The sequence below is a fragment of the Ursus americanus genome, chromosome 12 (genome assembly GCF_024610735.1).
Source record: "Ursus americanus isolate L20-20 chromosome 12, mUrsAme1.1.p, whole genome shotgun sequence".
Classification (NCBI taxonomy): domain Eukaryota; kingdom Metazoa; phylum Chordata; class Mammalia; order Carnivora; family Ursidae; genus Ursus; species Ursus americanus.
In genome coordinates, this window is record NC_142138.1 from 50,906,137 (window position 1) to 51,049,781 (window position 143,645).

The 143,645-nt window shown below is 39.9% G+C and overlaps 1 protein-coding gene and 1 long non-coding RNA gene across 7 annotated transcripts; both read left to right on the plus strand.

Annotated features, from left to right (window-relative positions):
• Positions 1–1,345: 1,345 nt before the first annotated feature.
• Positions 1,346–52,813, plus strand: LOC123795155 (uncharacterized). Of its 5 annotated transcripts, none has more exons than XR_015726364.1 (6): positions 1,346–1,673; positions 12,775–12,832; positions 15,729–20,869; positions 43,706–43,834; positions 43,966–44,108; positions 52,346–52,813. It is a non-coding gene; the product is annotated as an uncharacterized LOC123795155 (long non-coding RNA). The 5 variants fall into 5 exon arrangements; XR_015726365.1 differs by having other exon boundaries at positions 15,729–16,381; XR_006780350.2 differs by having other exon boundaries at positions 15,729–16,356.
• A 5,290-nt stretch (positions 52,814–58,103) lies between these two features.
• On the plus strand, positions 58,104–77,111 carry VCAM1 (vascular cell adhesion molecule 1). Of its 2 annotated transcripts, XM_045801661.2 has the most exons (9): positions 58,109–58,324; positions 58,853–59,128; positions 61,381–61,701; positions 62,990–63,256; positions 66,634–66,909; positions 69,252–69,572; positions 70,458–70,724; positions 72,420–72,686; positions 76,192–77,111. In XM_045801661.2, the coding sequence occupies exons 1-9, from the start codon at positions 58,234–58,236 to the stop codon at positions 76,350–76,352; spliced, it is 2,247 nt and encodes a 748-aa protein (XP_045657617.2). In that variant the 5' UTR covers positions 58,109–58,233; the 3' UTR covers positions 76,353–77,111. The 2 variants fall into 2 exon arrangements, with proteins under 2 accessions (XP_087722259.1, XP_045657617.2); XM_087866133.1 differs by lacking the exon at positions 72,420–72,686 and having other exon boundaries at positions 58,104–58,324.
• Positions 77,112–143,645: the final 66,534 nt, after the last annotated feature.

Here is a 143,645-nt window from a genome sequence, read left to right on the forward strand (position 1 = left end):
TGGGCCTTTGTACATACTGGTTCTCTCTTGTCTCCCCACCCCTCTATTTATCTAAATTAAACTCATATTTTATTTCGTTTATTTTTTAAAGATTTTATTTATTTATTTGAGAGGGGAAGAGAGAGCATAATCAGGAGGAGGGGCAGAGGGAGAGGGAGGGGGCCGGAAGCAAACTCTTCACTGAGCTGTGAGCCCGACTTGAAGCTCAACCCCAGGACCCTGAGATCATGACCTGAGCCGAAGTCAGACGTTTAACTGATTGAGTCACTCAGGCGCCCCTTAAACTCGTATTTTAAATATCAACTGGGATTTAATCATGGGAGCCCTTGGTGACCAGTCTCTGTACACATAAACACACGCACACGCACGCACACGCACACGTGTTAGTTGCCCCTCCTCTGTGGTCCCCATAGCACACTACGATTCTCCCATTATGATAGCGTTTATTATAAGGTATTGTGGTTTTCTCACAACTTCTCTACATACCTCCTCCCACTAGAATGTAAGTTCTATGATTGTTGGGACCATGTCTGCCTTGTTCACCATCATGTTTCTAATGGCTACAAATAGTAGCCATTCAATAAATAGTTGCTGAATGCATGAATGTAGAGTGAGTAAATGATGGCAGAAGCAACAGCAGAGTAAAATCTTCAACTGTTCTTCAGTTGCTTTGTGCAGTAACTTTGTTGGTATTTTAGGGACTTTCGTTTCTATGGGTTTATAAAGTTGCCAGGGATAGAATGTTTATTAAATGCCTCACTTACCTGTAAGATTCAGTGCTTGTTGCAGGAAGAAGGGTGTGGTGCTACTGATAAGAAAAACATAGGCGTGGTCCCTGGCTTTTCATCTGGAGGTCTGCCATTGATCGAGGGGCACAGATGAGCCATTTCACCCATTACGGTGGGCAAATGGTTCAGAGCTGAGTGACAGACTAGGAGAGAGGCTATGAATGGCTTGGAGCAACTCACAGAAAGAATTCTAGGAACACATGACCCAACAGATTCCTTTTCCACTGGGGAAAAAAAAAAGACCAAAATCTGTGGAGAGGGTAGGGAATATATTCTAGAAATCCAGTAGTAGAAGTGGGTAAAATAACCAGCAGTGTTCAATTTGAAGTAAATGAGTTTCATTTCAAAGGGCAAAGCATGGTAACATTTACGATCAAGTTTTGTGCTGAAGTGTCCTTTCTGAAGGTCACAAAATAAGTTTTGAATTTAGCTTCCTAAATCCAGTTTTTGCTCTGTTAATTATTAGGGATTTTTTTGAGTAAACAATCCATGCAGAGCTCTGGACTCTGCCCTGCTGTTTTCTACCTTCAAGTGTAGTCATCCAGGAAGGATTTCTTCTCTGTCATAAAGGCTGGCAGTTAAGAGATGTGGGACCTCCTGCCTGATAGATCTTACACTTCCCAGAAACTTAAAAGATTAGGATGAATCATTTCAAGTGAAATGACCCCAGACAGAGAACTCAGAGGGCTGGCATACGTTTGTTGTAACCTTCCGAGAGAGCTCTTCATCCCGTTTACATGTTCTTGAGAGGGTGCCTTCCGTAAGGTGATGAATGAGCCGTCCGGCCTGCCGGACCTCCCCCTGCCTTACCACACAGCAATTGTTTTCCCAGAGGTCCTGTCATCTGGATGACCCTTTAATCACAAGCCACATTGTCTGGTGCAGGTACGTAAGAAACGAGCCACTCCTTTCTGAATACGACTCTCTTGTGGTTCTTGATTGCTTTTTAAGCTTTTATTTATTTATTTGAGAGAGAGAGAGAGAGAGCACAAGCAGGACGGAGATGGAGAAGCAGGCTCCCCGCTGAGCAGGGAGCCCCACGTGGGGCTCGATCCCAGGACCCTGAGATCATGACCTCAGCCAAAGGCAGATGCTTAGCCAACTGAGCCACCAGGCATTCCTTGTGTTTTTGTTTTTGTTTTTTTTAAGGTGTGAAAATGACTCTCCTTTTTAAAAGAACATGTTTCAATAGGTTGTTCAAATTGGCCATAAATTGACAATTATTCAACTTGAATGTAATTTTTTCTCAAGTGTTTTTTTATTATGGCAAAAGATGCATGGCATAAAATTTACCATCTTAACTCTTTTTAAGTGTAGGGTTCCGTGGCATCACATACATTTATGATGTTGTGCAATTACCACCACCATCCATCTCCGGAACACTTTTATTTTGTAAAACTGGAACTCTATACCCATTGAACAATAACTTCGTGTTTTCCTGTCCCCCTAGTCCCTGGTAACCACCATTCTACTTTCCATCTCTAAGATTTTGACTACTCTGGGTATGTCATATAAGTGGGATCATACACTTTCTATCTTTTTGTGACTGGTTTATTTCATTTAGCCTAATGTCCTCAAGGTTCATCTATGTTGCAGACTGTATCAGAATTTCCCTTCTTTTTTTCTTCTAGCTGTAAGAATCCAGATTTAATATCAAGTACATCAGTAGAGGACAAAAATTATATTTCCACAAAAAAATTTAATCTCAGTATTCAAGCACCTAAAAAGCATTTTCTTTCTTTCTTTTTTTAAAAATGAAGTTTATAATTTTAATTCCAGTGTATATGTACAATGCAATAATCAGTCCTAAAAAAAATGAAATCTTGCCTATTTGCAACAACACGGATGGAGCTAGGGAATATACTGCTAAGTGAAATAAGTTAGTCAGAGAAAGACGAATACCATATGATTTTACCCATATGTGGAATTTAAGAAACAAAACTAACAAACAAAGAAGAAAAAAGGAGAGAGACAAACCAAGAAGCGGAGACCGTTTAAAAAATTTTTTTTAATTTAAATTTTAGTTAACATACAGTGCAATATTGGTTTCAGGAGTACAAGAAACAGATTCTTAACTGTAGAGAATTTCCCTCCTTTTTAAGGCCGACTAATATTCAATTTTATGTATATCTTGTTCATCTGTCAGTAGACAAGTGGATTGCTTCCACGTTTTAGCTACTGTGAATAATGCTGCTGTAAGCATGGCTGTATGAATACTACTTTGAGATGCTGCTTTCAATACTTTTGGGTATGTATTCAGAAGTGGGATTGCTGGATCATATGGCAATCCTATTTACAATTTTTTGAGGAACCACCATACTGTTTCCCACAGGGTCTGTACCATTTACATTCCCACCAATAGAGCACGAGCTTTCTAATGACTCCGCGTCCTCACCAGCGCTTGTGCTTTGTTTTGTTTTGTTTTTTATAGTAGCCATCCTGATGGGCATAGTTTTGTCTTCTCTTACAGAGAATATTGAAGTGGAAAGCCTTTACATAATCACAAATTAGGTGTGGGGATGAGCAAGGCTTTTTGTGACCGCAGTCAACAGCTTGGTCTATCAGGTATTCAAAAAGAAATCGAGACTGTCTTCCACTAACATGAGGTCCATCTGCTACCACTGATAGTGACAGAAACCATATAGGATAGTTGTTAAATTCCAAATTAAGAGAGAACTAGGATCAAACGTCACCTCTGCAGCTTAACTATATAATAAGGATAATAATATTCCCTGTGTGATAAGAGAGGTAATCCCATGGGTTGATGAGATTTTCACAGAGTCAAATCATTTAAGAGTTAAATGAGATAACACATAAAAAGCATGGCACACACAGAACACTCCATAAATATTATCTGTATTAATGATGAAGATTCTTATTTAAATATGCCCCGCATTCTAAACATGAGAAGCAGCTTTTTGGCTAAAACCAATCCTTGAACAGTAACATGGAAACCTGTTCCAACAGGGGTCTTAGGAAAAAAAAAAAAAAAGGAGGGGACAGAACAATGTTTTTAGTCTTAGAGAATACATTTTTCATCGTTTGGCAAATCACAGATCTTTTAGGGACACCAGAAGGAGGCACATTCAGAAAGATTTATGACAGTTTCTCTCAAAATGAGCTAATTTCCCTCACAAAAATTTTTGCTCAGACCAAGTTGATGGGACATGTATTAAGAAATAAACTTTTCATTTTGCTTGGGAATCAGTCAATATCCTGGAAGAGCTGACTTGCTAAATGCAGCTGCTTTTTCTTAAAAATATTATTTTTTATCCATGAAAATAACATTATTGTTATTAAATATCTTTTGAGCTTGTATCTTGTGAGGGAAACTGTCCTTAGATATAGGGAATCAAATACAAATGAGTTAGCCTTGACTTCAAGGTTCTTAAGTGAGAAGACAGAATACACCCATTTTACAAAAGCTATGCTCGCCATCAAGGGTTAAATACCTTATAGTCCAAGAACAACTAATTCTATCCAGAAAAAGAAGAGCTGGGCTCTAGCTTTGGGTATTAGTGTTCTTATTAAGTTTGTAACCTGGGAAAATTCACTTAAATTCTTTGAGTTTTCAATGTTTCCCAAGGCCAGAGATGGTATCTCCCTGCCATTCCCATAAGGTTGACGTAAGGCTTGAATGAGCTAAGGTTTATAAAAGCACATGATAAATCATAATCCTACTGCAGTGATCTGTGGTGTGATCATTTTCCTTCCTCTGCCTTCTCATAGCCCGAGACTCTAACAAACTTTCTGTCTTGTGTGTTTCCTATCTTTGCTTGTGAAATAGCTGGAGATTGTATCATTGGGTGTATGTATCGTGTGTGCACTACCAACCGTCATCGACTGAAGCGCAGAACGAAACACAGACATCTGGTCCCCTAAGTAATACTCCAACACTTAAGCTGAGAAAACAAGACGTTGTACCTATTTCAGAAAAGAGTGTCACCCTCAATCCACAGTGGAGGACGCTGAACCTTCCTTCATGGAACACTTATTCAATAAATGTCTGTGAAGAGCCTTCCCTGTGCCAGGGGCCCTGTTATCAACTGAAAGGACAAGATCAAGAAAAGGCAGGGAGCTCAGTTCTAACACTGACGTTTGCTGGTAACTTCTTGGCATTGAGTAAATCATTCATCTTCCTGTCCTTTAGTTTCCTCCTCTGTAAACTGAAGGTTGGTTAAGCTGCAAAGTACACAGCCAATATGATGCCCGGAAATACTGAAATAAAGAGACAAAGCAAAAGAAGGAAGGGTATGAAATCCCTTTCCATTTAGCTGGGAGAAGGATGGTGGGTGTTACTCTTGGGAATTAGGAGTGGGCAGTGAAGAGCAGTTGTTGACGGAGGCCCTGGTGGTACTGTGTGCTAGAATTTAGGAAATTTTACTGTTTTCTAAAGATTTATTCATTTATTTTAGAGAGAGAGAGAGAACGTGAGAGAGGGGAGGGACAGAGAGAGAAAGAGAGAGACAGGCAGACTCCCCAATGAGCAGGGAGCCTGGTCTGGGTCTCAATCCCAGGACCTCGAGATCATGACCTGAGATGAAACCAGATACTCAACTGACTGAGCTACCCAGGTGCCCCTAGAGTTTAGGAAATTTTAAAACTTAAGTTATGGGCCAAAGGAATTTTCGTGGATAGTAAGAGATCTCAATTTTTGTTGGTAAGCTTGAAAGTAGATGATGATTGTACACTGGCTGATTCGGCACATTTTTTCATCCTGGATACATTTTCGTGTATGTGGTTTCTCAGCTTATTGTGAAACATGTTAAACACAAGTGAAAGCAATATTTAACTAAAAGTTAATGGAAAGGAAAGAAAAGGAAAGTCAATACAATAATCTTCAAAGTAGGAACTGAAATGGGCTAAGAGGTAGTCCTGAGGGAAAGAGCATTAATACACATTGCATTCATATGAGTGCCTGCTGGGCCCTGGGGACTTCCATATCTACAAAATAACGTCGCTGTAGCCATGCCAGGTTACTCTTCTGTAGATCTGAAAACTGAGCCATGGTGAGAGTAAGCAACCTGTCCAACCTCAGGGAATGCCTGTTGCAGAAGTCAGGTTTGAACGATGGAGGGTATGAAGTTATCCTGTTCTCAGAAACTCCGTCATAGCCTAGGCACCCTTGCCATACTCACTTATCTTTCCAGAATGATCTCTGTGTGAAAAGGGGTGAGTCTGCTTTCATACATCTGACATGGTGTTAGCATTATCTGAAGATGTTATTATAGTGTGGGACACTTGTCTTCAGCTGTAGATGTGCGAGTTTTCTATTGTCATCCTGGGGTAAATGTTGCTGGAGGGGACATTCCACAAAACCTGCTTACCCTGCTTGGTTAGGAAAACCATGGGGCTGGGCGTTAAGGATCCTCATTCCCATATCATTTGGAAAAGTGTCCAGTGAGAGTAAGTTACCCACTTCTCACAGAATTTCAGAGCTGAAAAGAACTTAGCATTTTTGCCTGTGGCTCAATCTGGCTAGGGGAAAGCTAGGACAAGAGTTCATTTATCACCCGCCCGCCCCCCTCACCCCCTGTCCTCATGCATGCAACATTTTCCTGTCTGTGGCACTGGGTGCATGATTAAGCTATTTAGCCAATTCCTGAATTTGTAATTTATGAACCCAGGAAAAGGGCACTTATCATTTGAATCATTCTAGAAGCATGTGTGAGAGTTAGGGAGGGAAAGATTTCTTCCGAAAGCTCTGTTCTAAGCTATTTAAGGTGGGCATCCTTGTCTGCCTTGGATACTGTACATTCCTTGCTGAATCTGGCCTGAGTTCTCCCAGCCCTGATGAACTTGGAAGTACCAGCCCCGAAGGTTCAGCTTGATGGTTCTCATCAAGGATAAAACTGAAAATAGGAAGCCTTTGGTTGCTGACTGTGAGATAATCTTGCTCAAGCAGCCTGCCAAAAGCAGCAGATCATATGAAAAGCCACATGACTAACTAGAAATAATTGGAGCTTAAAAGATGCCAGCGTCGATGAGTAAGATTTCTTTCATCAGAGGATCTAGTTAGAGCAAATTCACCCACTCACAAGTTCTTAAGTGCCATTATCTTTTACCCTGGAACATTTCACTTGCCCTGATGTAGTTTCATTAACACAGAAATATCGGCTTTTATTGATGACAACTAGCTGTCCATTTATTTCTCTATTCAATCCATCTTTAAAATCTGCTAGGTTCCAGGTGTGCTGCAAGATACAAATATTCCCTTCATGCAACTCTTTCTGATTCCTCCAGTGCGGTGTTACTTCCTTCTTTTCTGAAACCTAGTAGCTCTTTGTCTGCAAGTCTCCAAATAGATTTAGGACATTTTGCATCGTATTGTAGCAACTTTAAGAACATGTCTTAACTTACTATTCAGAACTAAGACAATTGAAGACAGACATAATGCTTTACACATTTTTTATGTTCCATGGTGCTTAAAGAAGCCTTGGCGTAGGGTATGTTCCCAGTGTTGTGGAATGAATGACTGAATTTCTGTTGAGTTGGGTAAGAAGTCGATTCAGTTTGGGTCCAGTTATGCCGTCTTAACAAACAATACCCAGAATTCAGTAATTTACAACACAATAGTTTATTTCTCATCTATGTTAAAGTCCACTGTGAGTTAGTCATAGTTCAACTTCCTAGCTTTTTCATTCTGGGATCTGGGCAGGAGGAGAAGCCACTCATTGGGATAAGCCCATCTGGCGGCAGGGGGACAAGAGAGATGACAGAAAAATGCCATGGGCCAGAAGTGGCATATTTAAGGTGCTCAAATTTAATTGGCCAAAGCTAGTCATGTAGGGAAACCTCTGACAAGGGGCAGACACGTATAATTCGCCCAAGGTGGTGAATACTTGGGAATAATAATATAATCTACCAGAGAAGTCATCCCTATTTTTAAGATGTTTAAAATATAGTTCGGGGGGTGCCTGGGTGGCTCAGTCATTAAGCGTCTGCCTTTGGCTCAGGGCATGATCCCAGGGTCCTGGGATCAAGCCCCACATCGGGCTCCTCCGCTGGGAGCCTGCTTCTTCCTCTCCCACTCCCCCTGCTTGTGTTCCCTCTCTCACTGGCTGTCTCTCTCTCTCTCTCTCTCTGTGTCAAATAAATAAATAAAATCTTAAAAAAATATATATAGTTAGGAAGTAAGCTACACAGAAATATCTATAATATTTAAAATAAGGTGCAAGCGATGTGTTATAGAGGTAAGAGGAATGAGAGATTTCTTTTGACTGAGGTTACAGAGGATGTATCCTTTGGCTTGGGCATAAAAAGGTAAGATTTTATGAGAAGGAGATGGGGAAAAGGTGATCTAAGTGCACAGAAGACTATTAAGAAACATATGAAGGTACTTAAGCAAAAGGTGTACTCAGGAAAATAGTGAACAGTCCACTTCTGGTGGAGGGTAAGTTGCCACACAGAGAAATAATAGAGTCTTAAATTCCAGCCTAAGTAATTTAGAGTCTGTTCAGCAGGCAATGGTAAGCCATTGGAGGTTTTGGAAGCTAAGTGGAGAATGGATTGAAGAGAAGCTGAAGACATTTGTGAGGCTACTTGAAGGATCAGGTACTAAAGGGAGAATCACAGCATTGATGAAGAGGACAGGACGTGGACAGGCAACCTGCAAAGGAAATCAACAAGACTTGAAAACCCATCTGTTTGGGGAACAAAGGAGATACACAGAGTGAGAAGTCGAAGATGATTAGACAGCGGTGGTATCATAAATGAAATCAGAAAAATAAGAAAAAGAATTTACTTTTAGAATGGGAATATGATGCTTTATTTTAGTGGTGTTGAGTTTGAGGAAATTCAGTTGGAAATGTTTAATAGGCACCTGGACCCATGGGAATAGGATTTAGGATTGTGGTTATGATTGAAGATGTAGACCGTGGGAACCCCTAAATAGGTGACAGCTGACCCATGAATGCAGCTGTGAATATCGTAGGGGAAGGGTGGCTGAAAGGCAGAGCCTTGGAGACTCTGCATTTGCAGAGTATGGGAAGAAGATAAGCCTGGGAGGGAGACTGAGGATCACTGACAGGGAGGAGAGGAGGAGAGAACAGAACAGTGTAGGATCAGCTCAAATGAGGCAGAGGAAAGTCTGAGGAGGAGGGAAAGGTCAACAGGGTCAAATACTTTAGAGAGGGGCAGGAGGAAGAGAATGTGGAACGTGGCCCTGAGCTCAGAGGCCATCATTGGTGCTGGGTAAGGAATCAAATTCAGTATAAAATAAAGATGTTCTTTAGACATGTTTGGTGATAAAAATTACAGAGATGGAATGATGGAGGGGTTGTTGGAAGTGATGGAATCAAGAGTAGGATGAGTGGGTTAACCTCTAAAAAGAAGATGGACATATTGTGTGAGAAGAGGGCAGGAAGAGCAGGAATAAGAGAGACACTGTCAGTGGGAAGGAGTGATCTTATGGCAGTTCTTATCAGTGTAGAGAATAAGAAATACATTCGTTCTTTGAAATGAAAAAGTAATGATGTGTTATTGAAAAATTAGGTTACTTTCTTCTTTAAACCATGTGTTTTAGTCAAGGGAAACTGAAAAAACCCTCCAGGTGACTCTACTGTATTTAGTTTTATATATTCAATGTCCAGCACAAGACCCACCATATATTCACATATAATAAAGAGTTATTGGAAAATATATGATTGGGCTTTAGTACTGATAATTTTAGGAAAATGTTTTTGTGACTTGGAGCTCATTGCTCTCAATGTCCTTTCGGTGGCAGGAGGGCACTGGAGGCCTTTTATGGGGGCATGTTAGAGATCTTTTCTTCCTACCATTTGAGATTGCTGGAATCTCTTCAAAGCGGCTAAGATATTTGCAACCCACAAAGATCCGGGGGTGGAGGGGAATAAGACCCAACCAGAGCACAATTATGTTTTGCGAGGTTGCCGTTTGTGATATGAAGAGAAACAGAAACAGAAACAGAAAAACTGGTAAAACAGGCAAAGAAAGATATTTAGTAATATGTAAACCTTCATTCCTTAATTCGCCATTCACATTCCTTCAGCATTCTACAATATTTGCTGAGCCCCTACTACGTGCCAGATACAATTTTAAGTTCTGGAGACAGACAGGGCCTCCCTACGCATGGGGGTTCCATTGCTATGAACAAATGGCAATGTAAAATGATGTCATGTAATGATGAGTGCTACAGAGAAAAGGTAAAGCAGGTTAAAGAGATGAAGAATAATGGGGAGGTTCAGATGGGACATCATATAGAATGGCCTTGGAAGGTCTCTGATGAGAAGAACTAAACAGAGATCTGTAAGATCTGAAGGACACGTGTCCCAGACAGAGAGAACACCAGTGCTAAGACCAGTTATTCTTAGATGGGAGTGAACTTAGCACACTTTAGGAAGAGCAAGAAGGCCAGTGTAGTGGAGGAAAGGAGTAGATGGAAAGTAATAGAGATGATGTTGAAAAGAAAGGCCAGATTATGGGGGGACCCTGATGGCTTTTATTCTCAGGCTGATGGGAAATCCCTGGATGGGTTTTGAGCAAGAAAGTGACATGGTAGGGATTATGTTTTTAGAGGATTGTTCTGAGTGTGTGGAAATGGAGCATGAGTGGGTAAGACCCAAAGCAAGGAGACCAGTTAGGAAGCGGCTGCAGAAATCCAGGCAAGGAAAGATGGAGATTTGAACAAGGATGATAGCAGTGGTGATGAGGAGAGGTGGAAAGATTCTAGACATATATTTAATTTTTTAAGTAACAACTTTACTGAAATTTAATTCACATACCATAAAATTTTATTTAATTATATCCAAAGTGTTCAATTCAGTGGTTCTAGAGATAGATGTGATAGGACGCGATAATGGAGTTGATTCAAAATCTGAAAGGAATAGAGGCATCAAGGATGTGTCTTGGATTAGGGATTAAGTGACTGTATGGACAAGGGGTGGGGAGCTTTTGCTGAGATGCAGAGAACTGAGGAGAAGAGAAATCCCTACAGTACTGGATTAGGAGATCACCTAGAAGTACATAGAAAAATGCCTCATATGTTGTGGATGTGAAATATATTTTTGGCTCTTTTTCTTAGATACCGTTTCCTCTCTATTTTTGGACACAAAGAGCAAATCAAAGGTCCAGTTGCTGAAATCAGGATATAAAGTCAGAGAGTTTAAGCAGGAGATTGATTTGCTATTCAGAAACCAAGTTGTGGGTCTAGGAAGTTTTGTTATTTCTAGTTTCTGGTGGCTGGAATGGTCTCTTAGTAATGGCAGAGGATTAATTTCTCCTGGAAGCCAGATAGTAAATTATCATGCAGGATATTTTCTCTAGGAAGCCAGAGAGCAAATGATCATGTCAGATATTTTTAGTGGCCATAGAATGGCTTCCGTTAGTACCCACTTATGGAAAAAGAATAAGAGCACATATCAGATGGTATATCCTTGTTGCCCAATAAGTCATTGATATGTAAAATTTGGTGATCTCCACTGGGATTCCCCACCATCAATTCTACAAGCCTGACTTGTGATGTGCCAGTAGCTTTTGTGAATTGTATTTATATAATAAATTTACAAACAAACCTTAAGATTTATATATACACACCCATATATAGAAGGCTTAGGCTTAACAGTAATCAATCACGTTCATTACTAACATTACGGATAAAACAACCGGAGAAAGGCCAACTAGATTGAATGTGAAAAGAGAAATCCAGAGACAAAATTTTTTGATGGAAGTACTTGGTTTAGATTCTTGCTTTATCCTGAAACTTGGGCCTCCTTTGTCTCAGTTATCTACTGTTATATAATCAACCACACCACTGCCTAGTGGCTTAAGACAATGAATTATTATTATTATTATTATTATTATTATTATTATTGTTATTAACTCTTCTAGTTTTGTGAGTTGAACAAGAAAAGGGGCGCCTAGGCGGTTCAGTCCATTAAGCATCCAACTCTTGATTTTGGGTCAGATCATAATCTCAGGATCAAGCCCTGCATCAGACTCCATGCTGGGTGTGGTGAAGTCTGCTTGGGATTCTCTCTCTCTCTTCCCTCTCCCTCTGCCCCTCTCCTGCTCTCACATTCTCTCTCAAAAAATAAATAAAATCTTAAGGGAAAAAAAAGAAAATCCGAGATTTCCAATTGTTTTGTATCTTATAAAACTTACCCAACATCAGAAAATTATTCTAACATACAGTTCCTTACTTTAGAGATATTATCAAATCATTAGATGCTACTCTTCAAAAAATAGATAAGCAGATTTCGATTCTCCTGCAACTAATAACTTTTGGTCAATGTGATCCATTCGATATAACCGTGCAGAGGTATAGTATATGTGGACAATTGTATGTGCCTTGGTCAATCCTGTCCTATGCATCAGATCTAGAACCGAGTTACACAGCGTGGGAAAACAAGCGAGGTGGCACCAGTTTGAGGTGGAACAAGTCCAGAGCAGACTGGGAGATGAAATGATAAGTGGGAGGAATCAGCAAGAGTTGGCAGGTATACCATCGGGAGCCAACCAGGAGTCGTGCCAGAAGTTTCTGGAAAAGAGAAGAGCAGGCAGCCCAAGCAGGACAAGAGCCAACATAAGAACTGAGCAGCAATCCAGGAGAGAGTCCATCCCCAGGGTAGCAGCTAAACAGAAATATAGAAGCAGATAAGTAAATTATTAACGAGTTGCTTTACATACTTAATAAAAGAGATAGGGCAAGGCTGGGAGTACAAAAAGCGGCAATTGAAAAAATACATTCATGAGTTGAACCAATAATTATTCAAGACAGAGGAGTCTTTTAAACTCAGCTGCTCAAACTCTTCTACTCATCCCCAAAGAAACCTCACTCAGATTGGACAAGAATCTGTAAAATCCGTGACGTCTATGGCTAAGAAATTCTCCATTCTTGTCATTATGAAAAATTACTTCACTCCTCTCCTGTAACTATAAATTTTCAGCTAACCCATGTAAAATACTTCTGGAGTGTTTGGCATGTGGCATTCAATGAATGTTACTTCCTTCCCATTCTTTCTTTTAGTGGCAAGGTACGCAGAAGACCACTTAGCAAGAAGCAACTCTTGGCCCATCACATGAAGGTATAACTCATCTGGCTTTGTTTTTATCTGTTCGTTTGTTTTTAGAGAGAGCACAAGAACAGGGAGGGGGAGAGGGAGAAGGAGAGAGAGAATCTTAAGCAGAGATCTTAAGACCCTGGGGCTTGATCCCACGACCCTGAGATCAGGACCTGAGTGGAAATCAAGAGTCCGATGCTCAACCGACTGAGCCACCCAGGCGTCCCAGAGCTGGTCTGGTTTTGTAATCAACATGTTGACTGTTCTCATTTTGATGGTGTCTTTCAGGCAGCTACATGCTACTGATCAATTTGAATAAAATTATAGTCATCATGGTTTTCTGAATTGTGCATGTAGATTCCAACAGAGGAACAAATTTGACAATCTTATAGAGTGGTTGCCTATAGTGAATAAAATAATCCGTGCTGATCCAAGTTCCTTCGAAACAAAGTTAAATTGGACCAACAGATGTTAAGGCCATCCGAAGGAAAAGATTTGAAGACCACACCGATCTCTATGATAAGGACTTGGTAGCATTTTTTTTTTAAGGTCTAACATTGACCCCTCTTTTATTAAGAAACCTAAATAAAGATTTATATACAAAGGTGAAATGACTTCAGAATGAACACTTTCATGAGAATCCAAGCTGTTACATCCTGTATTAGCAGAAATTCTTACCAGCACACCCAGATATAAAAAGCCAGTGACAAATACCGTAATTCAAGTGAAGAATGGCAAAAGCAGACTTAATTTCCAGAACTGCCCAGTTAATCAAAAAGCCTGGAACTATTCCCAGGTTGCTTTTTTTTCTTTCTTTTTTTTTTTAATTTTTTTTTCAAGTCTAGACAAAACCCCAAGATAACCTTTGTACAATTAATCTAATGCCAATGGGATGTAGGAAGGTAGTTAAGAGATCTACTGTAACAAAGGGGTTTTACAGAAAATAAAGTGATTTGCAAAAGGAGACGAGGACATAAAGGATAAACACAAATCGTTTGTGTGGTAGTTGCGGGGAGAGCTGGGGAGGGCAGGGATGCATTTAAGGGAAAGAAGAAACAGTTCTACAATGTGGAGGAAGTTGATCAGACTTCGGCTTCCCCAGAGGATAAGTATAATATAATTATTAACTTGTGCTTGGCACCAGATTTATTCCCCACACAAAGACTTTAACTCAAACCTAGAAAAAACCCAAAGAGAGAGGAGACATTTTATTTGAAGTTGGGTGCTGTGGTTGAAATAAGAAGGAAAATATTTTTATTCTCACTGATGACTTCCAAGTGGAAGTTCCAAATCCCCCAGTGGCCAATAGGGAAGGTAGATGAGAGCTTTGTTTATTTCCCTGTGAAAAACTCTCCTTCTGTGATTACTTGGGGTCTGTAGATAGCTTTGCATTGTGTCAAAGATCTTACAGTTGAGTCTAATTGGAGCACTCTCATACTTCCAAGAATTTTTAATGACAGAATATTTCAAACTTTGGCATTTCCTAAAGGATCAAATAAATCATGTAAATAATTCTCATTGACCCATATATAATGCATTAATGAGGTAGGTCAAGTGTCTTCTGGCTTTCCCCACTGACTCCTTGAGATTTTACCTAGAAGTGCATCTGTTCAATTTGAGCAACTACAGCTATAAAACACTCTCTAAGAATGTCAACTAACACAATAGATACCAATAGAAGGTATTTTCTGCACTACCACCACTTTTTTTTTTTTTTTTAAGGATAAAGCTTCCAGACATAGTCTCCTTTATATTCCAACAATTCCACTTCTAGGTGTATACCCAAGAGACATATGTCCACCTCAAAGATATACAGGAATGTTCATAGTTACTCTATTGATCATAACCAAAGGCTTAAACCCAAATGTCCATCAATACTAGAGTATTATGAAATAATGGAAAAAAGCAAGGTATTATTATATGCAACAACATGAATGAATCTCACCGACACAATGTTGTGTGAAAGAAGCTAGGCACAGAAGAAGACAATTATGATTCTATTTATATAAAGTTCAAGGACAAGTAAAACTAATTTATGGTGATAGAAGAAGAGTGGTTTTCTTTGGAGGATATTGACAGGGAGTGGGCATCAGAAAGACTCTGGAAGGCCAGGAATGTTTTATGTCATGTTTGTGTGGTGATTCCATGGATACACACACATGTAAAAAGTAATTGAGTTGTACTTAAGATTTAAACGCTTTACTATATGATTCCCTCATTTAAAAATTAAAGAAAAAAGAAAAAGGAGGCTTTTCAAAAGTTTATGTTCAGAGATCCAAAATGCTTATCCTCAACGCCTAGCTCTTCACTGCTGATACAACAGTGGCTGTATCCAGGAATTCCCTGAGAATACATTTGTGGTGCACAATTTTAGAAAAGTTAGAATAAGGAAATTTTAATCAAAATAGCTTTTCAATACACACTAGGCATCAATAGTAATGATATAAGCTACTAGCCATTATGCATATGATACACAGCACAGAAAGTGGGTGTTTTTTATTTTTAACAAATATTTTTGTCATTTCTTATTATCTTGAGTTTAAAGAATCCTCTTTAAGTCTGGTGAAGAATGGGAACCTGAACCAGGTAAACAGAGTCCTTTGAGAGTCCTATAACTAAGTTTATTTCAGTCTGCCCTGCTAGGTCACGAATGTGTTGCCAAGGGAGAGTAAAGAAGAAGGAGAGTAAATCCTTTTTATAAAGTGGTTTTACTTCAGTTTTCCTCAAATAGAGTGGCTTCCTATTATTGTGTCTCTGATTTTAGTTAATCTTCAGGGGAAATCAATAAAAGACTTAGAATTACATATCATTTAAAAAAAAAAAAGAACCAATTTTCAATCAATTGACTTGAAAAAAAGTCCTTTATCTTAATTTGGTTAATTTTTCCTAATGTTCAAATCAACTGTTTTTATGCCTGCAGGAAGCACATGGTTCCATTTCAAGGAGGAGAAGCTTTCTTCCCAATCAGGAATTTTGAATCTATTTAAGGAATCAGTGCATAGTGGAACAACAGAAAGTGTTGAGGAAGCGATTGATAGGTAGACGCCACTAAGATGGTATAGACATTAGTCATGATTACTGGGAAAATCCAAGAGGTAAAATCAGTTGGAAGCAGTTTTCATTTTCAAATGAATATCGTTTTTGGGGGGGACTACTTTTTCTGGATAAAACTTTATTGACAGCTGTGCCCTAACAGTTCACAGTGCAACCAAATGGCCGGGAGAGTACTCAGGTTCATAACCCTTGTCTCTGATTCAATTTCAAAACCAAGTTTCTTGGCTGCTGTTTTGAAACTATGACAAAAGGTCAAACGAATCTCAGTGGTGGTCATGGAAAAATCACAACTAAAAAACAAAACAGTGAAAAAAAGCATCTTATGGAAACTCAGAAAACCAATGCTTTTAGGGGAGAAGTCCCGGCTTGAGGCTGAACCGGTGGATGGGAACCCCGGCGGAATGCGGAGCTGAGGTCTGAGTAACAACAATGCACGCTTGTTCGCTGCTTCCTGAGAAAGGAGTCTAACACCCACTAGCTGTGAAGGTTACCGGGTAAACTTTTCATTCAGCATTATTTGTAAGTTTCCAGCGAGTTTATGAACATTATTATGACACTGGGACAAAATGCTTTGAATGTTATAATATAGAATTTGGCAAGCCGTTGAGTGGTTTAGAATGAATTTATTCAACATCTACTTGTGTTGAACACCCACTAAGTACCAGGCACTGTGATACGTGTGTGCAGGGCAACTTCTAACCTCGTGGTGTTTACAGAAGTGCTCTAAGCCTGAGTTTCTTCATCTAAGATAGTGCTAAAAAGAAACGAGAGGCCCCCCAAATAGAGTCACTTCTGCTAAGCCCCACCAAGACTTGTGAACAGCTAACCTAATTGTGCTTTTATCCTTTCCCTGGAGGGGAATTTTGACCCATCAGTCTGGAATTTTCTGTTCAGCACTATGAGGCTAATCTGCATGAGAAGATACTCTGTCTTCCCCTAAGGGAAAGTAACCTTGCCTGAAATAATCCACTCTTTTAAATTCCTTGCCCACCTTCTTTCCGCCTATAAAATTCTTCCATTGCCAGCAATTTCTTGAAGCTCCCTTTTACTTGCTAGATGGGATGCTGCCTGGTTTACAAATTGTTGAATAAAGCCAGTAAATCTTTACATTTACTCAGTTGTATTTTTGGGTTTTTTTTTGTTGTTTGCTTGGTTTTTTTTAAAGATGTACTTATTTTAGAGAGAGAATAAGAGGGGAAGGGGCAGAGGGAGAAGGAGAGGGAGAGAGAGAATCTCAAGCAGGCTCTGTGCTGAGTGTGGAGCCTGACTCCGGGCTCAATCCCAGGACCCTGAGATCACGACCTGATCTGAATTCAGGAGCCAGACGCTTAACCGACTGAGCTACCCAGGCACCCCGAATTTTGTTTTTTTAACAATAATCACCATCTCATGCAAACTGAGGATTAAATGAGGTCATGCATCTCAACTTTTTACACTGTGTGGCAAATAGCAAATCCTCATTTTATACGTACCGCAGATACAGACAGACTTAGGTCTGCATGCTGTGGGAGCACAGAGAAGGGGTACATCAGTCAACACGAAGGCAGAACACTAGGAAAGGCATCCTTGCGGAGTTGAGTGCTAATGCAGGAACTAAAGAAAGAGTAGAAGACAGCCAGTGGAAAGAAGAGCTCCAGACCGAGTGGCAGTATAAGGGCACAGAAATGAGAGACAACTGGCAGCAGTGCAGCTGGAGAGCAGAGCTCCAGCTGGCGAGTGAGAAGACATGAGGCTGGGGAGGTGAAGTGTGCTGGTCAACCAGCTCTGGGAATATCAGCTGATTTCCATAGTATGAATCTCCCCATCGCGGCTGATGTCAGCTACCAGCAATTTAACAACCAGCACACATAATTCCTGGATTTTAAAACAATGTCAGCTCCGTGGCAGGTGCTCGCGAGGGTCTGTAAATTCTGGTTGTCGGGTGAAGAGCTTGGCTGGATTTTAGGGCAGCAGGTAGTATTGCTGGTGCTTTCAACCAGGGAAAACAGAGTATCAGGGCGGAGTTTAAAACAGATTACTCTGGCTTTGGTGAGGAAGAAGTAGGGTGTGTCTGGAGGCAGGGAGGCCAGTGCAGTAATCCAGACCAGAAATCAAGGTAAACTTAGTAGATCTGGAAAAAAGTGGATTTAGAAGATATTAGAGCAACGGAAGACTGATCAGTGTGGACATTTAGGAAGCGAGAGCATCCAAGAAGTAAATCTGGGATTAGGGTACATTTTGTACCAGTAGTTTACTTCAGTGGATGGGTGTTTGGAGTAAGCTGGCCAATATTGCCTGTCAGGAATGGTAAGCATTCCAGCAGCCCAGTCACCTGGATCCAGAGGTTTAATGACCAGATCATTATACTGTGTCCCAAAATGTCTGTAGCATACATTAGACAAAAGAAAAATTGCCTTATTAGTGAAATTATAAACAATAAGAAAGAATATTCCAAAAATCCCTCAAAGAGAAATGGGCAAAAGACTTGAATGGATACTTCACAGAGAAAGAAATATGAATGAATGACCAGTAAACATATGAAAAAATGTTGATCCTCACTTAAGGAAATACTTAATTTAGGTATTAGGAAATAATTAAGGAATTAATTAAGTTAAGGAATTACTTTTCACTTATTGTATTTGCAAAGATTTATAAAAAAAAAAATGGATCCTACAGGATGCATAGAGTGTTGATATCTACTTCCAATGGAATACTAGACAGTCATTAAAAGAATGAAGTAGAGTTTTATATGTTCTGCTAGGAAAGAGCTCTTCAATATATTGTTAAGAAGTGAAGGGGCGCCTGGGTGCCTCAGTTGTTAAGCATCTGCCTTCGGCTCAACACGTGATCCCGACATTCTGGGATCGAGCCCCACATCAGGCTCCTCCACTGGGACCCTGCTTCTTCCTCTCCCACTCCCCCTGCTTGTGTTCCCTCTCTCGCTGGCTGTCTCCCTCTCTCTGTCAAGTAAATAAATAAAATCTTTTAAAAAAAAAAAGGAGTGAAAAAATCAAGGTTCAGAATAATAGCATTCTCAGATACTATTAAAAATAGTCACTTATGCATAATGTGCTTATAAATGGTCAAAAAATGGAAGAATATAGGAGAAATCATCTCATGTCTAATTCTGGAGAGTGGAATTGGAGGCCTAGGGGGCTACAGACCATGGGGAAGGATGGAGACTCCTTTTTAAAATATATTTTGTTAGAAAATTTCCAACATATGCAAGTAAAACAATGACATAATGGACTTCCCTCCACCATTTAGCCATCACCTAGTTTCAACAATTACCAATATTATTCGATTATGCTATCCCTTTGTTCAATTTGAAGAAAAATTACACTAGCATGTATTATTTTTATATTTAAAAAATCTAACATAATGAAAGTGATTTGCCCCATTGCCCTCACGACTGCAGGCTTGTTAGTCCAAACTTTAGTCCCCAGAACCAGGAGAAGGCTTCGTGGACCAGGGAGCATTAGCCACTTTGCTTTTTTTAAAATTCTGTCCGCTGTGTAGCTAGAGGGACAGAACACTTTATCTAGATACTATAAGATGATCCTCAGTTTGAAAAGCAACATCAAAGGAAGACTCGCTGCTCTGTGAGGGGAATTTAATATGCTTGCTACCCTCCACCCATATCCCCAGTCCATGTTTTTATTAAGGAACAACTTGATTTATCCTGCAGCTGATTTTTATCTCTGTATTAAGATTGACTTCATTTCCCAGCAGAGCCCAAAGCTAAGAAAACAGTGCCTTCCTCTTCAAATTGGGTTGTCTTGGGTAACCAGACAGCGGCTGCCAGGTGTGACCCATGATCACAGCTTTCTGATGCATGTCTCATGACAGAGGCTTAGGGGAGCTTGGAAAAGTACAGTGATTCCCAGGCCCCATTTGGGATAGAGTGCTGAATTCTGAGGACTAAAAATGAGGAGACCTGCTCCCTGCGTGCATCCATTCACCTACTCAACAGTCATTCATTCCACATTCCCTATTCTGCCAGGCTCTGTGCTAGAGTTTGAGTTGGCAAATGAAGCAGCACATGGCCTCTGGCCTTCAGGAGCTTATCGAATCTGAAAGTAAACCTTCAAGATTTACTCCGTTTCCTCTGCCAGGATTACTCTTTCCTGTCTTGTCTACCTCTTCTTACTCATCCTTCAAAATTTAGCCACAAGTCACCATCTCTGAGGATAACACTTGCAATTGACTGCTTCCTCTGCCAGGAACACCCTTCCTATCTTGTCCACCTACGCTGACTCATCCTGCAAAACTCAGGTCATCAGTCCCCACCGCGGTAGCCCTTCCTGCCTCCTCGGTTCCAATAATTTCTCTGGATATTATGCCACTTAGGGTCTCATAAGTGCCTTCAGAGATAACTTCCTTGGCCATCAGCCCCTCTATAGCTGAGAATAGCTGATTCTCAATCTCTGTGTATTCTTCCAAAACACAAATCTTATCTGAGAGGGCCCAAGGCTTTAAATAACAAGAGCAGACGTGTGTCTGGGGTCCCAGCTTTAAGCAGCGAACGTGTATGGCTCGTCCCTTTGAAATAGACTTTGTTGTTAATTTCGAAACCATTGCTTAATCCTTTCCATTTTAAATACTTTAAATATAAGAAGAAATTGGAATTTACAAATGTTCTCCTGGTATCTGTGTCCTGCGGTGAAGTCTTTGGACAGCATGAATCATTGCAGGGCTTTTGAGTGATCGCAGAACCGTTAAGGAAGACTAGCTAACATAAGCCAGGTGAAGGACCGTGTATAAGCACGAGATCAGGGCATGGGGGACTTAGCTTCTACTTCCCTTCTACTTCCTTTTGAGGCCTTGGTTTTTTCATTTGTAGGAAGAAAAGAAAAGAAAAGAAAAGAAAAGAAAAGAAAAGAAAAGAAAAGAAAAGAAAAGAAAAGAAAAGAAAAAAGAAAAGAAAAGAAAAAGAAAATTGGTTGAGTACCTTCAAGCCCCCCCCCTTGATTTTAAGCTCTATGATTCCATAATCTAGGAAGCAAATATTTTCAGTAAATTGAAACAGTAAGTTAATTCTTAGAGCTGATCTCAGCATCTTCTCTTCTTAAATAGCCATTGAAACACTGGAGACTATTTTAATATTCTTTTTTTCCTGCTACTAATCTTTTCAATGAATTGAGACATTTATAGGTAAAAGAATGGAAAAAAAAAAGTCCTTGTGGGAAACTGTCCTCAAAAGAAAATTTCAATGTCCATTGTTTTTCTGGATTTCTTTTAGGCAAAGATACCTTGATTCTAACTGCCATTGCATATTTTGAGTTTAATCCAATGGCAGTGGAGAGTCCATCCTTACTTATAACTCCTCTGCTGACAGCTCCCCTTTTGGGTGGGAACCAGGCTCTCTAGAGCCACTCCTGGCACCTGAGCTTCTGGGATGGGGCAGCCCCAAAGGCTCCCGTGGCCGCGCCTGCACCAGGACCACTGTGGGGACCTGGTCTTCGCAGCAACAGGACTGCCACAGGGCGTCTTTATAGTACAGTTCGTTTAATTTCGGTTCAAATTCTGTTTAACGTTAATCATTCTGCTAAGCGGAATCAGGTACTCCTGGTTGAGAAATATCTTCTCAATTTAGATTTACATCAAATACCAGAGTAGGAGAGGTAAGAAGTGGCCTCAAAAGAAAATTAGAATAATAACTACCAATAATTATCATGTGCTCACATATGCTAAGTCTTATCTCTCTTATTCCTCATACAACACTGTTCTATGCTGCATTTTATAAATGAAGAAATTGAGGTTCAGAGAAATGAGTATCCAGTGTAAGATTATCCATTCTACCAAATTGGTGTTCAGACCTAGGATATCTGACTCCACAGTTTGTGGGTATAACCACTGTGCTGTACTGCCACTTAAGGACTGTACATGGATGCAGTCAGAACCGGGAGACAGTTTTGAGCAGAATCACTGACGTAAGATTTTTTAATGGATTCCAAAATGATAAAAGAAGCTAATCTTCAGAATGTCTCCTGAGTTAGTCACAAGAGATATTTTGGATAATACAGAAAAAGAAGTCTTTGCTAAATAAAGGAAAAACTTAAGAAACACCCACTAGGATCCAGAATGCAATTAATCCCGGAGCAATTAATAAGTGTATTAGTTATGGTAGATGACTTCAGCTGTTACAACAAATGCTCCCTCATCTCAATGGTTTAGCACAACAAACATTTATTTCTCTCAGTCCAGTGTGGTCAGTAGACAGGCTCTGCTGCACACAGTCAGCCAAGGCAGGGGTAGGACTAGGGTGAGGTGAACAGGGCACTCATCTCGAGTGCAAAATTTAAGGGAGTGCCAAAAAATTCAGAAATCACTGTAAATAATATTTTGATGCAATATATAAAAAAAAAAAACACACCAAAAAACCCACAACTAGTGCATTGGCACCTGGGTGGCTCAGTCAGTTAAGCATCTGCCTTTGGCTCAGATCATCTTCCCAGAGTCCTGGGATCAGCCCCACGTTGGCCTTCCTGCTCAGTGGGGAGACTGCTTCTCCCTCTCCCCTTGTCCCCCGGATTGCGCTCTCACTCTCTCTCTATCTCAAATAAATAAAATCTTAAAAAAAAAAACCTAATGCAAAAAATGCACGATAAAGTATCAAAATTTTAAATTAAGCCAGAATCCAACAGAGCTGGGATAAGGGTGAGGGGATTGAGCTGAGTCATGCTGGCTGATTGAAGACAAATTTTAAAAATCCAACTTAAAGTAGAATGACCTTCACTCAGAAAATGTAGATTCACGGGTGTGACCAAAACAAAAGGATGCATTACTGCCCCCTCCCACCGTGCCTAGACTCATTGTCAAGGAAAACCAGGGTCCCTAGAGCATTCGGGTGGGGGGCGGGGATGGATTTTCTCATCGGTCCAGGCAAGGGATGGAGCTGTAGCACCAGGTTGTAGACCACAGTGAGCTTAGCTCCGGCAGCCCTGAGATCTCAAGGAATTGAGTTTGCCCCTCCAGACAGGGAGAACAGCTCTGCTGCCTAGCAGGCCTCAGTTGGTGGCCGCCCTGGAAAAAAAGAGCCTTTTGTTTAGGGAGCTAAGTAAGGTAGTTACTGATTTCGTGGAAGCATCCAGGCAGCCAGTGTATAAATCACTCAGTAACCATTTGAAATTATATCGCTAAGAACCAATCATTATCTTACATTTCAGATAATACTCATACCCAAATATAAACTCTTCAACTCTAGACCAGTTGCCTCAAACTGTCTTTAATGCAAGACCAACAGACTTCCATTCATTTGAAGCACAGTCCGCTGGTCTTAGAGAGAAGGCTTGGTTATAGAGGGGCTGGCAGGCCTGGCGCTCAGGAAAGGATACACTGGGGCGGACAGGTGCTCTCGCCGGCCACGGCCACATGACTGTATTTCGTGTGCTTCAGGCCACTTCTCACACTCTGACATGTTCTTACGTAGCTGTTAACTCGTTTACGTCTGTTCTCACAGCAGACCCACCCTGTGTGAATACAGACCATCCCTGACTTACCACGGTTGGACTTAATGATTTTTTGGCTTTATCATAGTGTTCAACCGATATGTACTCAGTAGAGACTGTACTTGGAATTTTGAGGGTAAATAGCCAACACACCTAAAACCATTCTGTACCCATGTAACCATGCTGTTTTTCACTTTCAGTACTCTATTCAGTAAATTACACGAGAGAGTCAACAGCTTATTAGACAGTAGGCTCTGGGTCAGATGTTTCCGTGCAACTGTAGGCTAACTGTAAGTGCTCTGGGCTTGTTTGAGGTAGATTAGGCTAAGCTATGCTGTTCAGTAGGCTAGGGATGTTAGATGCGTTTTCACCTTATCATATTCTCAACTTGCAGTGAGTTTATTGGGCCATAACCCCATTGTAAGTTGAGGAAGAGCCGTATGAGGAGATCAGGGAACTTGTCTTTCTTGTTTGTCCTAGTACTCTCAGCACAGAGAACAGTGCCTGGCACACAGCACGTGCTCAATAAATACTGGCATGAATAAGTAAGTTAGAGCCAAACTATTGGTTCTGCCTGGACTCCTTTGCCTTTGTGAATTTCTACAACGGTGATTATGACAGGACATACACTCAATATGACAACCATAATTACTGTTATTGTGGGGGTTACAAATTGCCCTCACGAGGAAGGATAATGACAGCACCGTATACAAGTCTCCGCTGCAATAAAAGAAGCCCAGTTTAGATTATGTCATTATAATAAGTTTTGCATGTATAATAACTCCATGTCAATAAACCCTCATATTTCAAAGCTACCACATTTTCCAGGACTTTCTATGGTTCTTGATGGATAATGAACATGAAAAGAGTTCTGGAAAAGTGGCCCTGGGGTGGCAGCTTCTGTAAATGTTGAACACTCCACATTAATGGATCATTATGCCCACACTCGCACACTCACGCACACATAAGCACACATACACATACATAGAATAGATAGATAGATGTGCAAATACAAGCAGATAGAGAGGTATAACTGTAGATAGATGTGTGCGAGTTTCCTGACACATAGGATTCAACACACGACATTAGCATTCACAGCAGAGTTCTTGCCCACTAATTTCTAGATCATCAAGAAGCACTTAGCAGTGAAATGGCTTCAAGTAAGTTATGACTCAGGTTCAGGTAGCTGCCACTGATTCAACATTTTAATGACATACATTAAAATCCATGTATTTCTTCAGGGCGCCTGGGTGACAGTCGGTTAAGTGACCAACACTTGGCTTCCACTTAGGTCATTATTTTGGGGTCAGGAGATCAAACCCCGTGTTGGACTCCATGCTGAGTGGGGATCCTGTTTAAGATTCTCTTTCTCCCCTACTTCTGTGCATACTTTTTCTCTCTCTCTTTCTCAAAAAAAAAAAAAAAAAAAAATCCATGTATTTCTTCAAACTGGTTACGCTTTTCGATATTGAGCCATATCACTCTGTCCAGTAGCAATCCTCATCAGTGGATACGCTAAATTTCTAAGAACCCACAGTAAGTTCATACTGTATTGATTCAGAGCCAACTCGACATTTTAACTTTCTCCACATCTTAATATTTCAACATTCCCTACATTTTAACATCTCTGAAATCAAATGTCTGTATAATCAACATCTTATGAGTATAGTTATTTTTTTCTTAAAAGCTGCTATTAAAATAATGGTGTGTCTTCCCATCAATGGCAACTTAGAATCAAGGAAATGTGGTATTTATAAGAAACATGACAGACAGGTTTATAATCTTAACATATTAGGAACTCATACAAAATGATAACAAAAGCAGTAGAATCTTGAGAGGTAAATGGGCAAAGGACATGAATCTCCCATCCACCTAAGAAAAATGTTACTAGCCAGTACATATAAACCACTTTATTAGAACTCAAATAAATGGAAATTAAAATAAAAAAGAAATGACTTTTCTGTCTTTCAGGTTAGCACAGAATATATTTTTAAAAATCCAGTGCTATTTAGATTGAGATAGAATGGGAACCCACATCAAATGTTGGTGGGTAAATTGGTACAACATTTCTGAAAAGCAATTTGGCTGTATATATTAAAATTCTTAAAGTGGCCATACCCTATTTATTCTTCTAGGCACGTATCACAAGAGAATAATCAGAAAGAGGTCAAAAATGTATTCACAAGGAGCAATAAGTGGAAAAAAATCAAGATTCTAAATTTACATACTATAAATCAATGTAAAGTAATACCAGGTCAAAATTCACAGAAAAAAATGATCACAATAAAATATCCTAAGATGTTAATGGGTGATTTTATCCCTGCTCCTTTACACTTGCATGTACTTTACAAGTAAAATGTGTATTATTTTTATAATGAGAAGAAGATTTAAAAACCAAAAGGAAAAAAAAATGACCACAGGATACACAGGATATTCTGACGGAATTTCTCTTTCTTCCCAAAGGAAGAGAGGGAAAATCACTCACCATGAAGTTTGTCCTTGTAGGAGACTTACACAGCCAAAGTTCTGCGTGGGGGGCTTCTTTATATTTGTGTGGCATGATGCACAAGCTAAAATATTTCAAGATCTGTTAGATTCAGATGACATCAACGTCTTGATCTTTGAATTTTAAATTTTGAGGCACACTGTTTTGGAGTTTGCTATTATTATTATTTGACCCTTTTGAAAAACACCAGCACCTCATTGGTTAAACTTCCCCTGTTAAGCACTGTCTTCCTGGATGAGGAAGTTTTCAATGTCCTCGCTGAAGACAGTATTAGTCAGCTTTTTATTATCTCTTCCAAATAATAGTCGGATACAGTTAGCATCATATAAATATTTATTTATCCAAAACTCCAACAGAGACTATATGCTGCTAATGAACAGTTATGTAATAAGATCATTGTAAGATTTCTTTTCAGTAGGTCTCCAATGTCCAATTCAGTACTGTCCGAGGCATTTCCCAGAGGACTTTGTCTTTTTCTTTTTCTCCGTCACTCAGCCTCATCTCCAATCTTGAAATTTTAATTTTGCTTACATATTCTTTAAAAAACAACAACAAAATATAGCACGGCTTGACTTATGCCTTTGATATCAGAATGAAAACAACCAGTTAAAATTGATACTAAATTTTTACGCTATATTTCCATAACTTCCTTCTTGTTATATTTAGGGTTTCATGTGTTTATACTTTGGGGATTTTATTTAGATATGCTGACAATATGGACGCCAGGCCCTCGAGTATCTTGCAGGCTAGTTAGGGGTGGCAGGGCTTATGGGGTGGATATAGTATCAGCATTTACAGGTTTCCTCCACCATCTGAAAGTAGCATTCCTGTAAAATTTTCTGAAGCCAAAATGGCACAAAGCGAAGAAACAATTGCCATTAACTTATACGGAAAAACGTTTGAGCTTTCTCACACTCCTAAATGACCTCCGTTGGGTTTTTCTGATACCTTAGGTCACATCTTGCGAGCCGGCGAACAAAATAGATTGAGAAAAAACACAGAGGCTCACAGACACCTTTCAAAGCGCCGGCGGCTTGATGCTCAGCAGCTGAGTGTAGTTCCCGGGGAAGGAGCTTGGTGGCGCCACTCTCACTACCGAGAGTGCAAGCCGCCTCTAGGAGGACTCAATGCTGAACAACCTATTAACACCGGTTTTCCTTTTCGCCTTTTCTTTTTCTTTTCATAAAAGCAAAAATCCTCTTCGGATTTCTTTTGGTTAGTGAAAACAGGTACTAATGTAGTCTTCGGTATAAGCCAAGTGGTGTAACATGAACTTTCAAAAAGTGGGGGATATCTGTATAGTTTAAGATGATAAGTATCCAACGTAAGTTTATTGAGTGTGTCTTTAGTCAGGCATTGGAATACAGTGAGATAAAAGGCGTAGCCTTTGCTCCCTGGATAGAAGGGTAATTGGACACCCTGAGAGCACAGGAGAGAGGAGGGCTTCCATTTACTGTCCATCCCACAATAATCTCAGTTTCTTTTCCCCTCACCCCATTTTCTTCTTCCCAAACTCTAGCCAAGTGGGTTTCTCATTCAGTAGGTCTAAGGTGAGAACTGGAGCTGGATTTTTTTCTTAAGCTCTCCTTGATAATTCTGACCTACGGTCAAGTTTGGGAACCATTATATGACTAAATAGCAGTAGTGATCTCACATGGGAGTAGGAGAAATTGTCAGAAGGCAGCAGACAAAATGTTTCTTTGAATCATCTTTCCTCGTAACATCTTGCTGCTGTTAGAATTTTGGTTTAGAATATAAAATCATCAATGATACTGTCTCTAATTCTGTTCAACTATATAGATAAGACTCTTCTGTTGCTTTTCTGGATGATTCTTGGCTTTCATAAATCAGTGAATAGTCAGCTGAAGTTATTATTTTTTTGCTCTCATGTGAAATTATCTTCTAACAAAAAAAATGCTGTAATCTAATTTCTTATTGTTCATCTGGTTGGTGCAAGCCTGTAACTCTTCTCTTTAATAGCCTCACGAATGTGCTATGCCTTCTTTCCTCTGGGCCTTTGCACATGCTATTCTTGTTCCCATTCACTGGCTCATTCATATTCAGGTATCAGTGTGGAAAAACAATTTTTATACATACAAGGTCTCAAAAGATGTAATCCATGCATCCTGTCATAGAAAGCTATTGGAGATGGGTAAAACAAGAAAGAGGAAGACAAGACTTTGGAAACAGCTAGCTAAGGCATAACAGCCACGGAAGGAAGTCCTTGAATGACTCTATGCTGAAGGATGCAGAAATCCAGAAGAGATAGCTCTAGGGGAAAGACAGAAAAAAGAGCTCTTGAATAATAAATGGACAAACATTTGACAGATTCAATGGAGTAATTAGTCACATAGAAAACTTTACAAATGAAAAAAGAAAGTGAAACAGAAGGTTGTTGATAAAGGAAAATGTAATTCTTAAATACTCTTCGGCTTAGCAGGGAATAATATTCACATCATCATTATAATATGGCCATCGACTATTTCTTGTACCACAAATTGTCATATGACTTTATTGGGAGGAGAAGAGAGGAGAACTGAGTGTGTGAGCAATGGTGCAGTAAGGGCATTCAACCCTCTACCAACGCAAAATGTCCAAAGGGAAGAAATAAATTTGATAAATCAAGAAATAATATACATATTGGGAAGTGATATGGAAAAAGTACCAGTAGAAATGGCGATAGGAATTCAAAGTACTGTATGGTGACTAACATAACATAATAAAAAAAAACAAAAACAAAATAGTCACCTAAGTCAAAGTAGGGTGGGAGATAGGGCATGTGTACAAGGGACTGTGTTGTTGTTTCTAGGAATGTATTTTAAAAATTTAGAATATTTGTATCATTGTTTGAAAAGTACGTATATTGCTTTGATTTTAAAAAACCCGTATTAAGCAACTACCATGACCTGGCAAAGTATTTAATTCTACCCATGATTTAAGAGAAGTTATAAAACATGATTCTGACATTCCAAGACCCTGAGTCACTTGGGAGGATACAAGCTACTACTCATATATAAAACACATTGAAAGAAAAAGATATGACTGAATCTGAGAAGAGACATAAGACGTTTTGTATTCAAATTATATGCACCTTAATGTTTATAAAAGTGTGTAAAGCAGAAAGTGCTGTGGAACTTATCATTTTTCTCTTACTCTAAGGACAATGAGAATGAAGCACTCTATCAGCTCCTTCCTAAGGGTTTACAAATTTGGCCCCTTCCCTGAAAGCAGGACTATTTAAAGCACTAGCTAATCCCGGCTTTGCTATTGTAATGGCTGCCTTTGCTGTCTTCCATCTTGGCTCCATTAGGGGAAAAAAAAAAAGTTAACTGCTTGATTTGTACCAGACACTTTTTTCTTAAATGATGAGCATCGGGTTCCTATTCCCTTTTGCCCAATAACCGTCCTCAAGGAAGCTGCAGGGATGACTGACGAAGGACAAGCAAATAAGAAAATCAAAACAAAAGGGTCTGAAAAATGGAGGGAAAAAAGGGGGAAAAAAAAGAATACAAATATTGTGTTTTCAGAACATTGGGGGCAGTTTCACCAATGTATTTCTTGCCATTGTAGCATGTTTTACTTGGACATCCTGTCACTTCCTTTGTGCCCTTTGTGACAGAAGTATTTGTGAGGAAGGTTAGAATCACTGAGGAAATTGTTTATGTGGCATGTTCCTTGGGTAAGAGATTCATCTTGTGGTCCTCTGAAAAGTGTTAAATTGCAGCTGACATTTAAGCCTACTCAGATTAGAAGGTGTCACATGTCCTTGAAGTAAAGAGAAAGCAGAAATCTCTGGAGGGAACGTATATTCCACAGATCCACTATGGCATACCGAAGTTTGTTCTCAAAGTTAACAAAACTGACTCTCTCAGGCTCTGAAGCCTGAGAACTACCTGCCTTTTAGACTAGTAGATTTTGAAGATAACACATACTTATTAAATAGATCTTGGAAAAAGAAGGCAAATATCCAGAAGAAAGTTACCAGTTCTTATGATCACACTGTTTAGAGTGGATTACTGTTAATTTTTTTGGTGATATAAATATATATGTCATATTTATGTGAAAAAGAAGTGTCATATTGTGTGCATATGGCTTGCTATCATGTTTTTCTTCCACTGACAATCTGGTCCACATTTTTTTTTTCTGGTGCTGGATTAAGTTGCCAAGAATTTGGGGTACATTTCCAGGCCTGAAGAGAACAAGGCAAAGCCTTAAAGATACCCAGGTGCTTTTTATCAAGACCTGAAAACCTGTGGGTTTTAGTCTCCGCTAGAGTTAAAGGTCAACTTGGAGATAAATTATTCTGTTGGCTAGTCATTCAATTAAAATAGATAATACATATATTTAAAAAATTAAAAGTTTGGTGTTTTCTCTTTATATGCAATCTTATCCTGGGAGGGTTTATGCCTGGTCAATATTAGATATTCGATATTTTTATCCAGGGCTAAGCAGCTTCATGAAAAATTTTAAGTATTTTTTATTGTAGATATATCTATATCTATATATAACAAAATTTGTTCTTTTAAGCATTTTTAAGTGTACAATCTATAGCATGAAGCATATTTACACTGTTGTCCAGACCTCACCACTATCCAGCTCCAGAACTTTTTCATCTTCTTTCAAACTCTGTACCCAGAAAAAACAACTCCCCATTCTCCCTCTCCACAGCCCTGGCAACCACCAGTCTACTTTTTGTCTCATGATTTGACTACTCTAGGTACTCTAGGTATAAGGGAAATCATACACTTGTCCTTGTGTGACTGGCATGGTTCATCTAACATATTTTCTGTTCATTCATGTTTTGGTATATGCCAGAATTTCCTTTTTTAAAGGCTGAATAATATTGCATATTACGCATATGCCACAATTGGTTTTAGCCGTTCACTTGTTGAATACAAAAATCAAGTTTATCAATTACTCACATGTTTGAACTTTTTCTTCCTTTGGCATGTGTGACAGATCTGGCTGGGTGATGACTGTTTTGAGGTTCGCCCCCATGGTGTAGAGTTGCTGGGCAGCAGCACCCAGACACGGACCAAGTTTCCCTGTCCCCTTCGTGTCCGGGTGGGCCCCGTGACTTAGTTATTGCCAACAATGTGGGGGAACATGATGCCCCTCACTTCTGAACTGAGGAACATGATCTTCTAACTACCTGCTGGCAGGCTGACACCAGGGCAACTGCGAAACCGTGATGGCTGAGCCAAAGGTGGAAGTGGCCTGGGTCCCCGAGTCACCCCTTTGAGGAGTGTCTCCCTATCAGGAATTACACTGGGTTTTGCATAAGTGAGAGCTTTGTACTTAAACCACTGGGGATTTAGAGACTGTTGGTCAACCCCATCTGATATTGATTCTAAGACCCATCTATTTCAAGCTCCTCCTACTTTTCCAACTCTCCTTTCTCATTGTCCGTGGCTGATTATTTCCTCTGCCTTCGCCCCTGCTTTTTAGTCCCCGGGTCATAGGCACTCTAGTCCTTGAATGGTGCCTCTATCAATCTTTTCCTTCCTAAACACTCTGCTATGATTTAGTTTAAGCAGAGACAGACCGAGGGGCAGGTTAAGCCAGTTGAGAGCCTAGAACGCTAATCTATCAGCAGTGCTTAAAGTGGATTGGAAATCTTTATACCAATAATCCTCTCAGGAGAATTCTGCATTGGTTGAAAGGAGTAGATTGAAAAGCCTTTGTAGGGAGGGCTGAGACCTTCACAGCAGTCACTAAACTGCCTTAGGAAGAAGACGGGTTCTGGGTAATGCAGGGCTTTGTCGTTTGCTGAGTGGTGATTAGCACCGAGCCTCTTCTCTAAGCAGATGTTGAGCAAATATGAGAAAATATCAATTTGTAGGACAGGCAAATAATTATCCTACTCAGATTTCCCACATGTCTTAGTTGGCTCTGAGTTCAGGCCACCAACTTTTCTTGCTATTTCTGGTCTATTACATTTAATTCCAAATGTTCCTTCTGCCATTTATCCTCCTCACTGCTGCTGGAGTGATCTTTCTGAAGCACGACTCTGGTCATGTTATCTTTGCTGGAAAGCGCTGAGGCTGCTCATTGCCTAGGGTTGATGTTCTTAGAATGAATCTGGCTCCCCAGCCACTGAGAAGAGAGCAGGAGAGAAAAATCACTGAACTAGTTCAGGTGATGATGTCACCATTCCTACTCATGAGCTCATGGCAGAGAATGAGGCTATCGTGGAAGACGTGAGTTGTATATGCCTCACTGTTTCTCATCTCTATGTCTGTTTTGCTCAGACTGTCCCTTCTTTCAGAATTCCAGAAGAATATGCACTCATCTTCTTAGTCTCAGCTCAAGGGTTATCCTTTCTATGAAATCTTTCCTGACAAGCCCCTCACCCCTTACTATCTGCTCCTTTCTTTCTTCTCTCGCTCTCCAAATCCGGGCATCGGGGGAGAGGTAGAACAGTTTTTCCAGTATTTACCCAGGGTCCCACGACCGCATAAGAACAGTAACAGCGACATTTGAAAGGAAGCCATATGCTCTGGTTACACGGAGGGCTTTCGCAGCTGCACGGTGCTCCGTGCCTTATGCACAGAGACACTGTTGGTAATTGCTCCCTCCTGGACCCCGAGACTGGGGGGTGAGGAGGATGGGGAACAGGCCTGTCGGGTGGGCTAAACACAAGAGTTTGAATGCCTCCTTTGGGCAGAGGAATCCCCATTTATCTTTTCCTCTTCCTGAATCCCCTTCTTCACGTGGGTGCCATGAATCATCTTTGGTTAGGAAAAACAAATTAAATGTCTTACAGTGAGTTTACTTTGCAATTGGAGAAAAATAGAGGAAGATCATTCTTGTACAGGAAATCTCTTTATCATTAAAAATGTGGCCCAAGGACTTACCTAACCTGAAAGTGGTTGCTCTGAAGTGTGTAGTCACAATGGTTGCTTAGGAGATCGTTTGGGCCCACACACTTGAGGTTCCTCAGTGCCTGCTGCCATTGCTGACGTCTGTTGAGCAGTGTCGGGCAGCAGGCCTGGAGCGAGCCGCTTTCGGGAGTGAAGGGGATGCAATTGCCAACATAATTGTGAGTTGCCTGAGTTTAATTCCCATAAGTAGACAGTATAGAACCAGGCTTTGTTGAGGATTTCTCGCCAAAGAAGATAGGTCTACGAAGGCCTGTGCGTGGTCTTTGCTCACTGTGGGTTTCACCACTAGTTTTGGCCTTCCAGGCTTACTCCTTTGTTTGTAAGCAAACCACTGTGCAGCTCGCACGTCAGTCTGGTCCTGTGGCCCACTCCTGAGAAGAGATGCTTTCTCTCCTGCTTGAGCTGAGGGTTTCTGATTTGTTTGTTTTGGGGGGGGGGTTTGGTGGAAGTGGTCAAACACAGATAATAGGACCAAACGGTTCTTCTTCTTCTTCTTCTCCTCCTCCTTCTTCTTCTTTTTCTTCTTTTTCTTCTTCTTCTTCTTCTTCTTCTTCTTCTTCTTCTTCTCCTTCTCCTTCTCCTCCTCCTTCTTCTTCTTTTTCTTCTTCTTCTTCTTCTTCTTCTTCTTCTTCTTCTTCTTCTCCTTCTCCTCCTCCTTCTTCTTCTTTTTCTTCTTCTTCTTCTTCTTCTTCTTCTTCTTCTTCTTCTTCTTCTCCTTCTCCTTCTCCTTCTCCTTCTTCTTCTTCTTCTTCTTTTAAACAACTTTCTTCTTTTAACAACAGTTTTAGGTTTATGATAAAACTGAAAGGAAGGTTCTTAGGGTTTCCATCTCTCTACTTACCTTGTCCATCTGTTTTTGCACACTTTCTACTTCCTCTGTCAGACCCCTTAGCATAGTATTCATAGTTGTTTTAAATTTCTGGTTTGATGATTCCAACATTCCTGCGTATCTGAATCTGGTTTGGAAGCTTGCCCCGTCTCTTTAAATTTTGCTTTTGCTTTTTGATATGCTTTGTAGTTTTTTCTTGGTCCCCAGACATGAGGTACCAGGTAAAAGGAACTGCTGTAAGTAGGCCTTCAGTAATGTGGTGGCAAGGTGCAGGGGGAGGGGAAGGCTTTTATCGTCCTGTGATCAGGTCTCAGTCTTTTAGTGAGCCTACGCCCCTGGATTGTGAACTTCACAAGTGATCCTCAGGTTTTCCCCCCTCACCTTAGGTGGGACAGGACGGGTAGAGTGGGCTGGGGTTGAGTATTTCCCTTTATTCACATGGAAGGCTAGAGCTAGCTGGAGTGAGATATTTCCCTTTCTTCAGGTCAGTTACACTCTGGTTAACCGGTTTCCCATGTGTGCAGGCCTTGTCAAGAAGAACCGAGTGCTGTGGCATATTTCAAAATTGTTCCTTTTCTCACTCCCTTGCCTGAAGCAGGAGGGGATTTTTACTGTTGGAACCTGATGGAGTTCCTGGAGGTAAATCTTACAATATTGGGGGGGCGGGGGCAGTGGGGAGGGCACACGATCAGGTCCCTCTGGAGTTTTTCACTCTCTGCATTGTCTGCACGGAGCCTCCAGCAATTCGTCACTTCCGGTCCTGGTTTTCAAACCCTGGCACTGGTTCCCACGGTGGTTTCCACTGGTGAGTTTGGTCTGGTAAGCCAGGACTCCCTGTGTTTGCTGGTCTGTCCTTCCAATCTTGGGGGCCATAGTTTGCCCTATGTTCGCCTGTCTTTTATGAATCCAGGAAGAGTTGAATTTTTCTCAGTCCATTCAGCTTTTAACTTGTCCTTGGGGTAACGTGGCAACTTTCAAGCTCCTTGTATGCAGAATTGGAAACTGGAACTCCTCCCAAATGGTTCTTTATTTCTACAGAGAAGTCATCTGGACCTCACAAAATAAATTCTTATACTGGCAAAATCTTCTACCTCTTTTCCTACCATAGGCAAATCCATTCAGTCACCACTTGCTGAACATTTTTACCAAGGGAATGAGAATTACTCCAGGGCATCTAGACTCTCGTCCCCCAACTCATAGCCTTGAAAAACAGCATGAATGGATCACAGCACTCTTTTCCTCTGATCCTTGAAATCCTCAGTACAGAGCTCCCAGTAACTACCAGTAGACTGTAGTTAACAAACAAGTTAAAAAACCTTTGTGCTACGTACCCATCCTCCTCTCTGCGTGCCAAACACTGAGTATACAGAGGACAGCACACAGTCTTCCCATTCGAGGCCGCCTCGCTGCATTGCATAAAATAAATTTAATAGCCCCTTACTTCCATCCTACCTCTACTGCACTTTCTGGTTTTGAGAAATCCAAAATGAGGATAACTTTTACTTTTATGGTGAAAGGTAAAAAAGCCAAGACTTTTTGCTTATTCTTAAGTCTTACTTTCTGCGAAAAGATCTGAGATTGAAATGTGTTATGTAGGGGAGCCTGGGTGGCTCAGTCTGTTAAGCCTCTGCCTTTGGCTCAGGTCATGATCCCAGGACCCTGGGATCGAGTCCCACATCGGCTCCTTGCTCAGTAAGGAGCCTGCTTCTCCCTCTGCCTGCTGCTCCCCCTGATTGGGGGTGCCTGCTTGCGCTCTCACGCGTGTGCTTTCTCTCTCTGATGAATAAATAAGTAAATCTTGAAATGTGTTATTTAATCATAAAATCTCATAATTTGTGTTTGTTTTCCTCCTAATTCTGGTTTAATTACTCCTGGTCTAAAAAAAATTTGCAGAGCTATATACTTCGGTAGGAAAAGATTTAAATTTCCTCTTTGTGCTGGTAAAATACCCAGCCAACTACCCTTAATGGGATTTTTTTTCCTTCATTGACGGGTAGCCACAAAATCTTCCTCAAAATCCTCAGCTGGTATGTGGTGCAAGTTGGAGCTCACAGCTGGCAAGTGAAAAGGGAATTGTCTACTCTTTTGCCCTGCAGTCCTGGGAGTACAAGTCAGCTAGCCTCAGCTCTGAGATTTCAGAGGCCTGGGGGGACCCTTCACTTTTCCTGCCCCCATCTGTTCCTCTTTCTCCCAACAGTGTTTTGATGAGGTGATTGAGTTTCTCAGTCAACCGTTAGAGACGAAGCTTGAAAAGCAAGGGATCCCAGAATAAAAGCTTTTGTTTTTACTCTGAGGTGTAAAATACCAAAAACAGATGGGTAGCCAGAGCAATGAGGAAGCAGGAGAAAGTGGGCCAGTGAGGGGAAGGGGAAATGGGGGTTTCCCAGCAAGAAGATTCTGAATATGAGATGGGGCTGGGGGCCAGGGGGAGGAACTTACGCGGCTCCCTCACTATTTTAACAAAGTTTTGCCTTTCGCTAACACTGAGAAAAGACGCTTGGCAGAGAGATGCCTTGGGTATCTTCCAAGCAACTCCAACACTGAGACTCTTGTTATCTTCTTGTCTCCACTGCATACAGATTGTTCTTTCCTGCCTAGAAAGGGAGCAGGTTCCTGGAGGCTCTTGATAAACCAGAAAAGAAGAGCCTGGGTGATTCAGCTGGTTCCACCCCTGCTCAGAAAGGCCATTCCTTTGTTTGAGTGTCAGGTTTCGTTTTCTGCTTTCTGAGGAAACTCCATGGCTGAGAGGAAAACATCCCCATACATTTCTTCCAAAATAGAGCATTGTGTGGAATGGTTGACAGTATGAGGCCTTTCTGGGCCGTTCTTGACTGCCATTGGCTGAGGACTCAGGGAGCTGGACGCCTCATTGCATTTAGGACGCTGCAGTTTCTCTCACGCTCTGAGGGGCAATGAAAGCTGACTGCCTCTCTAATGCTTTCCTTATGCCCTCCACAGCTCTTCAAGGATGAAGGGACCATTTCTTTTTCTAGTTTTAACTCACTTCAGAGTGTTACTCACTATTTGGTTAGAATGGTGAGTGTCTTTTATGTGTATCTTTTAATGTTGGTGTCTGGAAGATATGAGTTCCACCATAGCCTCTGTAATTTCTTAACTGGATGACCCTTGTCCAGTGCATGGCCCCTTTGACTTACAGTGCCATTGTCTCTACAATGGAGGTATCAATACCTAAGTCTTTTGGGTGGTGAAGAATAGTGGGAAGATATGTGTATTCAGTGTACATACATGACAGTATTATTTCATTGAATGTTCTAGTTTTTAAAACAGTACAGCTAAATGATGAGTAAATTGCTGATATAAGGATAAAATAAACAGCAATCATAACTTATAGAACATTACATTTTGCCAAACAATTAGCATACGTTTTTAATTTAAATTAAATTAAATTAAATTTTTTCTTTTTTAAAAATTTTTTGTGTAAGTTCAATTTAGTTAACACACATCACTCAAGTTACTCCATCCTCCCACCCACCTCTCCTGCAGCAACCCTCAGTTTGTTTCCTATAGTTAAGAATCTTTTATGGTTTGCCTCCCTCTCTGTTTTTATCTTATTTTCTTTTTCCTTCCCTTCCCCATGTTCATTTGTTTTGTTTCTTAAATTCCACATATGAGTGAAATCATGTGGTATTTGCCTTTCTCTGACTGACTAATTCGCTGAACACAATGCACTCTAGCTCCATCCATGTTGTTGCAAATGGCAAGATGTCATTCTTTTTGATGGCAGAGTAATATTCCATTGTAGATTTTATTTTTTAAAAAATTCTTATTTCTGTTAAGTTTGGCAAAGTAGGTATTTTTAAATCTCTACTTCAGAAATTAGAAATAGAGAGTCAGAGAAGCAAATTTAAAGCCACACAGAAGGTTGGCCAGGTGTTGTGTGTCCTATTGTTGAGAGGAGGTTGCTGATGTTCAAAGATAAGCCACTTGTTGAAAGAAGCAGGGTCAGTAAATAGACATACGAACTAGAACCCAATAGAGGTGATATCAATTGGAATTGACATCAAATCCCAATCTCTTTTCATCACAGAAAGTTAATTTTAATTATCAAGAATTTTCTGTTTCATATATAACTTTCTGAGAGGGAGTGTTAATACTTCCAATTACCAATTGCAAGTTCTTGAACTATTGTTCATTTTCTCAGCATTATAAAACATCCCTCTTCGACTCTTATGATATTTTTATTTTGAAATGTGTTTTGATGCTAAAATTTCTGCCCTGGTTTTCTTTTGATATATATTCTCCTTTTCTCTATTTATTTTCAACTCTCTTTATCATTTTTTTTAAAGTAATTGTGTGACTTTTATAAAAACTACTTACTCCCGGTCATGGTTTTACAATCACAAGTGGAGACTCTCCCCTTTGGATCACTGAGTTTATCTATATATATTCTTACTGTAATTACTCTTATATTAAGACTTACTTCTGCTAAACCATTTCATATCTTCCAATTATTGTCTTTTCCTTAAAAATAATCCCTTCCTGATTCTGTTTAGGTAGAATAAATTATATTTTGGCCATCTAAAAGTTTTTTATTCTATTTTTGGTTTTCAGTGGTTTACTTACACATACTTCTTTTTTCCTATCAATTTACTACCCTTTATATTTCCCTCTATGCAAGCAGACATGCATCTTAACACATTTTCACACACACACACTTTAAAAAAAAATTCTCCTTTGTCCTCTATCTTTGGTTTCCCATTTCTCAAGGGTTACTATTACTCACTGTCTGATTCTTGAAAACCATTATTTCATGTATTTTGTCCAGTTTGTTTGTTTCGGATAGGAAAGTAAATCTGTTCCTTGTTACTCTATCTTTGTTGGAAGCACAAGTCCCTGTGACTCAATCTTCCATGGTAAATATTGATCCTTCGGACAAATAGCGTGCAGTAGAAAGGAAATTCCTGAGAGACCATTCTCCATGGGTCTCTTGCATTTCATTATTTCTTCCACACAGAGGCACTGACCACATTTGTTCCAGACTAACTTTTTTTTTTTTTTAATTTAGATAGAGCGCATAGAGGGGATGGGCAGGGGGGGAGAGAGAATCTTAAGTCAGCTCCATGCTGAGTGTGGAGCCCGATGTGGGGCTCGATCCCACACCCCGAGATCAGGACCTGAGTCAAAATCAGGAGTTGGACACTCAACTCACCTGTGCCACCCAGGCACCCCTCCCCCCAGACTACCCTTTGAAGGGTAGTTGAATAATGAACTGACTTAGAAGATAGAAGAGTATCTCCTTCTGGAGGAAGCGGCAGATGTGCTTAAGGTCTTAGAGAATAGAGACAGCATCTCTCCAGAGCAAAGGACGAGCATGCTTCCTGTCCAGTAAAATCTATATGGGTTTTCTGAACTCTGTGCTCTTCTGAAATACAATCTAGTGTGTAAGAAATTGTCAGTGGCCCTCTTTGCATCACGCTGTGAGAATTAGAACTCAAGGAAGCAGTGAAAGAAAACATTTTTTTCCTGTCTACTGCTGTTGCTGCAAGTAATGAACTGCCTTTTGTCTCTGACCCAGGAGTCTGGTGCCTCTGTCAGCAGCCATGGAACAGTGGCAGCCTAACTCGTTAGCTTGCAAGTAATGTGCAATCTCATACCCTTCACAGCTCTCGACAGATAAGACGGAACAGGCTAGGTTAAAAAGCAATCCAACTTCTGTCTGACTTTCTCTCTTGAGGCAAATGCCTTGGGAGTCCTAAGTCAATATGTTGTTTGGCTACTTCAAAGCCACTCGGCTGGAAAGATCACCTGGAGTGTCTACATTACATTTGAGATACTGAAGGGGCTCCAGCTGTTCCAATCCCCAGCTGACTGAGTCTCGTTAGCCCAGATACTGGTCACATGAGTGACTGGGCCTTCAGATCATTCCTAATACCAACCTTGGAGACGTACAGCTAAGTGAGGCAGATAGAACTGTCCTCATAGCCCTGCCTAATTTGCAAATTAGTGGGCAAAGAAAGGCTGCTGTTATCTTAAACCAGTGAGTTTTGGGGAGATTTATCATCCCAGGCTGGATAACTGAAACACTGTTTATAGCATCCTTCTGGATGTCTTGCTCTTCTGGCTAGCATGCTTTCTCCGAAAGGTGTTTAAAGAGGTTCTTGTATAGTAAATTTCTGAGATCTTATATGCCTAAAAAGATATTTGTTTTTCTATCACATTTAAATAATACCCTAGTTGGTTGTGAAAATATAAACCTAAAATTCTTTTCCTTCAAAAAAGAATCTATTGTGTTCTTGCATCCAGGTTACTGTTGTAAAATCCAACATTAGTTTTATATCGATTTCTTTATGGGTGACCTGTAATTTGTGCCAGCAGTATTTGAGATTTTTTGGTGTTCTTATATATATATTTTTATATTTTATTACAGGATGTTTAAGCACACGTTTCTCCTTAATTATATCCTTTGGTACCTTATGAGCCCTTTCATTTCTTCAAACTCTTACGCCTTTCTCTAATTCCGAGAAATTCTTGTCTTTATTCCCTCAGACATCCCTTTACTTTTCGTTGTTTTTCTCTCTTATTCTGTGACTCTCAAGTAAATGTTGATTCTTCTAATTCTATCCATCATGTCCCTTACTAAATTTTTAAAAACTGTTTTCCACAACTTTACTTCTTCTTAGGGCTCTCATCGCTCTCATCTTCCAGCTCGCTAACTTGTTCTTTAACTGTATCTATTCTTTATTTTACCACTTATTGAGTCCTTTATTTCAAGTCTTATATTTCTACAATAGTATTTCAAATTTTACATTTCTACTACAGTATTTCCACGTGGTTATAACATATAGCTCCTTGTTCTTTGTGTTATTGATATCTTCTTCGTCTTTTTGAAGGTAATTCTACTTACTTTAAATCATTTATCTCTCTGGTTATTTTTAAGATATAGATCTTTCAGTTTGTTTCTTAATGTGGGTATCAGATGTCCTATAAGTGTGCCTGTAAGCTCATGGTCTCCTGAGAGTATTAATTAACTTTCATGGAAAGGCTAAATTCTAGGTTTACTGTGATGTTTGTGGAACATTTCAGGAATAGGGGTTGGGAGGGAACGTCATCCCAGGAGGTCTAACTGGAAATAACGGGAAAATTAATTCTTGGAAATGTAATTTATCCTGGCCAAGCTGACACACAAAGTCACTACCACCTCAGCTTTTAGAAAGGGAGGAGCGGAAAGGGTAGAAGGAACTCCCAGGAGTCCCTGTTCTGTCCGCATCTGTTGTTACTCACGTCTTCTCTAGCTGAGCTCTAGCACTGCCCTGTTGTTTCTGGCCAGCGCTGCATTGATCTGGCTGATTTTTTGCCCTGCAGTGGCAATACAGCAAACTGAAATAACGCTTCTAATGCAACAAAGAGGGGGAGAAAAGAACACAACTCCAAATCGCTCCCTCCGCTCATTTCTCAGCCATGTTTTCCAGCTCTCTTCAAGCCTTGAATGATGCTTTTCCACTCTCCCCTCCCTATCATCTCCATTAACTGCAGCACAACTGCCTCCCAGCAGGGCCTTCGCTCAGTTCTTAACATTAGTGTTTGGCTCCATCTTCTTCCCCACCACATGTGTGTGGTGGTGTGGTGACATCAAGGCTGCTGGGGGAAAAGCTAGCAACCCATGTATTTGCCATCACATCAGCTGTAATAACATTTGAAATGTAGATTTTGAATTTCCTTGTACAAAATTATTAAATTAATATGAAGAAATGATAAAAGAAATGGTCAACTTTGTTATATTGCTTAGTTTTACTGGAGATTTGTTTATCATAGTTCTTTTCTGACAAATCTTTCTGAAGAGAAAGGGGCAAATGAGATTTTGTTTTGAATTATTAGAGTTTTTTGAAGAATTGTATATTTTTGGCCCAGGTATCAGGGTAGAAACGCATTTAAGGAAAGCTGTTTGTCTCAATTTCTCCTAAAGATAATGAGAGAAGGCTATACCATGACCAACACCTGCTCTTATTATTCTGGAATATTATTCATCTATCCAGTTCTTCCCTTTGGGTCCATAAATTTCAGCAGTATTTCCTTAGAAACCAAAAGGAAAAGAAATCCTTCCTGTATCATTAATTTCTAATCTGGTCTTATGACTGGTGAGAATAACTGGCAGCATCCAGCCTGGCCAACACATTTCTACGTGTCTTTGAGATGGATTTTCCAGTTCCCTGAAATACTAAGCCACATGGAATTTAGACAAACAATATAGATGAAATTTTATTCTTATTTGGACATCATAATAGAATTTAAACTCCCACAAATGACCAAAATTAAATCCAACCACTTAACACAGAATACCAGCTTTAATGGTGTCTTAAAATTGTTTATTTTTTGAGCAACTGACAACTTAATATCTGGATCTTTCTCAGAAGTCACAGAGCATGTTGGTCAAATAATTATTACAGAAATGCTCCTAAGTCAGGTAAAAAGAGAGGAGGAGAAAGAGAGAGAAAGAGAGGGAGAAGAGGAGATGCCAATACTCTTATTTGGAAATGATCTTATTATAAACTATTTTTGGAAGGTAAACCTATTGAGGACAGGCCAGATACTATGCTCCTTCATTGCCTTACGACACCGGGAAGACCGAATAATCAAGATTGAGCAAAGAACAAGAAGAGTGTCCTAACACCGTAAACTCCACAAAGAAGTTACCAGGGAGAAGGGGACAAACGCAGTGACTGATCTTCCTGAGGGAATGACAGTGTCTTGACAATGGCTACGAAAGCTCGATGACCCTTAACATCTTGTGGAACAAAGGAGTCACTAAAACAAGGTGAAGATGTTAAAGGGGGAATATAAGAAACACAAAAGAAAGATGACAAGATGACAAGTTAAACATAATCCGCAGAACAAGAAACGTCAGAAGCCTCCTCCGCACACCTACAAACACCTGCCCTTTTGTTAATACATAAAAGAGAGCCTCTCACTGTAACCCCTTCCCTTCCTTGGTGGGGGGAATCCAGACGCCTGGGCAGCGTGACATAGCTGATGGAAAAGATCGTACGGGGCAGCTCTCTGGACAACACATCCAGCAAACTGTGTTTTATCTTAATCAGTCTTTTATTGCTCTACTCACAAAGTCTCAAAGGCCTTAGTAGGTTAAAGTAGACACAGTCACTGAATGATCAAGTGTGCACTGAGGAAGAATGATGGGGGTCAATCTTGACCTGAAAACTTCTACTCTGATCCAACTTTCAAAGAGAGAAGAGAATAATCAGTCACTTGTGATATTCCTTTTTTAATCAGATGAGATCTGATTCAAATTTTCAGTTTACGGTCACAGATCTCTGAGGACCTTTGATGTCTGTGACCTAGCTCCCGTGGAGTGCTCCCTATGCTCCCAAATATTCTCCCATTCGCCTTGGCCTTAAATCCATCGTAAAGGGACAGGCTATTTTATTCAAGCATTTCTTTCTATCTAGTAATAAAAAATTGTATTCAGGTGAATAAGACAACGGGACACAAGAAACAATATGAAGGAGTTATTCATATTAGTTCTCTAATGGCAGGATCGCTATTGTTGATGAATGAGGATCAGAGGAAGGGAAGTTCCTCAATGAGGAGTTGAAAGAAAGAGATAAAGAGTTTGGAGCAGCAGGGCAGCAATTATCTTAACAAATATCGTTTGTGTAACAAACTGAGGGCTTCAGAGGGGAGGAGGGTGAGGGACTGGGATAGGCTGGTGATGGGAATTAAGGAGGGCACGTATTGCATGGTGCACTGGGTGTTATACGCAAATAATGAATCATGGAACTTTACATCAAAAACTAAGGATATACTGTATGGTGACTAACATAACAATAAAAAGATATTATAAAAAATAATTATTATTATTTTTCTTTTTCTGGATATCAGATGCAGAAGATTGAGTTAATGATTTCCTCCTTTCATGGCATATGATCGTCACTGGTCAAAGCAAGACTCCTATTCTGTTTAAAAAATTGTTCCATTTTATTTCTATCCCTCATTCCCATTCCACCTCCCCATAGGTAGCCATTCTAATGTATTAGATGTGTATCTTTTATCCCATATGTTCTTGCAAAATGGGTATGGTTTTGTGTACATTTAATTTACATAAATAACATCGTGTTTTATATATCTATTTAAAAATTGTCTTATAGTCCGAGCCATATATTTAAGATTCATCATCTCACTTTGTATACATAGTGCCTTGATTCTTTTTTTTTTTTTAAGGTTTTATTTATTTGACGGAGAGAGAGAGAAAGCACAAGCAGGGGGAGTGGCAGAGAGAGAGGGAGAAGCAGGCTCCTTGCTGATGCAGGGCTCGGTCCCAGGACCCTGGGATCATGACCTTAGCTAAAGGTAAGACACTTAACTGACTGAGCCACCCAGTCACCCCTAGAACCTTGTTTCTAAACCACCACACAATGTGTACATTTTCTCTATGATAAATTTACATAATGATAAATAATTTTCCCTGTGTACTCTCTCAGGTATGTGAACCCAGATTTCTTCTGGTTGTGTCACCCCAGAGGATGCTGAAGTCCATATCCATCTATATGACCCCTAAGGACCTGTGTGAGAATCTCTTTGGATTGTAAAATTCTATTCCAGCAGTAGAATTGTTGGTGTTAAGGTTAGAATATATTTGAAACATTCCAAGTTTTTTTTGGGGGGGGTGCCACTTTTTCTTGCATGTGAGGTTGGTGAATAAATGGGGTGATCAGACATTACTAAGAGCAGACCTTTCTCTTCTGAGTACAGGAATTTTCTCTATTCTTTGCACCACAACACATTCCCTCCACAAACTTGTCCTATCCTGACCACTAGAGAGAGGGTTAGATTCATTGCGTTATATTTCCTGTGGGCTGCCTAACCACTCTCTCCTTTGTGGATATGTGTAACTAGCAGCTCACCGAGCTAGGTTAGTGATGTGGGATATACAAATTCCCTGTTGGCCAACGGCAATGCTAGAGATCTCATTTAACTGTTTTCTGGTGTACTAAAAATAGTGCCTCTGTGTTAAAATCAGGGACAAATGCATACAACTTGCTGACACAGGTCTTAGAGGTGAATTTCTAAGAAGATGGCTGACTTTTCAAGATCTGTTAAGGAAAGGGCGGTGAAGCTTTGAATTAGTACCCTTTGTATGTGAAACATATGGAAGGCTTTGATGTCATGGGCTTGTGGAAAGAGAGACTGGGTTTAGATCTGCTGGGAAAAGAAAATAGTGCAGAGCTACCTTACGATTGATTCCTCGAGAATAATTTGTAAATACTTAATGATAGACTATCTGAGTGTTAGGACGACCATATTTTGTAATTCACTCAGTTATGTGTATATCATGTTGTTTGTTTTTAATTTGTTTCACCCAACACCCCCACATTCTTCTGTTACCGTCACATGGCAGCTCCAATAACCACACTGCAATGCCTCTCCTATCAATGTGAAGTTCTCAGTCCCCAAGAAAGCCTGATACAGTCATTCCAGACATTCTTACACAGACATTTCTATCTTTTACAGGGGCTTTGAACTTTGATGCTAAATCAGTGTCCTCTTACAAGGGAGAATGCATTCTATAATTCACAGTGGAAACTTACTCCTTCAAGAGCAGTGATTTAATCTCAACTTGAGGGGAGGGAGAAGGACACCCCTCTTAGAGTCTCCTGGGATGCAAGTGCATGTTTGGGGAGTGGGAAGTTTTTAAACACTGTAAGCCTTTACCTAGGAGATTCTCATCCCCTCCCCCGCCATTTTTTGATCCTTCTACTCACCGCTTAACCCCATAACATTCAGGACAATTTCCTCCATAACTTTTTGGATAATCAGCCCCTTAGGGACAATAACAGCGCCATTGTTCACTTGAGCAAGTATTTTGCCTGTAAGACAGGCATTGGGAAACTGGGTTAAGTGATTGGTCAGATTCGAATTTTTGAAGAAAAATTCTTTTAGCTTCCCTCAGTTGCCATGACATTTTTGTTTTTCAAAAAGTAGCATAGTATATTAATCCACTGGAAAAACAGTTAATTTTAGGCCAGAGGCCTGAGTTTTAATTGTGCTCTCTGGTGCAGACCGCCTTATTTGGTAACATGATGGCTCTTTGAGGCTTTAGTTGGACTAGAGAAATGCCAAGATCTTGTCCAGTTCATAAGTTATTAAACGTTAAACCTACAGGAAAAGCAAACTACAACGAGAACTTAGAATATTATGACTCTTTTTTTCCTTCATTTTTGAATTTTTTGGATCAAGAACACAAAGTACTGTTTCCTTTCATCCTAACACATTTTTCTATGGTTCATCTTCTCCAGAACAAAACTACTAACCCATATGGAGGCTCTACGCTAAGAAGCAGTTTAGGCACAGCTGTGTGTTTCTGGTCCCTTTTGTTGGCTAGCCTAAGCAGAAAAAGGGATCTCCTTGGGAAAGACTCTTTGGAGAAGAGGTTTCCATACTTTAGAATATCGGAATCACACAGATGCTGTTCCCCTCTACCTTGCAGAGTCGCTGATTCAGTAGATCTGGGGTGGGGTCTGAAAATGTGTATTTCTAACAAGTGCCCGCCCAGGTGAAGCTGATGTTGCTGGTCAGAGACCACACTTGAAAAACCACTGTTCTAGAACATCATTTGCCCGGTGTTGACACAGTGATCTGAATCGCTCCGTGTCAGCCTCGTCCCCAGGTTACAGTATGTGATGGGTAGCCTTTGAGATGATGCCTCAACCTTCTGTTCTGGATTCCAGAAAATTCTGTTTTCCAATAATAATCACCACACACACATACACACACCCCAGCAACAGAGAAAATGGAGAATGGGACAAACACATTTAGTCACTCAATTTCTCTATTCTTCCTCTCTTCGTGACCCAAACTATAGACAGTCTGGTTCACATTATTGGCCTAAAATAATAAAAAGATTGACGTATTTTGAATGGTGCATTATCAGTTTTCAGCAGAATCCAATAGAGAAAGATCTCCAATCAGAGTTCAGATACGATCTCCCTTTCTCTCTGGAGATCTGATATTTATTATTTTCTGTTTACCATGAAACATGTTATTCACTCCACCTTGTAATAGCTCATGCAACCCTTGAGATAATCCCACTGGATAGGTGATATTTTTTTATCCCCATTTTATAGATGGGGAAACCAAGGCCTAGAGAGGCAAAGTAACTCATCTGAGGTTGCTCAAAAAACACGAGGTGGAATTAGTTTGCTGTACTATACAGCCTCCAATTGTATAATACTGTAAAACCGTGACACAATTTCTTTGCTGTTTACATTCTGTAAAATGGGCTTATCTCCCAGGGATAATGTGGGAATGATTTAGATAATAGACTTATTAAGTGCGACAGAGAAAGAATGTGTTGTGGCTGCCAGATATTAATTTTTGAAATATTTTAGATGTTACTCTCCTTTTCCACAACAAATCAAATGCTACGTTGTGTAAGTTTATTATTATCTGTTTTACTTTTTTTGCACGTCTGATCTTTAAAGAATTATTTTTATGTCCTTTTCCTCAAAATGGTCATGCATTTTGGGGCGCTTGGGTGGCTTGGAGGGTTAGGTGTCAGACTCTTGGTTTCTGCTCGGGTCATGATCTCAGGAGTGGTGGGATCAAGCTGGCTTGGAGTTCTGAGCTCAGCGGGAGTCTGCTTAAGGATTCTCTTCCTCTGCCCCTCCCTCAACTTGCCCACGTGCTTTCTCTCTCTCAAATACATACATACATACATACATACATACATACATACATAAAATCTTTTTAAAAATGGCCGTGCATTCTTTTTTCCTGGTGACATTCAATGGAACTACTCAAAAATCATTTTATTTTTCATGTGTGACCCTAAAGGCAGATGTGCTGTCATCACCGATTGGTGGAAAGAGAGGTCTCTTAGGATTTGAGTTCCAGCCCTGGCTTTGCTGCTATTCACCATGATTCTAGCAGTCACTGAACCCTGCATGACATCTGATGGGGTTGGGTTTGATCAGAAGAACTCGAATTTTTCTCACAATAGTATAGAATGGATGACTTTGACATTCACAGACCCAGGTTTGGGTGAAACCCATGAATATTTCACAGAGATGCAAAACAAATACTTTGGCAGGTACTTTTTTTTTTTTTTCTGAATTGCAACAACTAGAATAATTAGCACCATGTTGGTTATCTTACTCACCCTGTCATAGATAAGATAGACCAAGAGTTATGAGCAATCCAAGGCAAACTGGCTGTAATCCCACTCTTTACTTCTGATCAGGAAAGCACTTCAGAATGCAAGTGAGGAAGCATGATGCGTTTGTCATGGGAATCACCTGCAATCTAATCTATTTTTTAAGAAAAAATCATTTTCAAATGGCAACACATCATTATTAATGATTAATTATTGTTCCTGGCGCTTGCACGTGCTCACCACTCTTTGGTTGAGAACCACAGGATTAGATGATTTTCAGATCTCTTCCAACACGAACCTGTCATTTATAGTCTTGGAACTTTCATCCAATAGACCTTCACGGTGGTCTTTCTGGATTCACTGCTTTGAAGATGAGTTAGTTACATGGCACAATCACTTTTAAGTTCTGTCCAGTTTGCTAATCTGAAAACAAAACAAAACAAAACAAAACCCAAAACTGGTGTTATAGCAGTTGCTTGAAAAAAGAACAGCCCTGAGAGGAAACTAAAATTGCTGCCTGAATCATTTCTCCTGTAGAATCCTGAAAGTCATGGAAAATGTCAGGTTGCCTGGTGCCTGCTGGCTTCTGAAAATTCCTGACATCTGGCACAAACATGGCCTCAGCCCTGGAATGGGGGAAATAATGGAGTCCACTGACCTTAGGCGCCCAAATCCTCCCAATGGGAAATCTTTTAGGTCTAAGCTTTCTACTTTTATTTTTGCATCCAGCATTTCTCCTCACTTATTTATTTATTCCCTTTGGCATTTATTTATTTTCCCTTTTGGATTCTTAAATGACTGCCTAGGGAATTTTTAGAAAATGTTTTAATCTCCATAAGGACAATGTAATATTTGTGTTACAATTTCCTTTTTAAACGTTCTAATCGTTTAGTATTTACCCTATTTATCCTGGCACAAAGTCTTCAAAAACAGGATATTCTCCTTAAGTCCCATTTTAGCTATATTGTGGCAAATCACAAGCAAGCTTTTCTAATTTTTTTACATGGAAGTCTTGGAATTTCCACGGCTTATGTTCTGAGCCAAAAAAAATAGAGATCGAAAGCAGGGAATTTTTTAATTCAGCTGATTTACTTCACATTACTTTTTGCAGATACATTTGCTTAACAGGGCTGTGAACTGTGTGATTTGGAAATGGAAAGTTTTATGAAATCAGAAGAAAAAAATGGTAAAAATAGTTTGCATCTGACAATACCAATCCCAGGAAAAGGTGATGCCTAAGATATTTACAAGAATTTCCAGGACAGCTATTGGACAGGAAGACCAAAAAAGGGCTGGGGTGGAGCTGAATTGAGACTGTTTTGAAAGCAGGCACGGTGCGAGAGCAAAAAGAACACCAAACATGAAATTAGGAAACTTAACTTCTAGCCCTGGCTTTCCTGTTACCTAGCTGTGTGCTTTCAAGCAGATCAACTAACCTCTCTGGCCCTCAGTTTTCTTCTAGATCTAATGGAGAAAAAAATACTCGCCCTGCAAACTTGGAATTGTCAGGAGGCTCACGTGGGATAAAGTATATTAAAGAATTTTAGAAATTACAGGATTGCCTGGGTAGCTCAGTCGGTTGAGTGGCTGCCTTCAGCTCAGGTCCCTGATCCTGGGATCGAGCCCAGTTTTGGGTTCCCTACTCAGCGGGGAATCTGCTTTTCCCTCTGCTCCTCCCCCCAACTAGTGTTCTCTATCTCACTCTCTCTCTCAAATAAATAAGTAAAATATATTTTAAAAAGAATTTTAGAAATTATAAAGCACTTTACAAGTGTGAGATATCTTTTTAACATCTTTCGATAATTCAGTTAGTCTTTGAATATGTGGTATTTAAGTTGGAAGAGATGGCGAGATTAACTGGGGCATTTTAGCAGGCCAGGACATGCCGTATTATCATTAGTACTTGTTTATACCCTCAGAAATTCATACAAATATCTCTCTTTGGAGCAGGGTCAGCTCCAAAATGATTCTCTTATAGGACTCTAGAGAAACCTACTGATTTCCTATTATTTTGTTAAGACCACCTTCCTCCATTCTGCTCTTCTTCTCAAAGTTCAAATTGCTCCTAGAAAGACCACCCCTCCCCTGCACATCTTAGTCTTGCCGCTACAGATGGCCTATGAAGCCAGACCCCCAAGATGGTGGTAATTAAGTCTGATCCTGGATCTTCCTTTAAGAGATTATCAAGATAAATTCCATCATTCCTTACATCCTTCTTGACAAGTTCAAAATTCTGGCCTCATTATCAATACCTCTTTGTACATTCCTTATTCTGAGACAAATTCTGCATCTTCCAAGACTTCCATTATGCCCTCTAGAATTTAGTATCGGTTATCTACAAAATCTCTGATAGTCTCTACCTTCACTGATCTTTCCTTCATCTTTATTCTAATGGAAGCCTGGCTTGACCTGATAACACTCTTTCCACTGGATGGTGACCCCACATGCCACTGAGCCTGGAGGTTAGATTAGGGATCCTTCTTCTCATTGCCAATTCCAAAACTTTGCTCCTGTCTGCTACTTCCCAAAGCCTGTCTTCTTTAACCTCCTGATACCCCAATGACCCTATTTTATTCATTAACGATTTTGACCACTGCTTCCATCACTTCTTCTCCACTGCTCCTATCTTTATTCTTAGGAACTTGAATACCCTCATGGACCTGGCCTCTGAATTTCTTGACCTTCTGGTTTGTAATAATCACTGCCTCTACCCAACTTTCACTATTCTCTCTCATAGTCATTTCCTAAAACTTGTCATCACTCCTAATATTTCTTTTTATTATCACTATTATTATTATTATGTTCAGTTAGCCAACATATAGTACAACATTAGTTTTTGATGTAGTGTTCAAACTCCTATTATTTCTAATTGAAATCCTAATACCAATATTACCATTTTCTGACCACTCACTACCTCCTTATTTTTTTCCAATTTATTTACTACAATCCCAAGTTAACAGTTCTTTGACTGTCTTATTGTTCCCATGTAGGACGTTCGAGGCTCACCTTCACTCCTGTGTCCCACTTTTGCACCATTATCCTTGGCCAGTAAACTCCCAACTTTGGATTATCCAGGACCATACCTTGTAGAGCCTGCACTGCTCTAGCTAACCCTGACTGGGACGAAGCCAGGGACTTCTTAAGATATTTATTTCATGCCTTTTTCCATATCTCAGGCCATTAACAATAACATATATATATATATATAGAAGAAAGGGGAAAGGAGAAGAGAAATTCCTGAAAGAAATGCATCATCCTCTTGTTCAAACTCTTTGGACTTCTACCTGGTGTTTGCTTTGCTTCCCTGCTGATCGTTTGTCTCATTACTCTACAATAGAAACTCCATGAAAGTAGGGATATCGTTTGCTTTGTCACCACTGTATTCCTGAGCACCTAGAACAGTGCTTGGCACATAGAAAGCTCAATAAAGATTCATTTTGTCACCTTAGCTGTGGAGGGGAAATAGCCATGTCCATGTCCAGGGGTATAAACACGAACATTGGGGAATGAGTAAATCCTTGAGCCCAGAGGCTCAGCCAATGGTAGAAAGTCTATCTAAAGCATAAAAAGCAATAACAATGACCTAAAGCCATGAAGTAGGATTTCCATGAAGTTTCTGAAAAGGGATATGTGCCTTGCAAGAGGACCAGTGCTGGTTTTGCTTTGAGTCATAGTGCCTGACCAGGAGATATTTGGCCTACTTGTCTACAGTTCTTTAGTTAGTTATTATTAGCCCAGAAATCATAATGATGAAAGGGGAGGACTTTGAGACCACCTCTCCCGCCCCATTCTTCTTTGCAGGTGAAAAAACTTGGACCTTTAAAGTTAAGACTCTTGTCATAGATGACCCTTTTATTTACAGAAGAGAAGGAAAAACCCAGGTGTCTCTTCTCCTAGCTACTTTTCTCTTCGTGGTACCCCATATGTCAAAATGTCTCTAAACAGTTTAACAGTGCAGTGCTCAACTACAATTCTTGAAATGGCACTGGGTTCCAAAAGAAAATCTTATGTGCTGTTTATGAAAATTGGAACTTTAATTTAGCACAGAAATTTAATATATTTTAAAGGGAGATTTCCAAAGGGGTTATGCTTTGGGAGAAAGGTATCTGAGCTTTAATCAAATGGCAGAAAAACCTTTTACTTGTTTCCCATACAGAACTCTGATCATTGTAAATTATGAGATCATTCCCAAATTAAATCATTAATTAATAGACAAACATTTTGGTTTAGAGTGATTTTCCCTTATGGCATTTGTCTCTTTTATCTTTCCCATGTGTTTGTTTGTCCCTATTTACCACAATCTCATAAAATGTCCTCTCCAAGTCTCCTCTCACAATGTAAATAGATGTTTTGCAATCATTCTGGAATGAGAGGAACCCTGAATATTTTCATCTCCTCATTCCTTAGTGTTGCCCATGTTGCAAGTGAAGAATGGAGTTGGATTCATTTGGGGCCAGAAGGTGTAGCGGGCTGGTCTCACAGGTTGGCTGCCGAGGAAATCTCCCTTAGGGCTAACTGGAGTCAGCTCTAAGAACACGGTGTGAAGTGTGTTTTGATGGCCAGGGCTTCCATTAATTTTTTTTTTCTAAGCTCTGACAAGAGGCAAAGAGAATTCCTTTTTTGGAGTTAGATCTTGGGCCTCTAGGGGAGAATCAGACAAGGTGCTCCCACGCTGTCTGCTCATTCTTCTCCTTCTTGTACACTCACAGCAGAAGGTGTGTTTAAACTTCAAAAATGGCCCTGAAAGTGGTATTGAGAAGTTGTACGCATCAGCTTGAGGAGAAGTGGGCGCAGTCTCCTGGATCACCAGTCATATTCGTCATGTCAAACTGGAGTTAGACTCAGGAGCTTCTGGGTCCTCTAAGTGACAATGTCAAGGGGAAGGTATGTCTTCAACCAACATCGAGACTGAAGCATCTTGGTGTAGTGCACCAAGTAGTGAACTGAGGGTGAGGGGAGCTGAGTTTAAGACTCAGTTCCCGGAGTGCCTGGGTGGCGCAGTCGTTAAGCGTCTGCCTTTGGATCAGAGCGTGATCCCAGCATTCTGGGATCGAGCCCCACATCAGGCTCCTCCGCTGGGAGCCTGCTTCTTCCTCTCCCACTCCCCCTGCTTGTGTTCCCCTCTCTCGCTGGCTGTCTCTGTCAAATAAATAAATAAAATCTTTAAAAAAAAAAAAGACTCAGTTCCCTGTCTGTGTGATCTTGCTTCATTATACTTCTCTGAGCCTCGATTTTCTGATCAACACCATGAAGACAAAAACAGCCACCTCACTCCTCTCATAGGGTTGCTGGGAGGCTCACAGACGATAATCTCAGAATACTTTGGAAAAGTCTTCAGGGAAAGAGTTACATAATGGGAAGTGTTTTAATAACCAAATGAACTGTCCTGATTATTGCCTCAGTAATTAATTATCTATGGATATGATAATACCCAGCAGCCCAGAAAGCATGTAGTTGTTTATTTCTCATCTTGTCATAGACACTTGGGACAGTCAGAGCATCAGACCAGGTAATATGTAAAAATAAGCAAGACTTCTGCACCCTAAGTGTTAAAATCTGTTGAGAAAGCAAAGCACATGCTGGAAATAATAAGTAAGGGAACAATTTCAAGGCCAGGTGTTTAAGGCCAGAGATGGGGATTAGCAGAGAATAGAGGAGGGTCACCCCCAACAGGAGAACTGGAATACACAAAGGCACCTTTGTCCATATAAAATGTTGAACTTGAAAATTTGCGATAGTCAAAGCATAAATGATTAAAATTCTGAATTCTGATAAATAAATTTACAAAAGGGAAAAGAGAAATAATTTCTATAGTGACAGATTTTTCCAATTATTATTTTATGTAATAATTCAGTGTTAGATTAAAAATTTCGTAAATCACTCATATTAGGTACACGTGTATTATTAAATAGACATTTTTTTACTCCTAATGATGAGTAATAATTTTCTCAAAATTCCAGAAAGCCACAATAAATCCATGGTGAATTTGGCTTTTAACCAATGATTCTTCCTGTAGTTCGTTTTCCTGAAAACTTCAAACTTCTATTCGTTTGCTAAAATGTTATTCCTTAATTACAGACAAGAGGTAAATAAATCGCTCCTCTTCTGAATCTCAAGTTGAACTATTTGAAAGTTCTTTATGGATACTGTGCAGTTCTTCATTCTAATATAGGAACTGAGTCCATGTCTTCATTTACATATTCCCAGTGCTGGCACAGTGTCTGTGCAGTAGTTCCTCAATAAACATTTGTAACTTGAACTGAAAAAGGAAATTGTGACAAACACTGCTAATCACCTACTCATCATCCATTCTTCCCTTTTTCTTATAAACAGCATCCTGATTTATTTGGGAGCAACAATGTATTCAGTTAAAATATTCAATCTCCCACCTTTTCAATGAGCTGTAAGAGGAAGTCACCACCTGGAACTTATTGAAAGCTCTTTAGAAGGGGATAAACTCCGCTGGCTTTGTCCTCTTGCCCTTCATTTTTCTCTGATTTTCCTGCTTGAGGTATAGATGAAATGTTTGGAGACAGAGCAGCAATCTTAGGATCATGAGGATTAGACACATGCCAAAGATGACAGAACCAGCAACTAGAATCAATTTTCATCTTTGATGTCTTCTCCAGGTAGCTGAGCCAGCCTTGAACTGTGTTTCCTTGAACCTCACACTAGTCTTGCCACTGTCAAAGATTTCTGTAACATAGAGCGAAATGGAATCATGAACATAGATCCTTTAATTCTTAAAGTGGGGAGAAGTTGACATGATACAATGTACTGAAGTGGTTTGTCACCTTCCCAATCCCATTTCTGATATGCCCTCCAAAAAGTGAATGGCTCTTTCTCTCACCTAGGTGAGAATTGCTGTCATAATGAGCCACTGTTACTACTGGGAATGTCACTTCTCTCAGATGTGTTAGGTCACCTAAGAAAAGATGTTAGGAAACTCCGCTCCAGGGAGGCCGATAATAAATTGCCTACTTGAAAGTCATGAAGAATTGGAGTTGCTACAAACTCAGTAGTTATTAAAACAGGCTGAAAGAAGTACACCTGAAGCATCTCCAAGTCCAACCGGAGAAGCATCAGAAGATGCTTAAAATTTTCATAACGACGATGAGGGGATTGATGAAATTACGCCAGAAAGGATGAATAGCACTGCCCACAATGAAAGAATCCTAACAGTGGAGGGCACCATCGTGGCCATCCAATTGGATATCTTCTATAAGGCAAAACTTGACCTCTGCCACATTGTTTGGAGATGTCATCCAACCTTGCTTGACCACTTCCAATGACTAAGACTTGGTGAATTCGTGAGGTGACCCATTTCATTGTTGAAAAGATTTAATAACTAGAAAGTCCTTTCTTTGAGCTCGATATGACTGTATCTTAATGTTATTACATGCCACATATATGGTACTTTATATATTTATTTAAAGAGTTTTCACATGATCCCATTTGCTAGTCATAAACATCATGTGAACCACTTCAGATAGTACTATTACCCCTATTTGAGCATGCGTAAACAAGTGCAGAGAGGCTAGCTATACTTGTGCAAGGTTTTACAATTCCTGAGCGTAGTATCTGGATTTGAACTCAGGACTATTGGGCTGTGAGTTAAGTTCTCTTTCAAATTGTAAGTATTTATCCATTAGATATCGATTTACTGAGCCCCTACTAGCTACTGGTCACTATGTTAAAAGTGCTGAAGCTCTTGTGGTAAAAGGACACACATATTCCTGGCCCTCCTACAGTTAATAATCTAGTAACCACATACCAACGTGTACCACCTTTAGCCCTTGGTATAATACGGAGTAACAAGCATATTCCTTCCTCCCATATCAGTTATTCAGTTATCACATAGCTTCATAGGTGTCTCTTATCCAAACAAAACATACTGTTCCTTCAACAGCTCCCTACTAGATCAAGGATTTTGGAGCTATCTACCATCCTCATCACTTTCCTCTGAATACTCTCTACTTTTGTCTCTGTCATAAGAAATGGCATCCTGGATCAGGCACCTCTGTTCCCAGCATGGTCCTGGATGGCCTCAGTGATTAGAAGGTTGAATGCTATGAGTACAGCTTGAGCTTACTCATCTATTTTGGTTTCTCTTGGCAATGTTGACTGGTGTTCACTTTACGGATCACTGAAATCCATCTTCCTATGGATTGTGGTCAACTCTTCTCCATCCTGTACTCAAGTCTTTGATGTCTTACATTTAAACACTAGATTTTAATGCATTCCTATTAAATTTCACTTCATCATCCTTTGAGTTCTTCTTTATCTTGATTCTGTCACCTCTTAGGTTAACTATCTTTTCCAATCTTTTATTATGAATAAATTAGATAATCATGTCTTCCGTGTTACTGATAAAAATGTTGAACTGAACAATTTCAAAGACAAAACACAGTAACACTCTATCCAGGCAGATTAGTCCCGATCTGTTGTACTTAAACTTGTAACTCTATTCAGTCATTCCACAAAATTTAATGAATGCCTTATCTTGGTCTAGATGCTAAGATGAAAAACAAAAACGTCTGAATTTGTAAGTTGGGAAAGATAGACGTGTTAACAGATAAATGTAACATGACAGGTGCTCTGTTACCAGTATACATTCGTGTAGAGTGGCCATAGAAGAGTACAATCAATTCAGTCTGGAAGAAGCAGGTGGGAGCTTAAATGATGTGCAACTCAAAGATATAATGAGGGACGTCATCAAATATTTTGCTGAAAGCATTATGACCTAATTCGATAGATCAGATATTTCTTCAATGTTCAAAACTTGGAATCATATCCAAACTCAGAACTGAAGTTATTTACCATGACTTGATCTTCGGGATCCCATTAGATCCTATCAGTCACTTGTTTTTGTACCTCAAAGAAATGCATTAAAATTCTTTAATCCCCGTTAGATTTCTTCTGAAGTTAAGCAGTCAACAAAATGTTTCAGATCATCGTCTTCCATGGTGACAACTTTGTGAATGACGAGGTTACTGGTTTACCAGCCAATTTTGCCGAAGCCACTTTTCTGATTGCTGGATATTTGGTAGGTGAAGTCACACATATCAGAGCCTCAGAATAGCTTCTCCCACTTCTTTTTGTTTCCTTGTCCGTTAAAGAGTCCATTCTCATGTGTATCCAGGGGGATGTCCAGAGCCTCTCCAGCCATGTAGGGACAGGTGCAGTTTCCAAACTTCAGCTGTGGCCTTCATTACATAGCACCGGCTGGTTGTTATACACATCCCCACGAGTCAATGAGCTTGGGTATTTTCTTGTAGAATACAACTTTTCCTCATTCAGGATTTACACAGGATTTGCTAGCATTTTGAAAGTCTCTTTCCCAATTTTTAATTTACAGTATTTATTACTGTACTTTTGTTGTGTCTACTAAGTGTAAAACAATGCATTAGATACTGGGAAGGCAGAAGTAGATAAAATGATGTATAAGAACTGGTCCCAGTCATTAAAGGAAGTGATGATCCAATGGAGGAGGTAGACCAGCACGTGTATAATACAAGGAAGTGGCTATTCTGGTTTCTTTTTGATTAGCAAGCATTTTGCAAAGACTTGAGCTATGTGTGTGCAAGGCTAAACCAGTCATTTTTAAAACAGCTTTAAAAAAATAATTTCACTGGGGAGGATGGGGTGGGGTAGGAAGAGCATCAGATTGGTTATCATCACCTCCCATATAACAAAACCAAATTATTTTTCATGTTTTGACTGTGTCTGTGGTCCAGTCCAAGAGATTTACCACTTCAGATGAATTTAAGTCTGTGAAAGACTTCCAGTTCAACAAGCGGCTGAACCAAAGGACTGGTAACTTTTCTGAAACAAAAGGGAAAAATTCTCTTGTTTTAGTAACATTCCTTTACTTTCCACTCCAGAAATCATTTTAGAAAGTTGATGTTTGTCGTCAAAAGAATTATTTTTATTAATATTTTTATGAATAGAAAGAATAAAACTAGGAAGTTATGTGGTCTTCCTTTAAAAAAAAATAATTCATCATAAGATAGGACCTTTTCCTTTTACTTGTAAGTGAAAAATTAGACCTTATTTTAGAATTTGCAAATATGCCTTAATGGAGAAAAATCAGTTCATAAGACATAGTGGTTATTTAGCCACTTCATAATCCAGAGTATAATTTACTATTCTTTTTCTCCCTCCCTTCCTCCCCCCCTTCCCCTTTCTGTCTCTGTCTCTCTCCTCCTCTCTCTTGCTTTTCCCTTATTCTGAAATGAGAGTTCCCTTGTATTTTTCTTGTAAAGATATCCTTTTGGAGTGAAAACCAGGAAAAGCTTTAATTTTATCACCTTGGAAGTGTTTCATTTTTCCAGGGCAGAGAGAGTAGTTTCAGTACTGGGAGCAAATGAAGGGGTTAATCCTGCACTTGGCTGGGTGTCAGTGAAACTTTTTTTCTGGCTCTGCTCCGGGTTTCCCCTTGAAGGGATTTCCCTCCGCCTCTGTGCTTCTGCAACAAGACCCTTTATAAAGAGCAGACTTTCCATTTCACTCCTCACTGAGCCTCCCTGGCTTTAGGGGCTAAAGCCTCTTCCAGGACACTTTCAGGTGGGACAGAAAGAAGGGTTTGGGGACCGCTATGTTCTCATCACAGCAGCAACTAAAAATGCCTAGGAAGATGGTCGTGATCTTTGGAGTCTCAAATGTACTTTGGATGGTGTTTGCAGTTTGTAAGTTCTTTTCTTTGATCTGTTCCAAATGCTCACATTCCATTTCAGCTCTGATTTTGGCTTTAGTCAGTTGTGCAATGGTCGTGAAGAAAAGCACTAGGATTTTTAAGGAGTGGGAAAATAATTTAATGTAACACATAATGTGCTATTGAGTATAGCTGTGTACCATGGTATTGTCATGGTTGGAGCTTTAAATTAATGCTTTTCGGCTATCTTTTTCTGGTGTCAAATAAATAATTGGATTCTATCTCTACTGAGGTCTCTCTCTTCAGTTTCCTGTACTTGATAATGAGCTTAAACTTTGCAAATACCAAAACAATTTTCATAGATGGTCATCAAGGTCAGGACTGAGAGTTCTCCATGATTCCAATACCTTTGGCAGTGACTCCAGTGCTTTTTGGCTGCCTTGCAGTTAGTTCAAAATTTAGGAAAGATATCAGCCAGATTGTAGGTTGGACATTATACTAGAACAGAGCAGAGGGAGTAGAATACTAAACAAAGTTTGCTTTTCTCTTTTTGTCTTCACAGCTCAAGCTTTTAAAATGGAGATCTTCCCCGAACACAGAGTTGTTGCTCAGATTGGTGATGTCATTTCACTGACTTGCAGTACAACGGGCTGTGAGTCCCCATCTTTCTCTTGGAGAACCCAGATAGACAGTCCACTGAATGGGAAGGTGAGAAATGAGGGGACCAAGTCCACATTGACCATGGATCCTGTTAGTTTCAACAACGAACATGCTTACGTGTGCACAGCGACTTGTGCATCTAAGAAACTGGAAAAAGGAATTCAGGTGGAGATTTATTGTAAGTACTTCAGAAGATCTTTGATTTTCTCTTAATTTTGCTTTAAAATAAGTTTCTTTTTAGAAAGGATATTTTTAAAAGAAAAAAAATTAAAGGATATTCATGTCCAGATTCTTGACTAGAGGACATACTGCCCCAAGAAAGTGAAGACCACTAACACTAGAAAAGGAATCCAAACCTTGCCTTTATTTCTAACTCTGCCACATAGTGACCAAGTGTAAGGCTCAACCTCTCTGGGCTTTTCTTTTCTTAGCCATAAAATGAAGATCTCTGAAGTTTTTACATCTTCTTTTCCAAAAATTTCTATTTGATTATATCCTTACATGTTTTCTTGGTCATACGCCTAAATGGTTTATGAATTCCATTCTTCAGGGATTTTCCACTTATTTATTCTTACGCAATTTCATGCTTAAAATCAGCTTAAGTAGGAGATCTGTAATTTAGTAATAGGCTTCTGTACAAGAGTTTTCCCTTAGACATAGAGAAAGGATCTGCAAACATTTCAGTCATTTGACTTTGGTACAGATGAATTTAGAAGGGTTGTTTTTGTTTTTGGTGCCATTAAGCCTTAATGCTCAACCACTCAACCTCAAGGTTATTGGTGTAATGAATTAGATTTGCCTCATGAATGTTAATAAACATCCCTAGTTTGCCATTCTACCAAAAGCATGCCAATCCATTCTTGATCCAGCATATAAAGCTAGCAAGAGGAGTTAAGAACCAACCTGAAATAAAAACCTTGCCTTTGGTTACTGATGACTATTCTTTCAGAAAAACAAAACAAAAAAACCTTGCAATACTTTATGGCCATCTCTTCATCAAGACCCCATTTGATTATCTTATAATTATTTTGTTTCCCTTCTGCTATGGTGGAGCTCAGCTTTGCCTGGCATCCGTAATTGATTCTTCAATAAGCCCCATGTGTTGCTAATGCGTCCCGAGAAACCATGCCTGGCCGGCTGCTTTCAATTATGCCAGTTGTACACGCACAGTTTGTCTGTGCAACCTCCTGAGCTCCTTGCAAGGCCCCCTTATGTAAATACAGGGAAAAGTAGCAAGTTCTTATATTACCTGACAGCAAATTATGTGGATTATGGGCACATTTCTTACAGAATATGAGGGATAGAAATTATGGGTGGAAAAATTAAAAATACTGTTTTTTTCACATAGCAAAGCATTTCCAGTTCCTTTGCCTTTGCTCTCAAGTATCAAATAGCTGAAGATTTTAAAAAGAGGAATAAAGACCCTTCTGGTTTTAATTATCTTTCCTGAGGTTTTTCTTCAAGAATATCTGTCTCTCATTATGCTTAGCAATCCTGTCTCCATTCCACATTTGATTGTAATATTCTTTAGAGCTGGGCCCTTTGTGTTCTTATTGTACAGAGTCCTGAATCCGGCCAATGTGTTACCATCATGAGAGTTTGTAATGAAAAGGTAGCCCTTGCAAAGGAAGAATAGCTGACCGAAATAACACGTTTCCTGTTCCCTTGGCACTGGAAGGTTCAAGTGGTGTGCTGGTTACTCAGTGCTGGAGAGAGTTAGGCATTGCAGGAGGCAAATCTCCCTTCCAGAATTTGAAGATTGCACAGGTGGACCTTCCTGGTGGATGAATTCCTGGCAGAGACATCATTTTTCAGGAACCAATTATTTAATGTCTCTCTCTTCATTTCCTAGCATATGGTGCCCAATAACTGTTCTTTGCAATGATATTCTGAGCCTCAGTTTCCTTATCTGTAAAGTGGACATGTCTCTGCCCTAAGATAAGAGAATGTGATACAATGTAAATCTTCAGCAGCAGTACGGAATAATAGAAATCCTGAGTGAGGTCCCGGACTTGCCATTTACTAGCTGTGTGACCTTTGGCAAGTTATGTAAAAGTGCTAAGTCTGTGTTTTCATATCTGTGAAATGTGCTCTCTATGTCTTAGAGTTACAATAAAATTATTTATATTTGATGAATAGCACAGTGACAGGCACATAAAAGTATTCAATAAACATTAATTACTTCTCCCTTCTTTTACTCTAATAATAGGCAACCCTTAGTACATGTAGGATCAGTGCTGAAAAGCTCTCTAAAAGGTGATTGATTCTGATTTGTGAACCCACCCAAAACCATAGAAGGCTATTTGAACAATGAATTAAGACTGTATTAACAGAAACATTAGACTTGGTTTGCATTGCATTGAATCAGTAAAAGACCTTGTATTACATGAACAGAAAGCCCGCTCATGTGTATTTGCTTGACCTTTGCAGCTTTCCCTAAGGACCCAGAGATCCATCTGAGTGGCCCCCTAGAACTTAAGAAGCCAGTCACAGTCACATGTTTGGTCCCTGATGTTTACCCATTTGACAGGCTGGAGATAAATTTGCTGAAGGGCAATGATCTCCTAAAGAGTAGGGAATTTCTAGAGCCTATGGACAGGAAGTCCCTGGAGACCAAGAGTTTGGAGGCAACCTTCATTCCTGACAAAGAGGATATTGGGAAAGCTCTTGTTTGCCGAGCGAAATTAAACATTGAGGAAATTGACTTTGAGCCCAAAGAAAGGGAGACTACAAAAAAACTTCAAGTTTACAGTAAGTACTTGTGTGATGTGTCTAGTCTTTATGGGAATTTAGACAGCTGAAGTCGGGAAGGCACTTGTTTATAGTTTTTACTCCACTTTTATTCATCGAGAATATGATATTTGTCAACAGAATAATTCGATGACAAGAGCACTGGATTTGGGTTGAGAAAACTTCTGGCTCCATTAACTGTGTGAGCTTGGGTCACTTAATTTCCTTATTTCCCAATCTGTCAAAGGGGAGTTATAATAGTAGTAGGTAGTAGGAAGTGGGCTCAAATGAGAAGATGTTTTTAATCATGTTTTGCAAACTCTTATAATATGCCCTGAAATATTAAGTTATAGAGATTTTACAAGGTGAGCACTTGTTCTGTGTGTGTGTGTGCGTGTGTGTGCACGCTCATGTGCTCGTCTGCATGTGCACGTGCTCACACATACACATGTGCATTGGGTGGGAGAGTGGAGATGAAGTTTGATTACCTCCACATTCCCTGACACTGGGCGGGGTGGGCGGGGCATGGGGGGGCGGGGAGAATTTGAGGCAGGCTTGTAGTCCCAGAATTGTGTGGGAGTGGGCTCACTGTATTCCATTCTAGACCAAAATGCTGTGTTTTTCTTGGGACACTACATTTAAAAGGAGTATTGCCATCTATAGCATGTTTAGCTGAAAGAGAATGAGATGGAAAGGCTTTTATCAATATTTTGAAAAGCATAGTCAAGAGAGGGGGTATTTTTCCTAGAGAATACAAAACTTGGAAAAGAGAGCTATCATTAAGTACTTGAAAGACAGTCATGTGAAAAAGGGATTTATTTGATTTATTCTGTAACAGCTGAGGACTGAACTGTGGCCATTGTGTGAAATTTGTTTACAAAGAGGAAGGTTTCAGTTCAATTGTTCTAATAATTAGAGCTGTCCTCAAATCAAATAGACTATTTTGTAAGGGAGCGATTCCCTCAACCAGAAGTGTTGAAGCCAACTCAAATGAGCACTTGGCAAGGGTACTAAGAGGACTTCTACCTTATCTGGGAGATTGAACCACGTTACTCTAAGGGTCTTTCTTAATTTCTGAGTATCTATGGCCATCTGAAAACACCAAACATCAAAAAAAGTAACTCACTCAGGTTAGTCAGAAATTGGATTGATTGCTTTTTATGACCCCACACTATTGATTTTACACTAATTTGAGAGTAAGTTCGTCAAATTTGTGAAAGCCTATGAACAGTCTGTGAGAGAAATATATTATCCTTGTTGGATCAAGATAATGCCTAGCAGTTACTAATCTTGTGCCCTTCTTTTTCAGTCTCACCCAAGAACACAGTTATCTTTGTGAATCCTTACACAAGGCTGCAAGAAGGTGGTTCTGTGACAATGACATGTTCCAGTGATGGTCTCCCAGCCCCACAGATTTTCTGGAGCAAAAAATTAGATAATGGGAATCTACAGCTCCTTTCTGGGAATGCAACTCTGACTTTAATTGCTATGAGGATAGAAGATTCTGGAATTTATGTGTGTGAAGGAGTCAATCAGGTTGGGAAAGATGGAACAGAGGTGGAATTAATTGTTGAAGGTAAGTAGACTGTGAGAAAAGAATGATAAAGGTGCTATAATGGGGGTTTGTGCCATAGGGAAACAGCTTCAATGCCAACAGGCTTCCTTAAGTTTTATTAATGACCCATCTGATGTCATGTCCTTTAGCACAATTGTATATCCATCTTATTCCTACTTCTCAGAAGTCTTTCCTCCCAGAGCTCACATGGCTCTGCATTTCTGAATCTCACCATTCCTTCCCTGCCTCATTCCTTTTCTTTCTCTTTTCCTTCTGCCCCCTGAATATTAATATTCTCAGGTTACCACATCTGTCCTCATCTCTACTCACTCTGGACTCCCAATATTTGAGCCACTATATGCTGCTTACTCCCAAATTCATGTCCCCATTCCATATCACCAAACCTGTCATTTCTTCCTCAAAATGATCCTTAGAATTTGTGTTCAGGTTTTCAACCCTCTTGCCGTTGCCTTAGTTTATCATCTGTGACTTGGTCTCTGGCAAGATGTTTTTAAATAACAGCATTCATTGACCACTGGCTATATGCCAGGCACTTATATCCATTAGCTGTAATCTTCAAGAAATAACTAAAGAGTAAGTATTTTATACTCATTTTGCAGATGAGAGCATATTGTCTCACGGAAATGAATAATGGCTCCTCCCAATCATATACCTCATATTTGCTGGGAATTCTGCTTTCCACTTCATATATGTTGTCTTGTTAGTCTTTACCACCATCTTATGAGGTAAATAAAAACATGTTCAGCATAGTTCATACTTTGCCTAGAGTCAAATCGCTCACTAGGGGCATTTACTATGATTCTAACACAGACCCGTTTTAATCAAAACACTGACTTTTCAACTAAATAGCTAATTGTCTTCAAATGGTTATCCTGCTATCGTTCTGTCTGCAAGATAATCAACCCTACGCAATGCTATCAAAGTATATACCTTAAACAAAAAAGGTGCTCGTTATATATGACTTCAACCAAATCCTAATTGCATGTAATTTAAAATGTGCATTTCTTAAAATAAAACTCTTCATAATCTGGTCAGAAACTACCTTTGTAGCTTCGTTGGTGTCCCTGTAACTCTGTCCATGTTGCTTCTTCTGCCTGGAGTGCCCTTCCTTTACCTGGCAAAGTCTTAGCCATCCTTCAAGACAAAGCTCATGTCAGCCTTCCAATTCCAGATTGTGTTAGGCAAAACTGGTTATTCCTCCCTTTGTCTACACTCAACACTTCTTTATCGAAGTTTGTGTACTTCTGTTTAGTTCAACACATATTAATCAAGAGCCCTTGTCCAAGAATCCAAGAATTGTGCTTGGTGCTATGGGGGCAGACATGAAAGAGTAAGGGTGACTGCCCTTAAAGAGCTTGTAATGTAGGGAGGAAAGAGAGGCATGTAAGTAGATAATTTTAATATAATTTAGTAAGAGCCAAAATAATGTATCTATTTGAATATGTCTTTTCATTAAACTGCAAGCTCCTTAAAGTCAGGAACTCTGTGAGTGTGTTTTTTAATATTTGGGTGTTTACCACAAAATAGGTGCCCAGTAAAACTTCATTGCATAGATTGTAAATATGAGTAATACAAAATTTTAGAATACGAAAACATAAGGTTTAAATTTGGATGGTTAAAACAATAAAATTGAGACTTGCCATCAGTAGATTAACTCAGTTGGGTGTTAGGTTACCGTTCTCAAAAGACCAGGAAGGTATTAAACTAATAAAATCATGGGAAACTAATCACCCATTCTGGATAACTCCACCCCATAATAAACTAGATCCCATTTCAGTGTGAAAAGGAAATGCACTCTGGGGTTCGAGAGGGCTGTTTTGAATTTTGCGTCACAGGATACTAACAACCTTAAGTACTGAAGAGAGAATTGAACTTTGAAAGGACCTTTCAGTTACCTAAGAATCACTCCACAGGGGTCTCGAGTTCGCCTGGTAACAGACGCACCCATTGAAAAAAATGATATGAGAGAGCTTCTCAGGCAGGAAGTGGGTCTGTTTTCAAGTTCCCCATTCCCACACTAGCATATAAGGAATTCGGAAACTCTGGTTATTATTCTGAATGATCTCTCTTTTTCAAAGTCTAGTAGCATATCAATTCATTGAGGTAATTTGAGGAAAGTATCTTCTTGGGAAGCTACTACAATGTCACAGTGAGAAAGACCAAAGAGAAAAATAACCTCCTGGCGCAGGTGAGAAACCTGCAAAATGTGGTGTGTTTGGATTACTTATATGCTGAGACTTCTTTCCTCCATCTCCAGTCTGCTATTTGGGGGAACAATTTTACTGATTTTTTATGGAGTCTCCTCTGTCCCTTTCAGGATTACTCAACCACTCTCACTGTCTTCAGGGAACAGGGAGTGGAGATTTGAAATTCCCTTTTTCCCCAGCCAGGAAGCATCCCAAAGCAGCCTGTGGGTCCAGCAGAGACAGCACTGGCAGCCAAAGAGCTCCTCTGGATATTTGAACCTTAGCAGTTTGCCCTCCTATCTCAGTTTTCAACCCCTGAATTAATTGAAAGTATTTTTGTATTGCATCAAACAAATTTCAGAGGTAGCTTGCGTGTCGTTTTCGTGTTTAGATTTTGACTTTGCTTTCAGTGTGATTCTGTGTGCTTTCAATGGTATAACTTTATACTGTTGGCACAGAAACTCTAAGCGCTGGTCCATAATGGGTATTGCATCTAATCGGAAGACATATTTTTGTAGCTTTTTTTCACAACCTCTTTTAGATTTTGCTTTATCTCCACATGAGGATGACTTGATTTAGTTGTTCAAGCAACTGAAAAGCTGGGATCTCGAATCAGACCCACCTGGCTTCACGTCTTAATTTTGCCACTTGCAAACTAGATAAAGTTACTTAGCATTTCTGAGCCTAAATTTCCCTAAGGAGAAGGAGGACAGGAGGGTGATGGGAGAAGAAGGAAGAGGAAGAGGAAGACAGAAAGAAGCAGGAGAAAGTGAAAGAGAAGAATTGAGTTGTGAGAATTAAATGAGATAATTAATACATGCAAAGTGGTTTACACAATGCTTATACACTGGAACCTCTTAAATTGTTTGAGCTGTTGTCCACTATTACAGGGATTTGACAAATTGCGGCTGAGGAGAGACTGAATTATTGTCATGAAAAGATGCCAGCTTCTGTCCTGACAAGTTTTTATCCACATTCATTCTGTTGAATGAATGAGTCAATGAACTCTCGTAGGTTCATTCTTTAAAAACGTCTTTCCGGCTGGTCCCAAGGTGGAAAGGAGTAATTTCTTCTTGGCACAGATGTTAGCTAAAAAGAGATTGGGGGGGGGGGAGGAAAGACCATATATTGGAATGTGGTGAAGGTAGAAAAGAATCTTATCTTCTTTATGTCTTGTTCTTTTTCCTCCAGAGAAACCATTCACTGTTGAGATCTCCCCCGGACCCCAGGTTATTGCTCAGATTGGTGACTCGGTTGTGTTGACTTGTGGTGTCACAGGCTGCGAGTCCCCATCTTTCTCTTGGAGAACCCAGATAGACAGCCCTCTGAGTGGGCAGGTGAAGACTGAAGGGACCAAGTCCACACTGACCCTGAGCCCTGTGAGTTTTGAGAATGAACATTCTTACCTGTGCACTGTGACCTGTGGCCGTAAGAAACTGGAAAAGAGAATCAGTGTGGACCTCTACTGTAAGTGTTTTCCAGAATTGTTTACTGTTTTCCCCCCTCGATTTTATTGAAAGAAACAGAATGCAAGTCTGTGATACACAAAAAGATCCATGTGTTTAGAAAGAGAATTTAGGGGCGCCTGGGTGGCTCAGTCGTTAAGCATCTGCCTTTGGCTAGGGGCGTGATCCTGGCGTTCTGGGATCGAGCCCCACATCAGGCTCCTCCGCTGGAAGCCTGCTTCTTCCTCTCCCACTCCCCCTGCTTGTGTTCCCTCTCTCGCTGGCTGTCTCTCTCTGTGTCAAATAAATAAATAAAATCTTAAAAAAAAAAAAAAGAGAAAGAAAGAAAGGGAATTTAGCATCGTGAATGGTTCCTAAATCTTTGAACCAGAATTTTTGATGCAACTTAATTGGCCCAAATCTTAAGTGTATATCACATAGGTACACAGCATCCGCAGTCCTTAGTTTGTGTCTCGTCGATACTCTGTCATTATGCACTTGAACATACTGCATGTCCGCTGCTTCCCATCCCCTCTGTGTGTACAGGGGGTGTTCAGAAGTAGTAGCGAGCAAGCAGTGGACGTCAACGCCCATTCAGATGCCTGGAGAGGGCTTCCTACAGCTCAGCTATTTGAACAGAGGGTGAGGCCCAAGCCTAATGTTTTGAAGGCACCTTTGGAAAGCTGATTGGTAGGATGGGGAAAAAATGAGGCAGTGGGGAGCAGGAGAAAGCCAAAAATGAAAACAGGTAGTTATATTGGCCCTCGGGGATGGCCAGTGGCTGCTGCTCAGGTGAGAAGCAGAACCAGGAGTTAGCACTCGATCTTAATCTCGATCAGGCTGCACACAGCCGCTGCACTTTTCCTTACTGTTCCTGTGACCTTGATAAAAACCAGGTACAACCTCAGATCTCTACGAATTTGACGTTGCTGGAATTTCTCTGTGATAATGAATGAATGACAAAATATGCAAAGTGACCTGAAAACAGATTACTTTTTGAGAGGGTTATTCTGCCTTGTTTTAGTCAGCAGAATTCAAGAGAAAATAGAACATTTTCTACCAGAAAACCTGCCCAAACTTGTGTTACCCATCAGGATTTTGTTCAGCATGAGTTAAAAGTACGTCTGTGAAGGGATTTGAATCTCTCAAAATAAGGGTAAATTTTATTGTATTCTCATATTCCCCAGAATCCAGGATCTGCTGACGTAGGCACATTTCCAACAGAAATGAGAACCCGCGGTACAGCCTTACTGCAATATGGAAATATCTGAAAATTTAACAACATTTGCTCGAGGAGAAAAAGATTTTACCGTTGCTCTTATTCTTGATAATTATTTTAGTCTTATTTTTATTGGTTTTCATAAGACGCACTATAATTATTTAGAATCTAAATCTCATAGTTTTTTGTTAACTACCCATACTGTCTGAGAAATATTTAAAATTTACTGTCTAAACCTGGCCATTGGAAATTAAAATGTCTAAATTGAGAACTGCCCTGTAGGTCTGATTTGATACCCAGAGGCTTCGCAGCTCTGTGAAACCAAGCCTGGGTTCTGAGCTCAGAGAAATATGGGTTCTGCATGAGAGACTATGGACTCTGAGAAACAAACTGAGTTTCTGGGTTTTAGAGGGGAGGAGGGTGGGAGGATGGGTTAGCCCAGTGATGGGTATTAAGGAGGGCATGTATTGCATGGAGCACTGGGTGTTACACGCAAACAATGAATCATGGAACACTACGTCAAAAACTAATGATTTACTCTATGGTGACCAACATAACATATTAAAAAAAAAGAAATACGGGTTCTGACCTCAACTCAGTGGGTTAATATATACAATACCTAATGAGAGTCTCTGAGCTTCTATGAGGTTTATAAGTTTTCCTAACTATAAAATAAATTCTAAGTTTTCCTACCTGCAAAATAAGTTAAATGATACCTAGTTTATCAAGCTGTTTTGAAGACTGAGATAATGCATATTAAGAGAACAACACAGTTAATATTCAATGCATCATGGGAAATAGTTAAAACATGTAAAATGTACAGTTGCTAAATAAGATGGTGGAAACTCGTTCCTGATTCAAAAGATAGGCCATGGCTGTCAGAAAGATTGCAACACTAAGAAGAGAAAAATAGGAAGTATATTTCTTTCTCAGTTGATTCATGTATTCAGTAATTTTGTTAATAGCATTACTTATATTTAATGTCATAAATATGTATACTTAATGTCATTATTTATGTATTGGTGTTCATTCTATCCCAAGTGAGTTAAAACTGCCATTTTGAGACCTTTGCATTTAATAGAGATTAGTCCCATTTTTCCTTTGAACGTTCACATGTAAACATCATTTTTACATTATATTTGCAGCATTCCCTAGAGATCCAGAGATTGAGATGAGTGGCCTCCTTGTGAGTGGAAACCCAGTCATTGTGAGCTGCGAGGTTCCTAACGTGTATCCTTCTGACGGGCTGGAGATTGAATTATTTAAGGGGGAGAGTCTCATAGAGAGTAAAACCTTTCTGGAGGACATGGACAAGAAATCTCTAGAGACGAAGAGTTTGGAAATGACCTTCATCCCCACCACTGAAGATACTGGAAAAGTTCTTGTTTGTCTAGCTCAGTTACATATTGGTGAAATGGAATTTGAACCCAAACAAAGGCAGAGTACACAGGCGCTTTATGTTAACGGTACGTACATGTGTGATGTAGCCACCATTTAATATGGATTTCTTACCATGTTTGTCAGGCAATAGTTAACATGAGGTTAAGAGCTAAAACCTCTGTGGGAAAAAAAAAAGTCACTGGGGAAGAAATTTGAAAATAACTATTATAACAAACCACTCCTAACACTTAAAACAATAATCATTTATTAGCTTACGATTTGATGAGTTGGCAATTCTAGAAGGGGTCAGATGGGCAGTTCATCTCCTCACTGTGGTATCCGATGAACTCACCCATGCATTTTCAGTCAATTGGCAGGTCAGTGGGGGATGGCTGGTCACAGATGGACTCATTCATATGTCTGGACCTTCTTGGGGGTTTCTGGACCTCCCTTTCTCCATGTGCTGTTCCCCCTGAAGGAAGGTGGAGTAGGTTTAGTCACCGAGTGCAGCATTTGGGAGGGGTGATAATGAAAGCAGGCTCAAGCTTGGAAGTCCTACAGTGTTACTTCTTTTATGTTCTATGGGTCAAAGTGAGTCAACAGGCCAGCCAAGATTAGAGAGGTGGAAAAATAAACTCCACCTTCTCATAGGGGATTCAGATAATTTTTGGTCATGTTTAATGTACCATAAATGTCAATATACACTATCAATGATCATCCATTCTTTGGTAGTAAGAGACTTTCTGCAGAACTTATTTCTATTAGGAAACATCCATGATGTGTTCACATTCTACTCCCAACATTCTGTCTGCTTAAGTAAATGGGGACAGAAACCTTCCTTTGGTAAAGTTATCAACATTAATAAACTGTTCCAAAGCATTGAATTCATAGCTCAGTTTTGCAACATGATTAAGACTTTTTGGAACTGATGGTATAAAGGGTCAAGCTAACAAGTGTCCCTACCTTTTCAGTTGCCCCCAGGGATACAGCCATCTTGGTCAGCCCCTCCTCCATCCTGGAGGAAGGTAGTGCTGTGAATATGACGTGCTCTAGCAATGGCCTTCCAGCTCCGAAAATCCTGTGGAGCAGGCAGCTAAATAATGGGCATCTACAGCCTCTTTCTGAGAATTCAACTCTCACCTTAACGTCTACAAAAATGGAAGATTCGGGTATTTATGTGTGTGAAGGGATTAACCAGGCTGGAATAAGCAGAAAAGAAGTAGAGTTAATTATCCAAGGTAAGTAAAATGTGACTGATGAGTTATTATGGCTAGTATTACTTTGGTTGTTGCTGGTTTTGAACAAAGTCCTCTGTGAAACTTAAATGTTTACTAAAAACATAGATCGAGGGTTTTGAAGAGCTCCTGATGTTTCCTATGCTTGGAAAGCTCCTGGAATGGTACTTCCTCATAAACCATGCCACGTCTCTTATCCTAAAATTCTTTAACCTCGAGTGGAATGCTACTGCAGGAACGGTGCCAGGAGCTCCAGTTACACTTCTGAGGCAACGATTATGGTGTTGAAATAGGGATAGGGTGAGATATATATGTATTTGAAAATTAGTTAGGATTAAAGCCACCATATCTGGCAGAACTGGACTCTGAGTGGTACTCTCACAAGGTACATGCTAGTATTTGCTTAGAAGCCTAAGAAGGCATGTAACCTTTTTGTAAAAGTTGGGTTAAAAGTAGCAGTGCTCATGCGTCTGTTCATCGGCTTGATGCCATAGAACCACTAGCATGGCTTCAGTTATCAGATCCAGACCCCCTCTCTCCAGGCAGAGAGCCAATACTGAGAACAGAGCAATTCCTAGCTGACAGGTTGAATTCATAGGCAGTTTTGGGCAAAAACATGAAGAGATCTGTTTGGATTTCTCACCACGCCTCCCCTTTGGGGTTTAAAAAAGGTTACTTTTTTTTTTCCACTGGACCTGTCATATCCTCTCTTACCCCCCGGTATTATTTCCACTAAGGTATTAGTGATTTTCTAGTTACCTCATTTTAATTATAATTTGTATTTTAAAGCAACAACCCTGGAAGGGGACAGGGCACAACCTTAAAGAAAGCCTTTAGGATGGATATCATTGTTCCACAGTTCTGTTTAGGGAAAGAATCTCAAATCAAGTCACAAGAATAGATGAACTTCATGGGAATCTCCCTTACAAAATGGCAGTATGATACCTTCCTCCATGGGCTGTGTATTAATAGGGATGTTGCGTATCAAATACTTAGCCCAGTGCCTGCCACTTAGTAAATAATAGTTATGGTTGTTAAGAATAGTAAGAAAAAAAAAAAAGAATGGTAAGAAAGCCATCTCTGCATAACTTGATCCAGGAAAATCCAACTCAAACCTCAGAAGCCTGTACGTCAAAGAAAAACTTTGCACAACACTGTGACAGAAAGAAATGTTTTTTGTTTTTTTTTCACATTTGAATTCTATTGCTGTTTATCAAACACCATTTTTTTTTCTTTTGGCTAGTCTGGATAAAGAATTAGATTAAGGGATATGAGAGAAGTATAGACACGTCTTCTCTTAGTAAAAACACGATCATCGGGGCGCCTGGGTGGCACAGCGGTTAAGCGTCTGCCTTCCGCTCAGGGCGTGATCCCGGCGTTCTGGGATCAAACCCCACATCAGGCTCCTCCGCTATGAGCCTGCTTCTTCCTCTCCCACTCCCCCTGCTTGTGTTCCCTCTCTCGCTGGCTGTCTCTATCTGTGTCGAATAAATAAATAAAATCTTTAAAAAAAAAAAAAACACGATCATTTATAACAAACCAGTCAATCCTTGACTTCTTTACTTGCCCCTATAAACATCTAATGCAAACAGTAAGCACAAATAGGTCCCTGACAGCTAATTGTTGCTGTCATTAAATTACTATGGAAGTGGTTTATATTTCACCCAATCAGAGGTGCCTTTTAAATTCTCTTTACAGTTGCTCCGAAAGACATACAACTTATAGCTTTTCCTTCTGAGAGTGTCAAGGAAGGAGACACTGTCATTATCTCCTGTACATGTGGAAATGTTCCAAAAACTTGGATAATCCTGAAGAAAAAAGCAGAGACGGGAGACACAGTGCTAAAGTCCAGAGATGGTGCATATACCATCCACAAGGTCCAGTTAGAGGATGCGGGAGTGTACGAATGTGAATCTAAAAATGAGGTTGGCTTGCAATTAAGAAGTTTAACCCTCGATGTTAAAGGTTAGTTAGTTTTTTGTTTTTGTTTTTGATTATTTTTTGTAATAGTCAGAGGTTGGGTGGATTGTAAAGATTTTCCAGGATCAGGTGAATAAGTTGGCAAAATGGAGCTGAATTCCATGTTGACTGTGGTTATTTCTCAGTGTTTCCTAAAATAATCATTCACAGCTGCCCTATCCCCTGGAGTTTAGCCAGGAAGTTGACATGAATCTTTGGTGAGTACAGGATTCCCATTTGCTTTTCTCAAAGTCGACAATTCATCATTGGTCTCTGAAGTCTTGCATTTCCTAAGCATTTAAACATACGTTCAAAACCTTTCCCTGGAAAAAAAAAAAAAAAAAAAAAAAACCTTTCCCTGGAGGTTATAAGGACTAAAGAAGTAGGATTGGCACAAGGAAGAAGAAAGATTCTACCCAGACTCTTCTCCCTCCTACCACAAGAGAACGCTATTCTCTGAACATGAAGTAACTGCCTATTTTCTGGATTGAGTCCTTTCAAGATAATAATTAAGAGTGGCAATCTTGATGCTGAACAACGTGAAAGAACCTCTAGACTACAAATTGCCTTCTTAGAAATCCAAGCCCCTTGCCCATCCTCCCCTATTCTGAGCAGGGGGCGGGGTGTGGGTTGAGCAATGGCTCAGCAAAGAAAGTCCAGGGGCCCTTTAACTTCCTAACCCCTCTTGTGAATGCGCAGTGGGATCTGTTGAACTTATTGGTGTAAGCAGAATATGTAAGCAGAATATGTTAGCCTTTACTAATCAGTCCTCATGCCTTGTGTGCTAATGAGTTCTCACTGTGTGTTGGAAACTACACTTGGAATGAAAACAAATGCAACTCTTGGAGCCTGTGCACTTGGCTATCAGAGTTTGCAACCACGTGTCAGTGTAAAGGAAATTTGAACTTAGGTCAGAAAACAGGTAAAAGTTTTACTCATTTGGCCAAATTTCTCAACATTGCAACCTTACCATATGTTTTCTGTCTTCAATACATCCACCTAGAAATGTAAAAGGGGAAAATACCACAATTATATATAAAACTTTTAGTCATCCACTTGTAGTGATTATCCTGAAAAGAGTTGATCTGGCCAGTGAAATTACTGTGTTCAAAGAATGGGGAGTGCCTGGGTGGTTCAGCTGGTTAAGCCTCTGCCTTCGGCTCAGGTCATGATCCCAGGATCCTGGGATCGAGTCCCGCATGGGCTCCCTGCTCAGCGGGGAGTCTGCTTCTCTCTCTTTCTCTCTCTCTCTCTTTCTCTCTCGGATAAATAAATAAAATCTTAAAAAAAAAAAAGAATGCAACACTTACCTTGCATCATGCCACTAAAAATGACACTGGGGTGTATGTAATCAGTGCTTCTAATGAAGTCGGGGATGATTCTGGACCGATTGAGATCTCAGTTATGACTAGGCTGAAATTCATTCGATCCTATTTCTTTTCATTTTTGATGCCTCTAGTCCACTTTTAATTAAGCCTAGGCCCAGAAAGTTGGACTTCTAACATTTTTGTAATTCTGTTTGTAGTTAGTGATTCTCTTTTAAAGATGTATCAAAGCTTTTCTACTTTTTAAACTCTCTCACACATTGTCTTTTCTAATTGCTTTATTAAATGAGTAACTTACATATTTGCCCTTTTTCATTCATTACTTACATGAACTATCGAAGCATTTTAGGCACTCAACTAAGAAATTCAGGCTCCCAAACTGTGGTTTAAAGTAACTGCAAATGAATGGAGACAAAAATTTGTCATTTTTCCTTGGTATTTTGAACTAGCTTACCTTTCTATTTAGCTGAGTTTTAAAATTACTTTTTTTTCCCCTTTGTTTTAGCTTGAATGTATTCCAATGATAGGAATGGTTGGGAGTCTAGGATTTTCAGTGTGAATACAGCTAATAAAAAATAGTGTTTGAAGGTTGCCCTGGTAACCGACTCAGCAGCAAATTTGTGTTTGACTGCAGATGCCTGAAGGAAAAACTGAAGGCAAAAGGCAACATTTATTAAATTGAAAAGAAAACAATAGGAGTAGAAATACTATTGTCCAGCATGTTGTCAATATTGATGCCTAACCATAATTATAATAATGGACATCCATTAAAATATTACGCTTATGCTTTGACTAGTTCTACTGTAGCAAGGGAAAGTAGAAAGATGAGGCAGTTATCATTATGTTTAGGGTTTAGGGTTAAGTGCTTTTGATTTCAAGTTTGAAAAACTTGACTTCCTGTCATCTGGCTGTCATGATCCTTTTCTATTTGGTTGATCTCCAGTAATCAGAAACTTCCAGAGGGAATGTAGTCATCACCAAAGTCAGATTTCTTCGAAGACAGAAAACATATATGCTACTTTAAGAAATTTAATACTTGTGAGGTCATATGATGCTGGGCAAACATACGTATAAATAGAGCTGAGCCGCCAGTAAATGCCATGTTATCTTCCCCAGATGTTCTTATAAGGTTAAGATGTCAAATAGTATTGCAGCTGTCAGATGATTTTTAGTAGACTGGAAAGAGTACTAATTTTAGTTCTGTAAACTCTTACCTTCTGTACCCAATTTCCAACTAAATGACAAAATGACAGGATGTAGAAAGAAAAGAAATGCATTACCATTCAAAAAATATTTATTGGGCGTCAATTACTCTAAGCAATGGGTCAGGGACTGGGTATTCAGTGGTGGACCAAAAAGAAAATTGATACATGGTCTAATGTAATTTATAGTCTAGAAGAGGAGACCAAAGCTAATAGATAATCATACAAGCAAATGTTTAATTACGAGCAGTGATAAGAGCTTTGAGGGGAAAGCGTAGCGAGTTACGAAAGTATATCAGGGTTCCTAATTTAAGCTGGGCAAGATGTGGGTCTGAGAACGCCTCTGAGTAAGCAACATTCGAACTAAAATATACTATCCAAAGAACTTCAGTTTATCAAGAGGAGATACAAATGCTGAAGAGGAATAACATATATTAAGACACCTTCTTCAAAGATACAAAATTTAAAATTTTGTATACATCTCTGAAAAAGCTGTCAGCAAGAATTCTTCTTCTTACTGTTGTGTATAGTGTTTGACTAGAAAGGTTGCACTTCAGATATTACAAGGATTTTCTTGGAAAACTAATTAGTCGTTTCAATACATGGTCAGCAGAGTCCTAGTTCTTTAGTAGATTTTTATACCTTCCAAAGCAAGTACTCTTCCCCAATTCTCGCTTTTGTAAATGAGCTCTAGAAAGTTGTGCCCTTGCTTCCATTCTACAACTGAATCTGATTCTCTTTGGATCCAACTTTGCATAAAGCAACAACTGTCATCTTTAGACTCATCATGACCATAGCAACTGCCAACTGATTATTTGAGTAATTTAGAGAAATATGCATTTTGGGTCCTGCTGGCCCTTACCACTGCTTTGATTCACTCCTATTTAGAGAACTAGTTGTACTGTTAAAATAAAACATGTAACTATTATTTCCAAAAAATTTTTTGTACTAGACATTAATTGCACCCACTTTGTTGTTTTCCAGGAAGAGAAAATAACAAGGATTATTTTTCTCCTGAACTTCTCGTGCTCTATTGTGCTTCTTCCTTAATAATACCAGCCATTGGAATGATCATTTACTTTGCTAGAAGAGCCAACATGAAAGGGTCATACAGTCTCGTAGAAGCACAGAAGTCCAAAGTGTAGCTAATGTTTGAAATGTTCAACTAGAGACATTATTTATCCGTCCAAATTCTTAATACTGCTCATCATTCCATGAGAAAAACCAGCCAAGAGTACTGACTTCCCTGAATCTAGTGAATTCTTGGAAAGAAATGGCTTCCTGTGCTCCATGCTGGGAGCAAGAGGCCAAAGGAAAACTTTCTGCCTGAAAAATAGGCACTACCATTGAGATGTGCTGACTGGAGCAGCTCCTTGATGTGTATATACAATAACATGATCTGTATATATGTAAAATAAAATTATGCCATAGCAAGGTCACTTGGAATAGCAGCACTCTATGGTCAGATCTTGAAAATAATTCAACAGTGTTGCCTCAGCTGATATAACTGAATGCATCTTAAGAAAATTTTACATTAATATTGACTGGCAGCTAACCTATGTCATCTTTTTTAATATTTTATTTTCTTTAACAAAATTTTGTTTCTATAAAGTTCATTGACAATAATTCCATGTTTTATATAGATGCTAAGGTTTATCTTTTTATAGGCAAATGATAAACCCCGAGGGCACTGGCTTCACCTTCAGGTACTAAACACTTCAACCTATGGTATAATGGTTGACTGGATTTCTCTGGATGGTACTTACATGGTACGGAGATGTTATGATGTTGTTTATCGGACTCTTTTTTAACTTCCAGTGTGGTCTAAAAATGCAACTTCTTTTTGTTTTCTTTTGTAAATGTTTAGGGGTTTTTTTTGTATAGTAAAGTGATAATAGCTGGAATTGGAAGACTTGTGTGTTTATTTATTATAAACTGCCTCTTTTCATTGTAGTGTTTGAAATGCCAAGTTCCAAAAGTAAAGAGTTCAAACCCATACAAATAATAAGCAGATACTTGAAGTGCGATCCTCACAGTACTCTGATCAGAATCAAGTTATGAGAACTTGATAAAAATTCAGATTTTTTAGGCCATACTAACCTATTGAATTTAGATATTTTGTTTTGTGTCCTTGGAATCTGCAATTAAATTTTTTCGCAATTAAATTTAAAAAATAGAAAACACAAGAAGAGTGAATGCAGATGAATGTGTATATGTCAAAGGGCCACAAATAAACACCTGTGTACATACCACTAAGACTGACAAGTAGAGCATATTGTTCCCACCAGAGCCTGTCTCATCACCTTTGCAGAGAAGTCAGGTCAGCTGTCTTCATCACTGCCAAGACAGGGCCTTCTGATTAATAAACAGCTATCTGTAAACCTTTTTCATTTTCCAGAAGGTTGCCTGTTCATGACCTAAGACCTCACTGAGCCCCAGCCCTCATCAAAGTAGCCCAGGCCACTTATAAAATCCCTTCAGGAAGAGCTGGATTCTCTACTCCAGGAGTTCAATAATGATGTGGGGAAAAATAGTGATTCTTTCTCCCCGAGAGAACAGAGAGGTTTCCACTTCGTCTTCCTGATCTTGTTTATGAGCACTTTTAAAGAGAAGTAGCAAACACGAGATTGAAGGCAGGGGAAGAAGACAGGTCTTCTACCTTGACAGTAGGTGCCAGATCTTTAGGAGGAAGGGAATTTTCCCCGATTCCTGTTCTCTGAAGTGGGTATGATTTGGATTAGGCACTACTGTCAACGTTTTTCTGGTTGACTGGTGTTACAGTGAAGCATAGAAGGCATCTACCAGGGCTTTCGCCCTCAAGTAGATAACCTTCATATGGTCCGTAAATCTGAACGTGAAACTAACTCATTCACTTGCCTAACATTCTAGTGGGAAGGAAGCAAACAGCTGATTTGGGGAGGTACATAAGCACTTGCAGGATCTTAGTGAACTTTCATTTCCCTCATGATGTTTCATAGTCTGATTGTCTTAGAAATAGGTTCAAATCTTGCTCCTGACTTTTGGTAGTATTTGTTCACAGCTACCTGAATGTTTTTTTAAATTTCTGAGACTGGCAAGTTTGCCATCTCTCTCTGATACTGTGATAGTCAAACCAAGACTAATTAACAGGTTGAAAAAAAATATCATGACAGTCCACATCTTATGACCATGCCATCATCTTTCCTGCTCTGGGTGAATGGTGTAGGGAAATTATGAAATGACCATGAGAATGACTGGGGAAGGTAATAGCTGGGGTCAGTCACCCAATGCATTAAGGAGCTTAAAGTTCCTTGTACATAAAATGAAGAGTTTCTACCAGTAAATTTTAAGGTCCCTTCTAGCTTTCAAGCACAATTGTTCTTTGAAAATTTATGCATGTGCTTTAGGTAAATTTTTGTCGCTTATTTTAGAGAGTCTTTTTGTATTAAGCCAAATAAAGATCTAGGGTCTTCTATCTTTCACTTACTCAAATTTAACAGACTGGAGACCAAAAAATCAAACGTTTAAATTAATTCCAATATTAGGAGGTAGTTTCTGCAAAGATTTCATAATAGCCACTCATCCCTGCAAAATGGAAAGGGACATTTATAATGTCTTTGGAAATGCCTTTTATTTTAGCCATATGGTAATGAAAATTTCACTAGTGAAAAAAAAATGTACGCAGTGGATTTTCAAGCTTTGTGGCTATTGAAGAACATGGTTTCTCTCAAAAGACTAATCTGTAAGACTTGCTTGAGAAAAGTACAATGAATTGAATGGAATCAAACGACTGGGTTCTTTAGTGAAGGACAATGCTATCTGGGGACAGTATGTTATTGTTTTTAGTTCTTTTGTCACTGGCTGAGACTCTTGGGGGCTTTGTGAAGAAAAGCACAAGTTGATTCAGTGATTGAAAAAGCAAGGGTTCAGTCTGAAAATGAATGAGCAGATGACACTGACTTTGTGGGGCGAAGGGTGGAGGATGAATCACTTCTACATTGAATTATGTTGTGAAGAATTTCAACTAACTTTCTCAAATGAAAGTTTCAGTCTGTGAAAAAGATGTTTAAAATCACAGTTTGTTTTCATATAACACCCAACAATGAATCATGGAACACTACATCAAAAGCTAATGATGTGCTGTATGGTGACTAACACATCATAATTTTTAAAAAAAACCACAGTTTGTAATTAAGAATGTTATGACTGTCTTTCTTTAGTCCAGCTTGTGTGCAATTAAAATTCATTCGATTACCAGGATATTGAATACTATCATACTGAAAACCCTAAAGAAGTGGTATTAAGTGCAGAACTTCGAATGCATGATAAAAATGAATACTATTACTCTTGCTGGAGGTCATATTTACTAGTTAGAAATTTAGGAATAGTCACATGAAACCCACTTAAAAAGCAGCAGACTCAAGGAGTTGCTTTCTATTGGAGTTTCTGTCACTGCTTTGCCAACCAAGGTTTGTGGACGTTTTCTACACTGCCATGAAAATCACTATGTTCCCAGGCAGAAAACTGAACCAACAAGTTCATTTTCCCTTGTGACAATCTCATAAGGGCCTGCTTCTCCTTCCTGGTTGGAGTTCCTCTTATGTAAGTGGTCTAGTCATCTTAGAGTTAACCCTTAGTGTTACTCACTTGCGTATTCTATGGCAGTGTCCTGACAGCATTTCCAAAAATCCCTTCATCATGGGAAGTCCATAAGGAACTCTTAAAAGATAGAGTCATGGACTCTATCCTGGACCTACTGAATTAGAATCTCCAAGATAGGACCTGAAAAATTCAAATTTTTAATGAATTACCAGATGATTCTTATTCGGGAAATATTCTTCCAATAAAACTAACTATTTAACTGTTCAGTAGGTTTTCATCCCCAGAAAGCATAAACTGAGACTTGAATTTTGGAAGGGTTTCTGCTGTCTGCAACCATCTCTTTTCACCTTCTTTGGAAATTTGGTCTATCATTCAAACACTTTTTCCAGTCTTCAGCCTATCTCCACTAGTTCTTTTAAGAGTCTATTCTCTTCCACCTTAAACAAAAACAAAAACAAACAAAAAAAACCCAACCTAGCAAAAAACTTTTCTCAGTCCTGTACTTCCTGCTGCTAGGTACAGCCTTATTTCATCTCTCTTTTCACAGCAAGTTTCTAGAAGGCATAACCATAGCGCTTACTGCTTCTCAATCACTGTGCCACAAACACTTGTCTAGTTTCTAAATTGGCCCCCACCAAAATCAGTACTAATCTCTTAACTGACATAATGGGGATAATTTTGAAATTTGAAGCCAGAATGTTTTCATTTCTGAAGATCTCTAATCAGGAGGAAGGATCTGCTACTTGTCCCCAGGCTTCCTCACTCACCTATCCATTATCTGTGGAGGCAGAGAGAACCTAGGTGAGAAAGAAAGATAGAATCAAGGCTCAGTTTCGCATTTGAGGCCAGATCTATCTGAATCCATAGGAAGACCATGGTTTTAGAAGGCAGACTATGGAGAGAAAGTAGAGCACTTTCCTGCATTCCAAAAACTCCTGTAACACAGCAAGAGCTTATAGTGTGGAGAAGACAGAGGATGTGAGGTAAGCCCCAGACACACAGCTGGGGAGAAAGCTGTCCTAGAACTGAGAGGAGGAACCAAGAAAGAGAAAGGAATGTCAAGGTATTAGACATGAATGTCCTTGCCACTCTCGGCTTTGGGGTCAAATATTATAGGAGGATCATTGCTGCAGAATCACTCAAATAGGTGTGGAGGTGCCAGGAAAGCACAAGGGCTACGATCTCCCCTTCCTGGGAGGTTGAAGCTTCTCAGAGAAGACCCGGGTTCAGCATTCTGTCATGAAATGTGGGAGCAGAAGAGCACCATTGGAAGAGGGGGCTGAGGAAATTAGTCAATCAGAAGTGGCCTAGAACTGGAATTAGGGAAACACAAAGCGTGGGGACATTAGGAGCAGACACAAAAGTAGATCTACAGGTCTCAGTAGTTAATAACATGTTGCCTAAAAAAGACAAGCAGGACCAGCTACGCCAGCTAAACTGAGCAGGACAAAGGGCATCCGGCCGACCTGTGGCCAGAAAGGACCAGCCAATGGCATGGAGACGGACCACAAGACGCCTATTGCCTCCATATGACATCTGAGAGGAGAACAAAGGGCAGTTTGAAAGGCTGAGTAAATACGAAACAATTTAAATTAAAAGGAAATGCTTTCAATTATTAAACAAATTTTTTTTTCTGATATCAGCAGAAATAGTGACTCAAGGGCAAGAGCAAATCAGTGTTAGTCAATAAAGTTACCTTTTTTTTTTGTACCTATGAGTTACAGTATGAAAATCTCAGCCTTGTTACGGCACTAAATGCAAAGAACAATTCAACCTCTTTTCAGCATTGACAGTTGACCATTCCTTAATACTTTTTATTTATTTATTTATTTTTAAATGATTTTATTCACTAATTTGAGAGAAAGAGAACGAGAGCACAAGCAGGGGTGGGGGGGGAAGGGGCAGAGGAAGAGGAAAAAGGCGATTCCCTGCTGAGCAGGGAGCCCAACATGGGGCTTGATCCCACGACCCTGGGATCATGACCTGAACCAAAGGCAGACACTTAATCTACTGAGCCACCCAGGCACCCCAGACCATTCCTTAATTCTTAAGTGTCTCTCTTTTGGTTTCCATTGCATCACATTATATTGGTTTTTCTCCTATTTCTCTGGCTCTTCCTTCACATTTTTCTATACAATCTTCTTTCCCATGGCCTTTGCATATTGTTGTACTATGGATTCCACACTGACTTTCTTCTCATTTTAGATCCTTTCCCCCAGTGATCTCATCCTTCTGATGGTTTATATGGTCATGACTTCAAGAATACATTCCAAGACAACCTGCTTGCTGACCTCTTAACATGAAATCTACCCTCTTAACAGATTGTAGAGAGCACAATACAATATTGTTAACTGTAGGCACAATGCTGTACAGCAGATCTCTAGAACTTACTCATTCTCAATGTCATTACTGACATTTTATACCCATTGGTTATCAACTTACAATTTTCCCCTTGCTGCTGCCCCTGGAAATGGCTGTTCTGTTCTCTGCTTCTATGAATTTGACTATTTTAGATACCTCATATAAATGGAGTCATGTAGTACGTTTTTCTGTGATTGGCTTATTTCACTTCGTACAATGTTGTCAAGCCTCACCTATGTTGCCACCTATTGCAGGATTTCCTTCATTTTTAAGATTGAATAATATTGCAGCATATGCATATATCACATTTTCCATATCCATACATCTGGACAGTTTTGAAGATGCATGCATAGCCTCAATCAAAAACAGGAAGGTTAATGATTAACAGATGGGAAATTTTGGGAGACCTCTGAAAGACCAAAAACACATAGACTTTGAAAAAAAATGTATAATTTAGGATGCTTATAATTATGCTGTAGAATGCCAATAAAGATAAAAATGTAAAACCCCAAATCTAAATACATTATAGTAAAATTTTAGAACATTGCAATAGAAGGAAAATCCTCAAAGTTGTCATAAACAAAACAAAGATTATCTATAAAAGGGAAGAAAAATCAGATGGACAGTAGACCGACCTCAGACTTCTCATTAGCAATGCAAATGCTATGAATATAATAAAGCAATGCCTTCCAATAATAATAACCCATGTTTATTGATACGGTTCTAAGAATTTTCTTCATTTAATAAGCACAACACTATCGTGTTAGTACTATTATTATTCTCATTTTACAGATGAGGAGCTAAAGCACAGAGAAGTAGGGACACCTGGGTGGCTCAGTAGCTTGAGCGTCTGCCTTTGGCTCAGGTCCTGATCCCAGCATCCTGGGATTGAGCCCCACATTGGGCTCCCTGCTCAGCGGGAAGCCTGCTTCTCCCTCTGCCTAGGGTTCCCCCTGCTTGCTCTCTTTCACATGCTGTCTCTCTCTGACAAATAATTTTTTTTTAAATCTTTAAAAAAAGATTATTTCTCCTTCTCCTTCTGCCCCCCCCCCACGTTCTCTCTCTCTAAAATAAATAAATAAATCTTGGGGCGCCTGGGTGGCATAGCGGTTAAGCGTCTGCCTTCAGCTCAGGGCGTGATCCCGGCGTTATGGGATCGAGCCCCACATCAGGCTCCTCCGCTATGAGCCTGTTTCTTCCTCTCCCACTCCCCCTGCTTGTGTTCCCTCTCTCACTGGCTGTCTCTACCTCTGTCGAATAAATAAATAAAATCTTTAAAAAAAAATAAAAATAAAATAAAATAAATCTTAAAAAAAAAATCACAGAGAAGTCAAGTAACTTGCCCAAGATCACACAGTCAGCAGATGACAAGGCACGGAGTGGATGAAAGTGTACTGTGCTGAGTCAGAGTTCTGAATACATGTCCTTGCCAATAATAGCTAACATCTCCTCTAGTCCTCATAATCTGTAATTATGTAATTCTGCTGTATTTAAGGTGCCATGGGGAATTAAAACTTGAATCAGATGCTAATCTGGACTCGGAAAATTAAAAACTCCAGCCAGGGTCTCCAAAGTCTGTAGTCAAGATGTGGTACATGAAAACACATCTCTAAAAAAACCTCAATAGTTCCTGATTTATTTTCACCTTCTACTTTGGGGAGGCCTAGTGGCTTTTCACTTTTGAGAGGGATATAATGTTTCATTGAAATGAATTTGTTGAGTAAAAGCTATGTAGCTCATCGTACGTCGAGAATGAAGATGTGCCCCAAGTCCTGCAGGTGGTATGTGAAGAACCGGCTTGGAGAAGCTGAATTCGGGGGGATGCTCCCTCGCACTGTCTATGGAACACTAACACATACAACACACGCTTCCCTGGTGGACTGCTAGATTGGGATCGACACATACTATTTATTCCTTTTTATTTACTGTTATTACTACTTACTATTATGGTGATGCCTTTCCACCATTCTTTGCCGAGTGGGTTCTGAGACAGGGAAACTGTAACTTGCATAGAATAAGAGCGAAGACGGATAGAGCAGTATCGAGGCATTGTTTATATTAGGTTGAACTACAGGAAATTGCCAGGCAAAACCTGTCCAATATCAGCAATTCGCATGGTTTAACTTGTACGTTGCTGTTGGGTTTATCTGCAGTGTAATACACCCCAAAATTCTGTGGTTTAACATCAATCGTTTGATTATGTCTACTGATTCTTGGGCTGGCTAGAATCAGTTTCATGGGTTTGGATTCTTCTGCTCAAGGCACCACTGCTAGCAGGCCAGTCTTCCAGGGGCCGCTCTGGACGCGACCGTTCAGACCACATGGCTGGCGGTTGTCACTGGCTGTCAGCCGGGCACTCGGCTGTAGCTGTCAGACACAGAACTTCGGGTCTTCCCTTTGTCATGTGGGTTTCCCACAACACGGCCCCGACTTGGAAGCCCCTATTATTTCCTCTGCGTTCTTTCGTCAAAGCCAGTTCACAGGGCCAGCCCAGTTACTGAGGATTGGAGGTGGGGGGTAGCTCTAGGAGGCGTGTGGGAGCACGTATTTATAGGGTGAAGAGGAAATATTGAGGTCCATCTTTTTGGAGACCAGTTACCACAAAGGAAAAAAAAAAAAAACATTGCTCTGAGGAAAATGAAAGAGATGAGTCTGGGCAGTTTTACTGAAACAAGGACACACAATGTGACAAGTGAGTAGTATAATGGGGGATGCTCTTCGTTCCTTAGTGGGTGCCGATAGAAATGGTGACGCTCAAACGGATACTGTGACGCAAAAATGTCCAACAACTTTGACCCACAACCTAAGAGGAGCGGCAAGATGTGCATCCACATAGTCATAACTCCAGTTAATCTGCTGCATAGGTAGAGATGCGGACGGAGAGGAAGAGAACGCCAGCTCTGGCCGGAAGCAACTGAAGGATTCCCACATGGCTTCACGGTGCTATTTGAGCCGTGCCATGAATCAACGGATAAGATGTAGACAGGTGGCTATAAGAGCAGACATTCAAGGGGAAAGAGTGAGCGCAGGTATGGAGGGAGCAAAAGCCTGAGACCTCCACGTATAGAAGAGTAAATTGGTCCGTTGGGCAGAAATGTGGAGGAGTGGAAATGTCCAGTGAGAACTACGGTTGGGGAAGTGAGTTGTAACAAACTGTGGAAGGCCTTGAAGGCCAGACTTGGGAGTTTGGGCTTTGTTCAGGAGTAGGAGCCAAAGAAAGGGACTAACAGGATCAGGAAGTTGGCACCTCATGTTTGTCTGGTATTTCTCTCTATACCTTCATGTCCTGATTATTCACAGAGACTCTCTTCCCACCTTGCTGCTGTAGTGGGAAAGTAGCACCCTTTCTGATGCTTAGCTCCAGGGCTGCCAGCTTAGTGAGAGAGAAGAACCCCTTCTCTTATGCTATGCCTGGATACAACACACTATTATTTAACTATTTAAATAAAATTTTCAAAAATATTGTATAGCTGGTAAAATGACATTTGCAAAAAATATTTATCGGCATGAGGAAATGCCTCTATTCCCCATTATGAAATAATAAACAGATTAATAAAAGCAGAATAAAAATTGTTTATAAAATTTGAAAGCATCGTAAAAATCTGACTGTTGGGTGTACATATGCGTGTATGTATATAGAGAGGAAAGGAAATCAAAGTGTTAGCGTGGACAGCGGTGTGATGGCTGTTCTTATTTTCTTATTTGTACCATTCTCCCTTTTCCAAATTAGAAGGTATTATAGTTACCATCAAAAAAGTTATTTTCTGGTGTGTTAACCATAGCAATTAAGTCTTTAAATAGCAATCAAGTAAAAATAGCCTTCTACCTGAACTTGAGACTTGGAATTCTCAAAGACCTATAAATATTCAGGGCTTTGAGGTCCAGACATGGGGTGAGGCAGCCGCTTTGGCCTTCCGAGTATGTGAATGTTCGTTCTGAAGAGAATAAAAAGGAGTGGAAAGTACTTGACCAACCTTTCGCCACTAAGCCACCTCTGGAATTTCTAAATAAGGCCACAAGGCCTTGGAGGGAGGGAGGATGATATGAAGAGCCTGTACACCATCACTCCACACTGTCGTGGGGCTCGGAGTCAGCAAGAACCCGGCCGTCGCTGTGCGGGGCAATCCCACACTGAGCTGGAATCCTGAGCTTCAGGCCTCCAGGTGTAGAGACGATTTCATCAGCCAGGTGGCCCAGCACTGGTGGCTCCTGCAAATGTTAACTTTCTGTCCCAAGAATCATTTATTCACTCTTTTCCAGTCTTGCAGTTTACTACTGTGGCCATCTGATAATACACATAGGCAGATAAAGAAGGACTTAAGGAAATCCTGAGAAAAGAGGAAAACTGCCACATTATTATTTTAAATTACTATGTTTGAGCAACTGGATTTATTAATCCATTTGATTTGCTCAGGAATTTCCAGCCAAATAGCTCTGGAATTTTGTTTATGTATCTGATGTAAGAAAATTATCCTACGTCTCTTCCAGGTTCACCCTTGCTATCAAAGTCTGCCTTTTGGCCCTTCTTTCTGCCGTGCAGATCCTCCAGGATTTATCTGAATAGCTAGTCTTAATTTTTCAAGCTCTCCACACAAGGTAGAGAAACTTTGGGAGTCTTTCAACAGAAGTTTTTGTTTGTTTGGTTTTTGGTTTTTTTTTTAAGATTTTATTTATTTATTTATTTATTTATTTGACGGGGCGGCGGGGGGGGGGGGTGGCGCAGAGGGAGAGGGAGAAGCAGATTTCCTGCTGAGCAGGGAGCACGATGCAGCGCCCAATCCCAAGACTCTGGGATCATGACCTGAGCCAAAGGCAGAGGCTTAACCTACTGAGCCACCCAGGTGCCCTCAACAAAAGTTTTTATAGCTTTACCAGGAAGAGAAAGGAGAAGTACGAATAATAGTAACAGAGAAACTCTAAAGGACTCTTTTTTTTTTTTTTCTCTTACTGTTTCCTTTTGAAGAAACATACCCTCAGGATCTTAGGATAATGATAGCATATACCCTCCTGTTTCTTCTTGGCCAATACATGAGGCTGAGGCCAGCATTATTGAGATGCATTAGGGAATCAGGGCCCCCTGGTCCATGGTCCCATTACATTGCTCCAGGGTATATCTGTTTTTAGGCTGAACAAAGCTGGAGAACAAATCTGGTTGATGTGTCTGGCACATTTTTAATGGGAGCTGATAAAAAGAACTGATAGCTAATATTTATTGAGAATTTACTACATGCCTGTCCTGGATTAAGTACTTTGCATGAATCATTTTAGTTAGTACTCACCACTGTCCAGCTAAGTACTGCTCTCTGGGCCAAGAGGTAAACTAAACCAGAATACATAAGTAATGTGTCTCAAGGTCAGTAATGGATGAAGCTATGGTTGACCACAATTTGATTCCAGAACCTGCTCTGTTATTCTCTGTGTGGTGCTGCCTTTCATTCGTGCACATAAAATAGACTTCCACAGGCTTAGACATCTTTGAAGGACAGATGGCAAGTAATCCAAAAAAAGAAATTTATCTTAGGTCCTTGGTTTGTTATGGGAAAGAAGAAGGGCTGATAATATTGCCCAGATAAATTTTTACAGCATGTTTGTCTGAAGAGGGTAAGAATCCTGGATTACTTATGCTAAACATCCAGCTTTGTTCACTGGACACTTACTTTCTTTCTGTTGAATTTAAAAGAAACATATGGGTTACTATGTTTAAACGGCCATCTGCCATCTAAGCAAATTCTTAGGGAAATTGCTTTGGACCTAAAGTACAGCACATGTTTGATCTTTATGTCTATTTGTACTTTTGAATTTGGAACTTTTAGATAAGGAGGTAAAAAGGTAGCAGGAAAGAAAATGAAAAGGCAAAAAAAAAAAAACCTATTTTAAAAAGCAACATGAAGGCTCAGTGGTGTTCTATACTAGTAAGAGTAAGAGAGAAGGAATTATAGACGCAGCCTGATACCAAATTGGCAGTATTGCACCAAACAGAAAAGACAGTAAGGTGCGCATAGTAACAATATCTAGTTAACATGTGCTTAGCTGAAACTGATCATTTTGGAAAAGACCAGAATTTTTGTGTGGTAGGCTGAACAATGACATCCCTCCTCTCCCCAAAGATGTCCATGTCCTGATCCTGGAACCTGGGAATATGCTACCTTACATGGTAAAAGGTGTTTTTCAGATACAATGAAGGATCTTGAGATAGGGAGATTATACTGGATTGCTGAAATGGGTCTAATGTAGTTGCAAGGATCCTTACGAGGGGGAGACAGGAGGGACACGGAGGGAGGAGCCACAGCAAGGAATGCAGGAGGGCTGTAGAAACTGTAGAAGGTGAGGATGTGGCTTCTCCCCTGGAGCTCCTGAAAGCAAGCAGGCACCTTGATTTTAAGCCCGTGAAGCCCATTTTGTACTTCCCACCTCCAGATCTGCAAAATAATAAATTTCTGCTGTTTTCAGCCATGTAGTTTATAATATCACTATAGTACCACAAAAAATGGTTACATATGACTCAGAGAATTCTAAGGAACTGGGAAATGGGAAAAAGATCATGAACTCCTTAGTCATCTCTCTCACCCCTCCTGTCCAGTTCACCACCGAAGCCCGCTCACTCTTTCTCACTTTCTGAGCATCTCTTCTTCCCATTCTAGCCCTGCTGGCCCCTGTCCCTCCCACTCAAAGGACTGCAGACAGCTGTCTCTTGATTCTTGCCCCCACTCCCTCCAGGGTAGCAGGAGTGTGCCCCACACCTACCATCAGACTCACATTTATAGAGGTCTCTGCCCCAGCTCTTTGCTGTGGCATCCCAGACCCTCTACCCCTCCATGTTTTCCATCTTCTCCCACTAGGACACACGCTAACTCTCAGTGCTGCCTCCGTGCCTGTGCTCAGACCTTGGCCTCTGTCTGGAATGCTTTCCTCCCTCTTGGTCATCTCAACATCCTACTGAGGAAGGAAGAAGTGTGGGAACACGGAGAATAGTGTTCTGGTAAAGGATCCTTGTTTGGGGAAAAAGTTGACATCTTTTTTTCATATAAACAGTAAATTAACACACGCCTGATCTTGTGAATAAGGGAAAGAAATGTAACCAGTGACAAAAGAGTAAAATGCAGTTGGATTCCAAATTAAAAGAGGAAAAACCGGAAAAAGGGATGAAAAAATCGCTCTATCCAATAAATAACCACAAATAAGAGGGAAAGGTTAGAGTTACGTTATGCCTTTCATTACTCTAATGATCCAGACTGCTTCAACCAAATAAACGATATGTAGCAATACACCGTTTATAGAAAACAAATTTAAAACAGAGATGAAAAGAAGTTGAAACAAAGAGGTGAATGGGTAGGGATGTGAACAGGTAGTTCACAGAAGAGCAAAGCAAAATGACAAACATTTATGACAAGATGCTCAGACGCTGGTAGTCAGAGAAATACTAATTAAATAACAGTGAGATATTACAACATTTCTATTGGATGTAACAGTTGAAAATAGCTATAAAGCTATTTTGTTGGAAAGGATGTTGGAGAAACAGGAACACTCTTCCTTTGCTGATCAAAACATTATACAACACTTAAGACGGTGAACTAGAAATAGCTATTAAAGTTTTACAAATATGTCTTCTTCAGCCCGGCAAACCCATTCTTGGGAGTCTATTCCACAGAGATAAAAGTCTCTGGATACAAAGTCATGTGAACAATGATCCTTTATTGCAGCAGTGTTCATAACAACAAAACACTGAAAATAAACTGAATGGCCATCAATAAGGGATGAAAAATTATAAAACATCATGAGGGAATACGACGTAGTCATTAAAAAGAAGAAATTCTAAATTAGAAATTCAAAGAGAACATGATAAAAATACAATTACAATGGAAGACATGAATATACCACTCTCAGAACTGGTCATCTGGGTAGACAAAAGATTAGCAAAGTCATAGAGGAATTGAATAATTTTGTTGAAATAGGTACAAATAAAGAAACATAAATACAGAGGATACATTTAGTAGAATATTTACTAAGTTGGCCATATATTTTTCTAAAACAACTTCATGCTGAGGCTCTCTACCACAAAAATAAAAGCATCAGTCCATGAGGACATATATGTTAGGATATTTGTTGCAATGGTATTCATGATGGAAACACTATATATATATATATATATATATATATATATATATATATATATATATATATATATATATATATATGACGTGTGTGTGCATTCTCATTCATCCATTCAGAAAGTGTGTATTTACTGAACTTCTGCTACATGCTTTGTTCTGCACGGGACACTATGAAGTTTAATAAAGGGCCCCCACCTTCAGAGAACTCTGGTTGTAGCCGAGGAGCCAAGGCATAGAGACACAGTTACGTAATAGCACCAAACAGGATATTTTAGACAGAGGACCCTATAAGCAAAGGCGGGGGGGTGGGGGGTGGGCAGAAAAGGCAGGGTGTGTTCTGGGGATGGGGAAATGTTATCTCACCAGAGAAAAGAATCACATCCCACTTACTAAAAAAAGACAGATACGTAGAAAGAAAGAAATCACTAATTACCACTAATTCTTGACTAATTCTACTGAATGGAGACAGATTGCCAAATAGCATTGAATAGGGAGCTTGACATGGACCTTGTTAAGATTCTAAACCTTTTAAAATTAAAGTGGAGCAACAATAACCAAGATTTGAAAGGGGAAATAGTTATGTCAAACTAAATTAGTTTTCATTTTTCATGAAGCTTCTAAATGATGCAATAGATGTGATGAAATCAGAATTTTGGCAAGGGTCTGATGGGTTGTTTTTTTTTTTAATCTTTGGGGGCAGATGTGGAACAGTTAAAGTGAACTGATTGAAAACATGTCCTGGGTGAATGTGTCAGTTACCTACAGGAAGTTTCATATGTGGGGGGATCTCATCTGTGACAGACACACTGTTGCGTCTTAATCAGTGTGAGTGAAAAGGAATTTGCTACTAATACGGGAAAGTTAAATTGACATGGAGTCAAGGTTTCCCGGAACTCAAATAATCTCTCTCGTTAATGGGCATTCAGATGGCTTAAGTGAACAGGAGAGGCGTGGATGGTAAAATGAGCAGGAGAGCCATGTGCATAACCCTCAGACCCTCAGAACACATCTGGATGTTCCCCCGGGAATCTGCTGTGTATCTGTACATTGCCGCAGAGACTAGTGAAAGCCGCTGCCCTCGGGGGTAAGAGGCGTGGCACTCTCTGATCCCAACTGCGTGATTTCAGATCTGAGATGAGGCTGGAGCTGAAGCGGGAAGGAGCTGATACACTGATTCACAGTCTGCGTCATGGAAAAGGCTGGGTAAAAGCTGATAGTAAATAATATAAAACATGGTTCTAGTCCAAATTGGTCAGAACATAATTGCGACATTGTTTTAAAATTTTGTCCACCATCCTTTATTTTAAAAGGCAGTAATTAAACGCAGCTAATTAAAAGGAAATCAATCAGGCTGGAGACAGTGACTAAAGGAACTGAGATGTTTAGATTAGAAAGATTTAGGGACATGAAATCTGCCATCAAATATTTGAAATCCTATTATAAAGGATTCCAGCAAAATATAGCAAAATAATAGAAAGAAGATAGGGCTTTTTAACTCAGATAGGGGTTGTACTGTTAGAGACTTTAGAATTCCTTTTAAACCACAGATTCTGGGAAATCTGCGGTAAGATTTTATAATACATTAGGAGGGCTAAGTTCGGAACACCCTGGGCCCACCCCTCTGGTATCAAAGTCAAAGAACAGAGTAGAGCCCAAGTTGCTGGGGCCAGTGCCAGCAGGGTTTCCTGGAGTGGTAATTCTAATGAGGGCATTCAGAGGACAAGCCAAAGGGTTAGTTAACAAACAGGAAGACTGGGCAAATGTCATGATGATGAGAAGACAGGACTAAAAAAAAAAAAAAAAAAAAAAAAAAAGGTGGCAAGAGGCAACCAGAGAAGCCAAAAAATCAGGATGCCACAATCACAAGGACTAAAGAAGAAGGAAAGTAAAATAATGGGGCTGGTGGTTGGGTGGGATGCAGAGGGAGAGAGCAAGCATCAGGTTAGGACAAGGATTACTTCAGGTCAAATCTTGTGATCACCCCAATAAGGATGACTTGTGTGAGGCAAAGAGTAAACACGCAACAGACATGAGATGTTGTCGTATGACACTTCGCCCTGATTAGTTGAGTTGGAATCAAATATTCAAAATGATGGGGACAGGCTAAATTAGGACCTGACCATGGAATGTCACCATAAGGAATACGGATGTTATTCTACAGGCAAAAAGAAACACACAGTTATTTGAACTGGGATGTGCTTTGGGACTATTTCTTGCTCGGCATTACAAAGAGGAGAAAGGTATTATAAGAGAGGAGCAGAGCCATTAGGTAAGCCTTTTCAAATGGGGCACCTGGGTGGCACAGTGGTTAAGCGTCTGCCTTCGGCTCAGGGCGTGATCCCGGCGTTATGGGATCGAGCCCCACATCAGGCTCCTCCGCTATGAGCCTGCTTCTTCCTCTCCCACTCCCCCTGCTTGTGTTCCCTCTCTCGCTGGCTCTCTCTATCTCTGTCAAATAAATAAATAAAATCTTAAAAAAAAAAAAAAAGAAAGGAAAAGAAAGGCATGATGATGCCTTAACTAGAAAGTGGTGATTTGGGAATGGGGTATTTAAGAAACAGCCTAGGATGGGAATCTCCGAGTGCATTGCCTAACTGAATCACAGAGCTGACTGTGCGTAGAGTCAATGTGACCAATACAAAGATATACGTGATGTCGTTACGCTTGTCCAGGATATGACAGGGCAGGTTGAGAACACTCAGCCCCATCAAACACTACTCACTCCAGCTGATCTCAAGCCAAGGGAGACTCTTCAATGACTATGAAGTTTCGAGCACCCGAAACACAAGCTTTGGTTCTTTTCATGGTTTCTTTGTTCACTCAAATGTATTCAAAGAGAAAGTTAAATTTAAAATTCTGCTTGAATCTGACCAATCAGGGTCCGTCCGCTACAGAGGTAAGAAAAAAAAGAAGTTCTCATAGAAGCTAAAGGAAGAGGGATTTTTCAAGGATGGAGTGATCCAGTTGCAGGTGCTCTAGAGAGGTAATGTAAAGGACTGAAAAATGGCCAATTATTTCAAATCAAGGCATAGGGTCTGTAGATTAATATGTTAATGCCAAATTCATGAGAAATAATGTGAACATTCTGACCCACGGTAGTAAATAAAATCTTATAGTCATCATTGAGATGTAGACAGATGGAATTTGAAATTAGAGTATAACACAGGAAGGATATTTTTAAGCGTTGTAAAAGACAACTTAATAGGGAAGCAAAAGTTGTCAAGAAGATACACATCTTAGTAGATACTCATGGACTTAAAGGCAGAAGGATTTTGGAGCGTATTTGGATGAGTATAAAGTGGGTAATAAGTGATATAATGCATGCAACTTTGGCCACTGACACATTCTTAAAATAACAAGAAGGTGTGAGACTCATTCATTCATTTCCTCTTGCATTTATTCCACAAATTATGTGTGATGTTAAGGAATAAAAGAGTCTCTGTCCTCTGCACTCAAAGCATACCAGGGACTCCAGAGAAAGTGTCCTAGAATAAGAACTAGGGAGATCAGTAGGGGAAGAAAGGGATAAAGAAAGGGGGGTAATCAGAAGGGGGAGTGAAGCATGGGAGACTATGGACTCTGAGAAACAAACTGAGGCCTTCAGAGGGGAGGGGGGTGGGGGAATGGGATAGACTGGTGATGGGTAGTAAGGAGGGCACATATTACATGGTGCACTTGGTGTTATACGCAACTAATGAATCATCAAACCTTGCATCAGAAACCAGGGATGTACTGTATGGTGACTAACATAATGTAATAAAAAATAAATAAATAAATAAATAAATAAATAAATAAATAAATAAATAAATAAATGAAAGTGTCCTAGAGATGGTGACACATAGTTGGATCTTGAAAGATGGCTAAATGTTACCAAATGAAGGAGACTAGGAAGAACCCTCCAAGCAGAAGGCCAAGTTAAAAGAAATGGATGGGTAAAAGCAAGGCTATAGTAGTGAGGACTCTCGTTACAGATAGTAGAAAGCTAATTCAACCTGATAAAAGAGGAATTATTTGAACCTACATTACTAAACCTTGGGAAGATTAGGGCTAGATCATTGGAACCACAAACTCAGGACCCTCTTCCCCATCTTTCATCTCTGCTTCTCTTTATGGGCCAAATTTCTGCTCTCAGATGAGATTCTCCATAAGATATGAGGCCTGTTGATAGAAACTCTGGACTCAGGGGCTTATTGTCTTCTGACCTGAGAGGAGAGACACTGTCTTCCTTTACTTTTGGTTTGAAAATCCCTAGGAAGGAATTTAACCAATCCAGATTCTTCCTTCCCTTGCTACTACCCTAAAACAGAGAGGCAGGGTCTTCTTATCTGATATGCAACTCCCGTGAGAAATGTCTCTCGTCTCTGAAGGAATCGTGAGTAGGGATCTCTATTTATGTCTATTCCAACGGCACATTCAGGGTATTATAAGTGATTCAGTAAGACTGAATCTTAGAAAAGACTGAAAGCAGATATTGTACTGAAGAAGTTATTTCAGTATACAATTCAGAAATTAGTTCAGTATCCTATCAGACAGAGCCAGAAGGATGGATATAAGAAACTTTAGGAAGAAGATTTGATAGAAATAGTGATAGATTCCATGTGAAAAATGAGAGAAAAATTAAAGGAAAATTCCAAGGTTCTCAGATTTGGGCTTGACAAAAGACAGATCGGAACAAGTCACTAAAATAGGAATTACACAGAATTTCATTACAGGGATTATGTAAATAAAGATATCCATTACCTAAGTGGATATATGGAGCAGAGTTAGGAAAGAAACCAGAGCTCAAGACATCAAGCTGCAAGTCAGTGGCACAAAATGGTGGTTGAAGTTAAAGAAATATATGGGCTTACCCATCTCTTCCTCCCCCCATCACTCTCCTTCAACCATTCTTACTCATCTGAAAGTGTGTCAAGTTTGTTTCCACCTCGGACCTTTGCACTGCTTTTCCTCTCTACCTGGAACACTCTTCCTTTGGATCATGGTGTGGTTTGTTTTCTCACTTCCTTCTGAACTCTGCTTAAATTGGACCTCCTCTGAGAGGCCTTTCCAAAGCTCTCTTATCTACAGCACGTCTTCACGAAACCATGCACTATCATGCTAATCTTTTACCCTGCTTTATCTTTTCTTCACAGCACTTACTACCCCCTGAAATTACTTACTTCCGTGCTCTGACACTAGATCACCACTCCTTGAGAACAGGAGTGTGGTCTTGTGTTACTGCTGTATTTCCCGGGTGTAAATCAATAAAGATTTGTTGATTAGGTGACTATATTAAATATAGTTCTTCCGTTTTGGTTGAATTATCTACTGAACAATTAAGATGAGAAAACAGAATATACAAGAGCTTTCATCTATCTTCACTTTTGCTAAATAGGGTTTTGTTATATTTTATATTCTCAACTGCTCAACGGTATTGGGAAACATCTCAAAGAACTAACTAACCCATGTAGCCTGAGAATTAACTATGTGAATAACTTTTTGTTTATTTTAGAGAATGCTAATGTAGTAGAACTTCCATGAACTTCTTATTTGGCTTTTTGCCCTTCAAATGAAAGGATATAGGGATTTTTTGCTTCCTCAGTTCACACTGAACTTCCTGTTTTCAGAAATGCTGAATTCATCCTGAAGTCTGCCCACTGAGCATTACTAGATTAACTGCCTAAGCAGTGGTTTTATTACAAGACGTCTAGATTTTATGAAGTAGGGCTATCTAGTCTGCTCAGTGTGAAAGCTTCCCACAGGAAGCTATAATCAATTTATCTAAATCTAAATAATTATATGGCCCCTTCTTAAAGGATATTTTTTACCCCATTTACATAGTTTTATATTTAACCTAAACACTTTCTGAGAGTGTGAATTACTTTTTGTCTATGTACTTGTTAATATACACATCAATGTTAATTAATGTTAGAAAGATAAGCACTAGCTTGTGTTTTAGGGGTTTTTTTGTAATAGTGTGATATTGTTCTAAATATAAGTGCCTAGTCCACTGTAACTTTTGGGGAAATAATATTCTTTTCTAAGTAAACTATAAAGTAAACATGGATGGGTATTTCAATGGATCAGCAGCATTTGAAACTTGTGTGACTGTGTCTTGAAAGCTTTCTGGCTTGCGTCAGAAAGCTTTCGGGTCAGATCCTATTTGCACTTTTTTCTATCACTGATGTGTTATCTATAGCTACCATGTTAACTCTGTTCATTATTTTTAAATACAAAGGTTTATTTTTCTAATGATAAGAGTCATTACAGAAAATTTTGGAAAAAATAACAAAGGATGAAGAATGTATTAACCTGTCAACCACCAAATAACTAGATTTCACCACTATTTATTCAATTTTTAATCCATACAGCATTATATTGATGTCAAAATTATTTTATAACCCGAGTTTTCATTAAACATTGTATCATATGTCTTTTCCTATGTTAGTAAAAAGAAGTTCTATAAACATTAAAAAAACTTTTTTGACTGTAGTTGACATGTGACGTTGGTTTCAGGTGTATGACTTGACAAGTTTATACATGACGCTACGTCCACCACAGTGTAGCTACCAACGGTCACCCTACAATGCCATTACAATATCATTGACCCTATTCCTTATGCTGTATCTTTTATTCCTGTGACTTATTTATTCTATAACTGGAAGCCTGTATCTCCCTCTCTCTTTCATTCATTTTGTGTAAAAATTTTTAAAGGTTACATAATATTCCGTGGCATGTGTGTACCATAATATACTCGTATTGTCCCCTAATGTTTGACACTTAGGTTGTTTCTAAATTATAGATATTTTAATTAACATTGAAAGAAATATTTTATACATAAAATTTTTTATCAAAATTTCCTATTTATTTAGAAGAGATTAATAAATTAGAAGTACTGGGAGAAAGTGTCTAGATACATATTGCCAAACTGTTTTTCAGATCAGCTCTACTAAACTGTAATTCTATTAAGATTAGATGCGTGGACTCATCTAATCACATTGTTACCAGAACTATAATTCAAATACTTTTTTTGTAAATGTTATGGACAGCAATGATGTCTTATTGTTACTGTATTTTGATTTATATATTTATAGAAAGAAATACTCTTATTTTATGATATATTTATCTTTATAAATAGTATTGGTCTTTTGCCCATTTAGCTAACACAAACTTTTTTCTTAAGACTTTATAAGAATTCCTTCATCGAGCCTTACATAGGAAACCGGGGATGTACTGTATGGTGATTAACATAATATAATTAAAAAATCATTAAAAAAAAGACTTTATAAGAATTCTTTTTATTAAGGATATTAACACTTTTATTTTTTTCTACAATATATTTTCCAACAAAGTTTAGACTGTGTACAGTATTATTCCCTTTAGTAAAATAGAACACTATATATTAGTGGGTGGTGGTGTTACTGGAAAAATAAAGTGAGGTTTTATAGCTTTCAAAAGCAAAATTCTTTTTTTTTTTTAAGATTTTATTTATTTATTTGAGAGAGAGCACAAGCAGGGCGAGCAGAAGAGGGAGAAGGAGACTCTCTGCTGAGCAGGGAGCCAGATGTGGGGCTCTATCCCAGGACCCCATGACTGGAGCTCAAGGCAGATGCTTAAGCAGCTGAGCCACCCAGGCACCCATTAATTAAATTCTTAATTAAGAATTTTGAATTTGAGCTCCTGACTCTTGATTTTGGCTTAGGTTGTGATCTCAGGATCATGAGATCAAGCCCCTCATCAGGCTCCGTGCTGGACATGGAGCCTGGTTGGGATTCTCTCTCTCCCTCTGCCCCTCCCCTTGCTCTCGCTCTCGCTCTCTCTCACTAAAAACAAACAAACAAACAAACCAAAAAACTGAGTTATTATAAGCCAGATTAATTTTTTAATTGGTTAGCTAAGGATATAGCCATTAAAAGGGACATGCTGTTCAAGGAAACTCTTTTCCCACAGAGATACAAAGAAGCCCAATTTGAAAGAGTTTGAGAATGAGGGGGGTTAAGAACGGAAAAAAGTGATTATTTCTGTTTTCCAAAAAACGTGAAATATGAACTCCAAGGTGAAATATACATCTCACAAATTGTGAGGCAGTTAGGACTATATTTCTATTTCTCCCAAGTAGATATTTAGTGTACATTCACGAGAATAAACAGGTGTCTCAGTCATGACAGTAAGGAAAATTCCGAATGGGGCTAAGTTCAGAGTGCCCACCTATTCTCATCCACCTGGCTTGTCGTGTAGGACTTCTGGGACAACTGTTATCACTGACTGTCCCGCTAAGGCCTCCTGGGAAGAACTCAATTATAAGACCATCATAACGATAACAGTTTGTGTTTTCCTAAAAAAAAAAAAAAAAAAAAAAGATTCCATGGTGGAAGTTAGAAGATGTTTCCAAGAGATCTAAAGTATGAAGCTAAGGGAGACTGAATCTTGCCCATGGATAAAGTCCCTCTGAAGGTTTCAAGTCCTTGGTTTCTGTTTTCCTTAAACCTGGGATGAGTTATATTTAGCAAATGGCATTCTGCTTCCCTTTTAGCTTCGCCACTAGAGTAAAATCTCTGTGCCCCCGTGGGGGTGCTGTGGAGGACAGGGAGATGGGGCAGCAAAGGGAAATGCAGCCGACTCCACGTTAGTCCTCTGTGGCTCATGTAAAAGAGCAAATAGCATCCTGCCGAAGGTTATCTAAGGCCTTCAGAGGGTGCTCTGCGGCACCGTGGATGTGACCCAAGGAGCAGCCCAGGCATTAAGGTATTCTGCTGACTAGATATTTCTCTAGGAAAACCTTCATTAGTGAATATCTCCCCTTTCCCTACATACGCTGGTGAGAGGTCATCCTTTGGTTATGGGAGAGCCATGTAGGGCTGGTAGAGATCCTTGGGCCATACATGTTTATATGCACATAGAGAAAGCCTTTACACGTGCACAGAACTGTTAACTGTTAACAGGATGAGACATGGTGGCAGAGAGAAAGTCACTCTCACTTTTCATAGATATCTCTATATTGCTTGTGTGTGTGTGGTGTGTGTGTGTGTGTGTGTATATATGTATGTTTTTACCATAAGCATTTATTACTTTGGCAATTCAGAAATACATAATAAATTTAATAATATATTTCCCCCAGCTTTGTTGTCTTCTTTTGAAATTTTTTATTTATAGAAGTTTTTTTTTTTTTTTAAGATTTTATTTATTTATTCGACAGAGATAGAGACAGCCAGCGAGAGAGGGAACACAAGCAGGGGGAGTGAGAGAGGAAGAAGCAGGCTCATAGTGGAGGAGCCTGATGTGGGGCTCGATCCCATAACGCCGGGATCACGCCCTGAGCGGAAGGCAGATGCTTAACCACTGTGCCACCCAGGTGTCCCTATTTACAGAAGTTTCTTATGCTGTGTTTTTATTTTTCTTTGTAATTTCTTGCCTTGCATTTAAGCTTTCCCTAACCACTGATCAGATTCTTAGTGTATATTTACGTTTGTGTGGGCTGCTGTCTGCCCAATGCAGGGTAAAAATTGCAGTAAAATACTGTCTGGGGTCTGTCAAACAATATATTCAAAAGCTCTTTAGCAAAGCAGGATAGAATGAGAAAGATTTTAAGAAATGGACGTTTGTGATTGTAATTAATGGGTTTTGGTTGTGTGCCAGTGACCCTCGGGCCCCAGTGTCCTGTGAGGAGCCCGTATCCCCCCAATGAAAGGTATTATTGTAAAGGCACCTCAGTGAGTCCTTTGCCACACAGATGGAGATCCTCCCTGGCAGAAGTCTTCTCCTTTATCCAAGCTACACTTAGAAAATTGGAATCACGGCACCCAAGTCTGCTGGGGAGTGCGGCTTGGTCCCCCACCAACTCAACCTGTTTACTATCTAGAGCAGAAATCAGAGTAAAGGAGGCAGCAGAACTCAGAAGTCAGCATTAGAACATAAGAAAAACAACTCTGTGTCAACCATACATTCTGTGGAGTGACCTCCAGTTTCTCTGACCATATGTCTCATTGCAAAATGTATGAGACTTCCCAGATCTGGGGTCAAACATCTTCCTGCTACTGTTATAACCCTTCCTATCCTGATTCTCTTGCCTTTTACCTTCCTTTCCCACAGTTTCCTCTCTACTTTTCTTTGTGTTTTAAATTTGGAATTTTCTTTTTCTTCTCTCCAACCTTCCATCCCCAAGTCATTCTTCTCTTTCTGATTTTCTCTCCATGCCCTGTTTGTATTCTGGTTCTTACCCACCCAGTCCCCGCCACCACCATCCTCACTCTTTTTCATATAAATTCCTTCCTCCAATAATCAAATTCTATCGTCAGTGTTTATATTATTGAACTACCATTTAAACCAAATCTCATTGATTAGGATTGGATTGTAGGTTTGGCTATGCAGGCATTTTTCAGCATCAAAAGGAAGTACTTCTAGACATCTATTTTAACTAGAACGCAATTTCAGGAGCCAGTCCCATAGGCAGAGCTGAATTTCTTCCATTCGTTATCTGAAAGATCTGATGATTGTTTAGAATTATGAAAACTGGTTTTGAGAAGTAGTCTTGATTATCCCATGGGAACTGATAGCCCCAACAGATGATTAGTTTTTTTCTGTTTGATAACACACAAAAGTAGAATCATGTTTGATATTATCAAATACACATAGTTTGTGCCTAAGGGTGCAGATTAAGACTTCCCTAATTAATCAAAACAATCATTGGTTAAAAAAAGTAAAATTTGCTCTTTAATGATTTCCTAAGTTAACTGGTTTTCCCATATAAGCTCCTCTAGTCTATGCGTGCATATACAGCCAAGTCAAGCTAATTCCTACCCTGTTTGCCTTATCTGCTTTAAGAACTTTGATGGATTGTCTCTGATGGATTTTTGCTCCTCCTCACATGGTGTCGTTTTACTGTGAAGATAGCACCATGGGTTTTATAAGGAAGGAATCCCTTTCTTCCCATCTATCCTCTCGTCCTCGAGACACCATTTCTTCTTATTTTATCGACAAAACCCAAATAAAACCACCCTCTTGTACCTAACTTCTTGTAGCTCCTTTTATTTTATTATTTTATTTTTTAAAAGATTTTATTTATTTATTTGACAGAGAGAGAGGCAACACAAGCAGGAGGAGAGGGAGAGGAAGAAGCAGGCTTTCCACTGAGCAGGGAGCCCGATGCAGGGCTCGATCCCAGAACTCTGAGATCATGACCTGAGCAGAAGGCAGACGCTTAAGGACTGAGCCGCCCAGGTGCCCCTCTTGTAGCTCCTTTTAAAACCAATCTCAGCACCTTGACGTAACCACGAGTTCACAGAGACTATCACGCAGAGAAACCCTGTGGCGGATCATATTGAGACACCGATCTGACCGCTTTTACCTTTATTTTGCCCTTTTCCTTACCTTTGTTCAATCTGATAACTGATTCCATTCTTGTTTGCCCCAGAGGAGGTTTTCGATTGGGAGTTTCTTCCCTGCTTCCTTAGCCAAATCTCAAACCAGAGACCCCAGAATTAAATTTGGTTCACAGATATATTTTATTGGGTTCATACAGGACTTTTTTTTTTTAAAGATTTTATTTATTTATTTGACAGAGAGAGAGACAGCCAGCGAGAGAGGGAACACAGCAGGGGGAGTGGGAGAGGAAGAAGCAGGCTCCCAGTGGAGGAGCCTGATGTGGGACTCGATCCCAGAACGCCAGGATCACGCCCTGAGCCAAAGGCAGATGCTTAACGACTGCGCCACCCAGGCGCCCCCATACGGGACTTTTTAAAACCAGGAGCAACATTTAATAACTAGACATATTTCACATAAAAATCTGAATTTCTGACTTCTCTTGAAAATTGGAAGATCTAGCCACACTGGACTGCTGTTTTCATACCGCAGTCACCTGGAACCTTGTAGAGCCTTCAACCAAACATAGGTCCCACGCTTTCCATTTCTGCAGAGCTCCCCTCGCTATCTTTCTCTCAATCTGGAAATCTTCACTCACTTATGTCACTCACTATGTCTTGCCCCTATCAGCATTTCTTGACTCCTGGTCTATTTATTTTATTTTTTAAAAGATTTTTAAGGTTTATTTGAAGGAGGACAAGCAGGGGGGCAGTAGGTAGAGGGAGAAGCAGGCTCCCCACTGAACAAGGAGCCCAATGTGGGACTCGATCCCAGGACCCTGGGATCATGACCTGAGTGGAAGGCAAACACTTAACTGACTGAGCCACCCAGGTTCCCTTTGACTCCTGATTTAAATCCTTTAAGGAGATACACTAAGAAAGATACACCTTAAGAAAAGATAATTTATATTCATAGGCAGGGACAGTTATGGTGAAACATTATGTATTCAACAAATATTCAACAAGTAAGCACACATGTGCCAGTCAGTTTCTGGTGCTGAAGATAAAAACAATTAACAAGATAAAAATGCGTCCTGCTTTTATGGAATTTATATTCTAGTAGGTGATAGTTATAGATAAATAGACACATCTAGGAAAAAATACATAAAACACATGTAAAGAGTTTAATAAATAATTTTAAAACAAAGATCATGTATCCACCAGCCAGTCAAGAAATAGAATATTGCCAACTCCCAGAAACACTCCCATAGTTCCTTCCAGAACACAATGCCTCTCTCCCCCAAAAGTAACCACCACCATGACATTTAGAGTATGCATTCACTTCCTTGATTTTCTTTATGGTTTTACCTCTTAGCTATTTATTCTATGCAATGTAGTTAAATGTTGTCTGTTATTAAATTTTAAATAACTTAACTTCACTTGTGCATTAGATGGTCAATAAAAATTTTCTCACAGATGGGTGCCTGACTGGCTCAGTTGGTAGTGTGCGACTCTTGATCTCTGGGTTATGAGTTCAAGTCCCATGTTGGATGTAGAGATTACTTAAAAAAATAAAACTTAACACAAAATGAGAAAAGTAAGTGTGCCTGGGTGGCTCAGTCGATTGAGCACCCGACTCTTGATTTCAGCTCAGGTCATGATCTCCGGGTGGTGAGATTGACCCCACGTTGGACTCTGTGCATGGAGTCTGCTTGAGATTCTCTCTCTCCCTCCCTCTCTGCCCCTCTCCCTAATCACTCTGTCTCTAAATAAATAAACTCTTAAAAAATCAAAATGAGGAAAATAATTTTAAAAATAGTTTTCCCCCCACCCACAACAAATAAGGGCATAGCTTAATGTAATATATTTCAGGAAATGACAACCAAGGGAAGATAAAATTCTTCAGCAAATACAAAAGCAGAGCAAGACTCAGTTTCTAATCTCACTACCACTCCCAGAAGCCTTGAGTGAGTAGAAAAAATTCTCAGAATACTTACTAATACCTCCAAATATTTAGAGAAATAAATAGAATTGGATATCTTTATCTTTTTCCTCTTTTGATTAAGGAAGAGTAAAAAAAAAAAAAACTGCTGGGGATAAATATGTAAAATGGGGAGATGACTAAGAATCTCGTGGCCATTCCCCAGTCCCAGAAGATGAAAGTGGACTAGTATAAACAAATTGTTTCATTCCATTCCCCTTGTTATGCTTAAGCATGGGCGTTTGATATCAACTCTGGCCAATAAGATGCAAGGATGGAAATTGAAGGAGGAATTATTTACACAAGTGATGGAAGAGCCAAAAAGCCAATATATGGTGATGGTACAACCCAGAGGTTAGTGTAGCAGAAAGCTATTATTGTCTCTTTGCTGGAGGGATCAAGTGAGGAAGTGATGTTATCATAGTCCAGAAACCAGGGCCATCTAGCAGAGACTGGAACATAGAGAGTGTTTTCCCGGGGTGGCTGGAGCAGCCATTACTGAGGCCCCCTCACAGAGAAGGGAGAAATACCCTGGCTTCTCTCTCTGCCCTACAATCTACTGCAATGCCTGTCAGGGGACCCTGGGAAATACAGCCTGCTGAAGTCAGTCCCTCCATGATACAAAACAAACCAAGGGAAAGATAAGGACTGGATTTAAGAGTGAAACAGCTGAAGGCTTGGCATAAGGAGAATGAGGACAAGCAAAGAATCACAGATGAGTCCAAGTTTTTGACTTCTGAATGTGAGGAAGTGTCATTGTCTGAGATGGGGAACATGGAAGAAGTAGCGGTTTGAGGAACTAAACTCAGAAGCCTTGATTTGTACGTGTGAAGTTTGAGATGTCTGTTAAAAATTTGTGTGAAGCTATCAAGTGTGTTCTAGTCTGTTCAATCCCAGCAGACTCCCCCGGACTAGGGAGAAGGGGAAGAGAAAGGGGATACGAGAAGAGAAAGAGAGGGAAGCAAAGGAAAAAGAGAAAAAGGGAGTGGGAGAGAGCCCAGGTGAGGGAACTTTTTGTGTCCTGGGGCAGGATGACCTAAGGCCTGGTTTCTCATAGCGCTGCAGGGAAGGTGGCAAGTCCTACTGAGGAAAATGGGAGCAACGGCAGTTTATCAAAATATTTTATTTCCCGTATCCAAGGCACGGAATCAGGGGAGATCTGTAGGGACCACACGGTAAAGGATGGGGGGTTTTCAGCAATCACACGAGTGGACAAAGGAGCAGACACCACCTAGGCTCCTCCCCCCACATACTCCGAGGGCATGATAGCACTTCACAAATCTGAGATTATGGGATTTGGAAAGGAAGACATACAGAAATGACTACAGTCAAGTTGTCCACCACCAGAACTGTATGAAGATTCAGAGACAGAAATTTAGTTGTACCAGAGCTCATCATCTCCTTTCCACATGAGACAATTTGTGGGATACAAAATTCCCTGCAATGCAATTTCTGAAGACTGATTTATTCAGTAGCTTAACCCTTTGTTGGAGCTTTCACAAGATGGTTCAGAGGGACTTTGGCTCTGAGAGTGTGAACCCCTTTGAAATCTCCCCACAGTGTGAGATCAAGAAAAGAAGAAGCCATACTGGTCAATGAATCAAATACACATGTGGGAAAAAACACCTCCCAAAGACATATATTTATTCTTGGAAACAGGGTAACCTAGTTCTGTATATTAAAAAAGAAACATTCCCCTACATGCAACGGAATCCAAGGAGACCACTGCCTACAAAAGGAATACCCCCTACAATATGAGCAAAGGTGTTAGCAGCACACATTTGTTCCTCATTTTGCTCATCTGGTTTCTAAGCTGTGTCCAGGGATAAATCTGAAAAAGAAGTGAGCTCCTGGGACACCTGGATGGCTCAGTCAGTTAAGCATCTGCCTTCGACTCAGGTCATGATCCCAAGGTCCTGGGATGGAACCCCACATCGGGCTCCCTGCTCAGTGGGGAGTCTGTTCTCTCTCTGCCCCTCACCTCACTTGTGTGTGTGTGTGTCTCTCTCTCAAATAAATAAATAAAATCTTCAAAAAAATTGAGCTCCTGTTTCAAATCCATGCAGTTAGCAGATTTTACCACTTTGGGCCAAATAACATTTCTAGGCATATTCACACTCTGTGAGTTGCGGGGAGAGAATAGGCATTTAAGATCTTTGTACCTGCAATGCCCCCGGGGATGAGTTGGAGGAATTCTGTTCCTCCAGTTACACATGGATGCATTCAGTTTTACTAGCTCTCACAGAATTCAATGGCAAAGTGAAGAAGAAAGAGAGAAGAGGATAAAGAGGAAAAAAGAGAAGGAGTTATTAAGCAGCATTTTGAATTCAATCCTCTCATTTTAAAACTATGAAAATAGAATTTTAGAAAGGCAAAGTTTCCGAAATCTCACAATTGAATTTCCCTGGACCCATAATACAGACATGCTTACACTCAGTCTGCCGCTATTTTACTTTTAATATAAAAGTTGTTTCAACAATGCAACTTTCATAATCCATACTATATAGTAAGATCTCATATGAATTTTTATTAGACAACAAAAGACACTAACCACGTCTTTCATCTTTTTTATTATGTATATAAATATAATACACAAGTACATTTGCAAACATATAAACCTCAACTCATAAAAGTGCAAAATCTCATCCTCTCCTAATTTTGGGTAGCTGGGAACTTGAGCTGTGGTAATATGCACATGTGTGTTGTGACAATAAAATGCTGATGAGTCAGCACAGTCTGGGGGCACATTTTTAATGCTGAACTGAGTAAATAACCTCCGAATCATGCTTGCTATCTAAAACTGCGAGTGCAGGAATGAAGAGCCATCAACAAAAAATAAACCATAATAGCTGTTAAGATTGCGGCAATACTTTGTTCCCAAATATTCTGGCCATGTGTGCAGAGAATAGAATCAGCTATCTAATTTTAAGGTTTCATTAGCTAAGTTTAGGCAAACTGTTGATTCTGAACTGCTACAGCAGAATGAGTCAGTCCATATGTTCTCTGTTACTGGAATATGAGCATATAAACAGATTTGTCTACAAGGGGGAAAACTCACAGATGACTGATAAATGAATTTTGGCAGTGCCGTATTATCATAATTGGCAATCCCTGGGGAAAATATTGACAATGGTAAGAATTGAACCCCTGGAAAGAGCGACTCAGGGTCTATCTCATACTGCAAACTGTGGCTGAGCAGTGGAAGAAGATCTCTGGACCAGAAAGATTTTAAACTGAGCCTTTCTGGATGGGAAAAGGGTAATAAATGGAAGCAGGATTTTCTAGGAATGTGTCCAAAGCAAATGAGTGTAGACGTGTGTGGTTTTCTTATTCTTGCTGTATATTTCTTTTTGTGAGCAGAGACTCTGTGTGCGTATGTGTGTGTGTGTGCGTGAGTGTGTGTGACCGTGCCTTGATCTTCATGAATATTCACGCACCAATGGAGAAAAGCGTCCCGTTAACCCAGAGCTATAAAGCTTATTTATCAAAATCCCGCATGAGGACTGTGCCATCTGTCTTGATTTTCTCTGAATCAGGACACTTCTGACAATTCTGACACTTCTGCGGAGGGTCTGCTCCGGGGGCGGCGGGGGACAGAAAGGCGCGCAGCAGTGGTAGCTCCCAGAGCTTAAATTCCTAAATCATCATCAGTGCCAGCACGGAGCTCATTCTACATCGCTCTGGAGACAAGTGGGAGATGACAAGATGCTCAGAATAGCAGTGCTGCTTACCTAGGTATTTGTGTCAAAATCCTGCTGGAGGACTGCCTGTTTTGTTTCAGGGGAACACTTGCTAAAATCCAGTTATCAAAGGCACGAGTTATTGTGATGGGACCGCTGTGGCTGTGTCTTATCAGTGAGTTATCATTTTGGACTGGTAATTTCTATATGAAGGGGAGAAAAACTTGCTCCTTTTTCTCAGCAAACATCTTGGAGCATTTGCCACGTGCCAAGCACTATGCAAGTCTCAGGAACAATGCATAAGACATTTTGGCCCTGCTCCCAGTTTCATAGAAAAGAGAGACCTATGAACAGCTAAGTTCTAACACAATAAATTTGATGCTATAAGTGGGAGCAAAGTGCTTTGTGGTCCCACAAAGATACTAGTGCACTTGCCTGGGGTAGCTGGGGAAGGGTTTCCCAAAGAGCTGATATTTGAGCTGAATTTGAAGAATAAGTACAAGTTATCTAGATAGAAAAGTCAAAGAAAAGACATTCCTTCCAGGTTCCAAATCACATAGACCCCCAACAATCATGAGGTCCCACTGAATAGATGCTATGGTTGGAACAGCGGACAATAAGGAAAATCTCGGTGGAATAGTTTCTTACAAAAAGAACTTACAGGCTACATGTCCTTAGCTTGGCTGGAGGTTTTCTCAGTTTCGTATCAAAAAATGTTAGCCATCTTCCCAACGGATGCTAAATTCCTAATGCTAACCCCTCCATAGCACCCGCCACAATGCTGAGAATTGCAGACTTAGAAATTAGACCTACCGGGGCGCCTGGGTGGCACAGCGGTTAAGCGTCTGCCTTCGGCTCAGGGCGTGATCCCGACGTTGTGGGATCAAGCCCCATGTCAGGCTCCTCTGCTATGAGCCTGCTTCTTCCTCTCCTACTCCCTCTGCTGTGTTCCCTCTCTCGCTGGCTGTCTCTATCTCTGTCGAATAAATAAATAAAATCTTTAAAAAAAAAAAAAAGAAATTAGACGTACCTATGAATCCCATATCTGCCACTTGCTAGTGTGTGTCTTTGGAAATTCTCCTTAAACCCTCTGAGACTCAGCTTCCTCTCCGTGGCCTTGCTTGAATAAACCAACGTACATAAAGCACATAAGGGCACGCTTTGCCTATAAACACAATCAATTGTCAGCATCATCTGTTCAGGGAGATCACAATGCCTGTCCCATAAAGTTTTAAGGATTCACTGAGAAATGTATTTAAGTCCACAGCACAATATACTTAAAAAATAAGTGCATTTTTTTTTTTACTTACGAGTTTGAGTTCCTGACTATAAAAATGTATCTTATATGATGTTTGTCTCCACCATTGTGCTGAGTGTGATGAGTTGAATTAAATTTAGAATTGCAGACAGTTCACTTCAAGGCATCAACATATTTTAACCACACTATTTTTAGGCCTTACGATGTTATCTTTTGCATACAGGCCTACTGGGAAGCTATCTGCAAAGCATGTTATTAGCGGCACACTTCATGCTGAAGTGTGCCGCTATTAAAGGAACCTTAATGCCAGTCTGAGCCAAGTAAAGACTGTGAAGAGAGATGTCCTGCAATCTCTGTGGTCAGATATACCCTCCACCCCAAGGTGTTTTTCTTCTCTTGTTACATCCAACGAGTAATTTGTAACTCTACTTCTTCATGAGTGTAGACATCAGTGAAGGTAGGTTGAATGACCTGGATTAACAATCAACCCCAAAGGCTCAGTGGCTTAAAACAACAAAGATTTATTCCTTGTTTGTGTTTCATATCCATTTGGAGGCAGTGGGGTCAGGGTGGGGGGATTCAGTTCATCCTAGTCACTCGGGGATTCAGGTTGATGGAACAGCCATTATCTTCGTCTTAAAATTACCCATTATCATGCACAGGGAGAGAGAGATCTGAGGGTCTCCCTGTGAAAACTAACTGTTCTAACCTAGGAACTTATTTTACTTATTTTTCTCATTTTACTCATAATTCATTGGGCAAAACTGGCCACATGATTTCCTTCCTTATAATAAAAAAGCATGGAAGTGTAAGCCTACTACGTGCCCGGAATGGGGCAGAAACAGGAATAATTGGAAAATAGTAGTAATGACTATCACTATCTTTGAGCCTGAAATAGAATTAATTTCCTTGGAATAATGAATAACTAAATTTGGCTACTTATGAGAATCTGTTTCTTAAACTACTTTGCATGATTCCATATGTCCCTTACATTGATTAAGTAAACAGATCTCTGGAAGACTTTGCATGTAAGACAGAGAGAAATGAGGGCCACCTGAGAAGAGCAGTGCAGTAACTATTTGGCCATGTTCTGCTAATGCTCCATTAATGGTGATATGTTGCAGAGAACTGCCAACATTGCCCTGAGGAACAATTCTTCAGTTAACAAGGAATAAAATATTGTCTGCTGTGCATTCACTGCATATGAGACATTTAAAAAAAACAAACTCCCTGATTACTCAAAATATTTCCATTGCCACCAACACCTGCTTATCAATAGTTTCCATCACTTTTCATATTCTTAAATATTAAACTGTGAACTCCAGGATTCCTTAAGTAGATCCTCTTAGAACTACCCAACAACAGAACAGTAAAACAAACAAAGCACATGTTGGTACCAGAAATATGAGAGAATGAGCAGTTCCATCGAGGCAAACTGGTATTTCACTAGGAAGAGGAAGGCTGTGTATAGAACAAGTACTAGAAAATGAGGGAATGCAAAAGTTGAGAGTTCGGTGCTTGCAACTCAGCTTTGTAAAGACGACTAAGATGGGTTATATTTCCTCGTTCCTCTCTCATTCCATGCTAGAAACAGAATATTTGCCCTTGGGATAACTATTAACTATAGTCTCTTGAAAATTCTGTCAAAGTCTTCTGAAACAGCCATTTGTAAAGTGAGTTGATGGCCCTAGGAACATTCTCAGTGCAGGACTAAGGAGGAGGATGGCCCATCCGAACTGCCCAATATCTATGTTCCTTTCAGTAGTCCAGTCCAAATGAGAGTGGGCCAGTGAAGATGTATCAGACCAAAGCCAATGTCAGTACAGTGTCCTTGATTACTGAGTACCTGGTGATTTTCTTATAAGATAATTTGACACCACTGACATGCTATACTTGCACACGAACATCTTTCTCCAAGTCTTATTTTTTTTCAGAAACAGAAGAGTCAGATTTTTAAGGTCTGAAAGAATCAGGAAAGTTGAGAATGTACAGTTATGAGAGTATTCAGATGATCAGTTGTCCAAGGGAAGGACTGACGGAAAGGATTGTTAAGAAGGTCAGAACTAGCAGAGTAATTAATATTAACACACACGCACACACACACACTGAGAATGATCAGGTATTAGGGGCAGAGAGGCAGAAGTTCTGAAATTTAGAAGACATGCTAGTCAAGTCAACAGCGCTATGAAATGAACCTGATTTGGAAGCTCGGCCATCCTTAGGTACTTGACTACCACAGCAGGACAGGTGCACAGACCTGCCCCACAAACCTTGGGCTCAACTCCTGAAGTGATGCCTCAACACGATATTGTACCATCTCCCAGCTTTAAGCTAATGAATATCTGAATACCCACTGGGCTGCTGGAGATGCAAGGAAAGCTCTGCAGAGCCAGAATTCCTTTGGAGTTGCAGTATTTGTTGGTACTTCACACTACAATCGTGGGGTGCAGAGCCTCATGCAGGAACTGGTACAGCGTACTGCTTGTGAATGAATTTGTATGACTGGATTTTCATCTAAACGTATTATTTGTATTTATGGATTTAATTTCAATATTTTTCCTGAGCAAGTACATTAGCCCCTGAGTATCCTAAAGACCAAATAGTTACTGGTGAGAATTATATGACTTGGGATAATCAGTGAATTTGTGTTTTAAATCATCTCTTACTTGCAGCAGCCCTGAACACAAAGATAGCATCATATGCAATCTTTCGAAGCTAGTCTCCTTTTCTAGACTGAAAGTATATATATATGAGAGGTAAGTATAACCAAGTTCAAGGTCTGTAAAGTTCAAATGAACAGGAGAAAACAAATAAAAATAGACCACACAGGAAGATAAAGTGAAGGAAAAGAAATAGAAGGAAGGAAATATGCCCCAAAAAGTCATTACCATTGTAACAGTGATGGAAAATAGAACAGAAAAATAGAAAATAAGAAATAAGAAAATAAGAAACTGAATAGAAAAATAAGAAATCTTGACCCTTATTTGTAAGATTGAAGTCACATATAATTGTCACAAGGAAAACAACTCATAGGAGCTTACTAATATGTTTTAAAAATAGGAGTAGGCTATTTCTATGCATATAAACAATTTTAGAATGTCAATAACTGGTATTTACTAGATCAATTTTTTTAAATGAATGGACTGAATAAATTTGGTAAAAACCTAGCCTCTGTATAAAACAGAAGTAAAAACCATATTTGTAGCAGATTTGATTGGAGAGTATTCGACCTTGTAACATGTTGAAAACTAGTTAAATAAGCAAAAAACAAAACAAAACAAAACCAATGATCTACTAACTAAATCAGGTCAAAACAAAATAAACTGACAAATAGAACAAATAGGTTTCAAATATGCAGTCCATTATGAAGGAAATTTAGAATCCAAGAAGAAAGTACTCAGACAAATTTTGAGACTGCCAGGTTGATTTCAAAGAAATGAAATGTAGTGTTGAACCATATAATTTAAATGAGGAAATTAGTACTTTATGATCTATGCTTGATTTTATATTTTGATATATGGTTTTATCTTATTTCATCTTATTAATTCTTCATAACATGCATTTCTGTAGGAGAGATGTAAAAATTGAGCCTTCCTGGGTAGAAGAAAAAAAAATCATAATCCTTGAGATTTTTGTCATGACTCACATCCTACAGTCTCAACATGTTTTTATAGGATTACAATATTCTCCTGTGAAATACGCCAACTGCACTGCTCATGGCATCTGTATTACCAGAAGGGATTTGGGAGAAGACATAACAACTTCCAAGTTATATATGACACAAGGACCAACTCTCTAATCATGAGATTACTTTCTTCTCTCACCTCTTACTGGATGCCACATTACATTTTCCCTCTTAGGATCAGAATCTCACCCCTCTCTGGTGTTACTCTATTCCAACTGGGTTAACCAAAAATCTAGCCATTTCATAGTTTATACTCAAAATCATGAATAAGTGTTCATTATCATAAGCACATGCTGCCTTAGTAAGCAAAAATAAAGTCTATAATGGGATACGTATTGGGTTTTCTAGAAGTGGTATTGAGATCATTTGATCAGGCCTGCCTTTATCCAATCACAGAGTATCAAAGGCCTCAGGTATGGGCAACATAAACAGAGCAGAAGGAAGCTTGCAGGGGTTTAAGAGAAAAGGAGCTAATCCTCAAACTTCATAAAGACTGTGCTCTCACCAATAGATTTATTATTACTATTTTCTTTTTAAATATTTTATTTATTTATTCGACAGAGATAGAGACAGCCAGCGAGAGAGGGAACACAAGCAGGGGGAATGGGAGAGGAAAAAGCTGGTTCCCAGAGTACGAGCCTGATGTGGGGCTCGATCCCAGAACGCCGGGATCACACCCTGAGCTGAAGGCAGACACTTAACGACTCAGCCACCCAGGCGCCCCTCACCAATAGATTTAAAGGAGACAGACTGAGAGCGACATTGATGACATAAATATGTCATTACTATTTTTAGAAAGTGGTGTGTTTAGAAGCATCAATAGAAATATTAATAAAGACAACGCCCATTAATCCATCATCCACATTCGAAATTAACAAACCTATGAGCAAGTTCCTTGGAGCAAGCATTGAATCTTATTCCACAAATTCTGCCTCATACTCTGTTCTTCATTCCTGTCTCTCCTTAGCATTCACTTTCTTATTTCTGTTCTCTTGTCCTATTCTCCTCTCTCCTTCCTTCTTGCCCTTTTCTTCTGAAGCACAGATGTTTTCTACCATTCAATGTCAGCAGCTTTCACAAAGCATGTCTTTGTCATGTCTGGGGTACCACTCTACCGCAACTTCCTCAGCCATAGTATGTGTCCTTCCTTACCTGTGGGGCAGTGGTGGTAGTTACCAAATTAACAGGACACATTTGAACACAGGCAACTTCACAAGATACACATTTAGCTTTAAAAAAAATCTGTTCAGCATTGCCTGCGCCTGAATTCTTTCTACTATTCTTACCCTTTCTTGTTTTACCTGCTTCCCCCCCCCTACTTATGAGGAGGCCACTTTTCATCTGTTTTCTCATTTCTACTAGTGCAGACTATTTTAAGAGTTACAGAATGTGTGATAAAAGACACTGAAAGGACATGTAGGAGGCACATCCAGATTCTGGAACCAACCAGAAAAATCCAAATGAAGAGTCATTCTGAAAAGGAGGGAGTCAGAACTAGCCTCAGACCAGTAGAAAACAATCGACAACATAAAGACTGGCAGGAAGTGAAAGCCAGGATGAAACTTTGAGAAATTGCTTGAGGACCTGAAATAACCACCTCAGCCTCACCCACTGATGAGGAAGTGGTTGGAAAGGACCCTGGTCCAGAATCAATGTTCTTTATAGTGTTCCAGTTCTGATATTTCTGTTAATTAGTTACAAGGCCATGAGTGAATCAGGCCCTGAGCTGGGCACTAGGAATACTTCAGTGAACAAGATAAACATTGACCCTGCCTCCCCGAAGCTTATGGTCTAATGGGAGGGACTGGGCTCCATATTTGAAGAATAAAGCCTATGACGGGGGATGGTGGGGATGAGTGAACTGCCTAGTCCAAAGAAGTTTTCCCTGAAGAAATGACATTCGAGCTGAGAACTAAAGGATGAGTAGCATTTAGAGCAATGACATGGCTCTAGGTAGAAAGAACAACAAATAAAAAGGCCCCCAGGTGGAAGGAGCTTGAGACATTTTAAGAAACGAAAGAAAGCCAGCCAAGATGGAACTCAGAACAAGGAGAGAAGGAAGTGAGGCTGGAAAGCAATGGCATCCTGAGGGTTGCCATTACCTTCCCAAGCTATCCGACATAAATAGAAAAAGCAGTGTGTTTGCAGCTTTATCCCACCTCCTAGGAAACTCGCCTGGCCTCACTTTCCAGGTCACTGCTCCTAATAGAACTCTAGAAACACCACTGCCATTAAAAGTTTTGTGAGTATTTAGGTCTTTACCCTAAGAGCAATGAGCAACCATTGAAGTATTTTAAACAGGGGTGTAAAGTGATCACATTTTCACTTTAATATCACTGAATAGCCTTACAGAGGATGCATTGGAGGGGAGATAAGACTAATTAGCAGTACCAGAAGCAATAGACGATAATGATATAGACCAGAGTGGTGGCCGTGGAACTGGAGAGAAGTAGATGGGAGTATAGAAGGACATATTCAAACGGTGAAACAATAATTGATTGGGTGTGGAAGATAGGGGATACAGATGATTTAAAAATATTTTCTGAGGCTCCTACAAAATAAAGACTTATGTTTTATAAAATTATTCATTCATATGAATTTATTCCACAAAACCTTTTCGATGCTTGATATGTCTAAGGCATGGTTCTATCATAGCATGGTGATATTATGTTAGCTAACCTGGCCTAGTTTGAGTTCACATGAGAAATATGGATCACCAAAGAATAACACTAAGGAGTTCCAGAACCGAGGGTTAGAAGGGGGAAGTACAACAGCGTTCTACCTACTGTATCAATTGGACTGAATGGCAAGCAGCAGATGGATGGTCTGTACCAGATAGCTTCTGCTGCATAGATATTCTAAGAATAAAATATGCCTTCTTAAAATAAAATTTTTAAAAAGGTTAATGACTTCCAACTTTGGTTTCATTAATACCCAGATCTAACCTAAATGGGTAAGTCACGCTGAGGACGGATTGATGACTGATTTCAATTTGGACGGTTTCCATTTTAGTGAGTGAGACTCAGCAACATTTTACTTGACGAAGACTATCAGACTCAATATTAATTTTTAATAAGGAAGATTAAAATAAATGTCTCTAACATCTGACTATCAAGTGGAAATCAAAACTTCCAAGTAGAGACCCAGTGTAATAGCCTGGCCCTGTGCTGAGTTTCTAAGGAGACTTTATGATCTGCCAATTGATCCTTTGCTTCCAAGTTGATTCCAAGTGCCTGCTTGGTCTCTTCAAGGGATGGGGCTGAATATGGCAAGTTGGACATTTGACAGCAGCAGTGGCTAGATCAGCTACTGAACGGGAGCCACCTAAGCCCTGTACATAAGCCTTCAACACTTTCAACATGTCTACTCCATTGTGCTAGCCCAGGAGTAGCTGTTGACAGAGGCTGGATGATGTCCACTGGCTGAGTCATTCTGTCTCCTTGGTTGTTGTTGGTTAGTGCCTCTTCTATGATAGGTGATCTCTGTGAGGTGTTAACATGTGATAAAAAGATCTTCAAATTTCATATTTACTCCCTTAGGTCATCCACATGTCTCTCTTCCAGAATTTTTTTTTTTTTAAAGATTTTATTTATTTATTCCACAGAGATAGAGACAGCCAGCGAGAGAGGGAACACAAGCAGGGGGAGTGAGAGAGGAAGAAGCAGGCTCATAGTGGAGGAGCCTGACATGGGGCTCGATCCCATAATGCCGGGATCACGCCCTGAGCCGAAGGCAGACGCTTAACCGCTGTGCCACCCAGGCGCCCCTCTTCCAGAATTTCTTATTCCTGATCTCCAAGTATTTCTTTTTCCAGGCCCTTAGGGATGCAGCTAAGCTATTCACCATTATCCATGAGTCTGTGTATCCAAAAACATGATTCTGTGTATATTCTTATTTGGGGCCACTTATACACAAAGAAAAGTATGCACTCCACAAAACTCTGCCCAGTGGGAGGGTTTCCCCTGGCTGCTGAATGTTAGTCCCCCCCCCATAGGACGCTAGGGATACAGCAGTCCTTTTTTAGCTCATACCCACACGTGGAGCCAAAGTATCCATAAAGGCAACATCTTATCTGTACCCACTGTGGCTATAGATGTAAGGTAAGGTTAAGGCCCATGTAACAGTGTTTGGTGATATGTGGGTGTGGGACACTTAGTCATGTACTTAATTGTGCCTTCTGGTCCATTCTCATGGCTGTTTCCAGATATTCTATCTCTATCTTACAGTGAATTGTTGCTGGGCCCATTTGATCTTATGACTTGGTGTGTTTGACAAAATTCAACTTCTGATGAGCAGCTCTGGCCATATGGTTACTTGTTACCTCATATTCAGATCCTCTTTCTTCAGTGTGCTTGGTAACAAGCTCAGAGCTGTTTTCTGAATGGTGAACAGTTTCCCCTGCTCATGGCCTGATTTCACTCTAGAATCCTAGGGCTCTACGTTAAGATTCTCCTAACTTTGGTGCAACAACTCATCAGAATAGCCACAAGGGATATTTTACAAACATCTCTTTCAAACCAAAAGATGAACGTAAGTGGTGAGCTTTTTTATTAGATGGGTAAAACATGGATCAGATATTTTATTTTATTTTATTTTGTTTTATTTCATTTCATTTCATTTTGTTTCATTTTATTTTATTTTTTAAGATTTTATTTATTTATTTGTCAGAGAGAGAAACGGAGTGCACTAGAACACAAGCAGGGGGAGCAGAGGGAGAAGCAGACTCCCCACTGAGCAAGGAACCTGATATGGGGCTCCATCCCAGGACCCTGGGATCATGACCAGAGCTGAAGGCAGATGCTTAACCGACTGAGCTGCCCAGGTGCCCCTGGATCTGATATTTTATACTTGCATAGGAGCCAGCCACTTCACAGTTAGCAGTACTTCAATGTTTGGACAGTGTCAGTTACCATTGAATTTTAACTTTTGCCTAATTAAACTTAGTTTATAAGGGTCTAATGTTCTGTCTCTTCCAATGTCCCCTTTCCAATCTCATCACCTACCACCAACACCAACACCACCATTACCATATTTGCTAAAAGAAATCAAAGAGTATGGTTTAATCTTGATTTTATGCTTCAGCAGTTAGAAATTGATTTGTCATTTTGTATTTAACATAGAAATTGTCATGACAATTTGATGTTACTGGTTAGGTGGTGGTCTTTTTTCTTTTTGCATATATCTAGGTATGATGGTTGCTATAACAACAGAACAAGGAGCAGAAACCATGGATTTTTAACAGATTGCTGATGCTTATGAAACGCCTTATGGGGCAAACTTTCACAAAAAAAGCTCATAGCCTTAATTATTTAAATTGTTGGGTATTTGTAGGAATATAGGCTGTGAGTCTATTCCAAAAATGTGAAGGCAGTAATCAGTCTGTCACTAAGGGCTGAGAACCCATAGCTCTATTCTAGGCTTATAATTTCTGAGTTATTTTGTACAATTTGATGGAATTCCAGTGATTCAATACTGATTGATCCCTGTTCATATGGGGTAGTCAGGATCTCCCTAAGTGCTCTTGAGGATTCTAACAGGAAGAAATGAGAAGAGGAATTGCAAGTAAGCTTCCAAAAAAAAAAAAAGATTCTTCTGAAAAGTAGGAACACAGAAGAGCTAAAAAATAGCAGCATAAAAAGGAGTTTCTTATTTTACAATGACTCTGAGATTCTGTTCTAATTTTCCTATGCATCATCGGTGAGAACATGAAAAGATATATAGGATTTGTATATTTGAAGAAAACATAATTTTTTTCAAGGAAAAAAATGGGCATTGGACAATAATGTATCAGCAAGATCACTCATAGAAAAGGCAAGCACCTTGATTTCTTAAGAGACTACTTTATGCCCTTTATATATCACTTAGACTTCAAAGTCATTTCTCCCTTTTTTCTGTCAATTACTGATAATAGAGGTATGGATTTTCTAATATTATAAAGCATGTTGGGTAATTAAATGTCTTACTTTGGTCAGTAATAACATGGTTCCTGAAATAAACTTTCCTAGGTAACAGGTGTCTCTGGGAAATATTCCTGGGGCACTAAAATTCTGTCATTCACTCTCTATAGAAAAACTATGAAGTCTTTATCTTCTATCTTCTATAGTGATTGGCACACACAAAAATACAAGAAGCAAAATAAAAAGTTGTTGAATATAAGAGCGAGAGTTATTATTACAACATTAATATCAGTGCAAAAGTTACTTAGCACCTGGTAGTTCCTCATTACTGACTACAGATCAAGCTTGCAGTCTGGCGGTAGATGCGAGATATAGTTTATGGATAAAAAAGTAAGGAGGGGCGCCTGGCTGGCTCAGTCAGTAGAGCATGCAATTCTTGATCTCAGAGTCCTGAGTTTGAGACCCATACTGGGTGTAGAGATTACTTAAAAAAAAGTAAGCAGACATTTGATAATTTTTATATCATATCCTAAGGTAAAATGGATACAGCTAAACACATAATGATGCTTAAGAGATATCTTTTAGTAATTCACCAAATAGCTAACAGTGTTTCCAAATTTCTTAGTTACAGCCTTTTCCTTAGGACTTCGACATTGGAAAAGACATCTTGCATGTCTACAGAATCTCCAAAGGACTGTTCACCAAGGGAATGCTATACCTTTAGAGAACACTGGAGTTTAAAGGAGGAGAATGGCATGGTCAGATATACATCTGGGAAAGAAATGTAGAGGACGGGTTGGAGAGAAGGCCAAAGACAGAGCAACCACATAAGAGCCTATTTACGAGAAAAGAGGCCCAAACTAAAGAGTGGCAATATTATTGCAGAGGGACAAATAGAAGTAGGGGAAATAAGGGGGTTAAAAAAAAAAAGACAAAATGTCCATGGAAACTGCCAGAAAAATGAAATCAGCAATGAATTTCATATATCTAGGTTAGACACCAATGTACAAAAGAGTATGATTGACCATGGCGGAGAAAACCAATGAAGGACATGCTTCCAGAAATACAAATCTAAGGCATTTATGAGCTACTTACTCATAATACTCAAGTAGAAATGCTAAAAAATCACTACAAAACGCTAGAGCTCAGAAGGCATCACAATCAGAGATGAGGAGGATGGAGGAGGAGTGGTACACGACGTAAGGCAGCCAGGATGTGTGGAGTAGTGAGAGATGAGACCCAAACATAGAATGTAGAGGGAAGACCAACATTTCAGTGATATTTGGCAGACGGGGAGTTTACCAAAAAATGATGAAAATGTGTAAATAGAGAGGTAAGAGGACAGTCAGAAGAGGATGATGCCATGGAAGCCAAAATAAGAGAAAAAAGATGAAAAAGGTATTATCAGAGGCAGTATTTGGAGAAAAGGAAGAGAAATTGCAACAATTATTGTTCAGGAAATGAAGCTCCTGACCCTAGTGGCCATCACACATAAGAAGCAAGCCTGATCCCAGCACGTATTAATTCGAAGTCCTTGCAAGGAACACTGAAGAAATGCATCAGGTCCTTACGACTTGTACCAGCAAAGAAGTCCTAAAAGAAGAGATGACCCATGAACCTACAGCTGACCCTTGAACCACGTGAGAGTTAGGAGCACTGACCCCCACGGAGTCAAAATCTACATATCAATATAGCTTCTGAATCCTCAAAAAACGTAACTACTAATATCCTCTGTTGTCCGGAAGCCTTGTCAATTACTTAGTCAATTAACCCAGATTTTGTACGTTATGTGCTGTACTCTTACAATAAAGGAAGCTAGAAAAAAGAAAATGTTACTTAAGAAAGTCATAAGGAAGAGGGGCGCCTGGGTGGCACAGCGGTTAAGCGTCTGCCTTCGGCTCAGGGCGTGATCCCGACGTTATGGGATCGAGCCCCACATCAAGCTCCTCCGCTATGAGCCTGCTTCTTCCTCTCCCACTCCCCCTGCTTGTGTTCCCTCTCTAGCTGGCTGTCTCTATCCTGTCGAATAAATAAATAAAATCTTAAAAAAAAAAAAAAAGAAAGTCATAAGAAAGAGAAAATACACTTACAGTTTCTGTACTATAAAAAATCCGCATTCAAGGGGATCTGCGCAGTTCAAACCCATATTGTTCAAGGGCCAACTATAGTCAAAAGAAATCAGTATTGAATACTGTTAAGAAAAAGAAGATTTGAGGAGGTAATACTCCTTCAAATCAATTTGTAGATGCCTCATTCATAAACCTTTGGTAAAGGCGATCGGTATCTTTCTCCAGAAAACTGCACATGCGCGCGCGCACACACACACACACACACACACACACACACACACACACACACACAGCTTTGCTCGTCATTTCAGAGGATAACCAGAATTCCAGAGACTCCCCTTCCACTAGTAGATCAGGGTTTGGATGATGAACCTCTGCTCTTCTGGGACATAAAATGACTTAGGCTCCGATTGCTCCCTGAAAGCTCACTGTGTCTCATTTTAATAGTCTTCGCTTTTTTTCCATCTCTGTTCTCATTTATGCTTCAGTGATAAATTCTGCACCATATTTCCCTAATTATTGGTAATAATAAGCCAACGAGAGAACATAAGAATAACTTTTTTTTCTTACTGCGCCCGGTCTTCTAGTGGTACATTAGCCAGCAGTAATAACAGCTCAGCCCTCACAGTTGGGATGGGCTTTCAACTTAAAACTAATTACCACATTACAAAGGAATAGATGAATGTAAGAACAAAGACAGCAGACACGCTTAGCGTCATACCACATGCAAGGAAGGGCACAGAAGTGAACAGAGAGAATTGCTAAAGATAAAGTTTTAAATTTAACAATAAGATGTGGGAAAGGTTTTTACCGTGTTCATTAAAGTAAAAGGCTTTTCACTCACTTGTTATGTTGTTTCTCATATTAAAAATGCGATCCAGTGCCACCCATGACATGCATTTCCTAAGAATACACTCAATAACTAAACTAAACTAAAAAACAACACTAGTAACTCCAACTGGTCAAAGCCTGACATGGCTAATCCCCCGAGAGTTAGGCTTTTCGTTGTGTTTGCGTGGGTGGGCTGGGCAATTATTCAAAGAAATGTGCATGCGAACAGCAGTGCCAGTGGAAAGCTATACCACAGATGGCAGGTTACCTGGGAAGAGTTTTTTTTAAATAGCGTTGTTTGGACCCCTCTACTCACTGTGGGTGGGCCCTTAATGCAGAGTTCATGGACAGTCCCTCCTCAGGCGATTCTACCGAGGAGCCAGAGATGAGACCCCCTGCATCAGCTTTGGATTTAAAGGCTGTCATTTTGACGGTCTCTGTGATTGGAGCCGGTTGTTTGCCCTTTAGGGGAAATGGTGAAAGCGCAATCTAACATCCCTTGCTTTCACAACAATTTGAAGATACAGACTGTGGGCCATCTTGCAAACATGTCCTGTTATAAAGGCTATTTTTTTCATAGAGCTTGTATGTGAAAATCTGTCTATTTGCAGATAAGCAAAGCTTAATCTGCTTGTAAGAAGTCTCAGACCCTATACACAAGTGGGCTGGATTTTGCCTATGAGAAATAACGTGGACATTAGTTGATGTTCAAATGCCTCTTGGCTTTCTTAGTTTTCTCTTCCCTGCTTTGATTCTATCTACACCCTAATAAATTCTCACCATAGGCTCTGTTTCCTATCATTTTTCATGACATACATTTTCCCTGATGTTCAGAAAAAAATAATTGTGTTCAATCTTTATCCATTATTTAATATCTACTTCCCTTAAACCCTTTTTCCTGATAGCTTTTCACCTGCCTTCTTTCTCAGCTTATGTCAATTGACATTGTTTGAGATTTCTTCCTAGATTCTGCCTCAAATACATCTTATGGGTTACAGTTAAATATCTGTCCTACATACTTCAAGTCTAAAACAATTCATGGATAAGTTATTTGCGTTCAGGGCCGCCTGGGTGGCTCAGTCATTAAGCGTCTGCCTTCAGCTCAGGGCGTGATCCCAGAGTTCTGGGATCAAGCCCCACGTCAGGCTCGTCCGCTGGAAGCCTGCTTCTTTCTCTCCCACTCCCCCCGCTTGTGTTCCCTTTTTCACTGGCTGTCTCTCTTTCTGTCAAATAAATAAATAAAATCTTTAAAAAAAAAGTTATTTGCATTCAGTCTGTGAAGGGCAAAGGGGGCTATGCTTTAGAGACGTTCAATGGCTTGTTTGAATGAAAAAATAAAGTTTTAATTAGAGAGAAGCCATTATTCTCCAGAGTAGCAGTCACCGTATGAACCAATAGTTTGCGGGGAACCAAATGTATAGCTTGCCAATTGATGACATTGATAATGGGTATAATTGAAGTATCCGTGTCACTAATTGAAGAGAGGCGTTGTAATGTGAAGAGCATCAGACTGGGAGTTGTGTGGTTTGATTTCAAATCCCAGTCTGCTGCCTCTTAGTGTGACCTTGGGCAAACTCTTAACCTTTCTGGGTGCAGTTGTTTGAGAGAGTGAGTGCAAATAGCTCTAGAGTGGAAGGCAGAAGATCTGGGCTCAGCTATATCCTGTCTTCTTACAGGCTTTGTGACTTAGATCAAGTTACTTAAGCTCTCTGTGCCCATTGAGAATAACATCGATCTTACTTCACTGACTTGTTGTGAAAAAACTGAATGAGATAATAAAGAATGGAACAGGAACTCAATAAATGTTTGGGGTCATTTTAAAGCAAATAACGGCAAACAGAATAATTTAAAAAAAGAACATATTTGGAGTCAAAGAGAACTGAAAGCTGTATGACTTCTGGTATGTTACGTTACTTCTCTGAATTTGTCTCCTTTGACTATCATGAGAATTATGTGAAAGTGTGTATATAGACCACTTCCCTTGGTCTCATGGGTATGTAGGAATGAATGAGGTCAAATGATGAGTGTATTTCACTAGCTCTTGCCCCCACGGCTTGCTCCCCACAGCACCCACTCTTTATGGTGGCAGAGACGCCACCTGCTCCTCCATGCTCCCTGGCCCACTTGCATTTAGGCAAGGCTATGGGACTTCTTCTGACCATTGGCTTGTAAGCAGAAATGACACATTTGTTACAATCACCTCGCCTCTCCTGACTAATACACCCATCTTTTTGCCCAAAAACTTTCTGGAAGTAATAGTGGATTTCTAAGAGTGTTAATGAATACATCCAGTCTGTTATCATGGGGCATCTGACAGACCCCACTGCTACTTCTTAAGCACCTGCTACACCCCACCAAAGGCCTATGGTCACTTGCCATGCACTCTCCCTCGATGTGCTGAAACGATCTTTTTGGATCGTGCTAAAGAGAGGCAGGCCTCTTTCCCCCGTTTTGCATTACCCTATTCAGAGGACTACCAGTACCTTGCTGAGCTTTCGTGGACATGCTCTTTTCATGCGTACACCCTTGCACTCTCACTTGGCTCTCTCCCCTGACCCAGAAAGGGTCCATGGGCACGGCATCAATCTAAGGGCCACAGGAGTCTCTTGAGAAGTGAGTAAACTCAGAATCTCTCCTCTCTCCTCTTTTCTGATGACCAAGCCTTGATACTCGGTTTGACACAAAACATCTGGCTCTTTCATCCCTTAGGATAACTTGTTTTCCAGGAGGATCTTCAGCACCTTCATGAAAATAGATCTGCCCGAATCTATTCAGAGACACCTGAACTGCGTGCATGGAAGCACTTAGCCTCAAGCTGAGCTCTGCACTCATGTGCGCAGAGTGTCATGTTTGGAATAGCCATGGGAGCCCTGGGAACCACACGTGGAAGAAATGGCCCTGTTGCAACGGCGCAGGCACTCACAGCTAACAGCTTGAGCGGTACATTTCTTTTTCTTGTTTCTAAGATTTAGAAGCTTATTTTCCTCTTCCTCACCTTCCTTACTTTTCATGCTTTTGTTTCACTATTATCAGAGAGTTTGATCCATTTTATTTTTATGCAGAAAAGTGTAGCCCTTCCTGGCTGCTGGGTTGGATTTATTTTTATATCCGATAGGAATCAGGTCAGAGAAGATGGTCTCGGAATGTCTCACATCCGGACCAACACACTCACTAAGATTTTAAACTTCATTCTTCTAAAATATTGGTAAACACAAGTGTTAGGGAATTTTCTTTCAGTTTTCATCAGATCTGAATCTTTAGATTTTTTGAATTCCATGAATCAGGGGAACTTCCCAAGAAAAATGAAAGCTTTTGAGACTACAGGGATTTTTAAAAGGGTTCTGATCTTTCTTTGAAGGTACTGCCCAGGGAATATGATGTGTGGAAGCTTCACTTAGCTGCCTTATTACTACTAAGGTGAATTGTTTCATTTCCTTTAGAAAATCCAAAAGGGAATTTTTTTCTGCCGCTTTTAAGTGATAAAAATCTAAAAACAATATGTCCCAGTATAATAAGGATTTGGGTGTTACTTTTTCCTCTGTTAAGAGAATAAACAACTCTATTCACAAACTGCCATTAAATTAAACCATTAATATCAATGGAATTTGAAACTGAATAAAAATAAGAATTGATATCATGTTACTTTTCCTGACACTCTCTGGACTTCTTGGTTGATTGAAAGTTTCATTGCAAAATGAAAGCCTAAAGAATAAACTTTTTTAAAGAGAAGAAAATTTATTTAACCAAAATGCCTTATATGTAAAAAAAGAAGCCAAAGCCCAGAGAGTTGACATTATTTACCCGAAGACACAAAGCTAGTTAACGAAAGCTCTGATTCCCTAGTTTCTATTCAGTAGTATATAAACAGTAGTATAACTGTTTACAATAGGCATGGGTTTATGGTATAAACATTTCTAGTCAGGCAAAAGGTGGCAGGGAATTTGCAAACATTGCACACATGCCGTGAAAATGTACAAGCCCAGGCCACCTCTTTTTGTCACATTGTTGTTACAGTTGCAACAATCCCCTCCTCTTGCTAAAGATGAGTTAAGAAAGGGAGAGACGTGAGAGTTATAAGATAAGAACAGTGTCAAAACCTGCATTTAGGGGAGAAGTGCTGGGAAGCTGTCCACACTCCAAGAAGCCGTCCTATTTTTAGAGACTCCCAAAGGTCCCATGCTGTTGACTTTGTGGACTTGGCTTCGCACCACCCAACGAAGAACATTCACAATTCTTTCCAACTTCATGGGGACAAGTTACACTTTTTACAGCAGCAGAAGCATCGGATGGTTACCAAATATGGATGCTCAACTGAAACCTGAAATCATCCCAGACTAAGGTAAGGAAGAAGCTTTAATGAGAAAAAGGGAATGTTACAGTTACCCCAGCAAATGTGATGACATTTGTTTGAGGACAGTGTGCTGCAGGGATAGAGAATCGTCATTTTTCCCCTTGTTCTCCCCTCCCCTAACCGCACTGGGCATTTCCTGAGCATCCAATAAACACTCTTATTTATGGGAGGCTGTGTCGGACGCCTCTTGTGCCCCATTTCGGATTCTCCAGCCTTGCCTCCCATTCCAGCCACCGCTGCAGCCACCTGTCCAAGGTCGGGTGCAGCCCATTTGGCTCAGGAGCAACCTTTCTCCCTGTGTGCCTCTCATCGCCTGCCTTGCCTGGAGCTTCTCTGCCGCCCTCAGCTATGGGACGCCTACGGAACCCTGCCCAACGCTTGCATCAGTCAGGGTTCAGAGAAGAAGAACCATCAGGAGGCTTTATAGGTATTTCCATTTGTTACAAGGTTTTGACTCTTGCCTCAAACACGTTTGTGTGTCCCCTTGGCTTCCTCCTTCCTTTCTGGGTCTCCAATGGCATGTAGGTTAGACCATCTGATATTATACCATAATTCCTTATGCTTTGTTCATTTTCTAAAATCATTTTGATCTGTCTTCCTTGGTTTAGATAATTCCTATTGACTTAGTCTTGCACAAAGTTCTTTCACATCCAGTTGCATCCTAACTGTGAGTGAACGTCTCCCCAGAAAGTTTCCTAACACCACACACTTCAGCAGTCACTACCGATTCTCTTGGTTGGAATTTGAGATTAAATCCATTTGCCATCTCAGACACCTGTCTGATAATTGTGACTACAACTCAGAACATTTCCTAGGCACTGACATTAATAGGTACTGAAAACTTCTCAAATTATGTGATATCGAAGACACCTGATTGTTTATTTGCATCTGCCCAGTCTCATTGAGAGAATGGAAGCTATTCATAGAGTAGTAGTAGAAGTTCCCATTTATTGAAATTATGGATCAGGCACTACAGAAGTTTCTTTACTTATTTTAACATTTATATAATCCTTATAAGAATCTTGTTTCAGTATCATTACAACCACTTTTTACAGATGAGAATTTTTTTAATAGATTTCAATTAACTTTCTTAAGGCCACCCAGACCTAAAAGTTTAACTTTCGTCTGTTTTAACCATCATGGTTTTCTAGTTTCTAAAAATTTAGGAGACACGGTGGTGATTTTCCAAATCATTTCTTCAGGGCTTACATACTCATCTTCCAGCTGCTAGAACAATCAGGTGCTTATCACTTGGAACTGCCTCATTCTCTGAGTACTGTCTTGCCCAGGGTTCTGCCCCTCAAGGAGTGGCCAGAGGCCAATGACTACCCTCTCACCTTAATCCACTACATTTCTGGAGGGCTATCCCAGCTCCACAGCTCCTCATAAGATTGGCTGAGGCCTCAGTTCAGCCGCATTCCTGGTCAGTTTTTCCTTCTGCCGAGTCCTGACTCTTCTTCTCTGCCTTGTAAGCATATCTCCTGAGAACACTCCCCAACAAACCCTCTGCACAGCATCTGTTATGGACTGAATGTTTGTGTCCCTCTAAAATTCATATGTTGAAAGTCTAACCCCCAGTTTGATGGCATCTGGAGATGGGGCCTTTGGGAGATAATTAGATTTAGATGCAGTCTTGAAGGGTGGGACCCTCATGATGGGATTAGTGCCTGTATAGAGCACGTTCTCTCTCAGCTCTCTCTCTCTTTTACTGTTTCCACATGGGAAAGACATAGTAGGAAGGCAGGCATCTGAAAGCCAGGGAGAAAGCTCCCACCAGACCCGATTATGCTGTCATCCTGAACTCAAACTTCCAGTCTCCAAAACTGTGAGAAAATAAATTTCTGTTGTTTAAGCCCCGAGTCTATGGTATTTTGATACGGCAGTCCATTTTGGTATGACTAATGTAGGGTCTGTTTCCAGCCAGCACTATCTAGGATATACCCACTTAGTATTATAAGTCTTGCTTTTCTAAATAGAAAAAACTATGAAAAATAGTAAAAAAGTAATTATACATTATATGAAATAAAATAACAATTTAAAGGAACAATAAAAGTCTCTCTTAGCCATTTTATAATTACATGGGTTAACTTCCTTGTCCCACACCCTGCTCTCTTGCTCTTTTTTAAAAAAATTTACCCTTTCATTAAAACAAAAACCCTTATGATGTCATATTTTATATGTACAAAATAAATTATGCAACACGTATTTCAACTGAAAAGCAAAATAATAGAATAAACAGCTGTTAATCCATTAACTGCCCTCAGAATTTTACTATTACCAATCTCAGGAAAGGCACCTGTTTTTTCCTTCCTGATCTTATTGATCTGTCTCTTTCTTATCTAGATAGTGTTCACCACGATCTTGAGGCTTGTGTTTACTTGTAGTCTTTCTATGGTTTCACTGCAAAAAAAAAAAAAAAGTATTTTTTTTTGTTTTTGAAATTCATAAAAGTGGCATCTCACACTGTACAAATCACCATCACCATATCCTCACTAGAATGTAGTCTCCACGAGAACAAGGACATTTGTCTGTTTGGCTCACTGATGTGTCACAAGTGACCACAACAGGGCGTGCCCCATGGTAGGAGCTCAACAAGTATGTGTTAACAGAATAAACAAAAGTCTGACTCTTCTGACCCGTTTCTGTCCTTCTCTTCCTATCTGAAGTTGGACGGTAAAGTTTAGTTGTTGAACGGATTGGGTGCTAATTGTCAGATGCCCTGTTTAGTAGCTTATATAGATGTTTCAGTGGCCTCTGTGTGACGTAAGTTGTTGTAAATAAACCCATTTCAATAAGTGTGAATTTTCTTCCTGCTTATCTCTACAGTTTCATTATAATTAGCCCAAGCCAGAAATAATTCTTCAGTACAATGCATTTTGCCCTAGTCACTGAAGTTTTCAGGATAAGACAAAAATATGGATTTCCTTCCTTCTGGGGCTAAATCTCAGATTCTCCTATGCGAGAAGACTTTTTTTTAACCCAACAGCTCAGTGGTTCAGAGATGTGACCAAATTTTAGAATTATAAGGGGTTTGTAATATATATACTGTATTTTGATGTGCCGCCGTTGGCATACTTTTTGCATCTTTTATGTAATTTACACTGCATAATTTCCTTGGGTCCCATTTTTACTTACACAGAGAGCTCCTTCAGAGATTTTTTTTTTTTTTTGGTTCATGTGTATTTCCTATGTTTACTTTTCTTTGTTTGTTTATTATATATTTAATTATTCTTCCCCTTTACTGGCATGAAGTCTTTGCTGGAAGTCCTGTGTGATGAAACTTTCCACATAGGGAACGTTACCAACATTTGCTAAGGCATTTAACTCTAAAGACTTTGGATACCATGCAAAGTTGTTTCGTGAGAGAATTGTGCAGTGGAGGAGAAAGGCTATTTCATGATTATAGCAGGGTTTTTTTATTTTTGTTTTTGTTTTTTACTGATATAAGGGAAAGAATCTCTGGTTTTTTTCTTGTAGTGTTGTCATGGACTTCTATTCATTGGCAAGGTATTCTGGTACACCGTGCTTTGCAAAACTGGAAATTCCCTGAGGAATCTCCAGGAAAGCTGAATGCCAGCTAAAGGAGAAAAACAGCAACAACAAAAAACCAAAAACTGAAACCAGGGAGCATAAGATGTGGGAAAAGAGCCTAGCAAAGTAGAAGTGTGCCGTTTTCTAAAGGTTCACATGAGTTTGAAATGTATAACAATGTTAGTTCTTGGACATAAACATACATATTGTTTGTTCTCAGTGTTGCTTTTTCTTAGCCTATAATCGCGGAGCAAGTATCTGTTGAATACTCATATTTGTTTAGCGCTGCTTGAGACACTGTGGGGTATTCTAAAGAATAGTCGAGGTAGGCCTTGCCCTTCAAGAGCCTATGACTGAGTAGGAGGAATAAAATCAATACACTTAAGCCACAAGGCAAAGCAAGATGGGACTTAACTACTATAACTGCTAAATTATGAGGTACAGACTATTAGTACTATCAAATTGAGTGGGAAGAGATACATGGGAGCAGGGGGCAGCTCTCAGTATATTCCAGTATATTCCAGTAATATTCTCTTTCCCATCTGAGTGGTGATCACCCGGGTGTTCTCTTTCCAACATTTGTTAAACTGTACACGTAAGTTTTATTGACTTTTGCTTGTAATTCACAATGAAAATGATAAAGGAAAGACAGGGAAGTTGATGAATAGAGCCTGGAATCACTGGGACAAAAAAATCTGTGGAAGCAATAGGACTTCGGGTGGGCTTTAGAATGGGCCCACAGGAGAGAGCAGATCATACAAATGCAAATGTAGCACCATCGTGGGTGGGGTGCAGGTATGTGGCAGGGAGGGAGGGTGCCACTAGAGAGGACCTGGAGGCTGGGGCAGGGAGGGAGGTGGTTGGGAGGTGCAGTGGCTAAAATAAAGCTGTGAGGGGTGAGAGTCAGGGGGTAGAGGGTTCAGGAAGAGGATTTTGAAATGGAGGAAGAGGTGGTTAGCCTCTGGTGGACTTCATTGCTTTGTGGGTGTTAAATTAGGGGACAGACTGATGACCGAAGAACGTAAGAAACATTTAGCATAGCTGTGGCCTCCCTTTTGAATGAAACCGGGATGGAAGCTGGAGTGAGGAAGAGAAGCAGAAGTTGAATCGCGTCAACAGTGAGGGCCACCAGTCAGTCTCACTGAAGAGGCGGAAGTAGATGTGAGAAACATGGCAAGGGAGGCATGTCCACAACTGGGCGGCTGACAGGATGAGGGCATGGACAGGATAAGTTAACCTCATATTTTACAAAGCCTGGGAAGTGACAGTGCCAATGATAGAGTGTTGGTAGAAGTAGTTGGTTATGAAGAGAAGGTAATTTTAGGCTTTTGAACATAAAATTTGAGGTGAGAATGACAGCTAGGCAGGCAATAGCAATCTGGGGAGAAATCGAAGCATCTAGAATAATTTTGGTAAGTGTTTTCTAGTATACAATACCACACCAACCAGAAATGAATCCACGTCTTGTGTTACATAATCTATCACAAAGTACCTAAGCAATGCTTCTCTCGCATCAAAGATAAGGCTAAAACTCGAGGTAATTTCCCCTCCTTGAGTAAGATAGCCATGCCCACCGGTATTTCTGTCCTTTTCTATTTTTGACATTTCTGTGACTAGTTCAAAAGAAAGACTTGTATATTTTGTTGGAGGAAAATAGCAGATATTCCAGCTGATGGTGATTTCTATCGAAGATGACCTGTCATTGCCACCTTCTGAATCTCTTTGATTATGTGCCTTTTGAACAAATTTAGAGAATTATACTATAGAATTGCAAGTCTACAAAACTCCAAAGGGCAGATAGAATCAGAGGCAGATTTTGATTCAATTAAAAAAAAAAAAAGCACTTTCTAAAAATGTGAAGTACCCATACATGGAAAAAGCTAATTATATTCCCTCTTCTGGAAATATTTTAGCAAAAGCCTGACTCTCTGTAGAGATTCTATATATAGGATTCTTACTTTGAGTCGAAGATTGGACTGAGAGACCTCTTCAACACTTTTTATACTTATTCCCTTCCTCTCATGTCTTGAGGGTAGGTGAGAAAAGGTTTAAATAATCTCAATGAATTTGTTCATTTATCCATCTAAGCAGTTTCTGTACTCTTCCTAATAGCCAGGCACTGGGCTAGGCCCTAGGGATGGAACAGTGAGATAGACACCGATTAGGGCTTCAGCGAGTCGTCTAATAAGGGATATGGCAAACAGAGTGTTAAATGCTACCATGGAAGTAATACTTGGAATTCTGGGAGGGCCAAGTTCCCTCTTGATGCGTCAAAGAAGACTTTAGGAGTAAATAACAGAGATTCGGAAACATCAAATATCACACTGAACCGGATTGTTGAAGACAGAAGAGTCTTAAGTTACTTCCATTGAGTATACTTGCCCAGTATGCATTATCTGAACACGAAAATTCTATAGTTAAGTCTATCATCAGGAAGCAAAGCCTGCTAGAAGATCTTTTTTTTTTAAAGATTTTATTTATTTATTCGACAGAGATAGAGACAGCCAGCGAGAGAAGGAACACAAGCAGGAGGAGTGGGAGAGGAAGAAGCAGGCTCACAGCAGAGGAGCCCGGTGTGGGGCTCGATCCCATAACGCCAGGATCATGCCCTGAGCCGAAGGCAGACACTCAACCGCTGTGCCACCCAGGAGCCCCTAGAAGATCTTTTAATATGACAATATAAACTGCAGTCTCAGACACGTGTTTCAGGTTCACAGAAAACCTAAATCCAATTGAGACTGAAATATTTAAAAATCTAGATAAAATCCTTACGTAGTGGGATGATATTGTGAAGTATTAATTGCTTTTCCCCCATATTACCTTTACCCTGTATCTCCCCTATCCAGGCTGCTAGACTGGATTGTTCCACTGCCCCCAAAGAGAGGGGTGAGAAAGAAGGGAAGGGGAGGGGTTGCGGCATGACCAGAAAATGAGGACATCAAATTCCTGGCAGGCTAACTAGCAGAGGTGGTTGCATAAATGGGGAAGAACAGTTACAGCCTGAGCTGGTCCTCCTAAGGGGATTTTTGCAATAGAAACTAAGTTGCTACAGGAAAATAAAATTATTTTCTTAAAATTTCAGATTTGTGATCTGAGAACTTCACACGCAGTACTCAATATGTATGAGAAATTTGATGGTTAATGCCCCCAAATAATAATTTAAATGAAAATTACAACAACCAATAAATTACAGGTTTATTTTGAGGGGAGAAGTGATGTTTTATAAAGTTCTGTATTTCATACAGGCCCTCCCTCGCTCCTTAAAAGAGGCTGGAGGATTCAAAACTACTTCAAGTTCTTTTAGAAAATGAAAATTTGAAATGCTGTGAAAAAAGATGGGGCAAAGGTAATTAAGAATTTTATCTCCACCCTTTAGAGAAATAAATTCATGCAGGAAAATACAAAGTGAGGGAGATCAGTTCATGGAGACAAGGAACTGATAGATTTTGATCACCCAGTATGTGCCAAGCATCGTCATAGGAACACAGCATATAATCACACTAACCGTCTCAACAACCCTGTAAAATAGATTAAATTATCCTCTTGTTGCAGACGAGCACACACAAAAAGGACTGAGATTCAGTGGCAGAGCCAAGATTTAAATTCAGGCTTATCTGATAACAGAGCCAAGGTTTTCTTGTAAATGAAGATGAAAGATCTGAAGAATAATAGACATCTTGAGATGAAAGTTGCGGGATCACCCATGCCAAAAAGTCATTCACAATACATAATAATAAGAGCAGCTGTCAGAAAGAGACACGAGGCAAAGGACGGGAAAGACAGGGGAGAAAAGAGAGAAAGCAAGCTGGTATTTATTGATGTCTATCTACTATGCGTCAGGAATGAACTAGAGCCATAGTATTCATCTAACCCTCACAGCAGGAAGGATCTCATTGACCAATCGTTCTGTGCAGATCATTCTGGAGTAATTGTTTTAGATAATATGTATACGTAAGGATTAAAAGGAAAGTGCTTCACTTTGGTGTATCTATTCTGAATGATAATAGCCAATAATTGAATGCCAATTATGTGTTGGGTACTATTTTGAATACTTGTATGTATGAATTCATTTAGCACTCACAAAAATCCTGTGAGGGTGATATAATTAATATGCACAGTTAATGACTGAGAACTGGGGGCTCAGAGAGTTTGCAGCATTTGCTTGAAGTCCCACAGCGAGGAAATCATGGAGCCAGGAAGTGACCAAAAATAGCAGGTTTCAGAGTCGTAGGTGCATTACTGACACCCCCAGCCCCTCTTACTCATTCATCCGAGTACGAATCCAAGTCCACTGTATTCATTTGTCCGCATTATGTCCTGCGAAGCGCAGAGAAAAGCACAAGATGTAGACTCCACCCCAGCTTATAAATTAAACTCTCTGGTTTAGTCTACCTTTGAAGTGTGTGTGTGTGTGTGTGTGTGTGTGTGTGTGTGTGTGTGTGTGTAACTATTCCGATGCGCTAAAATTCCATTGTTGTGATTATCTAAGGCCGTCTTAGTGGTGTTCATGAAGTAAGACCAGTGACAGTCCCAGCACAAGACTGAATAGGTCAGTTATAGCAATACAGATCCACTAAATTTATTTTGGACCTATTCAATATGATCTTATAAAAAGAATCATGTTAATCACAATAAATAGTTAAATTTATTTGCCTATACTCACAAACAAACATACTAGCAAAAAAAAAAGACACTGAAAAATGATATTTTCCAAATATTATAAAATAATAATAAGTAAAATAATTGGAATGTAGCCAGATTTGCCAGTCTAGCTGCTCTTAGTTATAACATATTAAGGGACTTTGTGTACATATTTGCTAATCCATTTAAAATGGGTTTTGAAGATTTACCAAGAACTGGGGATAACCCAGATGACTACAAACAGTAGTGTAGCTTCCTAAAAAAGAAAGAAATCACCTTTGGTAACTACTTTTCTTCCATGGATGATATTGTATTTGGGATATGTCATTTAAAACAACAACAAATATAAGCAGCTAACTGGGAATGGCAATGAACAACGTAAGAAAGTAGACCTTTATTTTATTTTTTAGAAGATTACCTATTTATTTATTTGCAAGAGACAGAGAGAGGGGGGCAGAGGGAGAAGCAGACCCCTGCTAGGCAGGGAGCCCGTCTCGGTGCAAGACTCTACACAAGGACCCCGGGATCATGACCTGAGCCAAAGGCAGACGCCTAACCGACTGAGCCACTCAGGAGCCCCAGAAAGTAAATCTCTAAAAGCACAGCTCTGGGGCACCTGGGTGGTGCAGTCGTTAAGCGTCTGCCTTCGGCTCAGGGTGTGATCCCGGCATTCTGGGATCAAGCCCCACATCAGGCTCCTCTGCTAGGAGCCTGCTTCTTCCTCTCCCACTCCCCCTGCTTGTGTTCCCTCTCTCGCTGGCTGTCTCTCTCTGTCAAATAAATAAATAAAATATTTAAAAAAAATAAAAAATAAATAAAAATAAATAAATAAAAGCACAGCTCTAATGATGGTCTAATGGCTTCAGTATTTTCCACAAAGGAGAAAGACAAATCCTTTTCTGTTAGTGAGTGGAGAAGAAATAAACTAAAGGCTTGAGCAGAAAAAAATGAAGCTACTAGACAGTTTCTGAAGAATAAAGAGAAATACAGCTAACTTTAGCACCAGCAAGGAATAGTTTGGTAAGCGATAGTGAGTGCCCAGCAAATTTAGAAAAAAATAAAATGACAGAGGGATAATTGTATGACTGGGAAACTTTTTTCCCTTAGAATTTAGCTGCCTGAATAGACTAGCAGCAGAAGTATTTTTTAGGGTTTCCAGCGTTGGGGCTTTCTCAGGTAGGGTGGGTCCCTGGCAAAGAGGCAGAAGAGTTGCATAAGTTATTAAGATAAACTTTAAATCATTAATGATAAAATCCAGACTGAGTATGAAAGGTCAAGAGGTACTAGAATACAATGAAGGGAGTCTTAAAGACCTGGAAGCTTCCAGGAAGTCAAACACAAATTCTCTTCCCTTTCATCCTTCCCATAGTTCAAACGTAGAGGTCACGGAAGTTCCCTCTTGTACAAAAAACCCACCAGTGACTTTTGATATCAAACCAAATTCCTACCACAAATTACTGTAATTTGTGAAGGACACTAAATGAGTTTATCAAAATGAGAATTTATTTATATAAAATTCAATGAAAACTTTGGTATATCAATAGAGTGTCCAGTAAAATTGAAGAAATCATCTGGGTAAGGTCCCCATACAAAAATACCTAACTGAGAAAATCAAAATTATACGTAAGAAAGGAAGTAAAGAATTTCTGTAACTAACAAGAAAAATGTTAAAAATGTCTCAGTCTGCTACTTCTTTTTCCAAATATGGCAGAAAAAAGCTGATCTTTAAAGTCAGATATTTTGGAAACAGTGACCATGGGCCAGTTTCTTTAATTCTCTAAGCAGGAGTAACCTGTTTGTAGAGCACTTTGCCCGGTGCCTGTCATACGTTAGGCTCAATAAATATTTCACTAAATTCATACATTAATCTGGCAAAAGAATCTTGATCACAGATTATTCTAGTGATTTTTAAAAACACAAGTCATCCTCCACACGTAATAATTTCTTTTTAAATTTTAAAATTATAAATTGCAAAATAAAAGAATGGAGTAGATGTTAATTACCAAACTTAGTAATAAAATGATGTCTCTCGGGGCGCCTGGGTGGCTCAGTTGTTAAGCTTCTGCCTTCGGCTCAGGGCGTGATCCCGGCGTTCTGGGATCGAGCCCCACATCAGGCTCCGATGCTGGGATCCTGCTTCTTCCTCTCCCACTCCCCCTGCTTATGTTCCCTCTCTTGCTGGCTGTCTCTATCTCTCTCTGTCAAATAAATAAAATCTTTAAAAAAAAATGATGTCTCTCAAAAGTTTTCTTGGAAAATTCGCATGAATTTGGATAGAAAAGCTCACAATAAGAGAAAATAAAGCTGTATCCAATGGCAGGCTTATGATATGAAATACGATGTTTTAAGGACAAAACAGATATGAAAGACTAATTTGCTTTCATTTTTAACTCCTTCATTCTGCCAGGTGTTAAAAAGCAAAACAAAACAAAAAACCAGTTTAGCCAGAGTCAGTAAATTCAAACAACACATTTTTTTTTCTTTCCCAAATATTCTTTGGGATAACTTCAAATTTTCAAGAAAGAATTTATAGGATATACCTTCCTTAATTAATTCTTCTGATGAATAGCATTCTAGAATTTTCTAAAGTTATATCAACCTTGCATTCTTGAGATAATCTTACTTGACCATGACGTATCATGATCATTTTTTACATTGTACATTGCCAGTCTTAGTTTACTAATTTTGTGTCGAATTCTTAAATCTACATTCATAAGTAAAATTGGCCTGTAATTTTCCTTTCTCATGCAATACTTGTCTGGTTGTTATCAAGGTTATATTGAACTCACAGAATACAGTAGGGAATGTTCCTTCTGTTTTTATTTTCTGAAAGAGTTTGCAAAAGATAGAACAATCTTTGCCTTGAAAATTTGGTAGAACATTCCAGTAAAATCATCTGAGATTGCTGTTTTCTTTAGGGAGATGCACAATTATTTTGTTAGTGTTTTTAATGGTTACTGAACTATGTCTAAAGGTTTATATATTTTTTCTAAATTTTCAACTTATTAGCATAAATCAACTGAAGTATCATTTTATTATCTTTTAAAATTTTGCTGGATATGAAGTTATCTTTTTTTTTCCATTGCTAACCTTGTTAATTTGTGCCAAATTTAGTTTCCTTTATCAATCTTTCTAGAGGTTTGTCTATTTTAATGGTCTTTTCAAAGAACCGACTTTTGACTTTCTAGATCCTGTTATTATAGCTTTTGTTTTCTAAACCATCAATTTTCCCCATAACTTTATTATGTTCTTTCTTCAAATGTTTGTTTTCTTCTGTTCCTCTAACTTTTTAGGTTGTATGTACAGCTTATTTATTCTTTCCTAATATGAGCATTTCAAGTTATATATTTTTCTTTAAATAGTTTTGCTGGCCTCTTATGTTTTGATATGGAATATTTTTATTATTTTTAGTTACAAATACTTATAATACACAATTTAATTTTTCCTTTCCAAGTATATAAGAATTTTTTTTGCTTGTCTTTTGTGGTTGACTTTTAATTTAGTTAAGTTGTATCCAGTAAACGTGTTTTGAAAATAATTTGAAATGTGTCAACCTTTGCTTCAAGGCCTGGATTGCAGTCAGTTTTTGTAACGGATCATTGATAGGTATTTAGATAGATATGTCTAGCAAGTTAAAAGTTATGAAAGTTACCTTACCTTCCAGTGAAGGAAGACAAGAGCTAGATAAGGAGAAAGGTAAAATATAAGGTGTATCGCATAACAGTGTCCTAAGTAGAAACATGAGCAGAATAAGGGGACAGCAGGAGGAGGATGGCCTCACTGGTAGGAAACATGTGAGCAGAGCCCTGAGCAACTGGAGGATGCCAGGCATGCCCATATCTGAGGGGAGAGAGCCTTCCTGGGAGAAGAAACAGCCAAGGTAGGAGATGGCAGTTGGCTTGGTGTGTTCAAAGAATAGCCCAGATCCCATGTGGCTGAGGCAGGATTAGTGAGGCATAGAATGGTAGGTTATGAGGTTTAGGGAGGGAGGACAGGACCAGATCATTTAGAGACACCCAAAGGATTTTGCCTTTTGTTTTTGAGTGAGCCAGAAAACCTCTGGAAACTGTGAGAAGAACTGTGATATGTCTGATTTTAACATTTTAAAAAAGATTTTATTTATTTATTTATTTATTTATTTATTTATTTATTTATTTATTTCACAAAGAGAGAGCAAGAGAGTGTGAGTGCATACAGAGGAAGAGGGAGAAGCAGACTTCTGGCTGAGCAGGGAGCCCAACGCTGGACTCCACCCCACGACCCTGGGATCATGACCTGAGCCGAAGGCAGATGCTTAACCAACTGAACCACCCGGTTCTCCTGTCTGACTTAACATTTTAAAAGCTCCCTCTGTTGGGGTACCTGGGTGGCTCAGTTGGTTAAGTGTCAGACTCTTGATTTGGCTCAGATCATGGTCTCAGGGTCATGAGACCAAGCCCCATGTCAGGCTCCATGTGCTGGGCATGGAACTTGCTTAAGTTTCTCTTCCTCCGTTAAGGAGGGCATGTGATTTAATGAGCACTGGGTATTATATAAAACTGATGAATCACAGACCTGTACCTCTGAAACCAATAATACATTATATGTTAATAATAATAAAAAAAAAGATTCTCTCTCTCTTCTGCCCCTACCTCTGCTTGTGCTCTCTTTCTAAAAAATAAGAAAATAAAATGAAATGAAATAAAATAAAATAAAATAAAATAAAATAAAATCTCCCTCTGTTGAGATCATGGCCAGAGGTTGATGAGAGAAAGGTGAGAATGTGGCATTTTATCCATTTAGTTTTATTTAATTCATTTAGTATGTGATTGCTGGGTGTTAGGAACTATGCTAGATACTTTGCATTCATTATCTCATTTAATTTTCAATTGCTCTGAAGGGGATAATAATAATAATAACCACCACCACAACAACAACCACGGTTGTTAATAGCTAACATTTATTGACCAGTTATAATATGCCAGGTGCTGTTCTAGGCACTTTAATCATTTAATCCACCCCAGAACCAATGAGGTGGATAAAATTATTGTCCCCACATCACACATTTGGGGAGCTGAGGACTGGAGAGATGAAATCCCCTGCCCAGGGTCAGCCGCTGAGTGTAGGCAGCCTTGCTGCCAAGCTTCACCTCGAAACCACTGCACAATATTGCCTCCCTTGTGATGAGCTTTACTTTGAAAATACAGAGATTTGGGCTCACTGAGGTTAACAAACTTGCCAGCTTCACATCCTACTGAGTGATGGATATGTAATTTGAACCTGGGTCTATCTGACTCCTGAACCCGGGTTCCCTGGTGGTAAATGGTACCAGCCCATAGCCTCTCTGCAAAGCCCTGTTGGTCATGACGGGTCAGAGTGAGAGTGGCATGACCTTAGGATAGAAAGGTTAGAACATTCTGTAGGCTGTGTGTTTTTCCTTTTTTTTTTTTTTTCCCACTCTACCGCTCAGGCAGAGCCCTGGGTACTCTGTCACACTTGACATACTTGTCTTTTTCCATTTCTTAAGAACAGTGGACATTTCTTCTCCTCTTTTGCATCTCAAACATCTAACAGTGCTAGGCAGAAGGTGCTTGATAAGTGTTTGTGGAATGCTAAAGGATTGCTTTAACTCCTTCCTAGAGAGGAAGAACCAAATACATAGGGGCTTAACCTCCTGCATATAAGAGAGAGATGCTAACTCCCCTGGTACCGAGTACAGTGCCCGTCCTAGTCAACATATTTTATGACCACTGAGAACCTGAGAAAACATGTGCTGAAAATATACAAATTACTCAAAATGAGCCTCAGGGTGAAAAAAAATAGCTCTAAAATGCTGAGATTTACTGATGTTTCATAAGTATTTTTTTAAGATTTATTTATTTATTTGAGAGAGAGAGAGATGAGAGCCCGAGCAAGTAGGGGGAGGGCCCGAGGGAGAGAATCTTCAAGCAGACTCCCCACTGAGCGTGAAGTCCCACATAGGGAGATCATGACCCGAGCTGAAATCAAGGGTCAGATGCTTAACCGACTGAGCCATCTAGGAACCTTAGTCTTTCATGAGTATTTAAACAAATGTGTCAGGAAAGTTGCAAGTTATTTTTTTAATAGCTTTTTAATAATAGGGCAGCCTTAGGTGCTTAATGGCAAGTGGTAGGTGAATATTACTGAAACAGATCCAGAACAAACTCAACTTTGCACGTGATATACAATTGTATCAGCAATGCTATATGGAAATTCATCAGATGCAGAGATTATCCAGTCCTTGTTTCCTTCTACCCAGTATCCTTGCAAAGAAGAAGAAAAACAAGGAGAAGGAGAAGTAGAAGAAAATCGACAGGTCCTCACTTTTTTTTAATTGTTGGAGTCAAGAATATGGCTGACAGCTATTTTAAGTAAGGGACACTCAATGGAGAATTTTGCTGCGGTGGTTCTGACTAGAAGGACCTGTCATATTTGCATGTAATCTGTAACTGCCATCCTGTTGTGAACCACACTGCTGCCAAGAATGGCAGTGAGTTGAATGTACAGTCAGAGTCAAATTACAAAGGGAAGTCTGCATTCTCTTCAGATAATCTCTCGAGGTCTTCAATAACTTCATTCTCAACCTCACATCTCCATTACGACCAGAATGGGGGCCTGGGGGGCGGGGAAGTAGAATGTTTCCTTGTTAGAAGTAATTTTTGTCCCTTTTCAGAACTCCAAACTGTCCCACTGGGGCTTGGAAGCCGAGGGCAAATCACATGCTGTACCCTGTTTCCTTTCCAGTATCTTAGTCCCTCTCCCCATGCCTCCCTAGCCCATTTGGATAAACAGGTAAAACTGGGTTTAAGTAAGCCTCAAGGAGAATTTTGAAAGAGAAAAAAAATCACAATGGAGCAAACCATACCAATCAATTATATGCATTTTTAATGAAACTCAAGTAATTTTTCCCCCCAGCATTATCTCCATTTACTTGCACAACTCCTCTTGGAATTGTTGGCATCTTTGACCTTCTGAAAAGAATAGGGAAATTACAAAGCCCTGCACAGGGCAGTGTTTTTCTGAGTAGAATAGAAAACACTAGTTAAGGGGCGTCTGGGTGGCACAGTCGTTAAGCGTCTGCCTTCGGCTCAGGGCGTGATCCCGGCGTTCTGGGATCGAGCCCCACATCAGGCTCTTCCACTGGGAGCCTGCTTCTTCCTCTCCCACTCCCCCTGCTTGTGTTCCCTCTCTCGCTGCCTGTCTCTCTCTGTCAAATAAATAAATAAAATCTTTAAAAAAAAAAAAAGAAAAGAAAACACTAGTTAAGAATATGAGCTTTGGGGGGCGCCTGGGTGGCTCAGTCGTTAAGCGTCTGCCTTTGGCTCAGGGCGTGATCCCAGAGTCCTGGGATTTAGCCCCACATCAGGCCCCTCCGCTGGGAGCCTGCTTCTTCCTCTCCCACTCCCCCTGCTTGCGTTCCCTCTCTCACTGGTTGTCTCTCTCTCTCTGTCAAATAAATAAATAAAATCTTTAAGAAAAAAAAGAATATGAGCTTTGGAATCCACTGACCAAGCTTTGAATATTGTCCTTTTACTGTGTGGCTTTGAAGAAATTACTTAATCTCTATGAGTCCTAGCTTCTTTATCAGTTAATTAAGGATTATAATGCCTATTGCACAGGGTTGTTTGAGACTATTAAAATATATATAAAAAGTGTTCTGTAAAAGATGATGCATGCTATATTGTAAATTGCCAAGAAATGGTCGATGTTAATATTATTGTTACTATGACATTTTATTCATTCAATGAAGTTATTAATTTTTTTTTTTTTTTTTTTTTTTAAAGATTTTTTATTTATTTGACAGAGATAGAGACAGCCAGCGAGAGAGGGAACACAAGCAGGGGGAGTGGGAGAGGAAGAAGCAGGCTCATAGAGGAGGAGCCTGACGTGGGGCTCGAACCCGGAACGCCGGGATCACGCCCTGAGCCGAAGGCAGACGCTTTAACCGCTGTGCCACCCAGGCGCCCCTGAAGTTATTAATTTTTAATCCAGAAGTTGTACTGACTGTTCTCACTTTAAATTTGTGACTGCAAACCTCAAATGGTTCAAAACACTATTTGACAATTCTAAATCATTTCCATCCTAACTTCATGACCCTCCTCCACGTTAGCTATTTCATAACATCCTCTCTTCTCACATCTCTAGTATCTCTCTCTCTCTCTCTCTCTCTCTCTCTCTCTTTCTTACACACACACACTAACATTCACACCCAACTGGTCTCATCCTCAGACCTTAGTTCATAGAGACAACAGAGCAATCAGATGGGAACGGCTCTCCTTCCCGCTACAAAATCCACTCACATGCCTTCATCTCTGCTCATGGACTTTGCCTTCCCTCCTTTTTCAGTAGAAGAAATGTCCCTGCTCCTCAGGACCCCCTCCCCTGAGCTTGGCACACATCCTCTCTGGGCTTCCTAAGGCCCTCATTCTTGCGTTGTGTGTTGGCTATGTCTCCTCTTACATGATTCCAGTCCCTCTGTGACCCGTGGTTCTGCCAGGCCCTCCTCCCTTCTCTGTTTATATTATCCCCCTGGATGATTTCACCTAGCCTCATAGCTTTAAATATCACCTATGCTTTAAAGACTCATCCCCAGTGTTCTTTATCACAGTACATATTACCAATAGCCACCTTATTGCTCAGCCCCCAAACCTAGGCGTCCACAAGTCCTGCTCAGCTTACTGGCAATCTCCAAATGCATCTTAAGGCTAACTACCCTCTCACAACCTCCATTACTACCTCCCTACCAAACCACCATCGTTTCTCTCTTGATCAGGGTTTCTCAGCCTTGGCACTATCAACACATTGATCAGGTAATTCTTTGATGAGGAGCTGTCCTGTGTGCAGTAGGCTGTTTAATAGCATCCCTGACCTCTAGCCACTACATGCCCACTCCAGAGCTGTGACAACCAAAAATCTCTCCCAACTGTGCCAAATGTCCTCTGTGGGGCCAGGGGTGCAGAAACACTCCTGACTGAGAACCAGTGGTCTAGGTCATTGCCAGCAATCTCTTCACTGGTCTCCCACCCAGCTCCACCATTGCCCTTCTAGAATCTGCACCCCAGAGCAATCTTATTAAGGACATAAATGGCAACATCTCCAGCCCCAGCTTAAACATTTCAGTGGCTTCCTTTGCTCTTAGAACACAGTTCAAGCTGATGACATTCTTTCCTTCTACTCCCACCATCTGTCAGTGCCCTATACTCACTCTGGCATTCTTGCTGTCTCTCAGACTTGCCAGGCTCGTTCCCATTTCAGGGCACGTGCCTCTGATGTCTCCCTCTGCTTGAAATTCTTCTCTTCCCACAGATCACACATAGTTAGTTACATTTCCTCATTCAAGTAGCATCTCAAATGTCTCCTCCAGCTTTCCCTGAACCCCCAGCCAAACAAGACCCCTAAAGTTGCTCTCTATCAATTACTCTATTTTATTTTCTTCATCAGTACTAAAATTCTATTTTAATTTTTGTTCGTTTGTTTGTTTGTTTTTACCTACCTATTGTCTGCCTGCTAAAATGCCAACTCCACGAGAGGAGAGGCTTTACCTGGTCTTATTCACCACCGTATCCTTAATTTGTTGAAAAGTCCTGGACCAGAATAAGCTTTTGGAAATGATTAATTAACAAATTGTTAACTGAATAAATGGATGATTAAACACTTATGGGATCCTCCTACCGGGTTTTGGGCTGCAGCTAGAAAAATGAATACTGAGACATGGTTTCTGCCCTTAAGGAGCTTGGTCCAGTGGAGGCTTCAGAGAAGTAAAAAAGTAGTCACAATACAGAACAGTAAGTGCTATGGGCGGTATTAATGGCAGAGACCCTTAACTCAGACCTGAGGCGCCAGAGAAGACTCCCCAGAGAGGATGGCATGAACGAGTGAATCTAGAGGGGTAAATTGGAGTTAGCTGGGTGAGTGGGTGTTAGGGACTGAATTGTGTCTCCACACCAGTTCATCAGGTGAAGCCCTAAACTCCAGTACCTCAGAATGTGAGTCTATTTGGAGATAGGACCCTTCATGAGGTGATTAAGTTAAAATGAAGCCTTTAGGGTTGCCCTAATCCAATCTGACTGGTGTTATAAGAAAGAAGTTTGGACCTACAGAGAGGCAGCAGGGATGCCTGCGCAGAGAGAGACCGTGTGAGGACTCACAGAGGAGGCGGCCATCTGCAAGCCAAGGAGAGAAGCC

Excerpts from the sequence above, each read along its gene's own strand:
- VCAM1 (XM_045801661.2), top strand. The coding sequence starts at position 58,234 with ATGTTCTCATCACAGCAGCAACTAAAAATGCCTAGGAAGATGGTCGTG. Across the intron at positions 59,129-61,380 it reads AATTCAGGTGGAGATTTATT|CTTTCCCTAAGGACCCAGAG; the intron begins GTAAGTACTTCA and ends TGACCTTTGCAG. Across the intron at positions 61,702-62,989 it reads AAAAAAACTTCAAGTTTACA|TCTCACCCAAGAACACAGTT; the intron begins GTAAGTACTTGT and ends CTTCTTTTTCAG.